We start from the raw sequence: 144,179 nt of genomic DNA, 5'->3' as shown, positions 1-144,179 counted from the left end.
CACAACATGAGGCAATCTTTATAAACAACCAAGCACAGGACCGCAGTCAGGTAGTTGACTTGCTTTAGGCATAAAATGAACCACTCTGGTACCTGAAGTTTGGGCCATGTGACGCCAGACTCAAGCCTCCCTTAGGGCGTCTACCCCGTCAGTAAAAGTCCCAGTGCGACTCTTGACGTTTGGTTTTCCTGGCAGATTTCCTTGTGATGTCTTTGGCAGGACTCGTGTAGGAAATCGCCTCCGATGTAACACCACATGACCTATAACCACGCTTGCGGCTGTGTGTGTGTGTGAATGTGTGTGTGTGTGTGTGTGTGTGTGTGTGTGTGTGTGTGTGTGTGTGTGTGTGTATAAGCTAAAGTAACTAATATATCTAAACAGTGCTATTTTGCCTCATTTGTCTGATGTGTGGTGTACAAAGTGTTATAACTAAGCATGGTCAGGTGTCACCATGTTTCTTCTCAGTGAACAGAGTGTGACTGGATGAGTCTGTGTAGATGGCTAGCTCGTCAACTAACATCAGGTGAGATAGTGAAGAAATGTGTCCTCTGAGAGGTGAAGAAGGGAAGACTCACAGAAAGTAGTCTCTGTATGGCTGTCTTATGTTGCCTTTAAATCGCACCTGCTTCCAGGAATCAGAAAAGGAAGCCAAACTTTAGAAAGCCTGGACTCGTGATGTTATCTTCCTCAAAAAAAGATTCCTTCTGGGATATTTCTGGCGCTAACCAGTAGACAACAGTGCGAGTCAGGACCCCACTCCGTATCTTAACTAATTACTTGTCAGTTGTTCTTCATGATCCTTGCCTTCCAAACTTTGCTTCCTTTATATAACCTTATATCTTATATCTTCATTCCCCTGATCCTACCTTATTCCCTCCTCTGATCCTGCATTATCATTACAGTGTTCCTTATCTCAGCGAGAGGTCACTCACCATCTGCTTTCCCACCTACCTCCCAAGTACTTGCCAACCCTTACCTTCACTCTTACTTCCACCTCACCTGTACTCCGGACCTCCTTACCTCCACCCCTCCTGACCAGCACCCTTACCTCCACCCCTCCTGACCAGCACCCTTACCTCCACCCCTGACCCGACGCCCAGTCCACCAGTACCTCAAGAGGTACCCCCACTAACCCCTTCACCGTCCCACCTCCCCCTGCAGCACCTCTGCCTCCCGGCACCTGCTGGGACCCCCCACCAACACCCAATAATAACCTAGAGGGGGGCGGCCTTATCTCCCTGTATCTGCAAATTCAATCAGACACCTGACAGAGTGTTCATAAATCGGGCCTGGACTCCCATTCGGGCCACCGTCCTGAAGAAATGACGAAACTGACTTATAATTACTGATGCTTATCTCTATGATGGATCCACTACCCCAATATGCTTCTGCCTCGGCCTCCGTGAAATCAGATACTTTCTAGTTCAACAGCTTTAATTGGTTATGTCAGTGACCTTCCAGTAATTGGCTATCTCAGTATCTTTCCCAGTAATTGGTTATCTCAGTGACCTTCCAAGTAATTGGTTATCTCAGTGTCCTTCCCAGTAATTGGTTATCTCCGTATCTTTCCCAGTAATTGGTTATCTCAGTGACCTTCCCAGTAATTGGTTATCTCAGTGACCTTCCCAGTAATTGGCAGATACCGATCGGGAAATTTATCTCAAGAGGATCGTTGCAGCTGGTCCCGGGGGCAGGAGAGTTGCCAAGCACTGAGACCTGGCGCCACCAGGACGGTGAAGAGCCCATGTGGAGCCTCAGTCATGTGAGGATTAGTATAGGTCATGACAACCATCACCGACCTGGCTAGATCTCGGGTAATATGCGTTCCTCTAGAACCTATAGAGTAGTGAGTATAGACAACAAGACTGGCCAGCTATGAGAGGGTGTACAGACGCTGTGGTATGTATGGTTAGACTGGGTTTCGTGGTTAGTATTATCAAGCTTGAGAATTATGTCTTACAGAGCGACCTTCTTCTAGGTATTTATCCCACTTCGATATACTGAGCATTAATGTCGCTTTTAAGATTTCATATAAGTGAAATGATGTCACATAGTTTGACTGTGTTTTAAAGTGTGAGGATGGTTATGGAGGGAGGTGACGATAGGTGGAGGGTTGTTGGTGGTGGTATGTTGGAGGCGGGTGGAGGGTGGCAGTGTGTTGGTGTAGGGTGAGACGGAGGGATGCACTGTGGCAGGTCACGGTGATAACGGTCGTCTTCAGGCGGTCGAACCACTATCCCCAATAGCTGTCGTTGTTAGCCATATTATCTCATCTTATATTGCAAGATTCCATTATTTCAGATTGGTTAATGATCTACGTAACTCTTCTGTTAACATATTTATCTGTAGACATTACGACGAACAGCCTGAAGCTGGCAAACCATTGCGAGTGAAGACGTTTACACGTTCCGGCCCACAGTACTGAGCTACAACACAGTGAGACAGCTCGTCTTAACATCCTGGACAAGGACACATGACAAGAACATAGCGGCACAAGAGGCAGTGAATACGAAGTACTATAGTACAGAGTTTTAATGTTGACACAAGATCATGCCAGTCTGACGGAATAATTCGTCGTTTACGTAAATGCCCAGGACTATTCAGCCACGTCATTGTCGCGTCGCTAGCCATGCCTTCTAAAAGCAACCCCACCAGAAAGTTCAGTCACCTTTTCTCCCTCTATCACCAGCCAGGATGAGACAGAGCTTACCCTAACCTATACACTATACTGCATACTTGAGAACGATATACCAAGCAAGATATTCTTACGAGTCACCCCGTCAAGTTAACAAAGCGTCGCAGGTCACCACATCAGACAAGTCAGGATGGATCTTCTGATCTGTCTTTTCCCATTGGGACGATGTTGCCAACCATCACAAGTGACAATATTTTGATATACATATATTTACTCATTATTTCTTTCAGTTCATCTGTCTCCTTGCCTGGATGTTTGATTATGATTGCTTGTGTATGATAAAACAAATCACACTTGCCTAACAATGTCTTCGATATCAATACACTTAAAAAGATATGGATGTCTTATCTGAGAGACCGTCAGAAATGGCAGGTAGTCATCTCCCAGAGAGTCTTCTATCACAACAGTTCAACCCTCGTCCCAGATCAAACGACTACTTACCTACCTTCTCCCTGTAGTTAGCATGATGGAACTTATGCTTCGACCTTAGCAACAGCCACAGATTGAATCATTTCATGTGTTTTCACCATGGTAATTTGGACTTGTAGAACTACACACTGGTAAATGATTTAGATGGAAGCAATATTTTGTGGAACATCATCATCCAAACCATGTAGTTGGTCACGGAGTTACGCACAAAAGAACACTTTTCGCGTTTACATTAAGTTTTACTGTAAAAATAAACCATGACCTTCACGTTACTGACTACAAGGAACTCGGTCACATCTGATCTTATTTGAAGTAGAGAACCGTAACCCCTAGTTCGTGACGTTTTCTCACATCAGGAGGTCAGCAGGGGAAGAGGTCAGCAGGGGATGAGGTCAGCATGGGAGGAGGTCAGCAGGGGAGGAGGTCAGCAGAGAGGATGTCAGCAGGGGAGGAGGTCAGCAGGGGAGGAGGTCAGCAGGGGATCATTAGATGGTCCCAAGTATTCTATTGACCTGTGTGTCATCGTTGTCACCAGTCTGAGACGTGATACAAGAGAATTTTTCTTGATTTATTCATCAAATGGTTTCATCTGAACGAGAATATTCGGTAACACTGTTATCAAGAATGTGAAGTTGACGAGAACATTTTGGTACGTCTTAAGAACACGTGATCGTCAGAATGTCTCGTATTTGCAAGAATGTTAAGTGTCAGAGTTCCACACCTTAGGTCAGTCTGGACGTATGTGGTGCCTGAGCCTTGTAGTAATTCCAGACAGTGTTAAGCCTTCCTGGCCCGCCCGCACTGCCCACCTGTCCCACTTACGATGCCCATCTGACCCACCTACGGTGTTTGCCTGACCCACTTATGCTGCCCACATGACCCGTTGCCCCCCACCCCTACCTCCCACCCACTTCTCCTGATACACACTCCTGAGAGCCAGTCGTCCATCACAGGTGACAGGCTCTGATTGTTTCTTCAGCAGGTGCCTCAGTGGGCCCGACCAGGGGTCCATTCGCTACTGCCCTGAGGAACTACACTCCCTGCCTCTTCCTCCTCCTCCTCCTCCTCCAGTTCTTGCCCCACTGTTCCTCTATTTTCCCCAGGCGAATGACCATGTTAGACCGCGAAAGTCTCTTAGTTTGTGTGTTGCTTATCTTGGATCAGATCACATGACTCATGCTCCATCCACCTGTGATTTATCTATTGGAAAGTTAATTAAAGCTCTTCCAATATGTCTTGCAGACCTTACTGCCTCTTAAGTAAGTTCTTAGGCATCATTAACACTCAGGCATACCTTGATTATGAGGCTGGAAGAACGTAAACTACAGAAGAATATAAACTGTAGACCCGAGATGCCATAATGTGGTCTGTCCAGCGGTGTAAGTTAGTGCACCAGGTCCCCCGCCAGGCCTGACGCTGGGCCGGAGGCCTCCGTCATCAGCCCCCGTGGAGACCACAAATGGAATGTAAGATGGAGAGAGAAATGAGGGTCGGACTAGCTGCTATGGAAGGACTCCATCTGGTGTTGGGAGAGGAAAGGGAGTAATAGGGTATAGGGCAGAGTAGGGAGAAGTAGAGGGATTATTCGATTTCGAAATGACACTAGAAGGAGGAGTGAAACGAAGGGAGAAGGCAGAAGACAGGAAAACTTAAATGAGGCATGAGGAGAATGGAGTGCGGGTGAGGCCCACAGAGAGAAAGACGGGGAATGAATCAACGCTGTACGCCAGCAGTGAGGAACTTGAGTGCCGGAGGCCAGACGACCTGAGACCTGGAGTGTAAAGTACAGAAAACCCTCGACGGAGATGATGGAGTGGTGGTGGTGTAGGTGGTGAACATGGAGAGAGAGAGAGAGAGAGAGAGAGAGAGAGAGAGAGAGAGAGAGAGAGAGAGATCTAAGGCAGAGGTGAGTATGTTGGCCGAGAGATATGAGAGGTTGCTGGAGAGTATGAACGACGAGAATCGTAGGAATATTTATCAAGTCCGAGGTGGTATCATGACACACTTTATCACAGATCCATCATCATCATTATCATCGTTGTCATTATCATCTTTATTATCATTACCAAAAGCATCATAAAGACCTAAAGACCTCGTGAGTCGCCCCACATATTGACGCAAGAGTTTCCTTCCAGTTTACCTCAACAAACCCTGACACGTACAGAACATCGGAGGTCAACACTTGTGATTCGCCACAGAACACTGCGCGAAGCTTAGAGATTTGTGATATATTCCCAAGCTATATATATCGTTGATATAGCCTGTGTATATCGTTGAGCAACCCGAGATGCCCCATTGTATCCCTGTGTGAGCGTTAAAGGTCATCGTATCGTTTATATCATTGATATAAAGCAGCTTATCGTTGTCCAGTGATGTGAAGCAGCTTATCGTTGTCCAGTGATGTGAAGCAGCTTATCGTTGTCCAGTGATGTGAAGCAGCTTATCGTTGTGTCCGGAGTATAGGGAAGCTTGTTGATCATTGATATGATTCAGTATACCGAGTCTTTATACTGAGGTCTGCAACACTTAAAAATATCGCCTCTTCTGGCTCATGAACGACATCACATAATCATCACATAAGGTCTTCACGTCTTCCTAGCGAACCATCAAAGGCGTTCCTCCCGTCAGTACAAAGTCCCTTCCTCTGGTCCACCGAGATATAGAATTCAAGCCTGATCGCGGACATTTCGGGTCTTCAGCGGCCGACTTCTACACACCGATTCTCGCATCGTTGACTATGTGAAAGAGAAAGTGTTACACCGACAGAGAGACAGACGTTGCAAACAACAGACACAAAAAAGAGACAAAAAAGGACGAAGATCCTGACTACCGCAGAACACTTTTGAACACCGAAACAAACCCCACATGACACAGAATAGTCCTGAACCCCCAGCTAAACAACGGTGAACATAATAAACCGCCTCGAACATTTATGATAATTTCTAAGACCATTGACACACCATCAGACACTTGAACATTTCTGAGCACTCCTGAACAAACTCGACTCCCTGAACATCCCTGAACATTCTTGAATACCACACGATCCCTGAATACCACACGATCCCTGAAAATCACTGAACACCACCTGAACGTTCTTCCGCATCTTTGAACACCTCTGAACACTACTTTACCTCTGAACACCCTTGAACACCGCCGAACACCCTGCACCCCACCAGAGAAGATCTATGCATGGCCTTCCTGTCTCCACTCCTGCCGTAAGTCAGATATAAAAGGCCGTGTTTTTCTTTATTGCTCTGGTAATCACAAGTGTGGAGTCGCTGGCTACCGAATGATCCGTGATTAACAATTAGCTTTGCGTTTTTAGGAGGCGATTTTTCTTGCTAACATCTCATCACGTTAACGACTAATGTATTCGAAGCCTCTAATATGCGACGCAGCCTTGTCTGTTTTTGTGGCTGTCGAAGCCTTGTTTCGAGATAATTGAGGCGTTCGTCTGAAGGGAAGCAGCGGATTATCCCTTAAATCTGGACCAATTAAATTAATCCTCGACATAGACAAACGCTGGAGATCCTTTTCTATCGTGACGAAAGTAATAATGTTAATTACGGGTTATAAGAACCAAGGTTTACGAGGAGGGCGTCTCCCCCCCGAGCTGCTGTGGGCACTGGCTTGCCCCGCCACCTACCTGCATCCCTGCCTTTATGTTTCTATATCTATCTATCTAATAGATCTATTCTTTTCGTACTTTATCGTCGTTTCCTGCGTTAGCAAGGTAGCGCCAGGAACAGACGAAGAAAGGTCACATCCACTCACATCCATTCTCTAGCTGTCATGTGTAATGCACTTAAAACCATATATATATATATATATATATATATATATATATATATATATATATATATATATATATATATATATATATATATATATATATATATTCTTACTAGTAATATTATCATTAGCAACATCACTATCTTTATCATGATCTATTACCTTTACTGTTGTTATAATTATCATTACTATTATTACTTTTATTACTATCATTATTATCATTATTATTATTACTATCACTATCATCATCGTCATCATCATCATCATCATTATCATCATCATCATGTTTACGAACGCTGGGGATGGACGTGGAATGAGCATTGTGCTCACTTCAGTGTTTGAGGGCAAACACCGCCATTCCTCCCCTCGCCCGTTTTCCTCGCTGCACAAGGTAGTTGTTCACTACCATAGTAACAGAGAAGGAAGGGATAAGTGAAACTTACTTTAGTAGTATGTTTCCTCCACGAGCCGTACCTGGGTCCTCTTGCTTGCAGGAAGAGTATGCTTGCCAAGGTGAAGTAGGCAAAGATCTTGAGGGAATATTGCCGTATCATTATCTTACAGAATACACATGATGTGTACCCTGCTAAGACGGCCAGGTATGATCAGTGGTCAGCCCTGGCCAGGCGGAGCAAAGTAGAAGAAAAACCGAGAAAAGAATATCCATAGTTACGCTTGCACTCATGTTCCTCATAACTGTGATGTTCCACTTACAATTACTTGTGAGGTGTGCCGCTCACACTCACAGGCATCAGTTCTATCGTTGATGGTATATAAACAAGTAGAATTAAATGTAATATCAGAGACACTCATGTTGTCACGGAACACCGTGCTTGAATAACTGGAAGATCAATAGGTCAGTAACCAACATGATCAATATAAAATGTACATTGACAACAATACTGAAAGAAAACCTGAAAATCTTTACGGTAAAATCAAGAGATTCATAATCCAGTCAGTTGGTCCATTAATTACAGAAACTATGACCCGGTTCAAGACGACGAAGCCATGACAGAGATCTTATTCTCTATCGTTTTCCATGCGTGTCTATCACAGGAGACGTTGCTCATGTTTCTGGTCCAGTCCCATTCACACAAGACAACGTTCTGCAAAATTTCGGTGTATAAAGCCAAGATCTGCAATCATTAAATGGGATGAAATAAGCAAACGGACAGATCCTGATAAGTCTTAGCCAAGACAATAAAACAAGATAAGAATGAGCTAAGTAACCACTTAACTACTCTATCAGTGACCGGAAATTGTCGCCCAATTGGCTTGACGTCCTAGTTGACGAACTTATGGAAACGATTTTTAAGAAAATATTTCAAATTCTTTAGAGGACCACAGCTTTGTTAACTCTTCTCAGCATACTTTACGGCAATATCGTTCATATTTGATAAATATGCTCGATTTCTTTTATGTTATAATCATGTAAAATGAAACTGAAGCACTTGATGTCATCTGTTTAAATTTTCAGCAAGTATTCGATAAAGTCTCATGTCAAAACTTACATGCCAAAGTTAAGTCATATGGTACAGATGGGGTTGTGCTTCGATGTTTAGGAAATAGGCTAACTGGCCGTAAACAAAGAGCAGTGAATAATGGTCAAGCCTCAAAATGGTTAGACGTAACAAGTGGCGTGCCGCAGGGATTAGTCTTGAGACCGTTTATTTTTCTCATATCTTTATCAACGATCTTGATAATGGGTTACAGTGTTGGATACGAAAAGAATGTACTAATCTGGTAAATAAAACTATAACAGAAATAGAACGTCTACGGCTGCAAGAATGACGACATACAGAAGAAATTGATGGTATGGACTCGCAGGTGGCAGGTGAAGTGTGTTATCAGTAAGTGCAAAGTTTCACAAAACGACAGGAAAAACGAGAAGGCAAGCTACGGCAGAAATTCTGTTTAGCTACAAAGGATGAATGAGGAAAACAACTGAAGGATAATGATATCTGGCAACCTAGAACCAAGTAAGCAGTCCACTGAAACAGCAGAAAAGGTGAACAAAAATTAATGTTAAAAAACTAATTGTCATTCTTTGCAGTTCGCTAGTGCGTCTCCACTTTGAATACTGTGTTCATCTTTGGTCTACCCATTTGATAAAAGACAAGCTGAATGGAAAAAGTAAAGCGGCGAACTAACAATATGATTCCCAGACTGACTTAAACTTATTTAGCTCAGAAAATAATGTTAAAGGATGATATGATACAGGTACTCCACATTTTCCATGGCTATGATGATCCGCCCCCTGGGGTAACTCTTCTGATTCACATCTTGTGAGGATACAACTTCGCTGGCAAACATTTTACTTCGAATGAATCAAAGTAAATTTTCTTCAACAGGAATATCAAGAAAATTATTAAGATTTATCAGTTAGCGGAGTTGAAGACCACATCGTGATAAGCTTAACAACAAACATAACAAATACTTCGCTTCAAATCTACTACTAATATTGTATATTCCTCGTTGTTTATATATATAAGTTCACAGGAATATATCCTGAAGTCATGTTTCCTTTTCTACTCTTCCACACTGATCCCTAAGTACCTGATCTCTTCTGTTTTCACAAACAGGCTCGAAGTGACCCCATGGTATGTTGTTGAACGATGCCTTAGTCACCGGTATTTATTCGTAAGAATCAGCAAATGAACTACTGTGTCAGTGGCATGTTCTGTGTCACTATGATAGTGCAGAGATTTCATCAACTCTTTCCAAGAGACGCTTTTCTGTGCCGGAAGCTGGAGTAACTGTGTGCAAATTAGACATCTTAGTGGATGAGCGAACCAAGGGAATTCCTGTAAGGAATAAAGTAGTTAGAATGGTTGTTGTGCTGTACTGCTGACATGACCAACAAGTTATATATAGCGACTGACACAGTGACTACTTTCCTTCGTTTTTATGTTCGGGTAGAACACCTGGGACAATGTTTTCGCTTTTAAGTTAAGATAAAACTTTTGCTGATGGTGAAATGAGTGAGGTGGCACTATCACGAAAGTGAAGTGAATGATTGATATCAGTTGAGAATTATATTTACGACTTGTAATTTGCATAACAAAAACAGGAACAGTTAATCTGATATTCTCTTTGTCCCTCTGGTTGAAAAATGTAGCGGGAGTTTATGTACTAGTTTTTTGTGAGTTTTTCGTGTGATCACAAAGCTGCTAACGTTAAGTTTGTACAACTCTGGCGTGAAATATTCAACAGTGTTTATCGTGATATTAGCACGTTGCTGCGGCGGGCTGTGAGTTAGAGAAGGAGCAGGTAGGAGAGATCATAAGAGAGGGAAAATGAGAGAGAGAGAGAGAGAGAGAGAGAGAGAGAGAGAGAGAGAGAGAGAGAGAGAGAGAGAGAGAGAGAGAGTTAGATAGTTACACAGACCACACAGATTTAAGATTCAAGCGAGGTGGTCTGGTTTTAACACCACTGAATGAGATGCAACCACCTGAGAAAAGGACAGCAAAGGAAAGGCTCACTTCTATCCATTCCCTCAGGAAACGTGCCGGACTGGAAAGAGCTAGAGAAAATACCTTGTGGGACTAATAAGCCTGAGAAAAATTTTTACGGGCAAGTCAGAAGGTAGACTGAACGTGAATGTATCATACAATCCATCATCAAAGAAATACATCCCTTCACCCTTTGCTACAAAAACGATAGTAAGGATAGATTTTGAGTTCCACCCTTTCGACTTACCAGGTCTATATTACTCCTGATGTGGAAAGATGTCACAATAATTTCCCCTTGTTCCCATCAAGTTATTTGGGTAATAAACATTGGTACGTTACTTCAACATGACTAAGGCGAGATTAGCGGTAAGAAGTTTGCATAATATACGTTATGGTGATTGGTTAAAAGAATTATTCTGTACCAGAGAGTGACAGGTGATGATTATCAACTGTGTTATGTAAACAACATGTTCTGAGATCTTATTCCACATATCAGTAATGGCGTCGGCAAAGAAATATTTCGTACATATTAGATTAGCTCAGAGACCTGACCCGCAAATTTTAATCCGTTTTCTCTTGTTGGTAGTACTGGCGCGACAGTATAGAAATTTTCAGTATCGACTTAGCTCAGTCCTTTAAGTGTTGAAAACATTTTATGAACTTGCCTCAGAGACGTCTCTTGATTCGACAGAACAAATAAGATTTTCGAAGTGCTCTTCGCTACACTTCTATTTTAAGAATATCCTGACTTAGGTGAGGGGGCCCAGAACTGCACTGCATGTAGAAGAAAGGTCTAGCTAGACTTAAGTATAGTGGCCATACAACATCCTTGCTTTTGTACGTAAGGTTTCTGTTGACAAATCCGAACAGTAGAAACAGTGATCCCAAGATCCCTCACATAAAGGGTCTCCTTTATCTTTTGTCCCATCAGATCATGATCGAATTTCTTGTTAAAGTTTCCTACTTGCAACCGTTGACATTTATTGACGTTAAATGGCATTTGCCATTTTCTAGACCATTCCTATCGTGATCTTAGCCTATCTTCTTAATCAATGTGGTAATGCCGATCTTTGTGTCATCTGCAAATTTGGACATCAGATTATTCAGCCCTACATCAATATCATGAATATAAACGATGAAAAATATAGGCCCCAGTACGGTGTACCCCACAAGTAACGGGCGCCTGCAATAATGATTCATCATTTATTACGACTTTGCTTCCTATCACGTAACAGTCTTCTATCCAGCTTTCATATGCGACCAATTACCCCCCCAAGGCCCTAATTTTATGCGTCAATTTATCGTGGGAGATTCTGTCGAATGCTTGTTGGAAGTCCAGGAAGATAAAACTTTTGTTTTAGTCTTGTCGTGAGTGCTAAATAATTTATGACAAGATTCAAGGAAGTTTGTAAGAAATGATATGTGCCTTCTAAAACCATGCTGTGTATTATTGATCAGACCTCGTTGTTCAAGGCAAGCCACAATTCTATCTCTGGAAATCGACTCCAGAAGTTTACATATGATTGATGTGAAGAAAATAGCACGGTAATTGCCAGGCCTTTCACGACTTCCCCATTTTGAATATAAGAGGAACGTCTTCCAGTTTCCAGTTCTGCGGTACTATTCCATCCTGGATAGATTCATCGAAAATATGGGTTAACGGTTTGGCAATTTCATGTTTGACGTTTTCAATATCTCCTGGATAGAAATAATCACAACCTGGACTTTTACTAGTCTTCATCTTATCTGACAGTAAATCCTGGTTCTTATGTGTGCTATTTATCACTGTCTCAAAGTTCGCTTCGCTACTCTCTAGTGTAAAAACAGAACAGAAAAAAAATGTTCATGGTTGGTGCTATGCTTTTATTATCCACAATGGATTCCCCATCTTTCTTTACTAAGCGTCCTATCCAACTCCTTACATGTTTCTTGTTATTGATAAATCTTTAAAAATCTTTTAGGATCGCCTTGTGCTATCTCGTGCAATATTCATTTCAGACTCTCTCTTGGTTTGCTTGATAAGTTGTTTAACTTCTGCCCGAATAGTATTATATTGCGTTACAAAATATGGGGTATTGTCTGATTTCCCAAGCTTGTAGAATCTAACTCTTCGCCTTATAGTTCTTGCAATACCGGGGAAGTACCATTTAGGCCTGTTTTTTTCTGTTGTTTTTGTCTCGCATAAGGATGAATATGCCTTGCTTATGCATAAACTAACGATTAAAACACGTCCATAATTCCTTTGGGCATATAGCAACATGGATGAGACTCTTTCATACGTCGCATAACCCATTACAATCCGTCTTTTTAAAGTTAGGGTAATAATGGTGCTCCTAGGGGGTAGGTTTTGGGCCTTGTATCGAACCTAATGAAGATGTTTGTCAACACGGGGATTAGTTACCCAGAACTCCTGGGAAACACGAAATGTATCGAGTGTATTAGCTTCCCTCGTCGGCTCTGTGACGGTTTAGAGATTATTGTCTGCAACGAAGTTGATAAGTTTAGCAGATTCTCTTTTCATACCTGAAATAGTTCGCCAGGAGAGAAGAGAGAGAGAGAGAGAGAGAGAGAGAGAGAGAGAGAGAGAGAGAGAGAGAGAGAGAGAGAGAGAGAGAGAGAGAAGTCTTGGATTACAAAGATTACAGAGCAGACGTCAAAGAAAAAGAGAAAAGAACATCATTACAGTAAGAGGACCTTGAGCACCTCGACAGGGAGGGCATTCGTACCGCGCCACGTCTCCTAGAGACCAGTACATGACTCACACCTAGCGCGTTACACCGCCCGCCAGGTCATTACAGCAACTCTGTATTCTGTACTCGTCATCACAACCGCTGTTACTTCCGGTCTCCACCATTACTCACAGTCTCGCACATCATGAAGCACTAAAGCAAAGGTGTTTCTCAGTGATGAGTTGTGCCATTTAGAACCCCACACTAGCTCCTTCCTGCACAGCGAAGGTTAAGAAGACGAATCTTGTATTTTCCTCCAGTCCTTCATTCTCTATATCCTTCCACGCTTTCTTCGTTCTCCTTCTCTTATCTCCCCTGCGCTCTCTCCTACCCTCTCTTCATTTTTCCCTCTTCGCAGCATCACTCATTGCCATTACTTCAGTACGATCCCTTACTATTTGCTCTCTCAACATCCTTCCTTCCACTTTCATCCTTCTACCACACACCCTCCACTAGACTGCCTTCATTATCTTCCTCACTGCCTCCCCTAAAACATCAACCCTGTTCCTCCATCCCTTTACTTCTTTCCCTTCTCTATCCTCCCTATGTTGCCCATGTAAGTTCTCCTTGCTATCCACCCACTATCCTCCTAACCTTCTGAGTCTCAGCATATCGTTCCTGGGACATGCTGTAGGTGCTTAGTGGCCGCTTAGTACATTCTGTCATATGCGACTACGTCCGTCCGTCCTGACTTAGTGCTGAAATTCCTAAGGGTATGGGGTTAGTGCGGTTTGTACCAGCACGAGGCACCAACCACTCCCTGCCGTACTGCCTCCATATCTATTGTGTGTTGTATCATCTGCTCCGCTGCTCGTACAGACACAGTGACACATGTATAAGAACGTCTCAGGTTACCTCAGTCTGTTGCCCTTGGGACACGATAGTGCTCTGTGGCACTTTTAATGACATGAATATCACGGACCGGCAGGAACAGCTGCACCTATGGCGAGTTATAGACTACCCCACACGTCGATGGACAGACAAATGTATATACTGCAGCGTTATCCTCCTGTCTCTCACCTTACATATCCTCCCAGTCTTTCTTTGTTTATCTTTTCTTATCTGCCCGTGTCTATCGATACACCATTGGAGCCGTGGTGGATTAAAATCCATACTAACTTCAACGAGATGAGGTTGTGACACACTTCAAAGTCAGCAGGAGACTGGTGTGTGTGTGTGTGTGTGTGTGTGTGTGTGTGTGTGTGTGTGTGTGTGTGTGCGTGCGTGCGTGTGTATGTGTGTGTGCGTTTTAACCTCCGTGTGGGCATGGACATGTAGGCAGCCGGTCACCGATTCCACAGTGCGTCGCTGTGGTGTCCCTGGACCGAATAACTAAGCATGGATGATTTAGAAACAAAGTGGTCAATTATGTTGGCTAATGTATCACACCCATCCTGCAGCAACAACGAGACCTGAGCCACAGCAACACTAGCCTCCCCGGAGCCTTACGTAACAATATAGTTCGCAAGTTACGCGCTGCGAGTCACTCTTTTTACCATACCATTCTACAGTTCCTGAGACAACCGTTCAGCATCATCCAGCGGAATGGTAAGCTGAGAGAGTAGTTTGATCAATCAGATTCCCAACTTTCTCTGCGTTAATTACCTTTCCAATGAAGAAGCACCTCAACTTACTAATAACCAATCACTTCGCCGACATCTACCAGATATCCTCTTCCACTTCCCGCCAGACACTTATGCAGCCTCGAGGTATAACGCTCCGGTGTATCCATTGACTAATCTATGAAACTCGTCTGTTCCAGCAGCAGTGCTTCTCTGTCAGGCAAAATGCTTCACTGACTACAAGACTTCATGTGGCTCCTCAGTACCAAAGCCAACAAGCCCACAGTCTCTCGGGGAATTACTTTCAGTTTCCTGCAATCTGATCCCTGTCACTCTCAGTGAACTTGTTCAACTGGTCTTACACAGGCATTGTAAGTTCGATACATCTCAGCCGTTCGTTAATATGATGGCTTCCTCTACCACCCATTACTTCGTCAGCATCCCGGACTTTATCTATCGCAACCTAGATAGATAGATCTACCTATACCTCAAATATTAACAAAATCATCAACTTTGGCTGAAGTGAAGCTCAGTCCATGGCTCTGTAAACTTCCTCATCGAGGATCGTGATGCTAAACGCTTCAGAGGGGCGACCATCCACCTTTAATTCCCGACCTGTATCGTCTCAAAAGCTTTTCCGTCCGCATAAATGATTCCCTCCCTGATGGATGCATCTGCTCGATGGAAGCGCGTTGAAGACTCGACTCTAAGCGTTAACGGTGACATCTGCTCTTAAGACTACATGGCCCACTAGAACACCGTGATAAGCCTCAGAACGAGAACACCATCAACCAAACCAGACCACTGTCATGCACATCAGCCTTGCTTCTAGCCGTGTCCCACACACTGCTTCACCAGACCCCAGCCTCCTCCAGCAGTTTAGTCTACCAAGCTTCCTGATGTCACGATAGATGACATACTAAGGGAACACATAAGTACCATTACGATACCTTGTAGCTATTGTTCCTAAATGGTTCGTTGATTTAACGTACCTAGACTCCCAGTGTCTGAACTTTACAACATCCACACGACTTTCATTCTTCGCAAACTCACTTTTGCCTCCCTGCTTAGTATTCCTCCCTCACCCACCACGCAACAGGTGCAACTAGAAAAGATGTAGTTAAGTGTATGCAAGATTATCCACAGTCCCTCCCAGACCACAGATCAAGAGGTGCTGCTCAACACATTGGTCCTCCCGACCCTCTCCAACCATCACTCGGACACCATCCAAAAGTTCGAGAAGATTCTCGACAGTGTCAACTACCTGCCACCAGGGGTCTCGCACAACCGAGTTGTACTCCAGCATCACAACAAGTATCAAACCCGCCCGAGCTTAGACCATCACAAGAACAACCTCGTCCCTACTGTTGTGCAAGTCATTAACCAGTAGGAAGCAATCCCCAGGGTTGGTGTAAAATCTATTAGTTTAACCCACTGCTCCCCCTCCCATTTTCTTACAGACTCATTCTCTTGTAAATTTTCAGCTTTTGACTGCAACAACTCCAAGAAACCGTCTGATATTATCATTATTATTGTTATTATTATTATTATTATTATTATTATTATTATTATTATTATCATTATTATTATCATTATTAATATTATCATTATTATTATCATTATCATTGTAATCATTATCATTACCATTATAATCATTATCATTATAATTATTATTATTGTTATCATCATTATTATTGTTATTATTATTATCATTATTATCATTATTTTTATCATTATCATTATTATTATTATTGTTATTATTATTATCATTATTATTATCATCATTATTATCATTATCATTATAATTATTATTGTTATCATCATTATTGTTATAACCACGGAGCAGGACACCTTGCCAGCCCAGCCTACGTGGGCAGCCTGCCCTCCTGCGGTCGGGTTTTCCTCGTCATCAGTCGCTAACGATCAGGACTTAACTCCGTATTGAGAGCGGCGGCCGCTGTGCCATACCTCTGTGCATGTCGCACTCCTCTCCTCCTCCTCTCCTCTTCCTCCTGCTCCTCCTACTCCTCCTCTTCCTTCTCCTCGTGTCTATTTTTCCTCTTCTCGATTTCTTCTTGCCACGAGCTTTTCTTCTCTGTATATCAACGTTATTATGTCTCAACAGAATAATCATTTCTTCTTTGCTTACTCACGCTTCTGCCCCCACATAGCCACTGTCTGCTCTTGTCCACCACTATGTGCTCTCGTCTGCCATTGTCTACCCTGTTAGCCACTGTCTGCTCCCGTCTGCCACTGTCTGCTCCCGTCAGCCAATGTCTGCTCCCGTCTCCCAATATCTGCTCCCGTCTGCCGTTCCAGCAGCGTCTCCACTAACTTAGTGTTATCGCCAGCCTTCACGACCTCCTTCCCTCCATCCTTAAAGATCTACATCAGTCTCATCACGTCTACCTCCACCGCCACCTCCCCACCCAAACCCACGACTTCCGGTTAAGTTTTCCTGGACTGTCGTCACCCATGTCTCCCTCCTTCCTCCCCTTCCTCTTACTCCCTCCCCTCTCCCCCTAATTCCCTCCTCCCCTCTCCTTTCCCATCCGTCCTACTCTTCCCTGCCTTTCCCCACATTCCTCCTCCCCTCCGCGTTACCTTCTCCTTTCTACCCTCCAACGTCTTCCCCAGACTTGGCTTCCCTAGGCAGACCCTCCTAGCGAGCAACCCATCACGTACTGATACGCAGTTGGCATCAAGAGAGGTGAGGAATAGCAATCAACACTACTCAAAGACGCTAAAGCAAAGGGCGACGCTTTCCCAGTCGTAACTCGAGGTGGACCTTGAAATTGATAATCTTTACATGTGATTACAGGTTGAGGAGGAGGTAACACCACCAGGAATGGCCGGAAGTGGTCGTATCAGTGTTGTGTTGCCTCGGGTTAATGAAACGTTGTCGGGAATTATAGTGATACCTGGAATACTTCAACAGTGGCTAGCAATCAGGGTTACCCGGCCACAAATGGGGCTACCACCATTATACCAGCCGAGACGTGAACACCTCACTGGAGGATTCTTCTTTTATGTTATGTGATGAGCTCAACGCTCAAGGTCTGCTGAGCCTGAACTGCTCGCTCGACTCTGTGCTTCACAGATCATTAACTATCATTTATGTGTCAGTTTTACTCTGCCGTCGACGTCAGCTTGTCTTAAAGCTACGTGAGTAGTCAGTCTCAAGGACTGAAGCTGACGAACTCTGAACCCCATGATGACATCAGATTGATCTCTACGTCTTCAAGCTGTGTGACTCATGAACTCTCAACTCACTGATTTCTGCTAGATACATATACACACATAGATAGATAGAGAGATAGACAGATAGATAAATCGATAGATAGGTACTTATAAATGTAGGTATATTCTAAAATTCTGAAAGATGCTCTGAGTTCATTATTCGGGGCTAAACATGCAGAAGGGGGTGAAGCGCGTGTATGATAGAGAGAATTGGAGTGATGTCGTATACTTGGGGCGACGTGCTGCTACTGGCATATGAAACGATCAGTGTAAACTGTTGGGCTTGACTGCGGGGCTCTAGTTTCGGTGCATTGGACTAATAGGGAATGAGGCTATCCCTCGTCCGTAGTTGGCGCTTCCCTTACTAACACAGGAAAACGGCGAACATATATCTGATAAAAGAAGATAATCTAAAGTTGTTCATCGTTGCCTCCTGAGTGGCACAACCCTGGAACGATGGAGGCCAGAAGTAGTGGTGGCTACTGCAACAATGGTTGATGCTGGATCTGATCATGGCAATTGTACGACTACAAGTTTACACATCACCCATTACCTTGGACGCTTCAACACCCGTCCTAGTAGAAAGCGGCCTCAACATACGTCTCATCGGTCTCAACATACGTCTCAGCGGCCTCAATATACGTCTCAGCGGCCTCAACATACGTCTCAGCGGCCTCAACATACCAACATACTCAAGAAACTTCCATGATAATAATACTGTATTTTGAGGACAATAAATGGTCAGTTAATTGTTTGGGAAAATGTTTTTAACAATAAGAAGGAAAATAGCGAGGAATCATCGACAATAATGGCTAGTAATCATAATCACATGTTACATGTTGTTCAGTTTTACTTCTTGCAGCGTGTGGCCGCTCCCAGACATTCTGTTTATTGCTAATGTGATTTTTTGTTATGTTTCTGCTGCTTGACTGGTTATCTGCACAGTTACTAACGTCTTTTCATGAACCCTTTCATTTATATCTTAGGCAATGAGTCTAGTGTACTTGCCTCAACCAATGTGTTCGTAATTTGGAAATTTCTATTTATTTCCATACCAGAAACTCCATTTCTCTATCTGAATCTCCCTTTTCCTTGCTTCAATTTACCTATGTACTTTATATTAGAACTTTCTGATCAATGGGCTTCTGCAGTGTAGCGGTTAGCGTTCCCGACCGTCACGCATTCGCGGGCCGCCTAGGGTCGAGCGCAGAGGTTCGAATCCTGTTTGCGACATACGATTTGATTTTATTTGTCCCGATAATCCTGGCAAATTTATTGTGCACCCCTGCTCATCCTGTGAGCGGTAGCGCAAAAGGGTTACAGGGTCTTAGTCAGACCCCAGTTGGTTCATATTACATGTTACAATTCGTATTTCAATACATTACATAGTTTCATATGGTAAGTTGTACTGACTAGATGCAAAAAGTCGATACAAACTTAAAATTTCAGGTATCTTGTTACAGGGTGTTGTGACATTTCTTGCAGGGTTTGTTTAAGACATAGTGTTCTAGTTGTGTCCAAATCTTTGACCACAAGGTATACAAGATCCAAATAACAGCCAACGACATGACAATGTTTGGTGTACATAATTTGTATCAGATTAGGAAACAGCAGCATTTCCTGCCTCTCTGGCAGACGGTCCGTAGTCAACCCCCAAGGGGTCGGTCGATGAAGTGGTTGCCTGGCATAGGCTAGGATATATATATATATATATATATATATATATATATATATATATATATATATATATATATATATATATATATATTCCATGTGTGGCGAGGTGGCGATGGGAATGAATAAAGGCAGACAGTGTGAATTGTGTGCATGGGTATATATATATGTGTCTGCGTGTGTATATATATATGTGTACATTGAGATGTATAGGTATGTATATTTGCGTGTGTGGACGTGTGTGTATATACATGTGTATGGGGGTGGGTTGGGCCATTTCTTTCGTCTGTTTCCTTGCGTTACCTCGCAAACGAGGGAGACAGCGACAAAGCAATATATATATATATATATATATATATATATATATATATATATATATATATATATATATATATATATATATATATATCATGAGAGAGAGAGAGAGAGAGAGAGAGAGAGAGAGAGAGAGAGAGAGAGAGAGTTTATGAGATGGCCTTGATTACGGCTTCAGTCGCCCTTGCCGACTCAGCTAACATAAAGAAAAAATCTTTCACACGTGTTGGGATAAAAGTAGGAATTACCACCTTGCGTGGTAATGATGAGGACCGCCTCACTCAGGCTGTTCATCTCACGAGTAAAAAATAAAAATCCATATGTAAGTAAAGTGGATAACTTCATGATAAGAGCGTGGAGCCTGAGTCACCACGACTCAACATTAATTCATATTTACACATCACAAACCTGACGTGTGGTCGTACCTGACGTTCATGAGCGACAGTAAACACTGGGTGGGTTACCTCCTGCCAGTGTTGGGGGCAGGGAGGCAGCACTCGCCTGGCCAGCCCAGCTACCATGAAGGAAAAACCACTTTTATTTTCTCGCCAGCTTGAGGGACAATTAGAGCATGTTCTCCGGGAGCTGTCAGCACGGGGGGGGGGGGTCCCCATGGGGTCAGCTCCACGGGACGAGGAGATCGCGTGACGGGAACCAGCACGTGAGGGACGCCCTGTGTGGGGACCGACGCGTCGCTGGACATGGCGGGTCATCTGGACGGCAGGCACCACGATACACCTCTCTCTCTCTCTCTCTCTCTCTCTCTCTCTCTCTCTCTCTCTCTCTCTCTCTCTCTCTCTCTCTCTCTCTCTCTCTCTCTTTCTGGGTTCCTCGTGGTGCAAGTGTTACGTCATGTTATTTGGTACAGCTGACGTCAGACTCTGCCGCTTATGTGTGCAGAGGTCACCATCATCAGGCACGGTTCACGTGAGCATAAGTACACGTGAGCATCTGAACATGTAGAAAGATCATCAATCTCTGTCCCAGTGTTACAAGACTGGTGATGCTACATGACCATCACCACTGACTTGTACAGGTGGGTCAAGCGACCAACAGCAGCGTACAGCTCTGAGGTAGGTAAGCTCCACCCTAGGTGTACACTAGTCATCCCTGCACAGTATACAGGACAGCTGGTGACTGCTGCACCTGCTCACGTGACTGGCAGATGGCTGTGCACTATCCCTCGCCATGTTAAACTTACTCTGTTAGAATATTTATATATATATATATATATATATATATATATATATATACAAATATAGGGTGATTTGGTCTAGGTGGTGTACGAAGTGAGAGGGTCAGAGAGAATGATTTGGTAAACAGAGAGGAGGTAGTGAAAGTTTTGGGGAAGATGAAAGCCGGCAAGGCAGCGAGTTTGGATGGTATTGCAGTGGAATTTATTAAAAAAGGGGGTGACTGTGTTGTTGATTGGTTGGTGAGGATATTCACTGTATGTATGGCTCATGGTGAGGTGCCTGAGGATTGGCGGAATGCATGCATAGTGCCATTGTATAAAGGCAAAGGGAATAAAGATGAGTGTTCAAATTATAGAGGTATAAGTTTGTTGAGTATTCCTGGGGAATTATATGGGAGGGTATTGATTGAGAGGGTGATGGCATGTACAGAGCATCAGATTGGGGAAGAGCAGTGTGGTTTCAGAAATGATAGAGGATGTGTGGATCAGGTGTTTGCTTTGAAGAATGTATTTGAGAAATACTTAGAAAAGCAAATGGATTTGTATGTAACATTTATGAGTCTGGAGGAGGCATATGATAGAGTTGATAGAAATGCTCTGTAGAAGGTATTAAGAGTATGTGGTGTGGGAGGCAAGTTGCTAGAAGCAGTGAAAAGTTTTTATCGAGTGTGTAAGGCATGTGTACGAGTAGAAAGAGAGGAAAGTGATTGGTTCTCAGCGAACGTCGGTTTGCGGCAGGGGTGCGTGATGTCTCCATGGTTGTTTGATTTGTTTATGGATGGGGTTGTTAGGGAGGTGAATGCAAGAGTTTTGGAGAGAGGGGCAAGTGTGCTGTCTGTTCTGGATGAGAGGGCTTGGGAAGTGAGTCAGTTGTTGTTCGCTGATGATACAGAGCTGGTGGCTGATTCGTGTGAGCAACTGCAGAAGCTGGTGACTGAGTTTGGGAAGTGTGTGAAAGAAGAAAGCTGAGAGTAAATGTGAATAAGATCATGGTTATAAGGTACAGTAGGTTGAGGGTCAAGTCAATTGAGAGGTTAATTTTAGATAAAGAAAAACTGGAGGAAGTGAGATGTTTTAGATATCTGGGAGTGGATTTGGCAGCGGATGGAACCATGGAAGCGGAAGTTAGTCACAGGGTGGGGGAGGGGGCGAAAATTCTGGGAGCGTTGAAGAATGTGTGGAAGGCGAGAACATTATCTCGGAAAGCAAAAATGGGTATGTTTAAAGGAATAGTGGTTCCAACACCGTTATATGGATGCGAGCCGTGGGCTATAGACAGGGTTATTCGGAGGAGGGTGGATGTGTCGGAAATGAGATCTTTGAGGACAATATATGGTGTGAGGTGGTTTGATCGAGTAAGTAATGAAAGGGTAAGAGAGATGTGTGGTAATAAAAAGATTGTGGTTGAGAGAGCAGAAGAGGGTGGACTGAAATGGTTTGGTCACATGGAGAGAATGAGTGAGGATAGATTGACAACGAGGATATATGTGTCTAAGGTGAGGGAACGAGGAGAAGTGGAAGACCAAATTGGAGGTGGAAGGATGGAGTGAAAAAGATTTTGAGTTATCGGGGCCTGAACATGCAGGAGGGTGAAAGGAGTGCAAGGAATAGAGTGAATTGGAACGATGTGGTATACCGCGGTCAACGTGCTGTCAGTGGATTGAACCAGGGCATGTAAAGCGTCTGGGTAACCATGGCAAGTTTTGTGGGGCCTGGATGTGGAAAGGAAGCTGTGGTTTCGGTGCATTTTACATGACAGCTAGAGACTGAGTGTGAACGAATGTGGCCTTTGTTGTCTTTTCCTAACTCTACCTCGCGCACGTCCGGGGTAAGGAGGGCGTCATTTCATGTGTGGTGGGGTGGCAACGAGAATGAATAAATGCAGCAAGTATGAATTATGTACATGTGTATATATGTATATGTCTATGTATGTATATATATGTATATGTTGAAATGCATAGGTATATATATGTGCGTGTGTGGACGTGCATGTATATACATGTGCATGTGGATGGGTTGGGGCATTCTTTCGTCTATTTCCTTGCGCTTCCTCGCTAACGCGGGAGACAGCGACTAAGTATAATAAAAAATAAATAGAAAATGTATATATATATATATATATATATATATATATATATATATATATATATATATATATATATATATATATACGCACACACACACACAGACACACACACACACACACACACACACACATACACACACACACACAATAACCTGGAGGTAGGGATGGTGAGGCATCAGCATGAGAGGCAGCGGGCGGGTAATGGGATTAAGCAAGTGTCGCGACGCCCCGCCGGACCCACCATCAGGGGCACCTCGCGGCTCTAGTGACAGCAGGATTCATCGCCATAATCTCCTGAAGGTGTTTTACTGGTGGGGATCTGGATCTCAGGGCCAGTTAGTCTCCCTGGGGCCCCTCGTAATGACCTGGCGAGGAGAGCACAATAGGCAGTTACCCTTAGAGAGAGAGAGAGGGAGGGAGGGAGGGAGAGAGAGGAGAGATAAAGGTATAAGCAATGAGAAAAGTCAGAAAGACAACAGGGAATTACTGTCCAGGAAAATGTAGTTTTTTACACGGCCCCAAAGTAATGTCTTGCTGACCTCACTCTTGACTCCTGATGACCCTGTTTGACCTCTGGCCCTCAGTACAGCAACCGTGTCCTTATCATGACACGTGTGTGACCTATATCCCTGGTACGTATAACAGCCACTCACTGCTGATAACCTCCTCTTGAAATATAGAAAATAATCTTCCACACAAATCCTGCTTTTGAAAGATTCTGTTGACTACTGGAACTGTTCATCTCACTTGTGGCGCTGCCACATAGAAAAGAAAACGAAACTAATTCCGACATTTATTGCTTATGGCCACAGGATATGTTAAGGACTTTATCAACCTACGTATGATGCTAGAATTACTTTATCCCTAGAGATAGAAATTAAAGTAATAAGTGAAGACGTAATTATGAAAGAGAACTGGAAGAAATACATCTTATAGGAGGCTCAGAAAATAAATCGAGATCTGAGCCAACTTTTTGTTCTGGTGTTACAGCTACAAGGCCTGAAGGCAAGGTGCCAAGATCTTTAGCGATTAAATGTGAAATAAATGTCTCAGGATCTTCGTGAATAGATCTAAGAGAAAGATCCGCAGATCCCTGGCAGATAGATCTGAAACTATTGTCATTGAGAGTGAAGAAAGGCTCACACTTGGTTGAGGCCGAGGGAGCAAGTTTAGAATTTACGGCGAACACAGATCTTCATGCAGGTCTTCTTAGCGTTTGTGAGAGGAGACACAGAATTAGCTGTGTGGGGCCATATGTCAAGCTCTGCGGCGCAGGGTTGGGGAAAGAGAGGGAGGGTCAGAGACGGGTGATTTTAAGAAGGAGTAGGAAAGGACGAGAGAAATGAGAGAGGAAGGAGAGTTAGAGAGGGAGTGGAGATACAGCATAAAGACAGAGAGTGACAGTGGCATAGCAGACAGAAACACAGACAGAGGATGAAGATGATATACATAGAAACATAGCGAAGCAAGTTACGTGAGAGGAAGAGAAGGGGAAGATAAAGAAACGTAAGTAGAGCAATATGTAAACAAAAAGGGAGAAAGAAAAATATGATTGTAGCAAGAGAGAAAGAAAGACAGGGAGAGAAGTATTGGCTGAATTATGTCATGGTGACTTGAATCACAAGTTCAGGATCCTGACAAAGGTTGGGGGCCTGCGGTACTGGCGCCCTGGGGGCCGTCAACTATTTTTTGGCACTTTGAGTTATAAGATTTCTTGGTGGAGTCCCACAGAGTTTTACAAGGTCCAGAAAGTTGTCAACCTTTTATTACTGCTATTACTCAGGGAGGCGCTGGGTCCCTGTGTCCTTATGTTTGTGTGTCTGTCTGTTTGTCTCTGCTCTAAAGATAGCAAGATCTTTATTTTCAGTTATTGGGACTTCAATCACTACAGTGGGAAGACTCGCATTGTGAAGATTCATGTTTTCATCAAATACCATCAGTTGTGTGCGGTGTTCAAACTCTTTATGATGACTTTAATATGTTGTTCCTGCGTTCTGGAAGTCACAGACTCATCTATAGTCCACCTCTTGCTACTGGCAAGTCTGGAGCGTTGTTGTGGTGTTTAGTCTCTGAGAAAACATGTGTTATTGCAGCCTTAACCAGATTTGTTTAAGTTCAGCAGCATTTCTTTAGAGCTTCCAGACTTCTTGTATATCATTACCAGAAACATAGGAATTAAACTGTCTTACAGTGTGAAAATCTATGAAAGAAGTGAGTGTTGTTGACCCTAAGACTGGCTAGGATTGTAAGGACTTCCACAACCCTTCCACATGTGGAAATTTGTGACAGGTTTGTGTATCATCATCGGTCATACAGTGAGCAGGTGTTGCTGCACTGGTCGTCCAATTACAGATGTTTGGCACCACTAGTTATCCTGTGACAGATGTGGCAGCACCAGACATTCCGTGACAGGCGTGGGATCACTTGTCATCCTATGACAGGTATGGAATATTGGTCATGCTGTGGCAGGTGTGCAGCACACCTGCCACTCTATCATCTTAGCTTTATAGATGTTTTCTAAACCCGTGAAGAAAAAAAGCCAGATATACACTCATCTGGGAGATAAAATCTTGCCGACATAACGTTAATAGCAGAAAGCGAGAGACTCCCACAGCTGAAGGTAGATTTGTTATAAAAAAAAAACAATGCTTTAGATAACAGGGATGATAACCACTTGAGAATGAGAACTGGAGCTATCTGTACTGTACATCAAGTGGAGACTACGCTCACGTGCTGGTGGTTACCCACATACCAAGCTCGGGGCATTACTGTCATAACCCACAACAGATTATAATGTTGTTTCCAATTCCATGTCCTGTTTTTCATTTGATATTAATGGAGTCTCCTCCCACAGTCTAGTGATCTTGTACAGGATAACATTTCCTCTGAAGTGTGAGGATGGGAGGTGGAAATCTACAGAGGATATTGGTTGAGATGCTTCCAGAGGTCATCAGTTAGGTTGCTGCAGCACCTGGAGAGTGCCAACATGACAACCCGGTCCTACTGAAGAAATTCACCTCAGTAGACATGTATTTCTACACCCGTGACTATTTCTGTTGAAGACGTACAATATCATGGAGCAAAGTGGACCACAATGGTCTCAGACTACCTACCGACCTGATGTTCTGGCAGGAGGGAGGCAGAGACAGTCCAAGAACTTTACAATTGACATTCACTCGTAAACTCTTCATTGTATACCATGTTATATGAGGGACAAAATCAAATGAAAAACACGCAGTATGTATCCGTCAGTATGTATCTGTCATTGTGTATATACGAAGTACAGGCAGTATGTATCCGTCAGTATGTATCTATCAGTATGTATCTATTTATCATGAATGATACATGTTCCATCATGGGGTCAGCGGCTCAAGCGATATGGGCGTTCTTCATCATCCTCTAAAATCACGAGAGCCGGTCCCTCCCTCTGTACCAAATTCTAATTCCCCAGCCACCCCCAACAATCTCCTCCTGAGTAAGGGTCTTTTGCAGCTAAGACCTTGCTCTTAACTTATCACTGAAACAATCCCTAGCACTTCTGGCGGAATCTCCCGTTCTCAGCTTTCTCAAGTCTTTCCATTAAAGAGTTGGGTTTCAGTTATACTTAATAGTTAAGAAATATTTTATCGAAGAGATCGGAGAGATTATCGACACCCTTCGGGAATAAGTTATTCGGCGCTCGGCAAGTATGGAGGAGGATTGCTTTAACTTCTCGCAAAGAACATTTACAAAAACATAACATTTTGGTTGACTAAGTAAGTAAAGACATTCATAGTATGACTTTCGACATTATTAGGAAAGTTAAAGATCATGACTCAGAAACATAGCAGGAGTAACTAGAGAACTACGAAAATTAAAATGATAAATAACCTTCCAGACAAGGAAGTAAATGGTAAGACAGAAAACAATTTCCAGATGAAGAATATAATGATATAAAGAGAGAGAGAGAAATGACCCACTCGCTATGACACCCCAGCCATGCCTGCCCGTAGCACCAGTCATGCCTTCCCATGACAACCCAGTCATGGCTGCCCGTCGGCATGTCTCGTCGTGACACTCGACTCATGCCTCCCCGTGACTAGGTTTGGAGATGACGAAACCAGGAAGACATTGACTCAGCCACCTTACGAAAAGGTACCCCAAACCTCAGCTGTAATTGAAGGCTTTTGCTTGACTCACAGTTACGGCTGCCCTCTTCTCTGTCAGCCGGAACCTGCTCGTGGAACTAATGGCCTGGAAATGAATTATCCAACCCTTCTCGCTCACTCTCCCGGTCTGGACACGAACCGGAAGCCGTCCCATTTTTCTGGAATGGGGTCGTCTTCTGGTCAGTTTCACACGCACATGATGGAGGATCCAGATGGCATCGCAAATACAACATTTCTTCAAAGGTAATCGATGAGGATCACCAAGTTTAATGGTGGGTTGTTCCTCGATGACACCATGGTGGGCTGTGGAGGTGTGTCCTGGGCCGAGCACTGGTAGAGGTGTGTCCTGGCCTAGCACTGGTGGATGTGTGCCCTAGAACGAGCGCTCGGTGGATTTGTGTCCTTGATCTAGCATTTGTAGATATGTGTCCTGGGCCTAACACTAGCAGAGGTGTGTCCTGCGTTCAACTGTGGTATAAGTGTGTCCTGGACTTATCCCTGATGGATCAGGCCCGGCCCGCGGTACACGGTGCATGTTGACAGTCTGCTTGGCTGAGCATAATGGCTCAAATTTATTAGTTTAGGATGTCTTAGATGTCCCCTGACGATCTTACAACACTAGATCTAGTCAAGCTGAAGGTGTTGTCAGACACATCTTATAATTTGCATTATTTTAGCATTTATGGAAATATAAGTGTGTTTGTATACTTCAGACTGACTACCTGTAGTAGATTACATATAATAAGTTGTAGAATATATGTAATAGACTGCATGAATCAGGCTACGTGTAATAGGCTATGCTCTTGAAAATTAGTTGCTTTTATCTTTTACTGCTAATGTTTACTTGCTATGTAGCGGTGGTGACTTTATATTTGAAAAAATAATGAGTAAATTATAAGTAAGTATTGTAAGTTAGGTTATTCGTTCTCTGTGGTGTCGAAACAAAAAAACCTAAGAACTCCTCCTTCCACATGAGTAAATAAAGTTCTCACCAGCGGTCCACCACCTGCTACACATTCAACCTCTGCAAAATAGCGAAAGTTGATGTGCAGAAAAGTTTGGTTCCTGTAGCCTGTGTACACACCCATGTGAACGGAATCACATCATCTTTTACGGTACGGAGAGGAGGCAACGTCGAGGTTCAGAGACGGTTGTGGACGTGGGACATCCTTTGCCGTCTACCATCCCCCTCCATCACATTACTGATCAAGTTAGCCACACACACACACACACACACACACACACACACACACACACACACACACACACACACACACACACACACACACAGTCGTCCTGTGTGGACCAGCAAGTACCATACATTGTGACGTGAGTTAGTCCACATCGCATAACCTCAGAGTGTTAGTGTTTACCACAACTGTGTACCGTAACATATGTGCTGGACGTGTTTGATTCATGATCGGTGATGAGCGTCACCGAGTCCTCCAGAGCGAACAGTAACAACCACCAGAGGTGTTGTATGCATCCTACGCCGCTATCGTCCTACATGCTATCTTCAGGTTATCGTGTTAGGCTATCGTGCCAGGGTCTAGCTCACCACGTCCAGCAACACACACTAACACTGAAGGCTGCAGTATGGCTGTATATGTCGCTGTCTGTGCTATACATCTTAACAACTTCCTTCATGCTTCTCTTCTTGCTGTTCATTACAAAGCATTACTCAGACTCTAACACCTTATCAATCAGCATTGTTTATACATCAGGTATGGTTGCCAACTTTTCTAATGCTTTCTCTGAGTTGTTCATAGCAATTCAGTTTAGTTTTCGACTTTGTGTTTATATGTTTTCCAGGCTACGGTAGCTCTTGTATCTCTAAATCAAGTTCGACGACCAAAGCAAGCGAGGGGCAGGTCAGATGTTCATGCGGTCGAAGCGATGAACAGAAATGTCTTGTTAACAGACCATCTTCAGGTATAGATCTGAGTATCAACTACCTCTCTGGCCATTTAGCCTCGCCCAACTGGTGATTCTGCACCATCTAAAAATTCTTAATCACTTGCATTGATTCTCTAACCATTTCCTTTGTTAGTCTTCGCTTCATCCTCACTGACTATAGAGTTATAACCCTCCTTTACCTCTCTCTCTCGTGTATTTACTCTTCACTTAGTTAATGATCTCTCTCATCTTCTTTATTTACCATTATCTCGACTCTCCTCCCTAACTTTTCCCTGGCCCTTCTTTCTTATCCCACCAGACCTTCTATCTTCCCCTGAATCTTACCCTCATTCATTTCCCCTCAACCTCTCTACTCTTCTCCCCTCCCCAGCTCCCCTCTCCCTCCTCTGAGCTCACCAAGCGTATCTTCACTCCTCCCTCTTCCCTTCATTTCCCCTCAGTCTCCCCTGGAGGTCACAGCAGAACATTAATAAAGAGAGTAAATGAAATAGCGGGGTCAATCTCCCTAATTATCTTAGGAAACAGACGAGCGCCATCTATCCAGCGTCAGGGCAGCGGGGAGAAAGATATAGGGCAGGGGAGGGGGATTTACAGTCCGTAGAGGGGAGACATTGGAGACCTGGGGTGGCGGGAGGGAAGCCCATAGATGGGAGACAGAGGGAACCATGGATATCTGGGAGGAGACGCATCCCACTGGACAGTCCTGAGAGACAGTGATCATAAGGTGACGTCTAAGCTACGAGATGCGTGTATTACGAGAGATACGGTGAGAGACACGGATCAACGAGGTACATCAGATGCGAAACTGAGGCCAAGAGATATATAATACAGCAGGTGCGGGGATGTATCTATAACAAGAAATACATAATACAGCAGGTGCGGGGATGTATCTATAACAAGAAATACATAATACAGCAGGTGCGGGGATGTATCTATAACAAGAGATTCATAATACAGCAGGTGCGGGGATGTATCTATAACAAGAGATACATAATACAGCAGGTGCGGGGATGTATCTATAACAAGAGATGCACATAACCCGGGACACAGGGGCCACATGATACACGCGAGGAGTCACAGAGGCAGGGTTGGCCTGTGTATGACGGAAGATGACAGCGGCCGGACGGCTCCTGGGCAAGATTTGTGAGGGTCGCTGGACGACCTGCTCCCAGCCGTCAGGGGACCGACCAGTGTCCTCACTCAGGGACCTTCGCTCTGGTGTAAAGTTCTTTATCATATCAAGATCTTTTCCAGTGTACACTAAACATGATGACAGCGGGTGATCTCTGGTAACATTCTCGGAATATTATTGATGTTTCTCCTCAGAGCTGGAGAACACCTCCGAGGGACAGCTTGTAACCACTTCCCGTGGTTGTCTCTGTATGTACACGACGTATGTTACCCTTGTTTTGTAACACACTAGTATTGTTACCTATGTTACTGTCAATATCATGTACTATCCTCTAATTCTGTATTGTGTATCTGCTGTATCCTAGACCTCCCTCCCTCATGATGGGAGGGGTACCCAAATGGGTCCCTGGGCCCCACTTGGGCCCACCTGTCACCCTCCTACGTCAATGTATTGCACCCATTACTCTAGAAGTATTACCATGACCCATACTACCAGCGAAATATTTTGTCTATGGATATCTAGACGAGATATTTACAGAATCAAAATTATATCAGTTCAAATTTCGTGGTTGTGTTCAAAATCATGTAATCTCCTTCTTTGGCAAAGAGAACATTTACGTGTTAGTGGTCTGTTTTCACAGATTTATCCACCATAAGTCACGCCTTCTCTCGCCTAACTCCGTCTTCCCTCCCACCCTACCTACGTGTCTATTTAACTACCCCCCCCCCCCCGCGTAATTACCCATCCACCGCACTGCTTCAAAACCAGCCAACAACTCTGCCTGTTTTAAGGAGCTGTTCTCATGGAGACATTAATTCGTATGGCGACAGGAGACCCTCATAATGACCCCGAGGAGACACATCCAGAGGGGCCGTATTTCCTGACACATTACCCTAGACTCGCCCTCCCCATACTCCCCTCCCAACCCCCACCCCCCCTCCCCATACTCCCCTCCCAACCCCCACCCCCCCTCCCCATACTCCCCCCCAACCCCCACCCCCGACCCTCACCAGAAATGTCGTAAACATGAGTCATAACACATGATGATGAGTGTTGTCGCGAGGGTAAAACATCTGTGGGAAATTTATATCCCAGGCAACATTACACGTGTCCCTCATCATATCCCAGGCAACGGTACGCGTGTCCCTCACCATATCCCAGGCATCGGTATTTGTGTCCTGCATCATATGAGGGTAAACATTTCATCTCTAGGTAGGCGGTGGTATGACAGAGTGGTATGGACCAGTTGAGATGTTAATAGTAGTTGTAGAGCGAGAAAGTGTTCTGCTTGTAAAATTATCAGAAGTTGTTAACATCCCGGGTTGTAAGATTGTCATGTAAATAGTGGAAGTTTTTGCACCCATTTTGTTTTTTGAGGTTTTCTAACCGACCCGGCAGCTGCCTGAAAGGAAAGACGGTCTGTCATACTATATCATGGTGGTGCACATGTCTGCTCCTGCCGTATATATATATATCTATGTAGGGTTGAGGGTCAAGTCAATTGGGAGGTAAGTTTGAATGGAGAAAAACTGGAGGAAGTGAAGTGTTTTAGATATCTGGGAGTGGATCTGGCAGCGGATGGAACCATGGAAGCGGAAGTGGATCATAGAGTGGGGGAGGGGGCGAAAATTCTGGGGGCCTTGAAGAATGTGTGGAAGTCGAGAACATTATCTCGGAAAGCAAAAATGGGTATGTTTGAAGGAATAGTGGTTCCAACAATGTTGTATGGTTGCGAGGCGTGGGCTATGGATAGAGTTGTGCGCAGGAGGATGGATGTGCTGGAAATGAGATGTCTGAGGACAATGTGTGGTGTGAGGTGGTTTGATCGAGTGAGTAACGTAAGGGTAAGAGAGATGTGTGGAAATAAAAAGAGCGTGGTTGAGAGAGCAGAAGAGGGTGTTTTGAAGTGGTTTGGGCACATGGAGAGAATGAGTGAGGAAAGATTGACCAAGAGGATATATGTGTCGGAGGTGGAGGGAACGAGGAGAAGAGGGAGACCAAATTGGAGGTGGAAAGATGGAGTGAAAAAGATTTTGTGTGATCGGGGCCTGAACATGCAGGAGGGTGAAAGGAGGGCAAGGAATAGAGTGAATTGGAGCGATGTGGTATACCGGGGTCGACGTGCTGTCAGTGGATTGAATCAAGGCATGTGAAGCGTCTGGGGTAAACCATGGAAAGCTGTGTAGGTATGTATATTTGCGTGTGTGGACGTATGTATATACATGTGTATGGGGGGGGGGTTGGGCCATTTCTTTCGTCTGTTTCCTTGCGCTACCTCGCAAACGCGGGAGACAGCTACAAAGTATAATAAATAATATAATAATATATATATATATATATATATATATATATATATATTTATATATATATATATATATGTATATATATATATATGCTTGCTTGCCTTCATCCATTCCCGGCGCTACCCCACACCATAGGAAATTGCATCGCTACCCCCTGCTTCAGCGAGGAAGAGCCAGGAAAACAGACAAAATGGCCACATTCGTTCACACTAAGCCTCTAGCAGTCATGTGCAATGCACCGAAACCACAGCTCCCTATCCACATCCAGGCACCACAGACCTATCCATTGTTTACCCCAGACGTTCACTTGCCCTAGTTCAGTCCATTGACAGCACGTCGACCTCGATATACTACATCGTTCCAGCTCACTCTATTCCTTGCACGCCTCTCACCCTCCTGCATGTTCAGGCCCTGATTGCTCAAAATCTTTTTCACTCCATCCCTCCACCTCCAATTTGGTCTCCCGCTTCTCCTTGTTCCCTCCATTTCTGACACATATACCCTGTTTGTCAATCTTTCCTCACTCATTCTCTCCATATGTCCAGACCATTTCAACACATCCTCCTCTGCTCTCTCAATCACACTTTTTATTTCCACGCATTTCTCTTACCCTTACATTACTACCCGATCAAACCACCTCACACCACATATTGTCCTCAAACTTTTCATTTCCAACACATCCACCCTCCTCCGTACGACCTTATCTATAGCCCATGCCTCACAACCATATAACATTGTTGGAACCACTATTCCTTCAAACATACTCATTTTTGCTCTCCGAGAGCAGAGAGTCGAACTATGGTGCATGTGTCAGGGTTGTGCCGTGGTGAAAATCTGTTGTTTATGCTCAGACGTGTTATCATATTCATACGATAATTCCTCTGACTGACTTTGAAAAGAAAATTCTGAAGGAAACAGTAATAATGAATACAGTGGTTACAGGCCTGCAGAGTGTTACATGGTTTCTGTGTGACTACAGAGCTTCATTTCCCTCTCAAGGCTACAGATGTTCAAAGGGCTTCAGGGTGTTTACAGAACTTCAGTTTGTTTATGAAACTGAGGACTGTTCGTAGGACTTCAGATCTTTACGGATCTTCAGGAGGAAAATACATTTGTGAAGGAAAGACCGTACGAAGATGTCGTAATCTTAGATACTTGGAAGTAATGCTTAATGATGAAAATTTACTGGATAGAAACAGATAATAGAATCATCAGATACAATGCAAACCCTGTGCTGAGATGTAAAAATGTACCATTGAAGTACAAAACAATGATAGACGCTTCCTTTTTAAAACATGGATCAGAGCCATGGACTCCCACAACCAAAACAGGTTCAGAGATCCAGGCTATCAAACTGTTAGAGCACTGAGGCTAATCAGAGAAGTTACAAGAATAGGTAAGTTGAAGAACACCAAGATAAACGTGGAAGTGAATGTTAGATCTTCAGTAGAAGTAACTAAAAAAAAAAAAAAAAACTGATGTGATATGGCCTTGTAGAAAGAATGGAAGGCACGAGATATGCCATCAAGTATTTGAACTGGACTCCTGAAGGACGATGTCCATCCAGCAAGACGTTCCAAACTGAGATGGAGTGAAGGCATCACAGGAGCTGCCTCAGAGGAAGATGGAAGACACTCACCCGTCACCTGGTATATGTTTAGTATACTTTCGTCAGGGTGTATATCACACCGCATGGAGGCCACACACCGCATGGAGGCCACATACAGCAGAGAAGATACATTCATCAAGGAGGCTACATAAGACAAGAAGTCAACATGCCACAGGGAGGCCACATACAGCAGTAAGACCACCCCGCCTGGCCACAAGGGACGACTCCACAGCCAGCATATTATCAGGGCGACGGGCGACGGCACCATGCGGCCTCCCCCTCCAAGCCAATAAACAGCTCTGGGGTCACACACTGGCCCGTTTCCCCTCCCTGCGGGCGGTCGAGGGTGAGGGTAAGTGGGTGTCCCACCTCCCCTCACCCGTCACACCTCCCCTTACCCGCCACATCCATCTCGTCAGCCGGGCTGACGGAGTGGCGTGGTGACGGTGGGGAGGTCTGGTTGACGGAGTGGCGTGGTGACGGTGGCAGGAGACATGGGAGATAGGCAACTCGGCAGATGGCCCATTCCACTTTCTTTATGGCCGTCTTACCCCGCCGCCCGGAGCTGGCCTCATTGATTCCGCCATAACTCTTCCCTTTTTATGATGGTATTGATTCTTTGATGAAGCACCCGAGTCCTGCACTTATTCTTAATTGGATTTTATCCCCAAGTTGTTTACAATTATTTATCGCTTGTGTGTTGAGCGAGTTGGAAATGACTTTATTTTAAGAGTGAGTCGAGCTGCATCACCAGCTTAATGACCGTTCCGTCCTCTTTACGAGCAGTCGGCGTCCTCCAGGCTTGAGATACTGGCCGGCCGCCACGCGCTGCCATTGGTGCAGAGGTCGTTGCTGCTGGTGTAATTGGTCATGTGTGCAGATTTGTGAAGTCTAACCCACTTATCGCCCGTCGGGCTTCTCCTGCTAATGCATGTTATTTCATTTTTGCTGATCTTGTTGGCATGTAAGTGATGGCCAGCGAGGAGGAGTTTGACGGCTGCGGCTGCCAGGGACAAAGGATGGTAGCGGGTGGTGAGAATTGAGGAATCTCCTCGTGTTCAGTAAGCAAGAGATCCTTGGCTGTTGTCCTGAACCTCGTACACCCTCATGATCCATAGTATCTCTGTGTGATACGTCGCGCTGTACAATCCTTCCCGACAACTCTCTATTCATCAAAAGGTGTATTTACAAGTACTCCAGCATCTCATCCATTGCGCTTTGTCTAGTGTTCCCGGTCGAGCCGAAGGGTCTCTGGGGCAGCGGCTGGTGCTACAAGTGAGGCACACTTCATAAGGAGTTTCCTATACGCCATTAGAGTTGGTAAGTGTCACGTAAACGCGCTCTAAACGCACAAGTGGGTCGTTACCTGGGCGGCTCACGGCCGCTGGCATTAGTATATTGCTCGTCGGAACCCAGGTCATCCACAGGTTGTCCGCAGGCTGGTGACCTCTGGCCATCGGAGGCGCAGATCATCCACATGTTGCGAAAGGCAGGCCATGCCAGGTCGTCAGGGGTCCAGATCATTTACAGATTATCCAAAGATCGGCGTCTAGTGGTCTTGAGCGGGAAACTTTGTGCACAGGTCTTTGTCCCTTGTCATTAGGGGCACAGGTCCCTAAACCCTGCTCATCGGGGGCAGAGGTCACACGGTCCTAGAGGTCGATGACTCCCCCTCCCCCCTAGTCACAGAAGGTACAGGTCGCACACAGGTCGATGTATCCCATGGTCACCGAAGGCACAGGTCGTCTGAAGGTACAGGTTCATGTCGTCATACATGCCACTACATGGTCACCACAACCACTGCCTCACCACGCTTGCTCACCACCACCACACCCACCTACCCTCCACCATTAAGTATAACCATCCACCATCACGACTACAACAACCCACCTTTTACAACGACCATCAATCATCAAGCCAAACCATCTCTATGCCCATCTACCATCAGACTCAATGTCTAACTATTTGTGACTCAGTGAACCAGGTGCTCCAGATGAGTCAGTGAGTCAGGTGAGTCAATCAACCAAGTGAGTCAATGAGTCAGGTGTACCAACTAGGTCAGTAAACCAAAGATGAAAACTTCCTCTGAGACAGTGACTGTTTGGTTCCGTCAGTCTCGCCTTAATACAGGTCCTGAGTGACTGTGACCTGTGCCTTTACCACACTCTCTCCTCCCCCAATCCCTACCTCCCAGGTCGCAATCCCAGGTCATCAGGATCCATAGGTCACCAGGTTTTCTATAGGTTCATGACCATACGTCATCAAATTCCACTGCCTATGCCATCAGTCGGGAGCAGCAGCTCGGATACACAAGGAAACCCGCATCTCCAGCAACACCGAAGACATCATTCGCTCAATAACATTCATATGATAATAGTGATAATGATAGTTATAGTAATAATAATAATAATGATAATAATGATAATAATAATAATAATAATAATAATAATAATAACAATAATAATAATGATATTGCTATCAATGATAATAGTATTGATAATGATGATAATGATATTATTGATAATGATGATAATGATAACAACAGTAACAACATAATGAAGTTGTTTCTTATGCTAAAAGTAGTGTCATTGGTCACCGAGTCAAACCGCAGAAAAAGTTGCCAAATGACTCAGTGAAATGAGTCATGACACGCCCATAGAATTTCATTTCTGTATCATACGAGGTCAGAGGTCAAAATACTGTTATATAACAGAGAGAGGACATTGCTTCCAGAGGGTAAACCAAATGGTGATACTCTGTGGCAGAAGGTCATGTCGACAGTTCCAAGGAGAGAAGCAGCAGATCAGTATACATAAAAAATTACTTGTAATACATGCATTCTATATATATATATATATATATATCCCTGGGAATACGGGAGAAAGAATACTTCCCACGTATTCCCTGCGTGTCGTAAAAGGCGACTAAAAGGGAAGGGAGCAGGGGCTGGAAATTCTCCCCTCCAGTTTTTACTTTTCCAAAAGAAGGAACAAAGAAGGGGGCCAAGTGAGGATTTTCCCTCTTAAGCTCACTCCTCTGTTCTTAACGCTACCTCGCTAACGCGGGAAATGGCAAAAAATTTTACTTTTTGACACCCTATAACACTGATTTTTTTTCATATATATATATATATATATATATATATATATATATATATATAAAACTGACCTTTTGGGAGAAAAGCCTCACTTAGTTTCTTTATCTGTTCCTATATGACAATACAGGAGGGGAGGATTTCTAGCTTCCCGCTCCCGCCCTTTTAGTCGCCTATCACGGCAGGCAGGAGACAATTTGTGTGTGTGTGTGTGTGTGTGTGTGTGTGAGTGTGTGTGTGTGTGTATGTGTGTGTGTGTGTCAGCTGAGACGGCACAGGCAGCTGAACTCCTAATAGAAAAAGAGAAGAGTAAACCACATCGTTCCAATCAACTCTATTCCTTGCACGCCTCTCACCCTCCTGTACGAGCCAGGTACCCATTTTATTGACTAACCCCAATGGGTGAATGAACAGCTGGGTTGACTTTAGACAGACTGCCGCAACCTGGATTCGGACCTCTGCGCTCGACCCTGGGCGGCCCGTGAATGCACCACGGTTAGGAACGCTAATAGCTACACCACTGGAGTATTCTTTCATATTCCCAGAGATAGTTTTATATTTGTATGTTTATACACAAATCTATATATATTTTCTTGGAGACCTTCCATACCGTCATAACTTGAAACGTGACACTTTCTAAGTGACCAGGAAAACTAAGAACCAGGATTTTTGATGAATTTATCTCTGGCTTGCGGGATTCAGCTGGCTGCTCTGGAGGATCAATTAGCTCACACACGTGGCTCCTGATAGTGTGACAACACCTCAGGGATCTTCCCCCCCCCCCCTCTCTCTCTCTCTCTCTCCTCTCTCTATCTCTCTCCCCCTCTCACCTCGCGCGCCCGGTTCTGGGAGGGTCCGGGGTGTGTGGGGAGGCGACATCATCAGTACCTGTCCAGCATAATGCGACTTTGATTGCGGACACTCCAATACCACGCCGCCTGCCGCCCCACGCCCCGGGATTAATCCCTAGTGATCTCCTGTCCATGGTTGTGGCGGGGAGGGGAGGTTGGCTGTGTGGGAGAGTGGTAAAGGGGGAGGAGGTGGGGCAGGATGGGAGACGTGACACAGGAGGAGCACACCCAGCACCAAGCAGGCTGAGGGACATGACGTCATCACACACAATAATGTATTCATGGAGAATATAATGCAACATATACGTAATGGGAAATACGTTGTGTTTCCGGCTTGGTTACATGTGGTGTGTTCCAGTAAAGTTGACTGACCTGTGATGAAAGAGGAAATAATGTTTTAGAATCATCCCTATCCAGGCTAGCCTGACCTCACTCCAGTAAGGGAAAGTTGTGTAACCATATACGATGAATTATTTAATGTAGTTGTTCAAAATGTGTAATGTCATCACGTACGTCGTCTAGTGTTGTCTTCTCCTATGTTATGGCTATTGATGTAACCACAGGCGCCAGCAGGGCCTTTGTCGCTGGTTATTGCTGGGGCTGACATTGGTGGTGGGATCGATTTTGCTTGTAGGTGTTGTGGGCGTGGACAGAAATTGTGATGACGGTGACGTTGTGTAGTGGCGGGGAGTGTGTGCCTGAGGAGTCTTGTGTGATGCTGTATGGCGACGGGAAATGAGAACGGATGAAGGGTGTGGCTGTGTTAATAGTTGTGGCAAAGACAAAGCAAGATCTGATTCACAACCTACCTCCTTCCATACGTCTTCTGTAAGCTCGGCGAGGCAACGGAAACTCGTCCATGATCCTTTCATTTATAAAAGAGATGCTCTTACCCAGAGCGCCTCACAAATGCATGTGAAAAACAGAAGTGTTAAGCGAAATTCTGGATTCCAAGTAGACGAGGATATAATCTCCTTCCACTCGTCACAAGTAAACAAACACGACGATGTGCCGCCGCGGGTGGAAACCCGGCGCCTGAGGTGCTTGACGCCGTAGGACCTTCCCTCTGCCATGGTGGTACTGGAAGCCTGGCGCCTGGGTTGGATGTCACCAGGGAACCCTCCCTCTGCCATGGAGACTGATAATCGCTCATTGAATAACCTGCTCCAGCAGTCCGCTGGTCCACAGACAGCTCCCTTCCTCGCTCCTTCTTTTACCCCGAATTTTTGCTTTATTTTTCCTCGAGTGATTATATGTACGTTAGGCGTTCAGTGCCGAGGGTGGGCGTGTGTCGTCTTGTCGTCTGTCTGTCCGTTAGGATTCATCTCGTTCTTTACTAGGGCACAAAAACTATTTGTGGACACTAAGCTCTCTCTCTCTCTCTCTCTCTCTCTCTCTCTCTCTCTCTCTCTCTCTCTCTCTCTCTCTCTCTCTCTCTCTCTCTCAGTGACCGTTGTACAGTGAACCAGACTTAAGGAGCTGTTAAATCTTACTCCCTTAATACAGGTAGCTATTTTTCTATTTCTCTCTCTCTCTTCTTGCTACCCCCCCCCCCTCACACACACACACACACACACACACACACACACACACACACACACACACACGTGGGCTGCTGCCTTTCCTTTCACAAACAAATGATAATTCTATCCGCTGCATAACACTTTACAACACGTAGCTTACACGACTATTTTTCTTTGTAACACTGTACTCTCCTATGGTGAGCGCTACGCGCTAGCCCTAGCCCTGCATTTTGCCATACCTACTCGTATGTTCTCACAAGTAGCCAGTCCAACATGTATCACATAACATCTCACCAGTCAGCTTGTGCAACCCAAACTAACATCGTCCCAAGTTCCCAGCATAACGTGTGACTAGTATGGTTCATGCATGTTCGTTCAGCCTGCATGTCAAGTGGTCTATACAAAAATATTGATCTATATATGTGTACCTAACTGTTGCCAGGGATCTATGACGTTGTCATGAAATCTATTTTCCATTCCAATCTATGTTTCTCATCTATAATCTTCAAGAGAGAACATGTCGACCAAGCCATGTAACGAAAAATGATTCATCACACACGAAGAGGTTTTGTTTCAGCAAATCTTCTCTGTGTAGCTAAGCAAGTACGCGACCATCGTGGCCAGGGTTGTATGTGCAGGTGGCCTTTGCTTCTCCTCTCTCCTCGCAAACTTTGGTAACCATTCACCATCTAATCAGCCGTAGGTTGTCTAGATAATTTCTATAATTATGGTATTTAGCCCACTGATTAGAGCGGGTACGCTAATATGAACAGTAATGACGAAATGATGGAGACGAAAGTGTTACATGTGTTCAGGAAACACTCGATGTGGTCAGGCACTGAGGAGGGTTGGCAGGAAGTAGAGATGTGTTCTTTAAAGGTTAGCATGGTGTGTGTGTGTGTGTGTGTGTGTGTGTGTGTGTGTGTGTGTGTGTGTGTGTGTGTGTGTTGTGATATACAACATATTCAGTGATATTCTCACTCTGTGTGTTAATGAACCGACTGATTGTTGTGTGTGACGGTGACTCACTTACAGGCAGTACAAGGCACCATTACCTCAGCATAGACTTCCTATGTTTGTGTTCTTAGTGTCTTTCACGCATCTGGCTACAGGTAGAGCGGGCGTATGGGCGTACTTCCCTGAGCTTTGGGACCGACAGCTTCCAACTCCCTCACGCAGTTGGTGAATTGAAACCTCAATGTGAATGCGTGTGGTGAGGCTTGTACTAGTGTGTTGCTCCGGGCGGCAGGCATGACCCTGGGACCTCGCTATCACTTCTGTTGTCATCTGACGTCACTGGGGAGGGGAAGGATGGGGGGTGGGTATTGTTACTGAAGGACGTCATAATGTGGGTGACTTGTGTTCTGGATCCCATCACATCAACCTCCGTCAGCCACGACACCTAACACCTCTTGTCTTACGTGCGCTTATCATAAGGACGTAGATCTTTCAAGTACGTCGTGTGTGAACCTTCTCAGCATCTATGTTTGTGGCCAGTGTAACCCTCGATCCATGCGGCAGAGGCAGCCAGGAGTGGATGAAGCAAATGTTTATATCTTTCTCACTTTCACAGCCACTGAATCGGCCAGAGAAGGACAGGGTTGACCGCCTGTGACCTCCCTTGAATTTTCCAGGTCAGGAGCTGTTGGCTTGCCTCACCTCATTTCAGAACCTGTCCCCTGTTGCTGTTTTTCCCGGAACTGTTCTCCATTCGTCCTAAATCGACGTTACTGCCGCTAGGTGAACATAGTCAATCAGGGGAAGGAATATTGACAGGAGTTGACCACCAGGGGACAGATCAGAGGTACGTTTGGATGCCACACCACCAAGATAACCACTACACTGAGCCTTCCTTCTCTGGTGTGCGCGTGAAATGACATAAGGGTAACCGCGTATCTGCCAGCGTTGTACGTTAACAACCACCGTTATATATCAGTGTACATATAAACCTACCTCCATACTCACTTATCCCTGAGAAGTGAAAGAAATAGGTACACGTAAACGCACACACGCACACACACACACACACACACACACACACACACACACACACACACACACACACACACGTACACCTTGCATTACTGTAACTATTCATCACTTAGTATTCAACTAAGTGCATAATGTATAAATGTACGTCCACTGTAAACGTTCCTGTAATATCTGTAATACCTCAGCTGTGTATTTTCAGCCAAATGGCAGCCTTAAAATCTGGTAAGTCATTCTACTTATTCATCTATCTGTCTGCTTATTTATTTATCTATCTATTTATATATTTTACGGAGCGGAAGTCATGATAAGTAGAGATAAGATCCTCGGCAAGCAGCCAGGCAGCTGACGCTCCTCGTGTTAAAGGTACAGAGCCCTGGCCTCGGACACCTGGATGACACACGTCCTCAGGGCCTGACGAAGGCTCCGACCTCCTCCGACCGCCGCGCCGTGTTGCCCCGGCTGCTCCTGAGGTACAACCTGCTGATACAACATTATGTTATATACCGTGATATCCCGTGTGCTGCGTGCGGTAGGGTGGTCATTGGGAGGTGGTATGGTCGTGGGAGAAGAGGAAGAAGAGAAAACAGATAATCATATATATATATATATATATATATATATATATATATATATATATATATATATATATATATATATATATTATTATTTTCTTTTTATTATACTTTGTCGCTGTCTCCCGCGTTTGCGAGGTAGCGCAAGGAAACAGACGAAAGAAATGGCCCCCATACACATGTATATACATACGCCCACACACGCAAATATACATACCTACACAGCTTTCCATGGTTTACCCCAGACGCTTCACATGCCTTGATTCAATCCACTGACAGCACGTCAACCCCGGTATACCACATCGCTCCAATTCACTCCATTCCTTGCCCTCCTTTCACCCTCCTGCATGTTCAGGCCCCGATCACACAAAATCTTTTTCACTCCATCTTTCCACCTCCAATTTGGTCTCCCTCTTCTCCTTGTTCCCTCCACCTCCGACACATATATCCTCTTGGTCAATCTTTCCTCACTCATCCTCTCCATATGCCCAAACCACTTCAAAACACCCTCTTCTGCTCTCTCAACCACGCTCTTTCCACTTCCACACATCTCTCTTACCCTTACGTTGCTCACTCGATCAAACCACCTCACACCACACATTGTCCTCAAACACCTCATTTCCAGCACATCCATCCTCCTGCGCACAACTCTATCCATAGCCCACGCCTCGCAACCATACAACATTGTTGGAACCACTATTCCTTCAAACATACCCATTTTTGCTTTCCGAGATAATGTTCTCGACTTCCACACATTCTTCAAGGCCCCCAGGATTTTCGCCCCCTCCCCCACCCTATGATCCACCTCCGCTTCCATGGTTCCATCCGCTGCCAGATCCACTCCCAGATATCTAAAACACTTCACTTCCTCCAGTTTTTCTCCATTCAAACTCACCTCCCAATTGACTTGACCCTCAACCCTACTGTACCTAATAACCTTGCTCTTATTCACATTTACTCTTAACTCTCTTCTTCCACACACTTTTCCAAACTCAGTCACCAGCTTCTGCAGTTTCTCACATGAATCAGCCACCAGCGCTGCATCATCAGCGAACAACAACTGACTCACTTCCCAAGCTCTCTCATCCCCAACAGACTTCATACTATACTATATATACTATATATATATATATATATATATATATATATATATATATATATATATATATATTTTTTTTTTTTTTTTTTTCTTTTTTTTTTTTGCTTTGTCGCTGTCTCCCGCGTTTGCGAGGTAGCGCAAGGAAACAGACGAAAGAAATGGCCCAACCCCCCCCCATACACATGTATATACATACGTCCACACACGCAAATATACATACCTGCACAGCTTTCCATGGTTTACCCCAGACGCTTCACATGCCCCGATTCAATCCACTGACAGCACGTCAACCCCGGTATACCACATAGATCCAATTCACTCTATTCCTTGCCCACCTTTCACCCACCTGCATGTTCAGGCCCCGATCACACAAAATCTTTTTCACTCCATCTTTCCACCTCCAATTTGGTCTCCCTCTTCTCCTCATTCCTTCCACCTCCGACACATATATCCTCTTGGTCAATCTTTCCTCACTCATTCTCTCCATGTGCCCAAACCATTTCAAAACACCCTCTTCTGCTCTCTCAACCACGCTCTTTTTATTTCCACACATCTCTCTTACCCTTACGTTACTTACTCGATCAAGCCACCTCACACCACACATTGTCCTCAAACACCTCATTTCCAGCACATCCATCCTCCTGCGCACAACTCTATCCATAGCCCACGCCTCGCAACCATACAACATTGTTGGAACCACTATTCCTTCAAACATACCCATTTTTGCTTTCCGAGATAATGTTCTCGACTTCCACACATTCTTCAAGGCTCCCAGAATTTTTGCCCCCTCCCCCACCCTATGATCCACTTCCGCTTCCATGGTTCCATCCGCTGCCAGATCCACTCCCAGATATCTAAAACACTTCACTTCCTCCAGTTTTTCTCCATTCAAACTCACCTCCCAATTGACTTGACCCTCAACCCTACTGTACCTAATAACCTTGCTCTTATTCACATTTACTCTTAACTTTCTTCTTTCACACACTTTACCAAACTCAGTCACCAGCTTCTGCAGTTTCTCACATGAATCAGCCACCAGCGCTGTATCATCAGCGAACAACAACTGACTCACTTCCCAAGCTCTCTCATCCCCAACAGACTTCATACTTGCCCCTCTTTCCAAAACTCTTGCATTCACCTCCCTAACAACCCCATCCATAAACAAATTAAACAACCATGGAGACATCACGCACCCCTGCCGCAAACCTACATTCACTGAGAACCAATCACTTTCCTCTCTTCCTACACGTACACATGCCTTACATCCTCGATAAAAACTTTTCACTGCTTCTAACAACTTGCCTCCCACACCATATATTCTTAATACCTTCCACAGAGCATCTCTATCAACTCTATCATATGCCTTCTCCAGATCCATAAATACTACATACAAATCCATTTGCTTTTCTAAGTATTTCTCACATACATTCTTCAAAGCAAACACCTGATCCACACATCTTCTACCACTTCTGAAACCATATATATATATATATATATATATATATATATATATATATATATATATATATATATATATATTTTTTTTTTTTTTTTTTTTTTTTTTTTATACTTTGTCGCTGTCTCCCGCGTTTGCGAGGTAGCGCAAGGAAACAGACGAAAGAAATGGCCCAACCCCCCCCCTCCCCATACACATGTACATACACACGTCCACACACGCAAATATACATACCTACACAGCTTTCCATGGTTTACCCCAGACGCTTCACATGCCTTGATTCAATCCACTGACAGCACGTCAAACCCTGTATACCACATCGCTCCAATTCACTCTATTCCTTGCCCTCCTTTCACCCTCCTGCATGTTCAGGCCCCGATCACACAAAATCTTTTTCACTCCATCTTTCCACCTCCAATTTGGTCTCCCTCTTCTCCTCGTTCCCTCCACCTCCGACACATATATCCTCTTGGTCAATCTTTCCTCACTCATTCTCTCCATGTGCCCAAACCATTTCAAAACACCCTCTTCTGCTCTCTCAACCACGCTCTTATATATATATATATATATATATATATATATATATATATATATATATGTATATGCATGTATATGTTCTAATTACCCCGGGATCTCTTTCTAAGAAAGAGTCCTGACTGTACACAGGGTCTCTCTCCATAGGCTATATCGATATTAGGCTACTCTACATCAAGTAGCAGGGATACGTGGACTAGCTCGTAGTAAGAAGTTCCATAGCGAGATTATACTCCCAATGAAACAGCCTCTCACAACGAAATGATACATCATTCAACAGTCTAGGAAATAGTTACTGCATTATTCTCGCCCCGTTACCTCCTGCCGCTATAGATCTCATGCCCTCGAGTTTCAGTTCGGCACCAAAACAGCATCGAGCTCACCCGAGATGGTACAGACCGCTGCAAGTATAGTTCCATCCTAACTAGTGTCAACATTGTCAGTGATAAGTCGACTGCCAACCTAATGCTGGTGTGTGGGGCTGTGTTTTCACTCCCCTCCCCACCTTCCAACTCTTCTTTCGCATCCTTTTCATAGCTTCACTGTTTATATTTTCATCCACATCTTCAACTTTGGGTGCTGGTAATTCAATAAGCTATTCATCATTATCGTTTTCATTATTATCGTTCTTCTTCTTCTTCTTATTATTATTATTATTATTATTATTATTATTATTATCATTATTATCATTATCATTATTATCATTATTGTCATTATTATTATTATCAGTAGTAGTAGTAGTAGTAGTAGTAGTAGCAGTAACAGTAATACCATCATTATCATTGTTTATTATGAATATGATTATTATTGTTATCATTATCAATAGCAGCAGTTGTAGCAGTAACCACCTCATCACTGATACAAACTTTCTCGTAGGCGCACAACCCTGTCTCCAGGTAAATACCCACAACTGCTGACAGAGGGAACACAACCCTGCACTCCACACACGTTCCTCCTCCTTACGGACAACCCCTCACCCCTCCACGTACTCCAAACCTCACTCCATACATCCACACCTGCTACATACAGTTAATCCATACATCCACACCTGCTACATACAGTCACTCCATACATCCACACCTGCTACATACAGTCACTCCATACATCCACACCTGCTACATACAGTTATTCCATACATCCACACCTGCTACATACAGTTACTCCATACATCCACACCTGCTACATACAGTCACTCCATACATCCACACCTGCTACATACAGTCACTCCATACATCCACACCTGCTATATACAGTCACTCCATACATCCACACCTGCTACATACAGTCACTCCATACATCCACACCTGCTACATACAGTCACTCCACACATCCGCATCTGCTACATACTGTCATTCCACACAGCTACACCTGCTACATACAGTCACTCCATACATCCACACCTGCTACATACTATCATTCTACACACACTACACCTATCTCGTATACTGTTCAGCTATACCTGATACACTGAAGCCTTGGCCTAATCCAGCAGCCGTACACAACCTGACACAACCTCACTCCACATACAACCCGAGACGTAAGGCAAGCTGGGGTAGGTGTTATAAGAATAACCCGCCTTGAATACAGGTATTATCTGTTTTCACTCATTCCAACATAACTGTCTCATAGCTCTATAATTTATAGGCTATCAGCCGCCATCCCACCAGCGTTATGGCGGGAATAGCGATCATAACGCTGATATAACCCTGATATAAACATCGAGACCTGGGGGGAACGCTACCACTCCCACGGATAAAGTCGTCTCCAAACGTCCTCCTTTCTCGTAAATATCAGTTTTATATTATTGTATTTTTTCATGAGTAGTAAATCATTTTTTGGGACAATTATGTTGATAACCCTGGCGAAGGCAGTGGCAACCCTGCCTACTGTCTGAGGCGAGGGGCGCCGTGCCTGCCTGATACTGGGGGGTTGGGGGTACTGGGGTGGTGTTGCTGGTGTTAGGCTTGGTGTTGCTGGAAGAGTGTTGGAGTGATGGTGTGTTGTTGCAGTGATGGTGATGTTGAAGTGATGGTGTGGTGTTGGAGTGATGGTGTGGTGTTGGAGTGATGGTGTGTTGTTGCAGTGATGGTGATGTTGAAGTGATGGTGTGGTGTTGGAGTGATGGTGTGGTGTTGGAGTGATGGTGTTGTGTTGGAGTGATGGTGTGGTGTTGGAGTGATGGTGTGTTGTTGCAGTGATGGTGGTGTTGAAGTGATGGTGTGGTGTTGGAGTGATGGTGTGGTGTTGGAGTGATGGTGTGGTGTTGGAGTGATGGTGTGGTGTTGGAGTGATGGTGTGGTGTTGGAGTGATGGTGTGGTGTTGGAGTGATGGTGTGGTGTTGGAGTGATGGTGTGGTGTTGGAGTGATGGTGTGGTGTTGGAGTGATGGTGTGGTGTTGGAGTGATGGTGTGGTGTTGGAGTGATGGTGTGGTGTTGGAGTGATGGTGTGGTGTTGAAGTGTTGGTAACCCTGGCGAAGCTGGCAGCACCCCAGTCTACTGTCCGAGGCGAGGGGGCGCCATGCTGTTGTTGGGGGAGTGTTGGAGTGGTGGTGATGGTTTTGGTGGTGGGGAGGAGAATGGCGGTAGGAAAGACGTTAGTAGGAGAGGGATGATTTAGATGAAGAGGAAAGATCATTGTGATGGGGAGGAGAATAGTGATGGGGAGGAGGATGGTGGTGGGTAGGAGAATAGTGATGGGGAGGAGGATGGTGGTGGAGAGGAGGATAGTGATGGGGAGGAGGATAGTGATGGGGAGGATGATGGTGGTGGGGAGGAGGATGGTGGTGGAGAGGAGGATAGTGATGGGGAGGAGGATAGTGATGGGGAGGATGATGGTGGTGGGGAGGAGGATGGTGGTGGAGAGGAGGATAGTGATGGGGAGGAGGATAGTGATGGGGAGGATGATGGTGGTGGGGAGGAGGATGGTGGTGGAGAGGATGATGGTGGTAGGGAGGAACATGGTGGTGGGGAGGAGGAGAATGATCTGGTCCTTCAGATGACTGTGTTGGTGAACAACGACCGCCAGGTTCTGAACACCATCACAAGGTGATCAGTACACTAGGCACTGATCACTAGGAATAAGTTTTGAAAAGAATGATCAAGAACGGAACATTGACCAGTTATTCCTGAACGGTATAAACGATCACTGAGTAGAATTAGAAAATACTGATCAATGATCCACGAGCTATGAACAGAATTAGCAAGTATTGTACATAACATTAACACAAACCGAACAGAATTAGGAAGTACTGACCACTGATAATCTTTGAGTATTGAGCAGAGTTAATAAGTACTGAATGATGATTAATGAGTAATGAACAGCGTAAACAAGTGCTTAACGAAGATCGTGGAAAACTGAAGCATAGTGAAGGTTCCGTGTATCAGCCGTGATGCCCCACTGTAACACACTACAGAGGCAGTGAAAGTCCTGGAGACATGCCACAGCGGCAGTTACGGCCACTGGCACACAGGAAATTGTATATTACCTCACCAGTGACACTAGGAACTGGAGCTAATGTAATGACAACAGGAAAATAGGAACTTGAAAATTGGGAATTAAGTGTTAAAAAATGTAAGAAAATAGGGACTTCAGGAGAGTAAAATGACTGAGTATTAATATATATAAAAGAATGGGGAAATCAAGCAGTCATGAAATAAGGAGAAGATGACCAACTACGTTATGAAGGCGTAAGAAATGGTCACATTTGCATACCTGACAAACTGTTACTAACTGGCAGACGAGAAGCTCGGCCATGTACTGGGCCAAGACTTGCTCTGGCCGTCCAGACGATATGTGCCGATATCTTAATCTCCACACCAAGAGAATGAGCCTTAGTGATCGAGTATGTCTTTGTTATGGTTCCTGTGGTGGGAGAGGAGAGAAATTATGGAAAAGGAGAGAGAGAGAGAGAGAGAGAGAGAGAGAGAGAGAGAGAGAGAGAGAGAGAGAGAGAGAGAGAGAGCACTGACATAGTGCCATATGTCTCCCACCATAAGCCAAGCGTGTCCACACACCAGCAACATGTGATCCCTACCTTAGGAATCTTGACCAGTTGTGAAGGTATGACCAGCACAATGAAAATATGCAGTGAACCGTGGTTGTGTCACTGGTTCTTGCCAGTGCTAACGCCATGACAATCAAAAAGCGCCAAGGAGAATCTTAGATTCAGTTGAATATATTATATTTTCTGAGCATCCTGGGAGACTCCAAGAGATACGCTGTCAATAGGTCCATCAGGTCCACCAAGAGAATGCCCGCTCACCGTCTGGGATATAAAGGCCGATTGTATGCTAAACAGATGAGAAACTTCCATTGTTTACGTGTGACGTCGTGACTGCCAGACGCCACCATACGAAACCTGAATGTCGCGCTTTTATTGCACTTTTCCTCCGCTAAGCTTCACATTTTAAGCTGAGGTTTTACAACACTCAGCTTGTGGGTGAATCCAGCAGCAGATCGCCCTCACATGGAAGTCTGAATATAAATCATAGCCAAAGATTACGAACCAAAGCCATGAATCTATTACAGTAATGTATGTAAATATATTCTGGCCGGGACCGTGATACAACGCATGGCATAAGTCAACGGGAACATAATAGTAATAGATATTTGGCCCCTGACTGAGTAGGCCGTAATAAAATATATCTCCATTATGTTTGCAAATTTTATTGAATTGTAGGAATGCTAACGAGAGTTTGCAATATATGAATTAATAAACAAGCTCACAATTTAATTTGCAGATTCTATTATTGCCATCACTGCCTCCCGTATATGCTGTAAAATATTGAAATAAATGAATTAACGATCAATAAAGTAGGTAAATACAACAGAAAATAATTCAGGGGAAACGTGTGCTGGTACGACCACAACAACAGCTCCATCTGTGGTGGTGGTGGCGACCAGGGGACGTGGGAACAACATAGTGTGCTGGCCTTCACGCATCATGTTCCTCACCACGTGTACGAGGCTACTGGACATGACGAGAACAGAGTAATTGATGATTAATTATATCGTTAGAGTGTGTGTGTGTGTGTGTGTGTGTGTGTGTGTGTGTGTGTGTGTGTGTGAGGGACAGACAGACAGACACACAGACAGACATAGGTTTGTGAGACATGATCTTTACCAGGTACAACACATGTATCATTACATCTCATGATCTGGGAGCCTGGCCCCACAGACAGTCACAACTTGTACCGGAACATCAGAGGACAGTCACCTCCAGCCCTGAGTTGAATGAAAATAAACCCACGACTGAAAACAAATCATAAGACACCAAAACACATCAGAACCATCAGCCACACAACCACACAACACAACCGTGCACAAACGCACATCACAAACACAGCATAACAAAAACCACACATGAGAACTACACGTTATAACCACATAACACAACTGAACATCGATACCAAATTTCACCTTTACAACCCTCAGTGACAAACCACAAATTACAGCCTCATACTACAACCATGCACCACAACCATACATACAACCACTCATGGTTATCAGCAGAGCTAATAACGCAGGTATCAGCAGCTGGTGGGTTGAGACAGTGGTGGAAGTAGAGATGGGAACACATGGTAGTGTATAGGAACTACATACTGAGTGTTCCTCCACTAACACTTAGATAACTGAAGTGAGGATAGAAGCACCTCCCAGCCCTCCACCCCTCCCTCCCGCCACAACACATGGAAGAAAAAAAAAAGAAAAAAAATTATTCATTGGTGAATAAGCCAGTATATATATATATATATATATATATATATATATATATATATATATATATATATATATATATATATACATATATATATGTGTGTGTGTGTGTGTGTGTGTGTGTGTGTGTGTGTGTATTACGGGACGGCTTTTCCAGGAGGTTCTGCAGGTCCGAGTCTGCGCTACTTCCAGTTACAGGACTAGATGAACTCCTTTGGAGTAAGTTCTTTGATAAGACAATACTTCCTTTGTCAACAGATGGTTGCATAGCCTCGCCTCTATGCGTGTGGGAGAGAGAGAGAGAGAGAGAGAGAGAGAGAGAGAGAGAGAGAGAGAGAGAGAGAGAGAGAGAGAGAGGATGATCATGAAGCACGAATTCTCTCGGAACAAAACATGTTTACTTAGATATGTTGACAAGTGGGTGAACATAAATAAATAAGCAAAGGTACAGGTTACTGTTACCCAGGATGAGAACTGAGCCATGTTGGTGTTGCCCACATGATCACTGTAAACATTACTCTCCCATGTTGGGTCAACATGGCCCTCGGGAGGCGCTTCCCTCATACTGTCATCACTTGTGACCGTTCATGGCCAGAGTGCGCGGTACACGCATCTTGCACACAGCGCCACTACCCGCCACTGGCAAGGTTCTCTTGCCGAAGCGGGTAACTTCCCCTGGGGGAGACGTGCTTCTCTCACTCCCCAGCACTGACGACGAACACTGGCACTGACGCGCGCGCGCGCGCTGCATGACCCGCGGCTCAGCCGGGGTCATGAAAAATTACCAAACTGAATAACAGGACAAACGGGGTGCAACAATGTGGCTAAAACTAACATTTCAACTCACATTAGATAAATCATCTGTGAACAATATATCAATAATGGATTAAAAGCACATGACCGCGCCTGAAAAACGAGCGGCCAAACACAGCAATATGGAAAATACATTAAACTGAAAATTTATATGTATACATACGATATATGTATACATGCGATATACAAATATCAATTAATGAATGGCAATTAATATATTGTAATTTATACAGCCTCTGTCACAGCCAGAGTTGCATTACATCAACACGTACGTGAAGCATGATACTATGTTGCCGCCTCCAGCATAGCCCCAGGGCCGCCCCTCCAACATAGCCTCACAGCTGCCCCTCCAACATAGCCCCAGGACCGCCCCTACAACATAGCCCCAGGACCGCCCCTCCAACATAGCCCCAGGGCCGCCCCTCCAAAATAGCCCCAGGGCCACCCCTCGAGCATAGCCCCAGGGCTGCCTCCCCAGCATAGCCCCAGGCCACCACCGTCTGCCTCATGTTACTACTTGTTCCTCACGATGGAACTTTTGCCAACCGATTCGCACGAAGCACTACCTGGCTGGCGGTGCGTCCATGTCATACACCACTGACCGCTACCATCAACACCCCCTACACCCGCCTGCCTCGGACAGCCACGAAGTCGGAAATTAATATGTTCATAATTTGTTGTTGTTCCTAGGAATGATACACACACACACACACACACACACACACAGTCGACCCACAGCCAAGTTAGCTGTTCATCCTTTTGCTGGTGTGTATAATTACCTAGGTATACTGTACGGGGAGGCAGTCTTACACTCGTGGGGCCGCGTCTCATGTCTAATACCATACAACTTCCTGAATGTTTGTCTGTTGTGTGCACTGACCACTCCCTCAGTCATTCTCTTCCGTTCGTCCGCTACTTATACTGCAAAAGTATTTCTCTACGTCTTTTTCTGCTTAATTTCTTTTCTACTCCTCTGGTTGCTCTATCTCAACATCTCTGGGAAAACTGCTCACTATCCATCTGTTTTGAAAACAAATGCTGTGATCACGTCACCCCTCACTCTTTTGTCTTTCAAATTGGGCAAATCTATAGCCTTTAGCTATCCTTTCTCTTGCTTCTGGTGCCATCTTTGCTACCCTCCTCTCTATTTTTCCTATTAGTCCTTTGAGTTTCTTGAGTTGTGGTGACCAAACCTGACAACCATATACAGATGTGTGTGGTACCATACGGTACGTTGCTGTCATCATCGCCGGTACACTGCACACCACACCAGATGGTACATTGTACCGTGACAATAGACGGTACAGCCTAAAGAGGGACGTCACAGTGAAGGTTGAACCATGGATGATAAATACAGTGGGGAAAATAGAGTATATAAATCCACGTATATAAATCTACCGAATGTGGATATAGATTATACATATAAACGTGCAAGAAAGATGATCCACAGCCAAGCAAGAACCAAACCACAAAACCCGATGATAACTAACATAAAACCCATATCATACCCAGAAGCTGTAAGCTCAGGAATTATAAACCCAGTAGATATAAACTCGAGACTTATAAACCCAGATGCTATAAACTCAGGATCTATAAACCTAGAAGCTGTAAACTCAAGATCTATAAAGCCAGGGAATATGAACCCAGGAGGTATGATACACATGAATACATGAGGTATAATGTCGCTTTTACCTTTGTAAAGAAACACAACACAAACCTTTGAATAAAGGCTACTGTGACTTTAAAACAAACAAAAAAGAAAACACAAACCAAAACGTTTGAACCAAAGGACTGAAGAATTTTGAGTTTTATTAGTTCCACAGGGTTGATAATAAACCCTGAAGTAAACAAAATGCGAACATAAACCACACAGACTTTAAACCCGGGTAGGAAAGAATCCACTGATGTGTCAAATATTTCTTTAACTAAAACTCTGACAAATCCCTACCATAGATGTGAACCCCAACTAAATGAAATGCGAACATATACCACACAGCCTTGATGTCCTTGTTGTTTGTACAGCTACCACGCCTGAGGGCAGGAGCTCAGGACAACTCGAGGACACTGTAGGAAGCGCCTCAACCTTCAGGGTTACATCACGCACAAACCTCACGAGTGATAAACCTAACCATCATATACACTAAACAATGGCTTAGGGCTTGATATATAAGATATATATATATATATATATATATATATATATATATATATATATATATATATATATATATATATATATATATATATATTTGAAGAGCTGAGAAATCAGAGTCGGACGTTCCCCTGGTGACCTGTCTCCGCCTGTCAACTCGGTTACAAATTTGATTTCGTTGTGACTAGCAGACTGTCAAGCGTATTGACACCCGCCCGCCCGCCTGCCTGACGCCTCCCCTCCCCCCCTCTCCCCCGGACCCCCTGCCACATATGCAGATTTTACAGCGGCCGAATATTTCGATTCCGAAGAATCTAACGAAGTGTCAAAAGTGTCACGCCATGTTGCTCGTCTTTATGTGAGTGTTTGAGGTTGTTCCTGGGGCGCTGGTGGGGATTTGGGGACCGATGGGGGGAAGTGGAGACTAGTGGTGGGGATTTGGGGACTGGTAAGAGGAACTGAGGAGTAGTTATGGGGACTTCTGGTGTAGCTTTCCTGACCGTGACGCATTCACGGGCCGCCCGGGGTCGCGAGCCGGCAAAGGTTCGAATACTCGTCGCGGCAGCCGGTCCACAGTTACCCAAGCTGGACACCCTGACTTAGTTGCTGGGCGACAAAATGTGTATCTTGGGTAAGGCTAGGATATATATATATACATATATATATATATATATATATATATATATATATATATATATATATATATATATATATATATATATGATACATGAGATGGCCCTAATTTGGACATTCAGTTGTCCATGCCGCCTCAGCTAACATGTGAAAGAAATATGAGGACTGATGAGTTGATTTAGGGACTGGTAGGGGATCTGGGGACTGATGACGAGTTCCTCAGGACCAAAGGTGGGGAATCCGAAACTGGCAGAACGGAAGTCGAGACTTGTCAAGCAGGTTTTGGAACTTTTGGTAGCGATTTTGGGTTTGGTGACGAGAATTTAGGAACTGATGGTGGGGCACTGGGGCTGCTGATGAGAACCTTGAGGCTGGTGGTGGGTATCTGGGGGCTGATGTTGAGGCTGGTGGTGGGTATCTGGGGGCTGATGTTGAGGCTGGTGGTGGGTATCTGGGGCTGATGTTGAGGCTGGTGGTGGGTATCTGGGGCTGATGTTGAGGCTGGTGGTGGGTATCTGGGGGCTGATGTTGAGGACTTTGAAGCTTATGGTAAGGATTGCCAGACTGGTGGTGGAGATGCAGGAACGTGAGGCGAGGGTCTGAGTGTATGCCGGCCGTAGTGGAGGAGTTTGGGGGGAGGTTGAGGGAGGGTTTTGAGTGTGGTAGTGAGGAGGGATTCTTTAATCTCCTGAGGGAATTGTGGGAATGTTGGAAAGATTGAGTGTGCCGAGGAACACCTCAGGGAAGGGATTAGCAGAAGAATTGTTGGGATCACCAAAATAACGGTTGGGATTACTGGGAACGATGGGTAGTATGATTCGATGGACATTTTTCACTTCAGGTTGTGATAGACAATTAAGCACAAAAAAAAAAAAAATATATATATATATATATATATATATATATATATATATATATATATATATATATATATATATATATATATATATATTTATTTATTTATTTATTTTCAGCAAAAATGATCATTTATATATATCCACATACCTACAACATGCTCACTTCTACACCAATATACCTGTAACACGGGAACATGCGGTGAGAACACAAGAGTCTACCGTACACACGAGCGTGTATTCACGCACGCTCCCACTCTAATGTGTTTGAAGATAATGCAAAGGAAATGAGGGAAGTGAAAAGCGTGAAGGAGTGCAGCATCTTACAAGGGGACCTAGACAGACTCCCATGTGGGTCTGCTACATAGGTGATGAAGCTCAGACTGAGTAGATATCAAGCAATAATGATGGAACACAGTGCAAGAAGACCTCAGTCTGAATTCTATTAGCAGGAAATTACTTCAAGATTCTGTGTGTGAAAAGAACTTTGGAGTTGATATCGTCTCCTACCTGTCGCTAGTGTCCCACAATGAAGAATAGCAAAGGCGATAAACTGCCTGCTAGCAAATACTGGAGTAGCATTCAGTTATATGATAAGGAAATTTACAATAAGCTGTTTACATCATACATAATGTTAAAACTAGAATTTGCCTCTGAAGTTATGTTCACAACATCCTAAGAAGCACAGAAAACTACCGGGGAAATTCAAGAGGAAGGCATCAAAGATGTTCCATTGGTTAAGAGGAATGAGTTGTAGGGAAAGGCCAGAAGACTATCATTTACCCACCATGGAAGAGAGAGGAGCGAGGGTGATCTGATCATACATAGCTTCTAAGTCTTTAAACAAGATTGATGACGTAGACAGTTCTCAGCTCTTTAAAAGATGTGTGGATAGAAGAGCTCGAGGACATAACATGAAAATAAGCAAGAAACATGTGAAGAAAGGTGTCAGTAGTACTATCATGATTAATGGAGGAATGGAATAAACTGAACAAGGATGTGATACCTGTAGACAGCATAAAGAAACTGATGAAGTAAGTTAACGGAGAATGTTCGAAAGATAGGGCCACACGTGAGTAAAAACTCTCTATATGTACGAGAGAAATAGGTAATTACACACACACACACACACACACACACACACACACAAAGTACATACGTCATCAAAACAGGTGTACGAGTAAATAAGGAGAAATAGATGTCATTTGAAGATCTCCAGATTATATACAAAATCAAATGGAGAAATTTACCTTCATTATGAAAATATATAAACAGTGATCACTGTATCCGTACGCCTGTAATGGTAGTTTCGACAATTTCTGCTAATGTGAGTGCATGTTTTATATGGAAATAGGGAAATTGGTGACTGGATTAAGCTTACAGGAGTAATAATCTGTATCTGCAGTATCTAGATATGGGGACAGGAAGATCCAGTGATCTGCTACATAGGTGTAAGTCAGGACGATTGTATGCGAAACAATTGTATGAGGGACCTAGTGCAGAAAAACATCAGCTAAATTAATTAGCAGGAACATTACTTCAAGATTCTTGTTGACAAGAATCTTAGAGTTAGCAATCTTCCTACATGTCGCTAGTGTTCCCATAGTGCAAGTCGATGAACATAGCGTGGCACATGTAGGGTATTCCTAGGTCAGTTCTTATGAAATTTACAATAAGCTGTTTACATCAACTAATGTAAACTAGTTGCCTGAAGTTATGTTAAAAAATCACTAATAATCTGTAGTAAATACGAATTAATAAAAGGCATTATAATGTTCATTGGTTAAGAGATAGTTGTAGGAATAGCCATATAAATATCATTTACCGCATCTGGAGAGAGAGAGCGAGGTTGATGAGATCGTTGAGCATAGCTTCTAAGTCTTAAAAAGGATGGGAGGACGTACGTTTCAAGCTCTTAAAAGTTGTTTAGAGGATGTAAGGAGTTGGGATGAAGAAAGAATAGTGATTGTGTCAGTGAAGTAGGTGCGGGGGTAGTGTATGTCATGTTTTTAATTGGTATGGATGGAGATTGTTAAGTGAACAAGATGCAGACTTTGAAGCAAGATAAAGTAACTGTGGATGAAGTAGTTGAACGGAGATGTCGTATGATTGGGACAAGAGTAAAGTGTCTATATTCGAGTAGAAAAGGTAGTCACAACACTAGGCTGACACATGTCAAAGTGAAGAAGAATTCATAGTAGAATGTGACAGAGCAATATAAGGAGAATAGTTGGTTAAGTCAATCTGCAGATTATATGAAAAAAATGGAGAATACTTCTTTGAAAATATGATGATCATGGATCACTGGATCGTGGACCATGGAAGCGGTTGACTAATGGGTGTGCTGAGGATGGCGGCAAATCTTGGCCTTGAAGAGAAAGTGGAAGTCGGAAAAATTTTCGGAGAAGCCCACAAGGATTTTGCATTTTTATTCATGGTTCCAAAGATTTTATGTGAAGGAGCCGTGCTATGTACAAGTTGTCATGAAGGACTTTCGAGTGGAACTTGCTGAGAGGGATGTATGTCAGGACAAATCATTAAGCTTAGATACGGTGCAGTCAAACTAACCTAGGACAAATTTAAAAACAAAGCGTGACTTGAGCTAGTTTTCTATGACACGTATAGAGGAGGGCAGGTGTGGGTAATGCCTAAGGCCATCTTGTCTAACAGGTGAGCTGCATGAGGGAAATGGCGAGTAGTATGAAAGATAGGAAAATATGTGGTATGTATTATTATATAAAGGATAATAATATTTATGATAAATTATATAATAGATTTTTTTTTATAATGGTATATTATATATTGATATAGTTTAAATGAGGAAGTAATAGATGAATTGATTTATTTTTTTTTTTTTTACGGGTATTCGCTTCGTCGTTGACAAGGTATGTTGAAGACAGAGGGATGGCCTTGGGGAATATCTCCCTGGTATCGTAGTTCTTGTTTTGGAAATTAAAAAAAAAAAAAAAAAAAAAAATAGGTATGGGGAGTTTCGGCCATTTCCTTCTCCTCCCTTTTGCGCTTCTACGAACGCGGAACGTGGAGAGTCTCCCATATCACAAGAAAAAATATATATATATATATATATATGGTTAATGAGGTGGTCTTGATAAGGGCCTCAGTTGCCCGTGCTGTCTCAGCTAAAATAAAGAATAACAATATATATTGTATTGACTGAAGTATTCCAGCCAACATACAGTTTCCCTGAAGCCACATAAAGTACATCTTACCATGGAACAAGTAAGATATGTACGTCTAAGTCAATGATCAACAAACAAGTAATGGCTAGATCTCCATAGTACACAAAACAGATATTCCCGAGCTGTCACTGCCCCGTACCAAGATATCAGCTGATGTTTGTTTATGTAAAAGTCGTGGGGCGGAGCGTCCAGGGAGGAGATAATAAGTGCAGTGTGTAGTGATTGATTCTGCCAGGGTACTCCATTACCAGGCCCAGCTGGTATTGACACGAGGGCTGCCGGAGGCCGCCAGCCAGCCAACCACCCGCCCACCACCACCACCACCACAGACACACCAACAACCACACTGCCTTATGCACATGTAAGAGACCTATCCTGGTAGACTGGTTAGGTTACGTTGTGATACTTAGTTAGAGGTTAATGTCACAGGTGGAGAAAGTGTGCAGGGGTCTTCCACCAGTCAAACAAATGCTAATAAGAATGTTTGGAACACATTGTTAACAGAACCAGAACACACTGTGTTTCTCATGCAAGTTCCTGCTATACCTCTGGAGCAACACTATAATCCTTGGAATGAGATTTCTTTATTGTTTTCCTTGTGATGGTGCTGCATCCTCTCTCTCTCTCTCTCTCTCTCTCTCTCTCTCTCTCTCTCTCTCTCTCTCTCTCTCTCTCTCTCTCTCTCTCTTCTAATGCTCTACAACTCTTCAATCACTCTGGAGTAGGAAAACCCATGTCACTGTGCGCGCAGTAGTAGTTGGCACAAATGATCATGAGACAACACCACCTTCTCATAACTCTACGTTGCTTCTCAAGAACACAACCACTAGAGCTTTCCCGCCGGCATGTTACATCTCTTTCTCGAGCAGCAGCAGCAGCAGCAGCAGCGGTAACACCGGTGCCTACCATCAACAGCAGCAGCAGCAGCAATCAGCGCCCCTCGCTGCACCAGGGCTGCTCACCGCGGGACAGCAATAAATCTTCCATAAAATATAGGACATTTTCCCTCTCAATTTATCTCGGACAGCGCTAATGCAGAGCGGTAAAAGAGAGATTAATTGCGGGAGAGTGGACTAATTAATACCCACGCCAGCCGCGCTCCTGCATATATAGGTGACGACAAGAAGAATCCTCTGCAATTTGTCCTGCACTTGTTTTATACCAGGAACCCCTCACAGTTAGTTGAGGCCAGGAACCCCTCACAGTTAGTTGAGGCCAGGAACCCCTCACAGTTAGTTGAGGCCAGGAACCCCTCACAGTTAGCTGAGGCCAGGAACCCCTCACAGTTAGTTGAGGCCAGGAACCCCTCACAGTTAGCTGAGGCCAGGAACCCCTCACAATTAGTTGAGGCCAGGAACCCCTCACAGTTAGTTGAGGCCAGGAACCCCTCACAGTTAGTTGAGGCCAGGAGCCCCTCACAGTTAGTTGAGGCCAGGATCCCCTCACAGTTAGTTGAGGCCAGGAGCCCCTCACAGTTAGTTGAGGCCAGGAGCCCTTACCGTTAGTTTGAGGGCAGGAACTCCAATAGTTAGTTTAAGGCCCGGGACCCCTCACAGTTTGTTGAGGCCTGGGACCCTCACAGTTTGTTAAAGCCCGGGACCCTCATAATTAGTTGAGATCTGGAGTCTCGACAATTTCTTGAGATCCAGGTGCACCCAGTTTGGTGGGATTTGGGATATTCCCAGTTTGTTGGGATCTGGGATACTCCCAGTTTGTTGAGTGTGGGTAACTTTAGGTTTGTTGAGGCACTTGGGACGACCGTGACATTCTGTCGACGTCAGAAACCGTCACGTTTGTTCACGTCTACGACTCATAGCTTCGTCAGCATTCTCGACCTTTCAGCTTCCTCTGAATGCTTCCTTGAATAGTTATAGATGATGAAGTTTTAGTATCAAATCCTCTGTGAGACAAGGGTATTCTGATCCTATTTCTTTCCATCCTCTGCTCATGTATTACGTTTGTTAATCATCATCTGTTTGCATTATTTTCGAAGATGAAAAGATTTCTGAAACATTTTCCATTAAAAGACTATTCTGTTGCTAATCTGAACCACAAGAATATTAATATATGAAATTATTCCATTTTTCTTTATCTCCGTATATATATATATATACATATATATATATATATATATATATATATATATATATATATATATATATATATATATATATATATATATATATAAATGTGTGTGTGTGTGTGTGTGTGTGTGTGTGTGTGTGTGTGTGTGTGCACATATGATTAATTCAACGAGTGACGGCATCTGTACCATGTATGTCCATGTGAGGGAAATTTTGCACCCGTAACTAATCTATTCTATATAGACCACTGACACGCGGGTGCCAGAATTCATTTTTAATGACGATACGTACCGAGAATGACATTTCCCGTCTGTGCCATTTTCGTGGCAATAGCATTTCCAATTTTGTTGCCACATCCGAATGAATAGAATTCCAGTTATTGCCACTTCCATGGCAGTAGTATTTCCAGTGTGCCATTTGCGTGGGAAATTATTTCCCAATTCCTGCCATTTCCACGGACATAGTTCTCCCAATTTTTGCTATTTCCGGGCGATACTCGGGTTAACCTCTCCCGCCACGCTTGCAGTCGGCCAGTTGAGCTGACTTGCCCGGCATATTGGGGGGTCGTAGGTGGCACTGGCCTCAAGAGCCAATATATCGCGTCTGTATCGACCCTGGTCGCTCTGCTGGGAACCTCTCTCCGCCGCAACTTGCCGCCCCAGGTGCTTGCCTGCGGCCACGGAGCCAAGCACTCGGTGACTGGGTACTGACCCACGCCTTCATGACCATAGGCCACCTACCACAGAAGGAAGAGGGACTCCACAGAGAGGTACAATTCCATCAGTGTAGCTACCGTACTCTGAACACTACTTGGTCAGTGTTGGAAGATACACTGGTCTAAGTTAGGAGACTCGTTGGCAGATTTCAGTCAGAAGAGAAATCCTCCACATAATTTTCGTTCATATATCTCTTAGGAGACGTGTGGTGGATGCCAGATGGAAACCATGAGTGAAGAGAATCTCTGTGAGATGCCTGTGTGTAGGGTGACATGAGGTGCAGGTCTGCGAGATGAAAAACGACCTACGAAGAAAGTACGTGTCCTACATTAGCATTGTGGAGGAGGAGGGAGGAGGTATGACTGCCCAAAAGACGAGTGGAGGCAGTCAGGACGCTGGGTTCTCCCTCCCCTCCGTTGGTGTCCTGCCGGAGGTCCGAGCACACGTTAAGATGGTCGCCCCAGCGGTGCTGGACGGTATTCAGGCTCGTGGTGAAATTTTAGATAATAATGAGACAAATCTTTGTAGATGATTATTTTTAATCACATAAAATCAAAACTTAGAATCATTCTTTTTGGTCTTTTTTTTTTTTCTCACGTTGTTCACCTTAACCAGCTAGGATGCTTGGAGTCAGCAGAGACTCTGCAACTTGATCATTGGGAAATTATCTTCCAGTTGACCAGAGGTTCCTCTCTCTCTCTCTCTCTCTCTCTCTCTCTCTCTCTCTCTCTCTCTCTCTCTCTCTCTCTCTCTCTCTCTCTCTCTCTCTACGTGTGTTGTGAGGCGTGTGATGATGGGGCATAAAGTGCTAAGGCTACCATGACCACAACCACCACCACCATCACCACCACCATACCTACCACCCTCACCACCACCATACCTGCCACCCTCACCACCACCACCACCATACCTGCCACCCTCACCATCACCACCACCGTACCTGCCACCCTCACCACCACCATACCTGCCACCCTCACCACCACCACCACCATACCTGCCACCCTCACCATCACCACCACCGTACCTGCCACCCTCACCACCACCATACCTGCCACCCTCACCACCACCACCACCATACCTGCCACCCTCACCATCACCATTATAACCCCCACAATTACCACCACTACAACAACCATCACAACAAGAACAACCACAACTGCCACCACCCCCACAACCACCACTAACACCACAACCATCGCCACCCCACAACCACCACTACCCACACAACCACCACTAACCCCATAACCAACACTACCCCCACAACCACCACTACCCCATTCATTTCACATCATCACACCCGCCAACCACAACCACCATCCCCACTATCACTACCAACATCATCACCACAAAGATCACAACTATCCTCCTCCTCACCACCACTACAACCACAACCACACCACAACCACAATATCCAAAACACCACAACCATAACCACCACACTCGCAACTACCACAACCACAACCACCATCGTCACGACCACAAACACAGTAACCAGGAAAACCATAACCACTAGCACCACCACCACCTTCCGCCATCACCAACACATGCAGCACCAACACCATCACCTTCACCGCCAACACTATGACCACTATCATGTTCTACAACATCATCATAACCATACCCACCTGCACTATCACTACCACAATGTACGAGACCACCAGTACTTCTATCACCATCACAGCCATCATTTCTAATATACTTCACCATCACCACCACATCACTTACACCATCATTAGCAGCGCCATCACCAGTACCTCTATCACCATCACGACCATCATTACTAATATACTTCACCATCACCACCACATCACTTACACCATCATTAGCAGCGCCATCACCACCTCCATTATCGCCACCATCATCTGCATCATCACTACCATCACCACCATTACCATCATCACCACCAGCACCTTCGCCATCACCACTAGCACCTTCACCGTCACCACTATCACCATCATCACCTCCAGCATCACCAACACCACCACCATCACCATCATCACTTCCATCATCACCTCCACCATCGCCATCACCTCCACTATCGCCATCATCACCCCACTATCACCACCGCCATTAATACCATCACCTCCACCATCACCTACACCATCACCATTATCACCTCCACCATCATTACCACCATCACCGTCATCACCCCACCATCACCACCACCATCACCTCCACCATCACCATCATCACCCCACCATCACCACCACGCCACACAACTTGTGGCCAGGGATGCACATGCAAATTTCATCAGAAACTTTTCCCGGCTCCCTGACAAGTCACAAATGGAGCCTCGTTCAGCGTGACAGGGAGAGGCAGGGAGAGCAAGGTGCCGGGAGAGGCAGGGAGAGCAAGGTGCTGGGAGAGGCAGGGAGAGCCAGGTGGTGGAGAAGCAGAGAGAGTAAGGTGTTGTGAGAGGTAGGATGAGCAAGATGCTGGGAGAGGCAGGAAGAGCAAGATGCTGGGAGAGGCAGGGAGAGCCAGGTGCTGGGAGAGGCAGGGAGACTTATATGCTGAGAGGAAGGGGGTGCTTAATGAAGAAAGGAAAACCTTCTACTACGAGAGACCGGAGTAGGACCTTGCTGGGAGGGGCAGAGATGGCACATGTGTGGGACAGGAAAGGTACAGTGAATCAGAAAATTAAATATGCTCAACCACACGCCACACAACACCCTCCCTTCCCATCCTTTCACTACCACACACCGCCCTCCCATCCCATCCTTTCACTACCACACACCACACAACACCCTTCCTTCCCATATTATCGCTACCATGTAACAGTGTACCGTCCCATCCAATCTTATCACTATCAAACACCACTCACCACCTTCCCATCCCATACCATCATTACCTTGCATGTAGATCACTGTGCCGGCCCTGCACACCTGGCCTTCCTGAACTCCAGTGATCATGCCGTCCCCGGCCTCACCATCAGATACTTCTTGGCGTCGCAACACCAGACATGACGACCATCAGATCGTACGCACACTGTCTTCGATAGACGCGATCCATTATTTGATTCTGACGTTTTGACTATATCTGTGAGGAATATTTTCTCTGACTGTGAAACAAAAATATTCGGAGTCTGTAAACTGCACAGTGTGACCCTTTCCAGCCATTAGGGTGCATTCAGAACAACTGTCAATATTTGAGTATCGACCTTAGGTGAGGAAGGGGCTGGAGAGGGGTGACCCGTTTTCTCCACCTATGTAATGTTCTTGGACTGTGCCGTTTGACCTCTGACCCAGGCTGCCCTGAATATGGCCAAAGGGTCAACTGACGCATTCCTACCACTCACACACACCATCTATGTATTCACTGCCTTTATGTGCTCACAATACTGATGCTTTCAAGGTGGTGTTGTGAACACTGGAGGAGACAACGAAGTGGTACTGGGGAAAGACTGGTAGGAAATTTCTAGACAGGCCAATGGGTGTGTAGGGGAAGTATCGTGTGTGTGAGCAGTGCCAAGGAAGTACCGTGTGAGAGGGGCTGTTACATGAGCAGTGCCAGGGAAGTACCGTGTGATAGGGCCTGTTACGTGGGCAGTGCCAAGGGAGTACCGTGTGAGAGGGCCAGCTGTGTGGGCAGTGCCTATAAGACCAGACATAAACCCCTTTATGATCTTGTATAAAGCTCATAACCCTAATATAAGCGCGGGATTAGTGCTTTGGTGGGGCTCTTCCTGCAGCGTTATCACACTCTCCCTTTTCCTTCTCTCCTCTCCCAGACCCCGCTCTCCACCCCGTCTCATAAGACCCTCCCCCCCTTCCACATATCTCCTCACGTCTCTCTCTCTCTCTCTCTCTCTCTCTCTCTCTCTCTCTCTCTCTCTCTCTCTCTCTCTCTCTCTCTCTCTCTCTCTCTCTCTCTCTCTCCCCACTCCTCGCCGAGCAGAGTCGTGTACATGATAAGTCAATCTCCAGAGCACTTTGGTCGTCCTCGCCTGTAATTTTATATTCATGGGGGTCACTCGAGATGCGTGGAGGTGTGGAGTTTGAGTGGCGTGTTGGAGGTGTGGTGGTGGTGGTGGGTGAAGGGGGGGGGAAGCAATGTGGTGAGGCGGGGTGGAAGTGTCAGTCTGTCAGTGGTGGTGAGGGATGCCGGTGGTGTGCCCAGTGGTGTGTAGGTGTTGCAAGTCTGGAGACGGGCTGGTGCAAAGGTTGTGGTGGTGTGGTCCTGTGAACTGTTGGCAGTGTGTGGCAGTGTGGAGATTGTGGTGCAGAGGTGGAGTGGAGTTGTGGAAATATCAGTAGTGTGTGGTGATTGTGCGTTGGCTGTTGATGGAATGGTGCAGTCGGTGTTGTGTGATGGTGCAGAGTTTGTGGTGGATCGGCGTATATAAAGACGGGCTTCTTGTAGATGCAGGGCTGGGGAGTAGCAGGGCTGGTACAGAAGCAGGGCTGGGGAGTGGTGTGCGTGCCACACTATACAGTAACATGTAGTCACAGTGTGTGGGATAACACTGTTACAAGTTCAACTAAAGTCACTATCAGGACAGTCCTCGGGGTGTGTGTGTGTGTGTGTGTGTGTGTGTGTGTGCGTGTGTGTGTGTGTGTGTGTGTGTATGTGTGTGTAGAGTGCTACACATACACCAGGACATTCATGAATGCATCACATTTTCCTCAACACACACAAACTATGAGTTTCTCACCATTAACGAAGCCCAGACCTGGACACAGACATAAAAATATAGCAGAATAGAACACAAAAGACGAACACTGATATTTTCTTTGATTTACTTTTGGATTCTCATACGTTTCCTCTTTTATTTTCACATGTCTTGAGAAAATGCCAAAATATGATTGATTTTCGTGACCGTCAGTGAAAAACTGGTCTGTCATGGGAACCTTATCAAATGAAATCTGGCTGGCCGGCCCGATAGCTCAAGATCTATTTCCGTGTGGCAAGTAATGTACGCCACCTTGAGGGCTGGAGAAACATCGGGCGAAACAAACATCAAATTTGAAATACGAACTACGATCAGTTTACTATGATGACCTGGTGACCCAGTGTGACCCACATATCCAACACAGTGTGACCCACACCACCCAACCCAGTGTTCTACTCACCGTTCACTCGAAACTTATAACTGTTCTTCTTCCTCGGAACACCGCAACATACGAATTTTAGTAGAGAGGTAATGAATGATGAATGTTATGTGTTGGTAGGTCTTGTAGGAATGTTGTTGTAAAGTACATGACGATAAGAGCACTATACATATTGTACATCAGAACTCTGTAATACTCACGATACACTGCCCCTTCCCTCTCCTAACCTGCAACTGGAGCAAGATGTTGAGTAAAACAGGAGTGAGAACCCTGGTCTGTGGTGAGCCAGGTGCTGCTCCCAGCTGGGGCCCACTCTCACAGCCTGAGCAGCTGCCACATCCCAGCTGGGGCACACTCTCACAACTGAGCTAGCTGCCACATCCCACCTGTTGCCCACTCTCACAGCCTGAGCCAGCTGCCATATCCCACCTGGGGCCCACTCTCACAGCCTGAGCCAGCTGCTACTTCCCAGCTGGTGGAGAATATTCCATTCCAGAAGGAGTGGGTCGCAGTGACGCGGCAGATGGTGTCAGACCGGACCTCCAGGATCCAGTCCTAACTGTAGGCCACATTAGACTCCCAATACATATATATATATATATATATATATATATATATATATATGCAAATGAAAATAGTTTGTTGGGAAAAGGTGTATTAATTACCGGACTCGACCATGTTCTTATCGAATAAATTTATTACTCTTGAAAAATTGCCCTGTAAACAGACATGGCTGTGAGGCCACAGTGAAACTGACGTTGGGGTCGTCTGTTGTTTCTCTTATCTCTTCTTATCACTTGAAACCGTTTCCTATGCAGTTTCTGGTCTCTTGCCAATGAATTTACAGCCTCTCCAGCCTCAGCGCAGGGTAAAAGCACAAAAGGTCGGTGTCATAAAAAAGAGAAAAGAATCGAGCGGTGTTTGTATAGTCAATGGGCCAAGCTTGAATCACAATGAATCCTAGACTAACGCCATCTCACGGTGGCCAAGGGAACCAACCCGTGAACCGTGCCATCTCTCCCTCACACCACCAACTAACAATTGAAACAAGTCATTTCTGCAGGTCGCAACGGTAAATGATCTCTCTCTCTCTCTCTCTCTCTCTCTCTCTCTCTCTCTCTCTCTCTCTCTCTCTCTCTCTAGACGAGAGATAGCAATCGTTTACCCACCACGTACCAGCAGTAAAGCTTCATTGTGACCTAACGAATAGTCATTGAAATATATGTGGTCTAAGTCAGGACGTAGGGAGGCGCTGCTGCTGATGGTGATGGTGATGTTGCTGATGGTGATGATGGTGATGTTGCTGATGGTGGTGATGGTGATGTTGCTGATGGTGGTGATGGTGATGTTGCTGATGGTGATGATGGTGATGTTGCTGATGGTGGTGATGGTGATGGTGATGTTGCTGATGGTGATGATGGTGATGCCGATGTTGCTGATGGTGATGATGGTGATGGTGATGGCGATGTTGCTGATGGTGATGATGGTGATGGCGATGGCGATGTTGCTGATGGTGATGGTGATGGCGATGTTGCTGATGGTGATGATGGTGATGGTGATGGCGATGTTGCTGATGGTGATGATGGTACTCTTCTTACCGCTGCTATTTTTTCGCAGTACCGCTGTGGCTGCTGCTGCCTCCTCTCTTGTTTCTTGATATCGCTGTTTTCGCTGCAGCTCTTCATAGTGCGTACTACTGACGCTTCTGCTGCCGCTGTTCTAATGTCTGTGTCTGTGTCCCTGCTGTGGAACTCTCCTTGATTTTGTCTGTGTGTCAGTCTGTCTGTATGTATGTACGTACAAAAGTACGTATGTATACAGAAGTAGTCATCACTTTGACAACGGTGATCAAGGGAAGAGCACTGTAGTGCTGCTGGCACGCACATACACCCGGGAAATAGAGACCAAGGCATAGAGACCCAGTAAATAGAGATCAAGGAAACGAAGACCCAAGAAACAGAAACCTAGGAAACAAAACCTCGGGAAACAAAGACAGATCTCCAGGAAATAGAGACCAGGAAACAGAGTGACCCAGAAAACAGAAACCTAGGAAACAGGCCCATGAAACACAGACCCAGGAAATAGAGACCAGGAAACAGAGTGACCCAGAAAACAGAAACTTAGGAAACAGGCCCATGAAACACAGACCCAGGACACAGAGACTAGGGGAACAGAGACCCAAAAAGCACAGAACCAGGAATCAGAGACCCAGGAAAAAGAAACCCAGGATCAAAGACCCAGGAAACAGACACCCAGATTACACCTCCCACTGTACTAGGGAACACTGAGGCCCTCTTCCCCCTGGGTGGAAGAAAATGTTATTCATCTTAAAAACTTTTAGGCTTTGTTCCCTGTTGTCTTCCTCTGTGTTGTGTTATCTACACGTCCTCTACATGTTCTGCATACTCTGCATGATCTACATGCCCTGACATCATTACATGATCTATCTGTTCTACATACTTGACATTCTGCATGTTCTTCATGTTCTATCTGCCCTTTATACTGGGCGTGCTCCATATGCCATATATGTTCTACGGTGATTGCATAATGAACACACTGTACGTGCCCTACCTGCTCTACCTGTTCTACAAGCTACGGTTGCCCAACAGAAGAATAAGTTTTGATACAACACCATCAACATAAAGAGATCCAAGTGCACCTTGATCAGACCCTAATGTTCCCGGTTCCTTAATGCTGGGGTGGGGTATGATGTGCCAGTGTTGACTGTTGTGTTTACTGGTGGATCTCCTGCCGACCTACTGGGGGTGTGAGAGGCTCCTGCTGGGGGTGGTCCAAGTCGTCTCGTCCATCATGCTCTGAGACACTGCCTCTCTACCAGCAAGCACCTACCACGAGGCTCTGACGTGAGAGGCAAGTCTACTGCGTAGCGCTGAGAGAGAGAGAGAGAGAGAGAGAGAGAGAGAGAGAGAGAGAGAGAGAGAGAGAGAGAGAGAGAGAGAGAGAGAACGGAGCATCTCCCCGGCTGTCACAGTTAACACGACGGCCGGTGGCAGGCCCCGGGAGCCGCCAACATCCACGACGACACAAGCTTCACATTATCATATTTACAACATACGACCATGTAAATCTTTTACCACAAACTGTACATTGAATAATTAAGTGTATTTACACTTTTTTTCATTGCTATGATAAGTGTATCATATTTCTCTCTTCTTAGAAGATAATTGTTCTGTCGAACTGTACTGCGAAAACTTTACCGTGAAAACGGACAAGAAATTTTTATTTCGTTTTGTAAATGTAAATGAATTTACGAAAGTGATGAATCAAGACATTAAGGTTCTCATAAGTGGACGTGTAATGAACGTCATTAATGTGATGTAAGTGTACACATATAATGACCGTCATTACCACGACGTCAGTGTACACATAACTGTCAGTCATTATATCCACTAGTGTTTCAAGATAGAGTGCAGACTGTGTCAACATTTACGGGGGTCACATTTCTCATCACCATGCGGTACAGCTGTTCTACGGGAGATAAGTCGCTGTAGGGAAAGATTTAAAAGCTTTAGAGAACACGTTACTTGGGTGGTTGATGAGTGCAGGAGGCTGCGCAGCTGGGACGTGTGTAGAAGCCTGCACAGCTGTGACGCACACCGGAGGCCGCATGGCTGTGACAGAGAACCGCACGGCTTTGACTTACGCCGAATGCTGCCCATCTCTGACGTGTGCAGGAGGCAACATGGCTGGTGGGATAGGTGATGACGTCGTATACTGACTACCGACAGTATACTATTATCATCAATCTTCATACTTACACCACCGGTCAGTCGTCCAGGGAGAGTACTCACACCAACATCTGGTATTGGACGACTCACGGTAGGCCAAGTCAAAATATACGATCTACGATGAGAGCTAGAGAGCGATGTCTCCAACACTAACATGGATGACACCCCTGCCCCAGGTGGACGTCACTAGGACTGACTCACCCATGGGTGACTCCTGCACCAAACCAGGCACGAAATGTATGAGGAAAATATTGCAGACCACCTCTCATAGCGCGGCGAGCTCACAGTATAAATCACATCTCTCGTGTGGTCACATTATGACACAGCGCATGTGGTAAAGTTGAGACAGGCGAAACCTTCAACGCGGTTTCAAGTTATAGTAAATTGTAGCCATTTACAGGACAGTAAATTATCACTAGTGTTGTGACCCCACGTCACCGTAAGTTCTCTATTGGTAGCACGCAAAACCTCAAACTTCCTCACGTACACACTATACACCCGCCCGGGAGACAAGCTCGCTTATTTTTAAGACCGCCTGTAACTTCCCGGCCGGACATTCATTCCTCCTGGGTCCCGACAAATACTGGTGATTGCTTATCCTCTGGGTAAGTTGTCAGTATACACAAGGATAAAAGCAAAATATGACGATTTCAATCACCTGTTATAAACAAATCCTCGCTCCCAGGATAGATGGTCGGTAATGCATCAGCTGATTGCTTCTAATTACTCGGTTTCGTGATGTAATTGATTGGGTGGGAGAGATGTTCCCAGCACAAAATTTTGTTGCAGCCGAGGAAAGATGTTGTTAGCTTTAGCGGAGTGGCATATGAGGCTTATCGTGTGATCAGTGTGTGTTAACATGTGCCATGGTGCATATTGCCCTACATAATTAGACCATATCAAGTTGTGCTCTCAAAGAGTCAGTGATGGAAGAAATAAAAACGGTGGTCACGCTGTTATGTTGATTTCTGTCTGTGATACAGAGTTTACGGAAACAAAAGCGAAAATTAACATGTCCAAGAACTTTTCCTTTCCATCCCCCCCTCCCTCCTCTCAGGGTACATTCCCCCAGGAAAACACCTCTACCCTTCTGGGTTTACCTCAAAATATCTCGTTTAATTCCAGGGTTGACAGTTTATACCAGAGCCGAGCGGTTCGTGTTACTAGCAACGATTGTTCGAAATGTTCAATTTCCCAGCTGGATAAAATCCTCTTATGTACAAGACGCACCTTGTACACTCCCTCACACACACCACCTCTAAGCACAACTAGAAAAAGTGGCCCAATCACTAGAACGTAAATAATAAACACATCGTTCTCAACCGATTTTTTGTCGAGTTCCAAAGGCTACAAAACTCGACATTAATAATGGAAGGAAGCTTCAGCTTTTACATGGCAGGTATCCCGGGGCCTGCCGTCAGGACTGTCAGCGGCTGTCGTCAGCCAGACAGCCCGCCTCACCCCGCCCTGCCAGTCACTGTCAGCTGTCACCTCGCTCCGTCCTGCTCAGGCCGCCACCCTATTATCCTTCTCTTTACTACCCTTCGTACCATCATTTTCTATCTGCCATCAGCTATGTTGGTATGTGTATGCAATACGTCACATCTGGTTCATACACTCCATGTCATCCTGTTTCTTATTCCTTCTCTTCCCAATCCCACAAACCTACAGCTTCCCAATGATTAGGACACTGGCTGTATGAGGATGGTTCCTCCATATATATATATATATATATATATATATATATATATATATATATATATATATATATATATTATCCCTGGGGATAGGGGATTAAGAATACTTCCCGCGTATTCCCTGCGTGTCGTAGAAGGCGACTAAAAGGGGAGGGAGCGGGAGGCTGGAAATCCTCCCCTCTCGTTTTTTTTTTTTTTAATTTTCCAAAAGAAGGAACAGAGAAGGGGGCCAGGTGAGGATATTCCACAAAGGCCCAGTCCTCTGTTCTTAACGCTACCTCGCTAACGCGGGAAATGGCGAATAGTTTAAAAGAAAGAATATATATATATATATATATATATATATATATATATATATATATATATATATATATATATATATATATATATATATTATATATATATATATATATATATATATATATATATATATATATATATATATATATATATATATATATACATATATATATATAATTTTTTTTTTTTCATACTATTCGCCATTTCCCGCATTAGCGAGGTGGTAGCGTTAAGAACAGAGGACTGGGCCTTTGAGGGAATATCCTCACATGGCCCCCTTCTCTGTTCCTTCTTTTGGAAAATTTGTGTGTGTGTGTGTGTGTGTGTGTGTGTGTGTGTGTTTCATCACCGTTTCTCGAGTTAACGAGGTAGCACCGGGAACAGGCGACGAGAAGCCGCATCCGCTCACATTAGTTTTCTAGCTGTCATGTGTAATGCACCGAAACCACAGCTCCTTATCCACATCCAGGCCCAACAACCTTCCCGTGGTTTACCCTTGGCGCTTCACGTGCCCTGTTTCGGTTCACTGACATCACGTCGACCCCAGTATACCACATTGTTCCCAGTCATTCTTTCCCGTGTACGCCTTTCACCCTACTGCATTTTCAAGCCCCGATCGCTCGAAATCTTTTTCACTTCATTCTCCCATCTGCAGTTTGGTTTCCCCGTTCTCTTTGTTCCTTCAACTTCTGATACATATATCCTGTTTGTCAGCCTTGGCGGGACTGCATCATCAAAGAACTTCTCACCGCAAAGGAGTCTGCATTTCCCTGCTCCTGGAGGCTCCTGTTGTAAAGACCTCTGCAGCTCAAGACTGGACTTAGTTCGGTACAATAATAGCATAAGAAAGTTTCTTACAAGAAAAGAGGATGATCAGATTTCACAAACTTATTAAAGCATTGACCGAAAAGCTGAAGCATTCGATTAGAGAAAGTGGCCAAGCAAAACAGAGGTGACCATCAATAATGAATAATATCGTCATCAACTGATAGAAAACGAGAGGCAAATGGAACTGTATCCGTGGAGGATCCCGTTCTCTACGGAGAACCACGAGGAACGTATGAGCTTCGATGATGTAAGAAATGTCAGACATTAATACTGAAGTTTGAGAAAGTGTAGTCAAACTTTTTCGAGATGACAGAAGAGTGAAATGATAATCAAATAAGAGAAAATTAGAAAATATTTTAATATATTTACGAAAGAGCAGAGAACCTGATGGAGTTAATAGCAAAAAATTTTTGCAAATAACTCAGAGTGAAAATGTATCAGTAACTCCTTACAAAGGTTCATCAGAGAGTGAAGAAAACGTCACATATCTGAGAGTTATCAGTAATGAGAAACGGAAATTTTAGGAGCACCCTGATAAGATAGTAGTCTCATGCTAGGTGATGAATGGCATGATAATGAAAACTCCAACACGAGTGTGAAGTGTTGCTCACATAGCTAGAGTGCCGCTTCTTCCTCCACCTCTCTATTAACCAGGCAGGAGTCAAAAGCCTTCCGTCTCAATTTTCCTGGCATCTCATCTTCAACCATAACTTACTGTATTCTACTATGTTGCTGTTCTCTCTCTCTCTCTCTCTCTCTCTCTCTCTCTCTCTCTCTCTCTCTCTCTCTCTCTCTCTCTCTCTCTCTCTCTCTCTCCAGATTTCGTAGTGATTGTGTACCCTGTAAGGAAACGACGTAATTCTCATCTCTTCTTTGTGACTATACAGCATCAGGGAAACACTAGAAGTCTACTGGGCGGCACAGATCATCACTGTGTTCACTGATCATTGCTTGGCGTGTTAGTCTTGTTCATTGTCATAATGGTAAGAGAAGAGAATAATGACTGATATTGTAAACAATGGTTGAAAAGTTCATGTATCTGATGGTGATGGTCGTGATGCTGGTGAGGGTAGTAGTCACTACGCTCATGGTGATCATGATGATGTGTGGCCGGATGATTCGTGGACATAATCTATGTTGTTCAGAGCAGAGGATGTTGACCCCGGATGATGTTCTATGATACTTTATGAGCAGAGGATGTTGACCCCACATGATACTGTACGAGAAGAGGAGGTTGGCCTTAGATGTTATCGAATGAGCAGAGGATGTTGCAAGTATGGGATGATACGTCTAGTGGCTCCAGGCCTTTCATCAAGGGCGTCTCATAATCCATACTACAACCTGATTTGTAGTGCGTCTGGATCATTATGATGATGGTGAAGATGATGGTGACCGTAGTGGTCACTAACATCATGGAGGTGACAGTGAAGCACTTGATGGTGAGTACCGTGTGATATCATTAGTTAAAATGGTGATGGCCAACAGTAATAATGGCGCTGACAGTTCTGGTGGTAATGATTGTGATGATGGTGAGGATTGTGCCTCCCCCCCGCACACATGAAGTCGGTCCCAACGGTGCCATGCATCCAGGATGAACAGGGAGACTAGCTGACCCGACACGGCGCCCCTGCCTGTCCTAGGAAAAAATACAGTTTCCCGAGGGAAAGATGATAAACTGAGAAGTGAAGTGAGGGAGGAAAAAATAATGAAGGGAGGGAGAGGGAGATGGGGGGAGGGTCGAACATGGCGACAGGTTTGACCGACACGGACGACAACATTTCCTGGTGTAAATCAAAAATAAAATTTGGCTTGGCTAGGCCGCTGAGTCCCGCGGGCCATGTAGGACAACGCCAGCCGTCGCCCAGGAAAGAAATTGACGATTATTACTAAAGCAGGACATCCTGACCAGAGCCCCACCCCTGTAATGCTGGCCTCCCTGGTACCCCTGTAATGCTGGCCTCCCTGGCGCCCCTGTAATGCTGGCCTCCCTGGCGCCCCTGTAATGCTGGCCTCCCTGGCGCCCCTGTAATGCTGGCCTCCTTGGCGCCCCTGTAATGCTGGCCTTCCTGATGCCACTGTAATGCTGGTCTCCCTGGTGCCCTTAGAATGCAGGCCTTCCTGTAGCTCCTGTAATGCAGTCTCCCTAATGCCACTGTAACGCTGGCCTACCTGATACCTTTGAAATGCTGTCCTCCCTGACGCCAGCCAGGGTTACTGTCCCGCTGAACCTAACCTAACCAACACTTAAAAGAATTAGGTATCAATAGTCTGCCATGCGTGGGATTTAAATTTGCACTTACTTTAATCTGAGGTGAGTGACCTCACCAGGGAGCCAACCTGGCGGCTGATGGCCATTAGTTTCGTCATCAATATCCTAAGTGATTGCCAGCTGCAATAGAACAACAAGCGTCATATTGCCTCCACAAACACATCCTGATCTCTCTCCTGTTCCCTCATTCCTGCTAAAGATCAATACAGGACTCTTAAAGGATCGAATTACCCATATCACAGAACTGCCGAGTTAAAGTTCTTCCCACATCAGCTCATCAGCAAGTCTAACCAAGGTGATATTTTTCAACTTCTCAAAGGCGTTTCAAAAACCAGCAGCATCTACTTTGTGTCATGTCTTCTGTGAGCTTTACTGCATGTACAGAGATGGAACAGAATGCCATTTCACAAATGGGGGGGGGGGTGGAAAAGTGTCATACCACATAGGGGAGATGGAAGAGCGAAATATACCAAATAAATAAATAAATAAATATATATATATATATATATATATATATATATATATATATATATATATATATATATATATATATATATATGTATATATATATATATATATATATATATATATATATATATATATATATATATATATATATATTGTTTTGGACAATCACATGTTTACCAAATGGCGTCCTAGCTTCGTCTCTTCGATGTATATCAAGTGACTGTTATATTTCTCTCTTATGTCTCCCCTGATGAAGTGATTATTACACGAAAGTGCACTTGGGAACTTTTCGTGTTTCATTTCCCCCGTGGACTCATAGGAATATCTTGATCACGCGCAAAATTGTGATTCTTTCCAATATATATATATATATATATATATATATATATATATATATATATATATATATATATATATGTATGTATGTATATTCATCTATATATCTATTTTACTTCATCGCCGTTCTCCGTGTTAGAGAGGTAGTTGTCTTGTATCACAGAACAGCTGTATGATCAACTGTAGCCGCTGTATATCATGAACCAGTGTGGAGAAAATGTTCGAAATCTACTCCAGTAATCGAGAGGCTTTACGGTTAATGTCCTCATGAGGAACGACTCGTCTTGAAGGTGATCATATGAACATTTATATGACATAATGTTATACAGTTCTGTCTCCCGGCCCATCCCAAGCCAGCCACACTGGAGTAACCAATATCAGTGCCATCATCATTGACAGCAATTGCTCCACTAACGAAGACAAGCCTGGCATCACAGGAGAATTCTCACAAACATGTTGGTTCACTTACCAGGATTTTTTATCTTCCCCGCCGGGCGACAGTTTTCCCTCAGCCCACTGGCACTGTGGTAAAGCGAGGGATTAACAATGAAACCGATATTCTATCATATGTAGACAGCTTTCACCCATGTGAATGGCAGGTGTCAGGTGACCAACATCTCTGTTAGTTACATGATGATGTAGAGGGCAGCTACAGCCAGCGTTATAACGACAACCCGCCAGAAGTGACATACGAGAGAAACTTTCCATATGTCTCGCGTCTCCTTATTGGTCATGAAGCCTATACCAGAAATAGGTCGAGTCGAAAGACTTGCCTAAGATTGGCTGGTGACGCTGAGCAGCAACGTCACACAGTACCATCAACTCCTGACCTCTGTCATCATAAAAGCCACATTTATGTATTTTCTTAAGTTGGAAGCCACTGAAAGGAATCCAGAATCTACATGGAAATTTATTGTCTGTAATCAATTGTAAGAACTAATTAAAAGCAGCACTTTTGTAATCTGACATATTAAGGATTTTCATGATCCTGCTGTGATTGAGTTCATATATTGATCATTAGGTAGTATTCATCACATCTTCTTGATGACGGTGATTCATCAGCGAATGAGCAACTTTGCTTCTGGTATATCTTTTCCCAGTCAGCGCAGGGACACCGGGTCGATATTCAATATATCCTCAAGTGTCACCTGGATTAAAGCATTATTATCTTCCTTCAACACATTCATCCCGCTAGTCATGGTCTATATACGTCACATGATGGTAAACACTGACGGCCACACCAACTTGTTGGAACTAGTGTCACCATCACATCACCTTAACCCACGACATTTCTCAAGTAATAATTCTTGTATGTAAACTAGGCATGAATGTTTACAAAGTTCCAGCAATAAGGAATATTTGACATATCGTCTTGACCTGGTCAAATAGGAGGAATGTTTATCCCTATGTGAATGTTATCCATAGTGAGTGATTGGTCCGTTGCCGAGCCTCTCCTGCCGTCAACTGGCCAATCACAGAACACCACTACTGCCTGTCACTGCTTCTTTGAACAATTAACTAAGCCGCTTCCAACACTCTCCTTGCCTTCTGGTTTACTCGCTAGTGTTGAATCTTTACCTCCTCCACCTTGGTGGGTCTCTCTCCTCGTCCACATGTATGGACAAAGGATCAGTGTTGTGGTGGCGTCTCAGCCCTGTGTTCCTGCAGCTTCACCTGTAAGCCTCCTCCGGACTCGCCGTAATGATTCCTTTCCCACCAGCTGCATGGACTCTCGTATACTATACCGCTCATATTATTCTGTGGTCTTCACCGTCTTCACAATGTCACCCGTCCTTCTCCCTGATGCGGTAACGAACGCTGTTATTAAAACTTTGTTGATGAGCGTTGCTCGCCGTGAGCCGGGGATCATCCACCTCCAGCTCTACCTCCCGTCGTCTGTATGGATGTATCTAACAACCCCGACGGAGGTAACAATCCACATCATTAGTGTTATCATATACAGGTGTGCGCCACCAGCAGTGTGGTCGTCATCATAATCATCATGATTATCATCACTGGAAGGGAGGGAAGGGGGGGGGGGGTGACCGCCGGTGATGGTGGCATGTCATTACCATCAACAAGGTGTGGGAGGGGGTACCGCTGCTGGAGGTGGCGTGAGTTATGTGTTGTCTTTGTCCAAGGCTTCTGTTAACGACTCCGATAACATGTAAATTAGGCCTCTTAGTGTCAGGTGGCGGCAGAAAATAGTACATTAGAGGTGATTTATGACCTCCTGCCGCTGGCCTCTTTGTTGACATTTTTCCCATTAATTGGTATCTTCCTGGCAGGGAGGGTCCGCTTCCTGCCAGCCGGATTTATTGCTTGAGATAATAAGTCAATTTGAACGCTCATTGTCGCTATCTTGTGCATAATCTACTGCGAATTTTGCAAGGGGAAAAAGAAGACGCATTTAGATATCATTAGGAGAAAATAGACTTGTTTATGGCTGGGCTCGAGTCCCTAACACTGCTGGGTTGACGGTCGTCCTCCTGTGGCCTCACACACACACACACACACACACCCACCCAGGCTTATCTCCTCACCTTCGTGTGATGATCATCTACCAGGACGGGGTCATACATGTTTATTAAGCCCAACAGACTAACATTAAAGAACACACACACACACACACACACACACACACACACACACACACACACACATCCTGGGGTGGACGCACACATCCTGGGGTGGACACACACATCCTGGGGTGGACACACACATCCTGGGGTGGACGCACACATCCTGGGGTGGACACACACATCCTGGGGTGGACACACACATCCTGGGGTGGACACGCACATCCTGGGGTGGACACACACATCCTGGGGTGGACGCACACATCCTGGGGTGGACACACATCCTAGGGTGGACGCACACATCCTGAGGTGGACACACACATTCTACGGTGGACATCCTGGGGTGGACACACACATCTTGGGGTGGATGCACACATCCTGGGGTGGACACACATCCTAGGGTGGACGCACACATCCTGGGGTGGACACACACATTCTACGGTGGACATCCTGGGGTGGACACACACATCCTGGGGTGGACACACACATCTTGGGGTGGACACACACATCCTGGGGTGGACATCCTGGGGTGGACACACACATCCTGGGGTGGATGCACACATCCTGGGGTGGACGCATACATCCTGGGGTGGACACACACATCCTGGGGTGGACACACACATCCTGGGGTGGATACACACATCCTGGGGTGGACATCCTGGGGTGGACACACACATCCTGGGGTGGACGCACACATCCTGGGGTGGACGCATACATCCTGGGGTGGACACACACATCCTGGGGTGGACACACACATCCTGGGGTGGACACACACATCCTGGGGTGGACGCACACATCCTGGGGTGGACACACACATCCTGGGGTGGACACACACATCCTGGGGTGGACACACACATCCTGGGGTGGACGCAAACATCCTGGTGTGGACACACACATCCTGGGGTGGACACACACGTCCTGGGGTGGACACACACGTCCTGGGGTAGAGTCTAGTATATAATCTACCGAATGATTCCTTTTTCCTTTTTTCTTTCAAACTATTCCATTTCCCGCATTAGCGAGGTAGCGTTAAGAACAGAGGACTGGGCCTTGAGGGAATACCCTCACCTGGCCCAATTCTCTGTTCCTTCTTTTGGAAAATTAAAAAAACGAGAGGGGAGGATTTCCAGCCCCCCGCTCCCTCCCCTTTTAGTCGCCTTCTACGACACGCAGGGAATACGTGGGAAGTATTCTTTCTCCCCTATCCCCTGGTAATGTCAATAATGGTTGGGTTGGGGAGGCTCTTGTGTTAGTCTGTTCGGGCTGGGATAGGATGGGTGCGACCGTAGCGCCGAATTGCAACTCGGGGACGAGAAATCTCCGTTTGTAGAAGATGACGTTGGCAAGAATTGTGCCGTCAATTATCAGGAAATGTCGGATGTGGCCAAGGTGATTGTGTGGTACTGTCGGGGGATCAGGCTGTTAAACACCTGTTGTATGGTGGATATTGGGAAGGAAGATGTGTGGGAGGCATGAGTGGGTTTGATGAGAATGCTAACGAGATAAATGCTCTTGAAAACATACAAGGGTTCCTGTTTGTCTGGGGTGACGAAGATGTAGAGACGATAAATAGGTGATGCGATGATGGTATTAATGTGTTTCTGTATTGCTTCCTACGAAGTCGACCGTTTGAAGAAACGCTAAGGAGCTTGAGTGACTAAGTAACGCAACTTGAGCTGGGACGCTGTGCATTAGTGAGGATTAGAACATGTTGAGAAATGAGGCTGAGGTGCACTACTATGCCACTGGTCAGGATGATGGTGACATGACTGACGATGGTCTATGTGTGGAGGCTGTTACGGATGTTTCAATGGGCGACGAAGCCTAAGGAACTGTTGTCCTCCTTCATACCAACATTATCTTCATGAACATACTCCCATCGAGCTGGTATGTCTGCCAGGACATCGTTTGTAAAGATGAGGAAGCACAGGGTCCTATCTCGTGGCCTGTGGGACACCACAGGTGAGGGACTGGAGGGTAGAAATGGACCTGTGGAAGCTTACAACTTGACGATGTTCACTGAGGAAGTCTGGGAACTCTGGAATGAGATTGTCTCCAGCCAAAGGATGATGGCACAGTTAAGTATACAGTACAGCTGGTAAGGTCGAAATCCTCCGGGAAGTCATCGGAGTTGCGAGCAATTGGGATTTGCTTCTACGCAGCTGTAAATGAATTATGTGTATAATATATATGAGTATGTATACGAGTGTGTATGGGTTTGTGTGTGTGTGTGTGTGTGTGTGTGTGTGTGTGTGTGTGTGTGTGTGTGTCTGTGTGTGTCTGTGTGTGTCTGTGTGTGTCTGTGTGTGTGTGTGTCTGTGTGTGTCTGTGTGTGTGTGTGTGTGTGTCTGTGTGTGTGTGTGTGTGTCTGTGTGTGTGTGTGTGTGTGTGTCTGTGTGTGTCTGTGTGTGTCTGTGTGTGTGTGTGTGTGTCTGTGTGTGTGTCTGTGTGTGTCTGTGTGTGTGTGTGTGTGTGTGTGTGTCTGTGTGTGTGTGTGTGTGTGTGTGTGTGTGTGTGTGTGTGAATGAACAATAAAGTAACCGTTTCATAAACCTGTCAACAGGGAACAATATGGCGCTATTTAGTGAGCACATATCAACAACATTAATTATGGCGACACATATTGGCGTCACAGATCTCATAACACATTACCATATCATAAACATGTCTCATCTGCCCCAGTAACAAACTGAACAGCCACTGGTTAACGTGGCGGTCCAACATGGCCACCGTCAGCCCCACCATCAGCAGACGTCAGGCAGTAGGACCAGCGTCCAGCGACCATCCAGAAGAGGGTCGCCTCAGGTGTCTTAATATAGAGAGAGTTCCTCTTATCACTACCAAGACTCGGGATGGCACCCAGCTTACTATATCTCCACTACTGATTTAGATATCTTATCAGCTCTGCCACACTGAACACCGCCACCCATGCTGTGCCACACTGAACACCGCCACCCGTGCTGTGCCACACTGAACACCGCCACCCATGCTGTGCCACACTGAACACCGAAACCCGTGCTGTGCCACACTGAACACCGCCACCCATGCTGTGCCACACTGAACACCGCCACCCGTGCTGTGATACACTGAACACCGCCACCCGTGCTGTGCCACAATGAACACCGCCACCCGTGCTGTGCCACACTGAACACCGCCACCCATGCTGTGCCACACTGAACACCGCCACCCGTGCTGTGCCACACTGAACACTGCCACCCGTGCTGTGCCACACTGAACACCGCCACCCGTGCTGTGCCACACTGAACACCGCCACCCGTGCTGTGCCACACTGAACACCGCCACCCGTGCTGTGCCACAATGAACACCGCCACCCGTGCTGTGCCACAATGAACACCGCCACCCATGCTGTGCCACACTGAACACCGCCACCCGTGCTGTGCCACACTGAACACCGCCACCCGTGCTGTGCCACACTGAACACCGCCACCCGTGCTGTGCCACACTGAACACCGCCACCCGTGCTGTGCCACAATGAACACCGCCACCCGTGCTGTGCCACAATGAACACCGCCACCCGTGCTGTGCCACACTGAACACCGCCACCCGTGCTGTGCCACACTGAACACCGCCACCCGTGCTGTGCCACAACGAACACCGCCACCCATGCTGTGCCACACTGAACACCGCCACCCGTGCTCTACCACACTGAACACCGCCACCCGTGCTGTGCCACACTGAACACCGAAACCCGTGCTGTGCCACAATGAACACCGCCACCCGTGCTGTGCCACACTGAACACCGCCATCCGTGCTGTGCCACAATGAACACCGCCACCCGTGCTGTACCACAATGAACACCGCCACCCGTGCTGTGCCACACTGAACACCGCCACCCGTGTTGTGCCACACTGAACACCGAAACCCGTGCTGTGCCACACTGAACACCGCCACCCATGCTGTGCCACACTGAACACCGCCACCCGTGTGTGCCACAATGAACACCGCCACCCGTGCTGTGCCACACTGAACACCGCCACCCGTGCAGTGCCACACTGAACACCGCCACCCGTGCTGTGCCACAATGAACACCGCCACCCGTGCTATGCCACAATGAACACCGCCACCCGTGCTGTGCCACAATGAACACCGCCACCCGTGCTGTGCCACAATGAACACCGCCACCCGTGCTGTGCCACAATGAACACCGCCACCCGTGCTGTGCCACAATGAACACCGCCACCCATGCTGTGCCACACTGAACACCGCCACCCGTGCTGTGCCACACTGAACACCGCCACCCGTGCTGTGCCACACTGAACACCGCCACCCGTGCTGTGCCACAATGAACACCGCCACCCGTGCTGTGCCACACTGAACACCACCACCCGTGCTGTGCCACACTGAACACCGCCACCCGTGCTGTGCCACAATGAACACCGCCACCCATGCTGTGCCACACTGAACACCGCCACCCGTGCTGTGCTACAATGAACACCGCCACCCGTGCTGTGCCACACTGAACACCGAAACCCGTGCTGTGCCACAATGAAGACCGCCACCCGTGCTGTGCCACACTGAACACCGCCACCCGTGCTGTGCCACACTGAACACCGCCACCCGTGCTGTGCCACAATGAACACCGCCACCCGTGCTGTACCACAATGAACACCGCCACCCGTGCTGTGCCACACTGAACACCGCCACCCGTGTTGTGCCACACTGAACACCGAAACCCGTGCTGTGCCACACTGAACACCGCCACCCATGCAGTGCCACACTGAACACCGCCACCCGTGCTGTGCCACAATGAACACCGCCACCCGTGCTGTGCCACACTGAACACCGCCACCCGTGCAGTGCCACACTGAACACCGCCACCCGTGCTGTGCCACAATGAACACCGCCACCCGTGCTGTGCCACAATGAACACCGCCACCCGTGCTGTGCCACAATGAACACCGCCACCCGTGCTGTGCGACAATGAACACCGCCACCCGTGCTGTGCTACAATGAACACCGCCACCCGTGCTGTGCCACAATGAACACCGCAACCCGTGCTGTGCCACAATGAACACTGCCACCCGTGCTGTGCCTTACTTCATCATGTGTAAGGCCCTCAGCAGCTCCTCTCCTGGTCATTACAGGCAGTGACCGTCATCCACCTTGTACGTCAGAACTATGGTGTTAGAAACTGCATGATGGTTAAGTGATTAGCCTTAAGAGCGGATTACATGTGGCAACAGGCAAGGCTCACGGCAGGCACGTGTATCACTATGTGTCAGATATGACACGCATGACAGGTGTCGTCTGCTATATTAGTTTATGTTAGACGTAACATGTCAGCTGTCAGCGAGAACCCCGTTTGATGTATCAGATCATGTGTCAGCCAACAGATGCCATGCATGAAGGATGAGCTTCTGACGGAATGGTTCCCACGTCAGCTAGTGAAGTTGGCCGAAGTCAGCTACGTCAGTATGACAGCTGACAGTAACTGCTCTACTCTCCAACTTCATGGTAGGGAATATACACGTCTCGATGGGTCAGCAATCGGCTCTTAGACAATTCATTTCAAATTCACTTTGGAGAATTTTGAACGTAAGAGAAGAGAAAAATCTGCATGAAAGGAGACATAGATTCAACTGGTTCCACATTACATAACAGACTGTATGCTTATATGAGGCATCTCCCAAGTTTAAGAACCTCATGAATTCTTTCTTGTAACCTACGAGAGATATTTATCACAACATCTTATCTTAGACGTAGAAAGTAACTAACATTCTTGAACCTAATGCTCAAGTTTACCGTTTTCCTCAGCAAAATACATCTTTCCTCTTGTATGATCGTCCTCACAACGTACTCCATCTTGCCAGCCACATTTATATCCCAGCTATAATCTGACCACAACAATCCATATGTGACATTCTACCCTACGCTGTTCCATCATACATACCACCGGACACTCCTGTTTTCTTGCACATCTCCTTCCGTTAGTTCCTTTCTTAATTTCCTTTTAACAGTTTTCATCAAATGTCCGTTGCTTTTAGCTACATGAAATTCTCTTCATCATGCAACATTTCTTCCTTTATCTAATAACATTCCTAACATTATGTACATCTAATATTCTTAGAAAGTGCGTCATCATCTATAAATTTCTCTCTTTGCAGTTTGCCCAGAGCGCATTTAGAATCACTTATCAATATTCCATTTTCAAAATTCACCTCTTCTTCTTTTAGCTCCACACTGATAGCAACTAGTTGTACATATGTTAAGAAAACACCATCACTCATTCTACAACACAGATATTTCTGTGTCCTCTTCCTCCATGTCACAAATGCCATTCCACTCCTTTTGTTAACTTGGACACTTTCATTAGCATAGCGAACAATGTCATCACTTAAATCTCATTTCATAAATCTTGTCAAACGCCAGTCTTTGCCAGCTCACAGTTGACATTCACATGACTTTCTTGATCAGAGTCAGTATTTCTTGTCATCTCCCTCAGCTCCACATTCTCTCATAGTAAACAAAACTTATCTCGATACATTTTCTCTTAGACATGCATGTTTCAAGGTCCTTCATACACGGCATCATTAAGCATTTCGTGTAAGTTCTCTACATCTTAATAGTACATTCCTTTGCCTAACTCTTTTCTTTATTTCTCTACTCCAAGATTCTATCCTTAAGATTATCTCTGTTCTTCCTCCAGCAGCGTTACCACCCTCACCATTTCCTAGCCAGGCGTGGGCGAGGTCAACAGGACTATGACCTGGGTCAACAGTGGCTGGCACCTGCCAGGCAAACATGGCTTGGCCTCCCTTACCACCAACCTTGGCTCTGTGTACCGTGAGGATTACGGCTGCTCAGGCCAGACTGACGGGCCATCAAGCTGAGACAATATTATCTTGCCATACTCTCCAGCCAGAGGTTCTTATAAGGCCATCCCCGTACCGCTGCTTCCACACCTGTAGAGTTGTGTGGGGGTGATTCCTCACTTCCAAGTGTACAAGATTTACAGGACGTTTACAGCAGCGATGATATTTACTCTTCTTACGTGATATTGTTATCGACACCGAGGGTACCGTGGGAGATGGTGTTTACCACTTTCTTGACCACTTGATTATCTCGATAACAGCAGCATGATCACGTCTCGGCTCCAGCAAAGTCTTTGCAGGGCTCCAGCACGACCTTAGCACAGCTCCAGCACGACCTTAGCAAGGCTCCAGCACAGCCTGAGCACGGCTCCAGCACGGCCCTAGCAAGGTTCCAGCGCGGCACAAGCACTGCGCTCGTGCAGCAGTAACAGTGTCCGAGAGCACTGGCTCAGCACTTCCCTGGCACTGGGCATCACCACCCGAGCATAGTCTTAGCACTTCCGTAGCATAGCCCCAGCACTGCCTACGCACAACTCCACCAGCCGGAGCACCGTTGAAAATAGGCTCCCCCGCCAGCCTCAGGATTTTCCTTTCACGTCTCCTGATACAGCTCCCCACCCCAGCATTATCCTAACACAGCTTCACACCCCAGGACTACTTGCCTCAGTGTCTGGGGAGAGAGTCCAGGCTTGTTTTCATGAAACACACGTGACCTATAATGTGATAAACGTATGCGCTGCCCCGACGCATAAGCAAGACGTATATGTGACCCAGAGTCCGAGTTTGGCCAACCCAACTTCCTGGCGGGGACGCCCTACGTCCCCACACTTCGCCTTGGGCGGCTCTAGCCTCGAGGTGGTCCACCGGAGGACGCCAAATATTCCATGGGTTGTAATGTCCCTTTATGTGAGTGCCTTCGCAAGGTCCTGAGCCTCCAACATCTTACTTGACCTGATTTCTGCCAGGATCTTGTAAAGTGCAAGTATGTTGAGTCGCGGCCAAATGAGTTGCAAATCAGGCAAGTCGTTGTTGAACTAGGTCGATGGTCAGGATAGTTAGCGGTCAAATGAATGATTTGTTTTTTGCCGCAAGAGCGGCTGATTTATTGTGCACTCCAATTAATCTTGATGCACAGTAGTCCAGGGACAAGGGAGGGGGGGGGGGCTAAATGACTGTTACATTATAGGTTAAATAGTAAGATAAATGTTGACAAGGACTGGGTAGCATTCAATGAATTATTCAGCAGTTTATATAATAAATGAACTGCTCACAAAAATTGAACAATATTGATTGGATTAGGACCAAGATATATAACAAGTGACATATTTACAGTAAAGTTTGCTCACTTCTTCAGCACCTGAGGTAGAACATTGTTATGGAAAATATGCTTACATTTACATTGAAATGTTTGGTAAGAATCATCTCAACTCACTAATCTTACGACAGTCGAGTACATGATGCCGCAGTGTGTGGGAGTAGCTTTGTCGGCAAAGTTTACATTTGGTCTGTCCATTACCAGCAGGAGAGGCAAACTCCCATGAGAGTCCATATCTTAGGCTGACTCAGGCAGGTATAACCAAATTACTCATGATGGCCAGATGGGTCACCGGTTACATGAATCTCAAGTCAGGCGGGTCCCAAGTCAGGCTAGTCCCAAGTCAGGCGGGTCCTAAGTCAGACGGGTCCCATATCAGATGGGTCACTGGTCTGGTGGGCCACTAGTCAGGTTGATCCCAAGACAGGTGGGTCATTAGTCAGATGAGCCACTAGTCAAGTGGGTCCCGAGTCAGATACGTCCCAAGTTAAGTCAGATGAGTCAGTAGTCAGGGATGTCGCTGAGTCACAGAGCAGCCATTTCAGGGAATCATGGGAACTGTCAAGGACAGTGATGAACGATGACCGAATGAATAAGTTCGAGCAGGTAACAGAGTTACAGGGTTCGACACAAAACTTGAGTCACTTCTCAAGATCGTAACAACGGGACGAAGAAGCCACCATGATCAACGCAGCAAAACTTTTTTTCGTTTGCGTGAAAAAAAAGCATATGTTTATTATCAATATCAGTTGACCTTCTCCTGTAGTCCCATTGATTGCAAAAGTATCATGTATCATCCCGACCATAAAGAAATTCATCTTTGGATTTAATGGTATGATATGATCCACATCATGTCTTGCTCTAGCACATTTCATATCTTGTTTGCTGTTGTACAAAATTCTTTGTTTTGATCGTATTTATATTATCCTTCTTTGTCTGTGAAATTGTTGTTTTGATTGTAATCCTATCTTCTCTTAGTTCAAGTTTTTATTGTAACATGATAAACTGCCAATCTGTAATTCGCTTCATTGGATTGGTAGTTATCATGATTAGTGTCGCCACATGTTTTTCATACAGAGACATTGGTGTTGTTCATTGAGTACATTTTTTTCATTCTTCTTCTCCTATGATTGCATGATGTGTCCTCCTGGTCTGGTGATAGGATACAGAGCGTTTCTTCAGGCACATCACTTGTATTGATTGTAAATGTACCATGCATTAGTCCGTCAGTCTTCTTTTCAGTATAAGTGTATTTTCTACAATTATGCTGTGAATTTCTAGTTTAGACCGTAATTATTCGAGATGTTATCATTACTTAATTGCTGCTTTGTTTAAAGTTCAGTACAATCTCTGAAATGTACTGTATAGATAAATCAATACAATAATAGTGCATGAAACTTTGTGTGGGTCATGACGGACGGATCCTGTAATCATCGGTGATTTTCTTGTCCAATGCAATACAGTCACTTGGGTGTGATCTGCCTGTGTTTTATTTTTGTCGGATGGAGTGACATGGAAGTGGGGCCGGGTTTAACGTAGCACAGTTGAGCAAACATCCATCATTCCTAACAGAGTGATGGGCTTGCTATGACTCATTATTGCTGGATATTGTGACAACAGGGACACTGCATCATCCACACCAGCTGCTACGGGATATTCATGACCAATACAGGAGAAGGTAAGGGATGACCAGTAACCACAGTGAATATAATGGGTCCCATAATGTAAGGGGAAGCTGAAGAGTATACGAAAGCAACATGATCTCTCAAAAGTTGATATTCCCAAGTGTTCACAATGTGATTGGTGGACTCAAGCCCACAAACTCAGTGTTACACCCAACAGCCATAAAGGAAAAGGTAAGGTGTTCGGGTGTGCAGCCCGGCAGCCGTCACCAGCACTCATCAGCTGGTGACACCACCAACTGTGCCTAAATGCGATCTGCGAGTCAGTTAAGATTCTTTTTTTCAGGTCATGTTCCATGTCATTAATGCACTTAGTGAAGCATAAAGGCAAATGTCTGTCATCACGTAGGGTAAAGAGATACATCATAGGAAATGCAAAGCAAACAACCAAAAAAAAGAAAATTTTGTCCTTTCGAGGCTGTTTGTGATAGTACAAGAAATGAGAAACATAGTTCAGTGTGATGACTGAAGAAAAAATGATGAGTAAAAGGAGAAATACCTGTGAACTTCATGTCAGATGTAGAAGAAATAAGTGTATTGTGAGGCGCATCTGTGGTGTTGCTTTCAGTTACTGTAATTGGTAAATCATTACATACGTCAACAATCCTGTTGAAGAAAAAGAGTTTCGTTTCTTTCATTATGAAACGTTTGCCCACGAGTCTGTACCCGTTACTACGAGTGGAATCAGAGGAATCATCTCCCAGATAGCTGTCCAGATCGGGAGTATCAAAATTCTGTAATAGTTTTGAAAATATGAATCAAACTAAATCCCAAACTTTTCTGTGCCAAACGAATCTAAATTATGAAGACGACTGTTGTCGGATTTTTTGTAACTCTGGGAATCATCTGTGGTTTGCCATCCTCCAATCTCTGGCCCAGACAGATAACAACATGCAAGATGGGAACTTCGCACCATGACTTGTTGAGATTGAGGATAAGTTTCTTAGGCTTAACTTCGAATGCCCTGTCTATGCAGCTTCGACTTTTGTTCGCTTTCTTACTGTTATGATGCTCTGCTTGAGGTCACCGGGATTATTGTACTAAAGTCTTATTCCTTATTTACCTTTTGAAGCTCAGCAGAACTCATACTGTAGCTTAACTTCTCGTTCCCACTGCTGGTGTATAAAACTTTACACATCGATATGAAAATTGATTTACCAACAATCTATTAGTTTGTCTGTGTGTCAGCCTGCTGCTGTAGAGAATCAGTTTCTATTGCAGTCTTATTTCCCAGCTTAATAATATCTGCGAATTCTTATGTCTTATGACTCACTCTAATTATCAATGTAATTATTGTATACGAGGAAGAGAACTGATCCCAAGCCTGATCCCTGTAGCACACCACTTGCTATGTCTGACCATTCTGAGACTTGACCATCACCGGCTACTTTTTGTTTACGGCCAGTCAGCCAGTTTTCTAACCACCAAAGTACAACCCTATATATACTTTGTGACCAACTTTTGCAAGTATTCTTTGAAGTGGAGCATTATCGAATGGTTACCGAAAATTTCAACAGATAACATCAGCTGGCTCACTTTCATCCTACACGTTGATTATAGCATGCACATTTCTCAGAAGAGAAGATTTTCCACGGAAATTGTGGTGTGAATCATCGATGAAGTAATCATGAAAAGGATTTGCAGCCTTTTCTCGAGTGATGACTTCCATCATGATCAATACAGATATGTATCATTCTCAGAGCTCTGTATGTAGTTCATACATATCTAAAGAACAACAGCTGTAACCGGACACTCGGATGGCAGTATATAGTGAGGGTGGCTTGGGCGTCGGTGGGCGGTGAGGGGTCCAACATCTGGTGTGAGCGGGCGGGGTGGCAAGCAGCCCTCAACCAGTGCCCAGGTGGCTGAAGGTGGTCTGAGGATGTGTGTGTAGGGCAGGCTGAGCCGCCGGCGACGGGCGGAGACGGCGATGAAGGAGTCAGGTGAGGAGCGGCCACGGCTGTTGCATGACGGGAAGCAACTTGCACATTAACACAGAGATCACTTGTGATAATTACCAGGTAGTTTAGTCTGTTGTCATTACTGCCACACACTAAACACCGTTCTTCCAGCCTACGCTAAGCAGCTGCTCATACCCAGACCAAAGAACACACACACACACACACACACACACACACACACACACACACACACACACACACACATTAAAAGAGAAGGTCCAGAGGAAGACAACAAACATGGTGCCAGAATTAAGGACTTTAAGTTGCAAGGAAAGGTTAGAAGCTTTAGATTTGTTCACTAAGGAAGAGAGAGGAGTTTGGGGTGACACAATGACAACCTTTAAGTTTTTGAACCAGCTTGATGACGTAGACAAAGAAAAGTCTTTCAAAAGAAACAAAAACAGAACGACCAGAAGCCAAATATACAATCAAGCAAACATCTTGTTAAGGAATATGTGAAGAAGTGCTGTTGCAGTGTGGAGGTAGGTAGCGGATGAATGGAATACATTGAGTCATGACACTGTGAATGTGGACAGCACACAAACTTAAAATTTTGCATCATAGTCGACGAAATTTTAGAGATGGGTCCCCAGAGTAGAACTCCCTCCTCCTCGTGCAGCACATACGTAATCACATGTTTGCCTCATAGCATTTGTAAACACGACCAAGTCTTATGTCTATTAGGAATGTAGAAATACTGTGTCACTTATGTCTTCTAAGCAGAGAAGTGGAGCAAAGACTTGTCAGCGTTTCGGTCCATTTTATACAGAAAGGAGAATAATGCCATCGACTGTGTTACAGCAAACTGCTGGGCGCTTTACTAGCCAGCAAAATACATTGTTAGATCCTCGGCTCAGCTGGTGATGTATATTGTCAAACATGACGCCAGGAGCTGCGCCCTCCCTCACTCTCACTCACAATCAGACATCCGCAGTCGTGCTTCAGTATGTACACGTGCTTATGTACGTTGTTATGTACGTCGTTACGTACACGTGCTTATGTACGTTGTTATGTACGTTGTTATGTATATGGTTACGTACGTTGTTCGTTCTCTCGTGTTCATCATACTCAACCATCAGTCAGACGTCATGAATATTTCATAACTTGCTTTGTACTAGAGCGGAAATCATACGACATGATAATAGAAATTTGTCCTAATTTCTTTAACGTCACATTAGCGGTGTTGTTAAGTACCGGGTTCTGATAACAAGGTTTGATTCTGAAAGTTGACCAAATATGTTGATGGAGAGGTTTGGAACCTCAGTGATGCAGGATCCTCACTACATTTGTGGTGGTTGGGGAGGGGGGGGGGTGGCTGCAACCAATGCAACGACGCAGTAATTGTTGGGTAGAAGTTGTTGAAGGGGTTGAAAAGTGATGGTGGAGAGCGAGGTCGACGGGATGAAGGGGGGACTGAGGAGGAGAGGATATACAGGAGGGGATGACGGGGAGGGTAATGAGACGGGTGCGAACGAGGTGAGGGTGAGGACTAGGGACAGGGGTACACAGGCACTAACGGGGAGAACTTGGGCACGGGGTGAGGAGAGAGTCGGGCATGGGGTGATTGTGAGGTGTGTCAAGCTTCATCCGTGTGACCTGTTCATCAGTTTCACCGAAAGTTGTTTACACACACACACACACACACACAAACACACACCACCTCATAAGTCGTCAATGTTTGACTGTCAACGACAGAAACTTATCTTCTCTGGGTCGCTGTTGTGGTTGCCATGACGTTCGTTAACCGTACGTAGATAATACAGTCTGAGTCTACCAGTCAGTACCACTAGCAGTAACGTGTGATGTTGGGCAGTCATCCCTGCCAGCGTGTGTCACAGCGTCCACTGTACCAAGATAGTGTCATTCCACGCCGACGTGTGCAGTGTCGGTGACCGGCTGGGGTAGAGGTAGAAGCAGCAGACATGTCATATGAGATCATCACCTTGATACGCATCACTCAGACCAGACTGTGTGTGGGTGTGGGGGGTGGGGGGTGCGCTCGCGCGCGCTTCGCTGATCCTGGCGGGTCATGAACGCAGGTTCGGTTTTCTTTCACCAAAGATATCCGTATTTTGTTCACTGCCAAAGAAAACAGTCTTGATGGGACATTTAATGGGTCTCACGTGTGGAGTACCGCAACTGTTTCAGTACTGGGTTCTTGTGGTGAGACGTAGTACAGTGCAGGTACAGGGAGATGATGGTGTTGGTGAATGTCACCAACACTGGCGCCATGATGGGTCTGATAGGGGTGATGGTGGCCCTGGTGGCGTGTTGGTGCGTGTCACCAACACAAACGGTGACACGTGTCGATCACCTGATAAAGACACAACTGAGCCAGTAATTAGTAAGGCCTGACTCAGCTGATTGCTAATTAGTTGCCTCTTCTAAAACGGGTGTCAGAGACGCCCGATAAACCTGGCCACAGTGGACAAGAGTTGGATGGATACGGGAGGGGGAGCTGGAGCTGTGACCTTCATTAAATGTTGGTTGGTGCACCAGGGACGGGGTCATCACCTGCTGGTTGGTGCACCAGTGAAGGGGTCATCACCTGCTGGTTGGTGCACCAGTGAAGGGGTCATCACCTGCTGGTTGGTGCACCAGTGAAGGGGTCATACCTGCTGGTTGGTGCACCAGTGAAGGGGTCATCACCTGCTGGTTGGTGCACCAGTGAAGGGGTCATCACCTGCTGGTTGGTGCACCAGTGAAGGGGTCATACCTGCTAGTTGGTGCACCAGTGAAGGGGTCATCACCTGCTGGTTGGTGCACCAGTGAAGGGGTCATCACCTGCTGGTTGGTGCACCAGCGAAGGGGTCATCACCTGCTGGTTGGTGCACCAGGGACGGGGTCATCACCTGATGGTTGGTGCACCAGTGAAGGGGTCATCACCTGCTGGTTGGTGCACCAGTGAAGGGGTCATCACCTGCTGGTTGGTGCACCAGTGAAGGGGTCATCACTTCCCAGTCCTCCTCAAATCTTCCTCTTTGCCCCCGCCACTCCCCATTCATCTCACTGTTTTTTTCCTTTACTCCTCCCTATTTCTGCATTGTCTCTCCACCACTTGTACATTGTCTCTCCTCCACTTGTACAAAGTCTCTCCACCACTTGTACATTGTCTTCCGCTATTTCTCAGTCGCTTAAACACTCTGTCCCTCTCACCACACTCTGTTCCTCTCACCACATCCTCTCCTTGGACCACCAACACATCCACAATCAGCGGGGCATCTCGTCCGTCGTATAGACTCACCCAAAGACTCATCAAAAGACAGCAGCTGCCAGCACTTCATGTCCCGCGGCGCCATGCAAATTAAGGTGACATTTGAATATCAACCATCAGATAAAAAGATAATCACGCTTTTTTCGGAGACGTGAACAAAGAGGAGGTGATATCTTGCTAATGGTTTATTCCTGGTGATCTTATCTTTATCCTTCAGCAGCGTCCAGGAGATGGGGTAAGACCGCTCACCACACAGCAAGACGCGGAACTATTTGTCACTGATGCACTCAACACCAGTCAGTCCCCAAGCCTACAGTAAGAACGTACAGTATTTCTGAATGCTCACATAAGAAATACGAACAACAAGACTCATTGATATAAACTGTCTGTTTGTCCAGCGGGTAAACAGTCACGTTAAGCTTCACTAAATGGTAGATGCTAACGAACTTTGAATCATCTCAGGAAGGGAAATTGTTGGAAATTTTCTCCAAAGAAATGATCCATGATATGTATTTTCTTAAAGTTTAACCACATTTCTTGCTTTCATAATTGTTCGCTGTTTCCTGCTTCAGCATGGGTTGATCAGCAGTGGCCCCAGCATGGGTTGGATCAGCAGTGGCCCCACATAGGTTGGATCAGCAGTGGCCCCAGCATGGGTTGGATCAGCATGGCCCCAGCATGGTTGGATCAGCAGTGGCCCCAGCATAGGTTGGATCAGCAGTGGCCCCAGCATAGGTTGGATCAGCAGTGGCCCCAGCATGGGTTGGACTGACAGTAACCCCAGCATGGGTTGGACTGACAGTAACCCCAGCATGGGTTGGACTGACAGTAACCCCAGCATGGGTTGGATCAGCAGTGGCCCCAGCATGGGTTGGACTGACAGTAGCCCCAGCATGGGTTGGACTGACAGTAACCCCAGCATGGGTTGGATCAGCAGTGGCCCCAGCATGGTTGGATCAGCAGTGGCCCCAGCATAGGTTGGATCAGCAGTGGCCCCAGCATGGTTGGATCAGCAGTGGCCCCAGCATAGGTTGGATCAGCAGTGGCCCCAGCATGGGTTGGATCAGCAGTGGCCCCAGCATAGGTTGGATCAGCAGTGGCCCCAGCATGGGTTGGATCAGCAGTGGCCCCAGCATGGGTTGGACTGACAGTAACCCCAGCATGGGTTGGATCAGCAGTGGCCCCAGCATGGGTTGGATCAGCAGTGGCCCCAGCATGGTTGGATCAGCAGTGGCCCCAGCATGGGTTGGATCAGCATGGCCCCAGCATGGGTTGGATCAGCAGTGGCCCCAGCATGGGTTGGACTGACAGTAACCCCAGCATGGGTTGGACTGACAGTAACCCCAGCATGGGTTGGACTGACAGTAACCCCAGCATGGGTTGGACTGACAGTAACCCCAGCATGGGTTGGACTGACAGTAACCCCAGCATGGGTTGATCAGCAGTGGCCCCAGCATGGGTTGGACTGACAGTAACCCCAGCATGGGTTGATCAGCAGTGGCCCCAGCATGGGTTGGACTGACAGTAACCCCAGCATGGGTTGATCAGCAGTGGCCCCAGCATGGGTTGGATCAGCAGTGGCCCCAGCATAGGTTGGATCAGCAGTGGCCCCAGCATGGGTTGGACTGACAGTAACCCCAGCATGGGTTGGACTGACAGTAACCCCAGCATGGGTTGATCAGCAGTGGCCCCAGCATGGGTTGATCAGCAGTGGCCCCAGCATGGGTTGATCAGCAGTGGCCCCAGCATGGGTTGGATCAGCAGTGGCCCCAGCATGGGTTGGATCAGCATGGCCCCAGCATGGGTTGGACTGACAGTAACCCCAGCATGGTTGGATCAGCAGTGGCCCCAGCATGGTTGGATCAGCAGTGGCCCCAGCATAGGTTGGATCAGCAGTGGCCCCAGCATGGGTTGGATCAGCATGGCCCCAGCATGGTTGGATCAGCAGTGGCCCCAGCATAGGTTGGATCAGCAGTGCCCCAGCATGGTTGGATCAGCAGTGGCCCCAGCATGGGTTGGACTGACAGTAACCCCAGCATGGGTTGGATCAGCATGGCCCCAGCATGGGTTGATCAGCAGTGGCCCCAGCATGGGTTGGATCAGCATGGCCCCAGCATGGTTGGATCAGCAGTGGCCCCAGCATGGGTTGGATCAGCATGGCCCCAGCATGGTTGGATCAGCAGTGGCCCCAGCATGGGTTGGATCAGCATGGCCCCAGCATGGTTGGATCAGCAGTGGCCCCAGCATGGGTTGGACTGACAGTAACCCCAGCATGGTTGGATCAGCAGTGGCCCCAGCATAGGTTGGATCAGCAGTGGCCCCAGCATGGTTGGATCAGCAGTGGCCCCAGCATGGGTTGATCAGCAGTGGCCCCAGCATGGTTGGATCAGCAGTGGCCCCAGCATGGGTTGATCAGCAGTGGCCCCAGCATGGTTGGATCAGCAGTGGCCCCAGCATGGGTTGGATCAGCATGGCCCCAGCATGGTTGGATCAGCAGTGGCCCCAGCATGGGTTGATCAGCAGTGGCCCCAGCATGGGTTGGATCAGCATGGCCCCAGCATGGGTTGGATCAGCAGTGCCCCAGCATGGTTGGATCAGCAGTGGCCCCAGCATGGGTTGGATCAGCATGGCCCCAGCATGGTTGGATCAGCAGTGGCCCCAGCATGGGTTGGATCAGCAGTGGCCCCAGCATGGGTTGATCAGCAGTGGCCCCAGCATGGGTTGGATCAGCAGTGGCCCCAGCATGGGTTGGACTGACAGTAACCCCAGCATGGGTTGGACTGACAGTAACCCCAGCATGGGTTGGACTGACAGTAACCCCAGCATGGGTTGGACTGACAGTAACCCCAGCATGGGTTGGACTGACAGTAACCCCAGCATGGGTTGATCAGCAGTGGCCCCAGCATGGGTTGGATCAGCAGTGGCCCCAGCATGGGTTGGATCAGCAGTGGCCCCAGCATGGGTTGGACTGACAGTAACCCCAGCATGGGTTGGATCAGCAGTGGCCCCAGCATGGGTTGGACTGACAGTAACCCCAGCATGGGTTGGATCAGCAGTGGCCCCAGCATGGGTTGGATCAGCAGTGGCCCCAGCATAGGTTGGATCAGCAGTGGCCCCAGCATGGTTGGATCAGCAGTGGCCCCAGCATGGGTTGGACTGACAGTAACCCCAGCATGGGTTGGACTGACAGTAACCCCAGCATGGGTTGGATCAGCATGGCCCCAGCATGGTTGGATCAGCAGTGGCCCCAGCATAGGTTGGATCAGCAGTGGCCCCAGCATGGGTTGGATCAGCATGGCCCCAGCATGGGTTGGACTGACAGTAACCCCAGCATGGGTTGGACTGACAGTAACCCCAGCATGGTTGGATCAGCAGTGCCCCAGCATGGGTTGGACTGACAGTAACCCCAGCATGGGTTGGACTGACAGTAACCCCAGCATGGGTTGATCAGCAGTGGCCCCAGCATAGGTTGGATCAGCAGTGGCCCCAGCATGGGTTGGATCAGCAGTGGCCCCAGCATGGGTTGGACTGACAGTAACCCCAGCATGGGTTGGACTGACAGTAACCCCAGCATGGGTTGGACTGACAGTAACCCCAGCATGGTTGGATCAGCAGTGGCCCCAGCATAGGTTGGATCAGCAGTGGCCCCAGCATGGGTTGGATCAGCAGTGGCCCCAGCATGGGTTGGACTGACAGTAACCCCAGCATGGGTTGGACTGACAGTAACCCCAGCATGGGTTGATCAGCAGTGGCCCCAGCATGGGTTGGATCAGCAGTGGCCCCAGCATAGGTTGGATCAGCAGTGGCCCCAGCATGGGTTGGACTGACAGTAACCCCAGCATGGGTTGGACTGACAGTAACCCCAGCATGGGTTGGATCAGCAGTGGCCCCAGCATAGGGTTGGATCAGCAGTGGCCCCAGCATGGGTTGGACTGACAGTAACCCCAGCATGGGTTGGATCAGCAGTGGCCCCAGCATGGTTGGATCAGCAGTGGCCCCAGCATGGGTTGGACTGACAGTAACCCCAGCATGGGTTGGACTGACAGTAACCCCAGCATGGGTTGGACTGACAGTAACCCCAGCATGGGTTGGATCAGCATGGCCCCAGCATGGGTTGGATCAGCAGTGGCCCCAGCATGGGTTGGATCAGCAGTGGCCCCAGCATAGGTTGGATCAGCAGTGGCCCCAGCATAGGTTGGATCAGCAGTGGCCCCAGCATGGGTTGGATCAGCAGTGGCCCCAGCATGGGTTGGATCAGCAGTGGCCCCAGCATGGGTTGGATCAGCAGTGGCCCCAGCATGGGTTGGGTCAGCAGTGGCCCCAGCATGGGTTGGATCAGCAGTGGCCCCAGCGTAAGTAAGACAAACAGCGCCCTCAGCGTGGGCCCCTACAGTGGGGTGCAGTGTCCACCCTGTGATCTACAGATGTGCCTTGCGTCTTACTAGTGAGACTTTGATTCGTTACTCCGTTGGTGCCAGTGGAAGGGGGGGGGGGGTCGTCAAGGAATACTACATGAGATATCATACCCCAGACCTCTAGCACCACCTGTCGCGCTGGACGAACATCACCAGCTGCGGCGAGGTCCAACGTCGTCAGCCTTGAAAAGATGGTGAGTTCACCTGCCGGATGTCTTCGATCATTTAGTCTAGCTGCAACTTGGGAAACAATTTGTTTTTAAACGCATCAGACAGCATCCCAATTAACCTTCTTAACCTTTTCGTTTGCATTATTCAAGACTTCCATTCATGGTACTAATGAGGTTCATTAAGTGTACTTACTGTGGTAATGTATTGTGGCTGAGAGGCACGACTCCACACTCAGGTCTGTTTTATGAAAATTAGCGACGAAATCTTTGATATTTGTGTCCAATTTGATTCATAAAATGGATCTGTTATGTAAATTTCATGCTGTGTAGCACAGCCTTTTAGTAAAGAACCTCGTCCTTGATATTAGCGTGGATAAATGAGATCTTCAATATGCTTGTTGATATTGGCAAAAGTATAAGAGAGAGAGAGAGAGAGAGAGAGAGAGAGAGAGAGAGAGAGAGAGAGAGAGAGAGAGAGAGAGTAAACCAAAACGATAGACAGACAGAAGAAGGACTATCATAACTTGTACCAATGTGAACACTAACACTTTATTGCCGGAGCTGACTCTTTCCAGCGGCCGGGATGGATCTTTGCTGGGATGACACCTACCTGTGTCAGCCCTGGCCATAGGGCACACCTGTACCACTCATACATAGGGAAGCAAAACTGCAGAAATACACCGAGGCGACACTGTAATATTCGCTTCGGCGCTATGAAGCGAATATTGTTCTAAAAAACCAGAGAAATCCGAAGGGAGTTTTATTGATGTTAGAAACATTAGAGACACCATTATCTAGTCACCTGGTCCATAAACAGTTGAAAATGGTGATTTGGTTCACTATAACCAAGACATGGTAAAGATTTTAAATCATTTTTTTCGCATTTGTATTTACAATTCAAGATACTGCTCATGTCCCGAATCCAGTTGCGTTCCTAGAAGAGGAAAACATTTTGCGACATATGGACATAAGAGGTAAAGATATAGTATCAACACTAAGTGAAATATAGATGAATAAAGCAGCACGTCCAGATAAGTTTTAACTAAGGACAAAGAAATAGGCGAAAAATTTGACAGTCAAACCCTTGACTGTCCTCTTCAATAAGTCACTTGCTGCGGGTAAAGTATCAGAGGAATGGAGGCTTGATAATGTAACGCCCATTTCAAAAAAAGTAAGAATCACTGCCAGGATATTATCATCCGATCAGCTAAACGTCTGTAGTTGATTAGCTATTGGAAACCATCGTTCGAGACAGGATTGTAAAGCATCTAGTGAACCTCCATTCAATAAATGCCTTTCAGCCTGGTCTCCTACTAAATCGTTCATGTCTGACAAATCTGCATGATTACTTTAATGACTTAATCAACATATATGGTAAAAGTAGAGCGGTAGATATCATCTATCTAGACTTTTAAAAAGCATTCCATAAAGTTCCACATCAAAGATTACTAACTAAAGTTAAGTCAAGTGATGTTGATGGGGTTGTGCATTTGTGATTAGGAAACTGGCCGTACACAAAGTTGTGATTACTGGTTAAGTCTGAGATTGGTTAAACATAACAAGTGGTGTACCACAAGAGTGAGGACTGGTTCTCTTTATCATTTATATGAATGATATTGATAGAACAATGGGCGGCATTGTAAGATATCGAAATTAGCAGACGATACTTAGTTGGGAAATAAATCTACAAGTGAAACTGAACGTCAACAACTTCCAAAACAGACACAAAGAATCGGCTGGACTGGGCTCACAGGTGGCAGATGAATCTTCCTATGTATACGTCCAGAGTCTTACATGTCGGTAGTAGAAATGAAAAAGCAAGCTACAGTATCAATGCTGTTGAGCTGCAAAAGATAAACAAGGAAAAAGACTTGGGTGTTATAATCTCTGATGATCTAAAGCCAAATAAACAGTGCACAGAAGCAGTTAAAAAGATGACCAAAATTCTCAGAGTAATAGGAAATTATCGAATTTTAAATCCAAGAAATTATCCTTACTCGTTTCAAGCCACTTGTGCGTCCTCATCTTGAATATTGTGTTCAGTTTTGGTCACATTACTTGGGGAATGACGTAGACAGAATGGAGAAAGTACACATATGAACTATCAAGAGGATTCTCGGGTTGAGAAACAGACCCTGTGAGAGCCAACTAAACGACTTAAATCTACATAGTTCAGAAAAAAAACAGGCTTAAGAGGTGATCCGATACGGGTATTCAAACCTATCAAAGGCTTTGATAATCTCGATCGAGCGCCCTACAAAAGGATAGATTCATCTGATTTCACTCGTAGTAATGGATACAAACTCGTGAGCAAACCCCATATGAGGCGACGTATTATTCTTCACCAGTATTGCTAGCGTATGGAATGATTTATCAGTTACAGTAGTTGAAAGTCGTACCATAGATACGTTTAAGAACAGATTTCATATTTCTCTCCAAATCCACGACCGACATTATTTGCGCCTTCTTAGCTACACGAAAAGTTGTAGTATTTTTCTGTTTTGAATATGAATGTCTTCTCTCCACACTGATCTATGAGTCCGTATTTCTTCCTCTGTCACAAACAGCCTTGAAGGAACCCAGTGGTCTGTTGCTGTTTGGATTCCTTTGTATTCTTTGAATTTGTATTCTTGATGGTTTCTATCGTTTCTATCGTTTTGCTGTTAAAATGTCCAACAAAAGTGAGGATGACGTCAGAGGGCATTGCTGCCTTGGGTAAGTGATTTTGTTTAGGAAAGTGTTTACCTTCCATAATGTAGCTGCTGGCAAGCTCTTTCTCCCGCGTTGGCTAATATGTAGAATATATCTTAGCATAGTGAATTCCCTTGTGTTTGTTGGCCTTGGGCGACGAAGATAATATCAGACTCGATCTTTTCCTGAGAACATTAGTTTTATCTGATCAAGATTCCCCGAACTAAATTGATCGTTGAGTAACAGTGTCGCCTCCGCCCACTGGTAGCCTACCTCTCCATCTTTGTGAACGTACGTGCCGCTCTTCCTTGATCTTTCTGTATAACCTTCGTTACATAACTCACCACGCGTCGCCTACCAACCCATGACCAGCCATCCTACTGCTACATTTGTTTAGAAAACCATGAAAGTTTTCCAAAGAAGCCATCTTCCCTGAGATCTAATTTATGGTCACTAGTGAGGTCTTTCTTAGTTAATGTCCCGTGAGCAGTAAGACACACGAGCCACTCCTTCATTGTAGTTCACAAAACTTTCTGAGATAATTTTCTTCTGTTCATTACCTCCCTGCAAATATTATATTCTGGGTGTCTGTTGTGCATTATTGCTTGCATGACTTATCTGTGACGGAGGCACAGGCTGGGCGACACTCCTACTAATAACTTACCGCCACTGTCATCTTGATACCACTCTGTCAAACCGGACAATACTACCTTCCTAACTTCACCTTGGTTATCATGTCACCATCAAACTCACGTTACTCTCATCCTGGGGTCGTCTCATCACAACATAATCTTCACTTCGTCAGTCTCCATCATGCCTGGTCTCAGCCTGTAACACTTGTAGCCCATACTGCATGTAACGACGCCACCCACACTAGCTACGTCTGTGCTGGTTCTAATTTACGTCTGATAACAATACTGTGCGTAGCTTCCTGGTGCTACCTGGGATAACTGAAGCGAACTTATCAATTCCACAAGTATAACTTACAAAACGTCCCTTGAAGTTTAACTTGAGACGTCCTTAGTTCCACAAGTGAGACTCGTAAGACTTATTGATCTCTCTGTTATATTTACAACCGAGGAGTTTCCCCTCTCACTCACTAGAGCCAGGTGACCCGGTCATGGCCACAGATGGAGCAACAAACACTCCCACACCGCTAGAGTAGATGCGGCGCCGCCACCTGTCTTGATCACACAACTCAGACTCCTGTCTGGTTATGTGGGTCTCTGCCTGTTCTGGGCGACACCCTCTGCTACCCCAAGCCCTTGGCACTGTTTGACTTTTATTTCAGGTATTATGTTGCGTCTCAGTGGCTGGGGTGCTCCCCTCCAACCTTTTGACCCGCTCAGACTTGACAGGTCACCAGGTGACGCCCTTGGTCCTCAGACCTGGTGGGCGACCCAGTCTGACACTCCCGGGATGTAGGTCACTAGAGCGCCAACGACCGGCCAGGTTCCTGGTCACTACCGCCTCCCAAGTTTGGCGTTACATTAAATAAATTCCTGACGTTCGGTAATGTGACGAACTGTGAATTTTTATTTTCCAGGCGAAGTGATTTTACATTCCCTCCTGCCTCACTGCCTCGTGCTGCACCAGACACAGCAGCCTCAGTGCCTCGTGCAGCAGCTGGACACAGCAGCTTCATGCCTCATGCAGCAGCTGGACACAGCAGCCTCACTGCCTCATGCAGCAGCTGGACACAGCAGCCTCACTGCTTCATGCAGCAGCTGGACACAGCAGCAGCCATTAGTAGATTCGCACATTCTCATTCACGTGGGATTTTTGCATCATTTGTTTTCTTCTTATTTCATCTTTCCTTCTCTTTTTTTCCTCTCCCCAGCGTCGGGGATTTCATCTTTTACCCGCCTGCGGCCGCTGGTGCAGGATATAGAGTGTTTTCATTTTTTAGCGGGAGCGAGGCGCGGCCCGGCGCGGGTGTGGGCGCCGGCGGTGATGGGCCGCACGCTGCAGGTGACGGACACATCGATCCCCAGCCCGCGCGACGGACGGCCCACAAAAGGATGGCGGGAGATGAGATGAGGGTGTCCGCGTCAACCTGTCCCGCTCCTGACAACCTTTGTCTCGACGGACACCCTGCCACGCCTGCCCCTCCTGGCCCCTTCTCCTCCTGTCTCCTGCCCCTTCTACCCCCTGCCCTTCTTGTCCTCTGTCCCTCCCCCCCCCCCAACCTCTGCTTTATTTTGCCCCTGTCCCTCTCTGTCCTGTGCTCCTTTTACTTCATACCCCCTTGCCCCGTGCCCTCTGCCTTCTGTCCCTGGCTCTCCTTCCCATTACCCCACCTGCCTCTCTTGCCCTCCCCCTACCTTACTACCCTACTTCCTAAAACCTAATTTCATTCACTTTCCTCTCATCAACCCTTGACTTGCGCTAGGTCCAGCCTCTTGCCCCCACACATCCCTCCTGGCTAAACCTACCACCCTACGACAGAGCCCCTCTCCTGCCCCCTCTTCCATCGCCTGGACCCCACTCACTTCTAACGTATAAATGATCTCTCATGTTCTCGATTCAAGGAGGTGAGGTGAGGAACTGATAGTCATAAAAGCAAGAAAGGAAGTAAATCATGAAATCATGGAGGAGGAACATTAAAGAAAACATGGCGTGCACCAGTAAGAGGAAGGTTTTCTGCTGCTGCGGATGCTGAGGAAAGGAATGGTTGAGAAGCTGAGGACACGAGGAAGAGGAGGAGGAGAATATACTGAGGCAAAAGGATGTAAATGAATTAAGCATCAAACCACATGTGGAAGGATCAGACCACACTTGGAAGCATCAGACCACACGTGGAAGGTATCTGACTACACCTGGAAGCATCAGACCACACCTGGAAGTATCAGAATACACCTGGAAGACATCAGACCACACCTGGAAGGTATCAGACCACACCTGGAGAGAAGTAACAAAAGTTAGAAAATAATAAGAAATGATCTCGATGAGATGTGACATAGTCTCAAGGCAAGTTGTCATGTAACCACTGTTGGCAGACCTTGATATCATTGGCACTCAGTAAGAGACCGTTTGTACCCACTGACAGCGGTGGCAATGACTTGGAGAGTCAAGGGTCGCTTGACAGTGTTGGCGCACACACTTGCAACGTTGGCACTCACTGACATCGTTGGGCTTTACTGATAAAACTGACACTTACGACACAACAAACTCTTCCAGTACTGTGAGGATACGACACAACAAACTCTTTCATGGTATGAGGATACGACACAACAAACTCTTCCATGGTATGAGGATACGACACAACAAACTCTTCCATGGTATGAGAATACGACACAACAAACTCTTCCATGGTATGAGGATACGACACAACAAACTCTTCCATGGTATGAAGGTACGACACAACAAAATCTTCCAATAATCCAAAAGCGTTAGGATACAATACACGAGACTCACTCAGCTACGCCGCACTTCGTGCTTCTAACTTACAGATCTTTGGCGGTAGTCCGCCTGAGGCATGTGAGTGACTATATAGTGATGTCTACCATCAGGTAATAGGGCGGAGTGGGTGGTTGGATGAGGGCTTGTGGCCCGCGCTGGGAGATGGCTAGGCTGCGTGCTGGAGAATTCCAAGTTCTTGGATGGAACATTCAACAAACCGCAGAATGATCACCTTAAGACGGTATGTAAAATGTATGAACAGTTCCACTTGGTTCTGACAGACATGGAGAATTTGGTTTCTAAATTCCTGAATAGAAATAGAAAGTGGATTGGGTCTTTGCAAGTCATATGACGGTCGGCCAGAATTGCCCATGACTTTAACAATAATTATCTTGAGACATTAAGGCAAAAGTAAAGAGATGTCTGTAAGGTATACTGATACTTAATGACGTGAGAAAACATTCATGAAAAATAGGGAGAATCTACAACTACTTATGACAATACGTTGGCCTGATGGTAGGGTTGACGCATAGCGCCTACCGCATGTCTTTCTTTTTATGACATACTGTTTCTGTCACGATTCCTTTCCCATAATTGTTCATTCGACGTTCCACTAGGGCTGACCTCACTAACGTGTCTAATCCTTTTTTAAACGTTTCTGTAGTCAGTCCCCACACGGTCCATATTGAGCAAGGGAGGGGAATTAGATGGAGATCGGACAGCAGCAGCAGCAGCAGCAGGGGTAGGCGGGTGTTCAGGTGTCTCCCCCCCCCCTCCCCCCTTCCCCACCTCCGTTCTACCTGTTGTCGTGACGGGTGACGGAGGGACAAAGGGGTGGGGGTGACGCGGTCCGCCCCCTGCCCATTGTGTGCACGTTACTCCCGCGACACTCACACGCCCGCTGACGCCGACACTCACACGCGCCGCCCCTCCACGCCTAGGGCAGGGGGGGAGAGGTGTCATAGTGGTGGAGAAAAGGGGTGGTGTTAGTGGTGAAGAGAGAAGGGTAGTGGTGGTTAGGAGAGTAAGGTAGGGGTGGTGGGGAAGGGCAGGTGTTAGTGGTGAAAAGGACAATGTTGGTGGGGAGGGTGGAATGGTGGTGATAGGGAGTAGTGATGAGAGCGGGGAGATGGATGAATGGGAGATCCAGGGAAGTATTTCGTCGGTTGGGAGGATGGTGATGGACAGGTCAGAACATTTTAACACTGTCGTAGGTGGAGGATGAGATACAGGGTGGAGGGGTCCTCCTTGGGTGGACACCAAAAATGTCAGTCGATGAAAACCGCATGAAGAGAGAGACTTGTGTCCATTGATATAAACACACCTTCTCTATTACCCACAGCTTCGGTACTTTCCTAGACTTTCCCTGCTGTAAACTGGAGGGACACAAGACCAGTGTAGTCCTCACCTTCACTGACTTCACCAAAGCTTTCGTCTTGGTCATCCATATATGAGGATCAGCCTTGGGCTACGGAGCAGTCCCACTTTATGGCTCGTAGAGAGTCTCACTGAGGGTGATCAAGGTGGGTGCATTTAAAGAGCCATCACTATCCTCCTGGTCACTCACCTGTTGGGACCCACAAGCCATAAACATAAGGCCCATGTCTTACCGTCATCGTCTTAAATGATGCTCTAGTTCACTGGAAAGCCAGGAAGCCATTTCATCCATCTAGAAGCAAAAATGTGGAAAAATGATGATACGTATAGATGATTGGTTTTACCCTATTCTCCCTCCTTAGCTAATGTAAGACAAGTACTAAAAGATTGTACTTTAATGTTGCCTCCCAGTACAACAACACTATCAGTAAGACCTTAATAAAAGATAGGCCAAATTATCAGAAAACTGGGAGTGTCAACTGTACAGCATGTAAACACTGACCACACCGGTAAAACAGTAACTGAGAAATGCTATTGGCAGTCATTCAGTACGCAGAGGTGACCACAGCAATGCGATCGCTAAGCACTGTAAAAAAAAAATGATTATAGACCTAAACGACCCAATCACATTGTACCTTTCATATGATTGCGTTACTAAGAACTTTAATTTGTCACCAGGTAACTTTAAAGCACATCCTATTATCAACCAAATCATTGTGAAAGAACTATCAAGAAACATACAATCTTTATCTGTCATAAAATGTAACAAAACCAGAGATTTTCATTCACATCCAAGCCCTCCATGGTTTGCCAAGGCCGCTTCTTATACCGTAGTTCAACCCAGTGATAGCACGTTCTCCCCCCATATACCACTTGTTCTAGCTCATTCTTTCCACTGCACGCCATCAGACCCTGATACCCAGAAGCCTCCTTCACTCCATTCTTCTATTTCTTCCTTGGTCTCGCCTTCCCCTTGCTTGTGCTATGTCTGACATTCACATTCTTCTTGTTATCTCTTCACTCATCCTCCTTATATCAATTAATCTTGTCGGATGTCTTGACCAGACTTATTACTACACCTCTCTGGCCTTGTCGCTCAGCAGATAGCAGTAGAGCAGACAGAGGTAGAGAGAGCGGAGGAGGGAGACAGGACAGTGACGGAGATAAGACAATATCAACAGAGAAACGAAAATCATGAGAGAGTAGTGAGGGAGACAGGAGAGCAACGTACATACGCTATACCGATGGACAAGAGGGGAAGGATAGGCGGTGGTGAAGGGGGGAGGGGTGGTGGATGGAGGGAAGAATGGTCGATAATGATAGGGAGGAGGTATGGTCTGTGGGGGAAGGATGGTCAGTGTGGTAGGAGAGAGTTGGTCAGTAGAGTACGGGAGTAATTGGTGTAAGATGGTTGTTGATGTTGGAGGCGAGGGTGGGGGGAGGAGATGGTAGCTGGGGAAGGGGAGGGATTGTCATTTAAGAAGGGAAGATGGTGAGTGGGGAAGGGAAAGGTATAGTCTGTGGGGAAGAGGAGTGGATTGTCCATAAAGGGATGGATGGTCCGTAAGGGGAAGAATGGATTGGGGAAAAGACCAGCCGTCAGCCCTTTGATGTCAAGGATCCAGAGATGGGCTGTCACTCACCGAGCACACACACACACACACACACACACACACACACACACACACACACACACACACACACACACACAAGTAACAATAAGAAAACAGTGTGTAATAATGCTGAGGATTTATAATCCTGTAACGAGTTTTAATGAACCAAAACAATTAATTATCAGATATACTTAAGACCTGCAGGATGGTAAGAAGGCAAAGAGATATGCCCTCTCCAGAGAAGGTAAAGTTCGAGCTTTGCCCAGGAGAACTTGGACTCGCATGGCAGATGGAGAGTCATGGAGATAAACAAGATTAGCTTATGTGCAACAAAATATCCCGTTATAAGCATGACTTAAAACGCAAGAGTCAGAGGAACTGATATATCATAACTGCCTGATCATATCTTGACATACCACAACATGGATAAGATATGATAACCTTCTTGATCAAAATGATCATGCAGTGCAAACACTCCAACATCAGATACGTTGTATCAGTAAGGTGCAATGAAGCAGGTGATCATGCAGGACGCAACCCATCCTCCTCCACACCAATACTATGTATGTCTAAGGTCAGGAAGAAGACTGTGTCTGCCTATACAGCGCATAACAACGATACATTCTGGAAATCATTTGTACCATAAACCATTCTACTGTTTAACTATCTGGAGACGCTGGAACTCTTACTATGTGATATACGTACCTTCTCAGTGCAATACATGATTCTTATGTGATATTTCATGTGGTACTTTTATGTGATATTTTATGTGGTACTTTTATGGGATATTTTATGTGGTACTTTTATGTGATATTTTATGTGGTACTTTTATGTGATATTTTATGTAGTACTTTTATGTGATATTTTATGTGGTACTTTTATGTGATATTTCACGTGATACTTTTTGTCATATTTTATGTAGTACTTTTATGTGATATTTTATGTGGTACTTTTATGTGATTTTTTGTGGTACTTTTATGTGATATTTTATGTGGTACTTTTATGTGATATTTTATGTGGTACTTTTATGTGATATTTTATGTAGTACTTTTATGTGATATTTTGTGGTACTTTTATGTGATATTTTTTGTGGTACTTTTATGTGATACTTTATGTGGTACTTTTATGTGATATTTTATGTGGTACTTTTATGTGATATTTTATGTAGTACTTTTATGTGATATTTTATGTGGTACTTTTATATGATATTTTATGTGGTACTTTTATGTGATCTTTTATGTGGTACTTTTATGTGATATTTTATGTGGTACTTTTATGTGATATATTATGTGGTACTTTTATGTGATATTTTATGTGGTACTTTTGTGTTATATTATGTGGTACTTTTATATGATATTTCATGTGATGCTTTTATGTGATATTTTATGTGGTACTTTTATGTGATATTTCATGTGATACTTTTTTGTGATATTTTATGTAGTACTTTTATGTGATATTTTATGTGGTACTTTTATATGATATTTTATGTGGTACTTTTATGTGATCTTTTATGTGGTACTTTTATGTGATATTTTATGTGGTACTTTTATGTGATATATTATGTGGTACTTTTATGTGATATTTCATGTGATACTTTTATGTGATATTTTATGTAGTACTTTTATGTGATATTCTATGTGGTACTTTTATGTGATATTTCATGTGGTACTTTTATGTGATGTATCATGTGGTACTTTTATGTGATATTTCATGTGATACTTTTATGTGATATTTTATGTAGTACTTTTATGTGATATTCTATGTGGTACTTTTATGTAATATTTTATGTGGTACTTTTATGTATTCTACTTGGTGCTTTTATATGACATTTCATGTAGTACTTTTATGTGATATTTCATGTAGTACTTTTGTATGATATTTTATGTGGTACTTTTATGCGATATTCTATTTAGTACTTTTATGTGATATTTTATGTAGTAAATTTATATGATATTTTATGTGGTATTTTCATGTGATATCTTATGTAGTACTTTTATGTGATATTTCATGTAGTGCTTTTATGTGATATTTTATGTTGTATTCTTATGTGATATTTTATAATCAAATTGTATAATTCTTGAACTTTTTAATCTTGAATTGAGCTTCCGGCCATAAGGCATTTCATTTTGTGTCATGTATGTAATCTAGCAATAAAGACATCTTATCTTATCATATCTTATCTTATCTTGCATGATTAATGTAGCCATGAACCGAGGAACAGTAAGAAAACCTGACTCAAAGAGTATGCACTTTTAGTAACTCTATATAGAGCTGGAATATAACTGTAGGAACATAGACTGAGAAATGAAAACCATCGACAAAGTATAGAAACTGTTACCGCAGGCTCTGTGACGTTTGTAATGAGGGAATTACTACGTAGGTACCACTGGCAGAGAGAAGAGAAAGACGGAAAACAAAGAGATATGGATTCCCAAAATATAAACAAAAACAGTCATATGGTGTAGAAAAAATGTCCACCAGAAAGTTAACATTTGAGAGGTGTATGAACTGTGGAAAGATGTTAGTAAGATAGGGAAAGAGAAGAGAGTACAGTAAGATACAGAAGCAGTGAGTACAGTAAGATAGGGACGGAGGAGTCAGTACAGTAAGATATGGACGGAGCAGTCAGTACAGTAAGATAGGGACGGAGGAGTCAGTACAGTAAGATAGGGACGGAGCAGTGATTACAGTAAGATAGGGACGGAGCAGTGAGTACAGTAAGATAGGACGGGGCAGTGAGTACAGTAAGATAGGACGGGGCAGTGAGTGCAGTAAGATAGGAACGGAGCAGTGAGTACAGTAAGATAGGGACGGAGCAGTGAGTACAGTAAGATAGGACGGGGCAGTGAGTACAGTAAGATAGGGACGGAGCAGTGAGTACAGTAAGATAGGGACGGAGCAGTGAGTACAGTAAGATAGGACGGGGCAGTGAGTACAGTAAGATAGGACGGGGCAGTGAGTACAGTAAGATAGGGACGGAGCAGTGAGTACAGTAAGATAGGACGGGGCAGTGAGTACAGTAAAATAGGGACGGGGCAGTGAGTACAGTAAGATAGGGACGGAGCAGTGAGTACAGTAAGATAGGACGGGGCAGTGAGTACAGTAAAATAGGGACGGGGCAGTGAGTACAGTAAGATAGGGACGGAGCAGTGAGTACAGTAAGATAGGGACGGAGCAGGGAAACTTTAAAAAAAAAAATGAAACTGTTGCTAACAAGTGACAACGACAAAACTGTTCCATAAATGTAGGTAAGGTAAAGTGTCACCTAAGGTTCATGTCATCAGGTTATGGGATTCAGGAGGAAGTGTTAAAAGACTTGACACTCTGTAGGGAAGTAAGCCAAGTCAAAATGATATTCACGGTGTAGGACGCTACAGCCCCATCATTAATGAGATGGTCCAGGGAGGAGGACTTGGGAAGCATCGATATCAATAGAAAATATAAGAAGGTTACGGAGAGATTTTTTTCCATCAATAACGGTGAAGGAGGGAAATATCTATTGGTTAATATCAAAACTAAATTATGATAATAACTTTGAAACGTTCAATTAATAAGCTACAAAATATGATAAACATGAATTAGAATACAAATATCACCTTTTGTCAACACAATCAAAGTAACATACAGTTCTAATAGAAAAGATCCAAAGAAAGTCAACAAAGATGGTGCCAGACATAAGAAAGCTGAGATACAGGGAAACGTTAAAGATTATACATCTACCCGCCATGGAAAAGGAAGAGTAAGGGAAATTAGTCACAACCTTTAAGTTTCTAAATTAAACTGACAATGTCGACCGTGAATCGCTCTTGAAATTTGCAAAGAAAGAGCAACAAGAGGCACTAGCAAGATGCTTGTTAGACATGATGTCAAGAAATACGCCTGTGTCAGTCGAGTTGTGGAAGTATGGAGGAAGGTAAGTGATGACAGTCACCGTGCACACGACACACGAGTTGCAAAAGTCGTGTGAAAGTCAAGAAAGTTCAGGAGGTGCGTCCCTATGTGTAGGGAGCTCCCCCCCTCCCCCCCCCCCCCCCCGTCGCTGAACAAAGATATGATTATAAATACCGTGAGTAACCGTGAGTCATCAGTCTCTCTCTCTCTCTCTCTCTCTCTCTCTCTCTCTCTCTCTCTCTCTCTCTCTCTCTCTCTCTCTCTCTCTCTCTGACACACACACACAAACGAACACACGGTCGTGCATGATGCAGTAGTTTGTGTTACTGACCGTGAATCATCACGGGCCCGCCCGTAGTCGGGCCTACATTGGTTCGAATCCTGGGCACGGTAGTCGTTCCATAGCCAATCCTAGGTGGTCATCATCCACTCGGGGTCGGTCGATAAATGAATACTAGGTTTAGCCTTGTGTGTGTGTGTGTGTGTGTGTGTGTGTGTGTGTGTGTGTGTGTGTGTGTACATGAGAGGGAAAATCATGATATCCATACACAAAGTTAAGAGACGGGACAACACGAATGTGAAACTCTCTCCCCGTAACACTCAAACAGCAGTCACAAATAGAAATCTCTTTAATTGTATGAGTACCACATGTGAACAGCATATAGAAGTTTGGAAACTTGTATGATGATAAATAAAGATAAAGAAATGGGTTCATAAAGTAGAAATAGGTAATTACACACACACACAGGACCATTTCTAGATTATAACCAGATAAAATTAGTGATGCACCCACGCCCGTCATCATCCTACACCATAACGTCCCCAGCCTGCAGTAGCAGCAGCAGCAGCGTAACAAGTCACAGGACGAGCCGGCGCGCGCGCCCGTCGTCACTCCAGTGACCGCCTTGTGGCAACACCTGCAGCAGGAACCCAGGAAGAGAAAGTTTTTCAGATGAAATGAATAATTTATATGTGTCTTGAACATTCCTGCCATGTACTGACTCAGGATATTAGGGAAGGGTTTCTCCACTTACATAAGAGCATCCATGTCAGGCGAACACTTTACTAAAGCACTTTCACAATGGTGTCCTCCTCACAGATCCCCCTCCTGGCTCGTACTCTCATATATTGTAACTTTATACGCGGTGTTGGTATTCAGTTATGTCTTTGCCTTATCAATATAAAAAACGAAAACTTAGTTTTTGTTTACATATGAAAGATGTACGTACGCAGACAATCAGAGATCTGCAAACACGGTAATAAATAAGGAAGAATTTTGTTTTGTATGTATCATGAAGGTGAGCCTTTGGATAATGGCTTGCGCTAATTTCAGTAACATGATACAAAATGTTATGTTTAGAATTTGAAGTGACACATGTAAGAAACTCATTAATGATCACATACTCGAGTATCGAGGTACAGAGAGTTCTTATCCGAACAAAGGTGTCTTGTGAGGGACGTCCATCAACGTGTGGCGGTTGTGTTTGGCGATGGTAACCGATCGTGTGCCACAGGAACGACCTGACAGAAGAGTTCCAGGTCGTCCTTGACTGCCTCCAGGACGGCACCTGGTCAGATGCCCTTGGAGCGGCAACCGTGACAGAAGTCGAGAGCTTGAGTATGTCACTGAAGTCGGAGGTTCACATGCAAGTGTTCACACCATTGCCTCTGAGAATCTGGGTCTCTAAGATTTCGGCAAAACGGGCACTCAAAAAAGCAGTGTTCATATGGCCCCCAGAGAGTTGCTTCAAGTTGTGAACTGTCGGAACAGCATAAAGCCAACCTAAGCAGGTTTATTTCCTGTCTTGTCAGAGGCGATCAGACCTTGATTCACTACTGGAAACCCGGGTGTAATCTGAAATGCATCCAATGGAAGCACCAGATTTCTCCGACCTTCAAGAAGTTCCGCATACAACCCTTGGCCGGCAATGCCCTGGGCCCAGTCTCCTTGGATATTAAGATAATTACGCTGACTGACAATGTGTTCCATAAAACAATAATTACAGGAATTATTTTTCCTGGTCTAATACCAAAACTGCGGTGACATCAAACACAAACGGCAGGAAATGTTGAATAAGTGTTTGTTTTTGATCCATGACAATGGCACCGTACACAAGACCTGTATTACACAAACTGATATTCATGCATGTGGGCTCCACAATCTCAACCAGCCTTCTCAGAGGCCGTGCCTAACCGCGAGTGACTATCATGCCTTTCGAAACTTGACGTCCCTCCTGTGTGGTCGTCCCTTCCACGATGAGGATGAGCTTACAGCGGCTACTGAAGCCTGGCAGGACCAGCTGATACTAGACTTCTGCATGACTGACTTCAGGAGCTTCTAGGACAAATAAAGCTTGTGCGTTAAGGTTAGTGATGTCACATGGAGAAATGAAAGAACTGGTTGTCTGCCATTTGTGTTTCATACCTCGTCTGAAGAAATTTGAAAGTACCTGTTTGGACCATTGTGTTCGTGGTGTGGACCATTGTGTTCGTGGTGTGGACCGTTGTGTTCGTGGTGTGGACCGTTGTGTTCGTGGTGTGGACCGTTGTGTTCGTGGTGTGGACCATTGTGTTCGTGGTGTGGACCGTTGTGTTCGTGGTGTGGACCATTGTGTTCGTGGTGTGGACCGTTGTGTTCGTGGTGTGGACCGTTGTGTTCGTGGTGTGGACCGTTGTGTTCGTGGTGTGGACCGTTGTGTTCGTGGTGTGGACCGTTGTGTTCGTGGTGTGGACCGTTGTGTTCGTGGTGTGGACCGTTGTGTTCGTGGTGTGGACCGTTGTGTTCGTGGTGTGGACCGTTGTGTTCGTGGTGTGGACCGTTGTGTTCGTGGTGTGGACCGTTGTGTTCGTGGTGTGGACCGTTGTGTTCGTGGTGTGGACCGTTGTGTTCGTGGTGTGGACCGTTGTGTTCGTGGTGTGGACCGTTGTGTTCGTGGTGTGGACCGTTGTGTTCGTGGTGTGGACCGTTGTGTTCGTGGTGTGGACCGTTGTGTTCGTGGTGTGGACCGTTGTGTTCGTGGTGTGGACCGTTGTGTTCGTGGTGTGGACCGTTGTGTTCGTGGTGTGGACCGTTGTGTTCGTGGTGTGGACCGTTGTGTTCGTGGTGTGGACCGTTGTGTTCGTGGTGTGGACCGTTGTGTTCGTGGTGTGGGTTCGTCATGTATACCAACGTGTATGGTCGTCAACCGTGGGATGGGAATCAGTCAGAAGGATAGAGGATAAGGTCGACGGTGGGTGTCAGCTGGGAGGGTGGAATACCAGGCTGACGGTGGGTGTCAGCTGGGAGGGTGGAATACCAGGCTGACGGTGAGTGTCAGCTGGGAGGGTGGAACACCAGGCTGACGGTGGGTGTCAGCTGGGAGGGTGGAATACCAGGCTGACGGTGAGTGTCAGCTGGGAGGGTGGAACACCAGGCTGACGGTGGGTGTCAGCTGGGAGGGTGGAATACCAGGCTGACGGTGAGTGTCAGCTGGGAGGGTGGAACACCAGGCTGACGGTGGGTGTCAGCCGGGAGGGTGGAACACCAGGCTGACGGTGGGTGTCAGCCGGGAGGGTGGAACACCAGGCTGACGGTGGGTGTCAGCTGGGAGGGTGGAATACCAGGCTGACGGTGAGTGTCAGCTGGGAGGGTGGAACACCAGGCTGACGGTGAGTGTCAGCTGGGAGGGTGGAACACCAGGCTGACGGTGGGTGTCAGCTGGGAGGGTGGAACACCAGGCTGACGGTGGGTGTCAGCTGGGAGGGTGGAACACCAGGCTGACGGTGGGTGTCAGCCGGGAGGGTGGAACACCAGGCTGACGGTGGGTGTCAGCTGGGAGGGTGGAATACCAGGCTGACGGTGAGTGTCAGCTGGGAGGGTGGAACACCAGGCTGACGGTGGGTGTCAGCTGGGAGGGTGGAACACCAGGCTGACGGTGGGTGTCAGCTGGGAGGGTGGAACACCAGGCTGACGGTGGGTGTCAGCTGGGAGGGTGGAACACCAGGCTGACGGTGGGTGTCAGCTGGGAGGGTGGAATACCAGGCTGACGGTGGGTGTCAGCTGGGAGGGTGGAACACCAGGCTGACGGTGGGTGTCAGCTGGGAGGGTGGAACACCAGGCTGACGGTGGGTGTCAGCTGGGAGGGTGGAACACCAGGCTGACGGTGGGTGTCAGCTGGGAGGGTGGAACACCAGGCTGACGGTGGGTGTCAGCTGGGAGGGTGGAACACCAGGCTGACGGTGGGCGTCAGTAATGACGGCTGGTAATCTGCAGAAAATGGTCGGCTTTGGTGGGGTTTGCTGTTAGGGTCAGGGTGTTAAGCCTGAGGGAGGGTGTTGGAGAAGTCTAGAGTGTTGGTGGTGGAGGCAGTGACCGTGGTGGTGATGATGATGATGGTGGTGATAGCAGTAGTAATGGTTGTGGTGGTGGTGGTGGTGTTGGAGAGGGTGATGGTGGTGATGATGTGGTAGAGGTTGTGTTGAGGGTAAAGGATGGTGGTGGGGAAGGTGGTGGTGGTGGTAGTGGTGGGGAAGGTAGTGTTGGTGGTGGGGAAGGTGGTGGTGGTGGTGGTGGTGGGGAAGGTAGTGTTGGTGGTGGGGAAGGTGGTGGTGGTGGTGGTGGGGAAGGTAGTGTTGGTGGTGGGGAAGGGTGGTGGTGGTGGTGGTGGGGAAGGTAGTGTTGGTGGTGGGGAAGGTGGTGGTGGTGGTGGTGGTGGAGAAGGTAGTGAGGTAGGTAGGTAGCCTCGCAGGAAATGATCAGGCAGGGAATGAGTGTGTCAGGATGATACCCGCTCGACCGTAACTGACACTCCCCCTCACCCTCCCCTCCCCCTCCCCCTCCCCCCCCCCCACCGTGGTTGGCCCAGTCATGTCTACGTTATAAGGCAGCGTTGCCATCGTCCATGAAACTCCACCTCAAACACTGTCGTCTGGACCATCAAAAGTACGTTCCCTCCACACCCACTGACATCCTCTATGATGAACTCTTACCTTACTACACCTCCCATTCTCAGTGTACATACGTGAGTATGGAGGGAAGAGCCCGTTGTCTCTGTCAGTAGGGGTGCATGCTCATATGTTTCTGTTTATGTATAAATATTTGTGTACTCCAGTATCAGCCTATGTGTCCGGGTGTATGGCTGGATGTCTGGTGTCACTGCACCCCTTAGTGTTGAAGGCGTACATGTGTAAGTGACACAATGTGCATATTTATAGCAACAGAGGGAAGATGAAGTTAGTCTTCATCCTTAGTTGACATACATCAGTTTCCGCGCATGTGTGTGTGTGTGTGTGTGTGTGTGTTTTAAGATGAATAAACAAATATAGTTTATTGGAAGTAGGTTGAAAATACTCAGTTGAGGCTTTACAGATATTACAGAACTGGGAGGTCATGATAGTTAACTAACTACACAAGAGCTTAAGATTAGCATGAGCTGGATATTTCCACACTTTGGATGACCAAATCTGAGAGGATCGTCTCTCATGACCTCCTTCCCCTGAAGCCATGTTGTCTCTCACTTTGGTAGTACCTCGTGTGCAGGAAGTCATCCATATCTTCTCTGGTTATAACTTTTCCATTACTTTACAAACGACGACACACGCCACCGACACCGGTCTGGCGTAGCTCAGCTCCTCCTCCCGCTCTCCTTTCTTACCGAGAGGAGGTATAACGTGTGTGGTCTGCCACTCCCTATACCACTCCCTAATCCAGCAACATTATGAACATTACAAGTTGTGTGTCAAGTGTACCTTCAGGACATACGGAAGCACTTCATCAGAACCATGAGCCTTATGTGAGTTAAGACCTTTAGTATTTTGTTTGTCTTCTCCAGATATCTTATTATTTACAAATTCCTTCTCCCTTTTCATTGTCACAACTGTGGCAGCGATAGTGTCATCCATTGTCAAAATACTGTTGAACATGTCGTTCAGTCCCTCGCATATCTTACATCATCCTCGGTGCCTCTTCCCTGTGAGTCCCCTGGCTGCTCTTTCACTGATAACTTCAGAATTTTTGGATAGGTTTCAGGTTAGTCTGTCTTGCTTGTAATACTCTTTTCATAGTTTCTCTTTTCCTCCTTCCTCGTTCTGTTTTGTTCTACCTCGTAAATGTTTGCTGGATTGAGCGTTGCCTGTGCTCTAGTCACAGCACATTGCGAGGTTCCTCTGATTCTGAGCATGTTTAAGTGACCGCTCATCCCTCGTTCTCAACCTTTCCTCCGCATCTGAAGCTATAGTTACCCATGTTCCTACTCCACTATAGATTTCACATGACCTTCCACTGCAGTGCCCTGGTTCCTGGTTACTAAACTCCATTTCCCTGTTTGTATTACCAAAGAAATTGTTGATACCCGTGCGGCCTCCATGATCATATCTCCTCCTTGAGTCTCGAGTTGGGTCTCATTCATGCTCTTGTAACTTTCTCGTTAAACACGTAATCAAACTGAAGCATTACTTGATCAGTTTTCCCAATTGGTGTATCGTATACGATTTTCTCACTTCCCATGTTACTATGTGTGTGTGTGTGTGTGTGTGTGTGTGTGTGTGTGTGTGTGTGTGTGTGAGTGTGTGTATGTGTGTGTGTGTTTGTGTGTTTGTGTGTGTGAGTGTGTGTGTGTGTGTGTGTGTGTGTGTTAAGGTGATGAAAGTTTATGCATGATCAACTTAGTGAGCTTTTGTATCAGTTCATGTATGTATGTATATAAATGTATATATAAATGTATACATTGCGTGCGTAATTACGAATTTGGGAGAAACGGTACTTATATGTACCTACATTGCTGCAGCGCTCGCTCTGTGCTGGAGAACATAAACAAAACAAAACAATATACTGTAGTCACTTTAAGCCAAGTGTTTCACGTCAACGAACAAATAAACACTGACACTGACTGACACTGAAACTGACACTAGTTGCTGGAGGATAACACATATATTAGCACTGGTTGACATTGGATGACATTGTCATTGGCACTGGTTGACGATGGATGACACTGACATTGGCACAAGCTGGCACTGGCTCACACAAACAGTGGTTAACACCGACATTAACTAGTTGACACAAGGTGCCATTGACAGTGAGGGGTTGACATATGTTGACACTTCATCAGGTTGTGATGGCCAGGGTCATCAGGTTGTGATGGCCAGGGTCATCAGCTTGTGATGGCCAGGGTCATCAGGTTGTGATGGCCAGGGTCATCAGGTTGTGATGGCCAGGGTCATCAGGTTGTGATGGCAAGGGTCATAGTCCACTCTTAATGCTATTACTTCATAATAATCATAATATCATTATTGTTCATCGTTTGCAATATGTTCACAAAGTTCATATCGCCAATAGTGTTCACATAGGTGTTAACATGTTCTTGGTGTTCATACCTTTAGATACATGTCATGTTCTTGATGTTCACGCTGGATATGATATTCATAATTAAGTGTTCACAGATTTAATTGATTTTTTCTATTATGTTTACGGCTTCCATGACGCTTGTAATGTTCAAAGCATCTGTGTTCATACTTTCCAGTGTTGATAAAACTGTTTTCATGATTTTCACAGTGTTCATACTGTCCGCAGCTTTGATAATGTTCAGTGTTCATACTATCCTCAGTGTTAATTCCTGACGTTCACTGTGTTAATAAAGTTCATATGTTTACGATGATCACGTTCGATGGGGGAGGTGGGGGGAGTGGACACAACCACCAGAGTGAACAACCACGTGTGTGAAATTACCTGTTTATACTGTACAGCGGAGGGGAGGGGGGGGGGGTCAACACGTTACAAACGGAGGGGAGGGGAGGGGGGTCGACACTGTGCAACGGAGGGGAGGGGAGGGGGGTCGACACTGTACATCGGAGGGGAGGGGAGGGGGGTCGACACTGTGCAACGGAGGGGAGGGGAGGGGGGTCGACACTGTACATCGGAGGGGAGGGGAGGGGGGTCGACACTGTGCAACGGAGGGGGAGGGGAGGGGGGTCGACACTGTACATCGGAGGGGAGGGGAGGGGGGTCGACACTGTACATCGGAGGGGAGGGGAGGGGGGTCGACACTGTACAACGGAGCGGAGGGGAGGGGGGTCGACACTGTACATCGGAGGGAAGGGGAGGGGGGGGTCGACACTGTGCAACGGAGGGGAGGGAGGGGGGGTCGACACTGTGCAACGGAGGGAAGGGGAGGGGGGTCGACACTGTGCAACGGAGGGGAGGGGAGGGGGGTCGACACTGTGCAACGGAGGGGAGGGGAGTGGGGTCGACACTGTACATCGGAGGGGAGGGGACGGGGGTCGACACTGTGCAACGGAGGGGGAGGGGAGGGGGGTCGACACTGTACATCGGAGGGGAGGGGAGGGGGGTCGACACTGTACAACGGAGCGGAGGGGAGGGGGTCGACACTGTACATCGGAGGGGGAGGGAGGGGGTCGACACTGTACATCGGAGGGGAGGGGAGGGGGGTCGACACTGTACATCGGAGGGGAGGGGAGGGGGGTCGACACTGTGCAACGGAGGGGAGGGGGAGGGGGGTCGACACTGTGCAACGGAGGGGAGGGGAGGGGGGTCGACACTGTACATCGGAGGGGAGGGGACGAGGGTCGACACTGTACAACGGAGGGGAGGGAGGGGGCCGACACTGTACATCGAGGGGAGGGGAGGGGGGTCGACACTGTACATCGGAGGGGAGGGGAGGGGGGTCGACACTGTGCAACGGAGGGGAGGGGAGGGGGGTCGACACTGTGCAACGGAGCGGAGGGGAGGGGGGTCGACACTGTGCAACGGAGGGGAGGGGAGGGGGGTCGACACTGTACATCGGAGGGGAGGGGAGGGGGGTCGACACTGTACATCGGAGGGGAGGGGACGAGGGTCGACACTGTACAACGGAGGGGAGGGGAGGGGGGTCGACACTGTACATCGGAGGGGAGGGGAGGGGGGTCGACACTGTACAACGGAGGGGAGGGGAGGGGGGTCGACACTGTGCAACGGAGGGGAGGGGACGGGGGTCGACACTGTACAACGGAGGGGAGGGGAGGGGGGTCGACACTGTACAACGGAGGGGAGGGGACGGGGGTCGACACTGTACATCGGAGGGGAGGGGAGGGGGGTCGAAACTGTACATCGGAGGGAAGGGGAGGGAGGTCGACACTGTACAACGGAGGGGAGGGGAGGGGGGTCGAAACTGTGCAACGGAGGGAAGGGGAGGGAGGTCGACACTGTGCAACGGAGGGGAGGGGAGGGGGGTCGACACTGTGCAACGGAGGGGAAGGGAGGGGGGTCGACACTTGTAAGGCCCCATCTCTTGGGTTTCCTTGACAGTCGTACAACTTTTTAAATGTCTGTTTTCTGTCCATATTTACAGTCTTATAAATATGTTTATTCATTCATCCAATACCTTTATTCTTTAGTAGTTATTAATATCAGATTGGGCTCACCCATCACCCATGTCCATGTAGGCCAAGACGTGATACTGATTCGCGTCTCGAGGTACTACGTATAAACTGCCCGAACGGCGTGGCGGAGGTAAAAGATTTACATCACTTGTGTCTGGAAAGATGAAGAGAAAAGAAAAATCATGACCAGGAACACAGGTGGCAGCGATAGTGTCCTTCCATCCCAGGGAGGCTACACTCAGGTGCTCGTGGCCACGTCCTGGCTAGTGGGTAATAACATCTGTAACTAAAGCCACACCTGGGGGTCACCGGACCTGCCAGCCAGCAATACGGAAATTAACGATAGAATGATCAAGTCCTGCCTGATTATGTCCAACACCAGCGGCTGATGTCAACTACTGTTAGTGTGTGTATGATGCGGGTACCCTCACCTAGAGTCAAAATAAGCAATAGATTAATATTTGCTATCTTCTCACGTGGCTGGACATGTTTATCTATCTACTCACGTGGCTGAGCTTGAGTATCTACTCATGTGGCTTTACAAGTCTATCTACTCAGATGGCTGGACAAGAACGTAGACTAAAATGCCTAACCAGTTGGTAAGAGCCACAGGCGAAGTTTGTGTTTCTCGGAAGAAAGAATAAAGTGATAAAGTTATGGAAGAAGACGGCCGCGGGAGGATGACCCTAGTAGATAATTATTGTTAACTGTTTCTTGGACAGAAACTGATACAGTGTTTGATCATTTATATGGTACAACATTACATCAGGTTATGCTCAACAAGGTACATGAACATAGTCAGAAGACTATCACAACCACCCAGTATGGATGATAATTGTTAATGTGGTCACAGTAATACATAATGTACAAAACAAAGATGCGTCATCACTTGAGCAACAGAATGTACAAAACAAGGACGCATCAGCAAAAGAAAGAGGGTATCTTCACATTGAATCAAGAAATCTAGGATAATTGTTTATAATTCTTACAATTATAGGCACTTGGAGGTGATGATAGAGCTGTTCATGGAACGTGGCGGTATCATCGAGTCTATAGTCTCTGGTTTTGGGAGACTGCGTCAGATAATGGCGGAGTGTGTGGGTGCTTTTCTTGCTGGGCACATAGCCGGCACCTGGAATGTACCGGTCGTGGAGCTTGTATCACCTCCCAGAGGTTGGAGTAACCAATCCTCATCCCGGTGATTGTGGTCTGTGAGCGTCTTTCTCGGATTTTCTTGTAGTCAATGTTATGGCGAGTCTGAGACGCGGATACAGTGTTGAAGATTGTTGATCGTAGGACTGTCAGCACTAACTCGTTGTCTGTATCCTGTCTACGGTCTCCTGCCCAAGAATCTGGAGATATGCCGAACACAGAGGTGAGTAGCACAGTCTATCTAATCTCTGACGGTGGCAAGGTTAGCTATATGATCCGCTACCTCGTTTCCTGTGATGCCAGTGTGAGATGGGGCCCATATAAAGAATTTTTTATCATCCACCGCTTCGGCAAGGAGTCATCTTATACCGCCAACTAGGTCCCCAGAAGATAAGAATCTGTGTCCGTGAGCCACAAGGCTGACGCATCATGGTGGGAGGAACAGGCGATGAAAGAGAAGTTGTAAGAGGTTCTCCTGGGGACCCGAAAATTCACCAGCCGGGGAGAGGTATGCTTGACGGGGAGTGTGGTGACAGATGCTGCAGGTGACGAGGATGGTAGGCTGAGTGGGGACAGTGGGAAGGGGCTGCACGGTAAAGGAAAGTTGGAACGTTAGAGAGAGAAGGGAGTGATAAGAAAGAGGTAGACCGAAACGATGGGAAACAGTAACGAGTAGTGATGGAGAGAGATACTGAGGTGATGGGGAGAGATACTGAGGTGAAGGGAGGTGGGACAAACGAAAGATAATCAAATGATAACAGAGTTTAGAGATAATAGACGTACGAGAGACAATACATTAAATTCAAGGAAATAACAGAGATAAGAGAACGTGATAAAAGAGGTCTGAAACATAATGTAATAAGAGGAGAGAGGACTCTGATGAATACCTTGTTGGTAAGGAGATAGTTGGTACTGAGAGATGACACGATGGATAGAAGAGACAGTGAGAGGCAGTGTTGCTGAGAGAGAGGCGACAGTGAGAGGCAGCGTAGCTGAGAAAGAGGCGACAGTAAGAGGCAGTGTAGCTGAAAGAGAGGCGACAGTGAGAGGCAGTGTAGCTGAGAGAGAGGCGACAGTGAGAGGCAGTGTAGCTGAGAGAGAGGTGACAGTAAGAGGCAGTGTAGCTGAGAGAGAGGTGACAGTGAGAGGCAGTGTAACTGAGAGAGGCGACAGTGAGAGGAAGTGTAGCTGAGAGAGAGGTGGCAGAGAGTCTTTCCAGTAGAGTAGGGCTGGGCAGAGTACAGTAGCGAGTAATTACTTAGCGTCTGTAATTCAAACTGGAAGAAAAAATAGATTCCTCGTCCCCCCCCCCCCCCCACCCAACTCACCCAGCAGTTTCTATATTAGTTCTTCCGTCGGTTCCTCTGTCAGTGCATTCGTAAGCCAGGCCATAACGCCAGACCCTCCGTCAGCCCTCCGTCAGCCCCCCCTGCAGGTGCTGACACAAGCCAGGCCTCAGGGGCAGCCGTCCTCCGCCACCCTGACAATGGTGTCCGCGGGTCAAGGGTTCTCAGGTGAGGCGGCCCAGCCCAGCACCCCCCCCCCCCCCCCGCCACCACCCCCTGCCGTCTACTTCAACGCCACTTTCGTCGCCACGCCCACGACCATCACCACACCAACACTACCTTCACCATCACCAAGGCCACTACAATCACCACCACCACCACAACAGCAACACCACCGGCCTCATCATCACCACCACCATCACCATCACCAACAACAGTAACACCACCGTCATCACCACCATCACCATCAACAGTAACACCACCGTCATCACCACCATCACCACCACCATCACCACCACCGTCGTCACCACCATCACCATCACCATCACCATCCATCATAAATAATGCACGAGCGACGAATAAATCAGATTCTTCCAGGCCAGTGCTCAACCTCACGACGGAAGGTAACAATACCTTCGAATTTCTTCGTAAAATATCTTACCAATTTCTTCGGTACGTAAACATGATGTATGAAGAGCCTTTGTTCAGGTAATCCCTCTCGAACCACTAAAAAAGACGAACCTTTTGAACGGAAAATTTTCTTCTCAAACACGAAACATCACTCCATTTTTGCGGTGTGTATAAAGCCGGAGTCCGCTGACAAGAACTGCTGAAAGGCCCCATCTAATTGCCTGTCTATAGCATGATGAATAGCTTCCATATTGAATTCTCGTGAGCCGTCAGATCCTCTTTTGTTTGCGCGTCACAATCTGTCAAGTCGTCTATTGAGGCGTTTATAGGCCATCTCGGTTAGGTTGTTTGGGCACCGGCCGCGCCCTGACAGTCGCCATTGTTCGCCGATGACGTGTGGCCTCGTGGAATTGGCTTTCAATGCATTATGCTTTTCACGGCGATTCTCGCCTTCTTTATGGCAGCGCTGGGTGTCTGCCGCTAAACTGGTTTGTTTCTTTATTTACTTCTCTCTTGCAGGTGTTCCTGCCAGTGTGGGAAAACGAGATTTAAAAGCAGCGATGATGGTGGCGCGAGGTGGGAATTGGCTGGGTATCTGGCTCGAGGATCTAGAAGTGTCAACAACACCCAGGAGGAGAGTAGGGTGAGGAGACCCCCTCCACCCCCCCCTCCCCCTCTCTCAGGAGAGGGAGACGTCGACACGACCGGTAGGGGGGGGGTTAAGATCAGGGGGGGGGGGTTAAGATCAGGGAGGAAAAGGTAAAAGCGAAGGAAAATTTGAAGGAAGAGTAAGAACGGTAACACGGAACTTGTGTAGTACGTAACGCAAGTGGCAGGTAGTTGAGGAGACGAGAGGATACAGAGGACAAGAAAATGGAAAAGGAAAGTGAAGGAGGAAAGGTCATGGGGGAAGAAGGGAAGGTCAGGGGGGAATACTTACCGACAAGAGCCTACACCAGAGCATACCTGAGGCAGGGCGAGCGCGTAGAACTCACCGCAATTCTTGCTTGTTTACCACTACTGTTGTTGTCCACCGTCCGTCACCCACATTATTATAGTGATCAACCTGTGGCACATCAGCAACTGTGTAATGCCAGTTATCAAAAGTTTCTTTCAGAAGGTTCAATGGGCGTCCATGTAGATCTCTTATGTGGTAGTTCACTGGTTAGAATAAGGAAAAGGGAAATGACGAACCAAGAGAAAGAGGATGGAGGAAAGTATGGAAGGAAGGGAAACTAAAGAGGGATGGATGAAGGAAACTGAAGTAGGGAGAGAGGAAGAGGAATTAAACTTGGGCCGGTTAGGGAAAGGGAGGCAGGGTGGAGTAAAGAGGGAGAAGGGGAGCGAGGGGGTGACAGGGCCAGGGTGGGGTGAAAGGGCAGGGAGAGAGAAAGAGGGATGGGGGGGGGAGTAAGAGGGCTGACGGGGAGGAAGAGAATACAGAGGGAATGAGAAAATCGAGAAACGAGGGAGGAGGTGAGAGGGCCAGAAGGAAGGATGGGAACCGAGAGGGAAGGACGGGTAGGACAGGGAGGCGGAGAGAGGACCAAGAAGGAGAGAAAGGGCCGAGAGAGAGAGAGAGAGAGAGAGAGAGAGAGAGAGAGAGAGAGAGAGAGAGAGAGAGAGAGAGAGAGAGAGCAAGGCTAAGAAGGAGAAAGAGGACTGGGAGGAAGAGAGGGAGGGAGATGGCAGGGAGGGAGGGAGACATTAGCATAACGCGCTGGGCCGTGTTGATATGGAGTGGCATTTTCATTATCATTTATGGCAGCTGCGGTGCCGTGACGCGGGATTTTTGACTCTTATATATATTTTAATGTTGTGCCCCCCCCCCCCCCCCACACACACAAACACACACACGCACACACACACACACACACACCTGCTCACCAACACCAGGTTTCCTCCAAACGTTAACATCGTCAGCATAATATATATATATATATATATATATATATATATATATATATATATATATATATATATATATATATATATATATATACATGAAAAAGATTTTGAGTGATCGGGGCCTGAACATGCAGGAGGGTGAAAGGCGGGCAAGGAATAGAGTGAATTGGATCGATGTGGTATACCGGGGTCGATGTGCTGTCAATGGATTGAATCAGGGCATGTGAAGCGTCTGGGGTAAACCATGGAAAGTTCTGTGGGGCCTGGATGTGGAAAAGGAGCTGTGGTTTCGGGCATTATTGCATGACAGCTAGAGACTGAGTGTGAACGAATGGGGCCTTTGGTGTCTTTTCCTAGCGCTACCTCGCACACATGAGGGGGGAGGGGGACGTTATTCCATGTGTGGCGAGGTGGCGATGGAAATGAATAAAGGCAGACAGTGTGAATTGTGTGCATGTGTATATATGTATGTGTCTGTGTGTGTATATATATGTGTACATTGAGATGTATGGGTATGTATATTTGCGTGCGTGGACGTGTATGTATATACATGTGTATGTGGGTGGGTTGGGCCATCTCTTTCGTCTGTTTCCTTGCGCTACCTCGCAAACGCGGGAGACAGCGACAAAGCAAAATGATAATAATAATAATAATATATATATATATATATATATATATATTTATATATTTATATATATATATATATACTTTTTTTTTTTTTCATACTATCCGCCATTTCCCGCGACAGCGAGGTAGCGTTAAGAACAGAGGACTGGGCCTTTGAGGAAATATCCTCACCTGGCCCTCTTCTCTGTTCCTTCTTTTGGAAAAAAAAAAAAAAAAAAAAATATATTTATATATATATATATATATATATATATATATATATATATATATATATATATATATATATATGTTTAATATATATATATATGTATATATATATAATCATACTTTATCGCAGTTTCCTCCGTTAGAGAGGTAGTGCTAGGAACTTACGAAAAAAGTTTCGCATTCGCTCGCATCCATTCTCTAGCTGTCATGTGTGATGCGCCAAAACGAAAGCCCCAAGCCATAATTAGGTCTAACACACCTTTTCATAGTTTCTAACGACCGCTTTACATGTCCTACTTTATTCCATTGACAGCATATCGACCCGTTTATACCACATCGTTCCAATTCACTCTATCCTGTGCACGCCTTTCACCCTCCTGCATGTTCTGGCCCCGATCACTTAAAATCTTTTTTACTCCATCCTTCCATCCTTAGTTTGGTCTCCCATTTTTCGTTGTCCCCTATACTTCTGACACATATTATATCGTCTTTGTCAACCTTTCCTCGCTCATTCTCTTCATATAACCAAACTATTTCAGCACACCTTCAGTTCTCTCACCCACAGATATTTTATTACCACACCTCTCGCTTACTCTTTTATTACTTACTTGATCATACTACCTCACATCACACATTGTCATCAAACATCTCATTTCTAGCACATACATCCACCGCACACCCTCCTCTATAGCCATGTCTTGCGTCCGTATAACATCGCTGAAATTACTATACGTTCAAACATATCCATCATTTCCGTCCTCCTAGATAACGACCTCATTTTCCACACATTCTTCCATGTTCCCCGAACCTTCGCTTCCTCACCCACCCTAAGACTCACTTCCGCTTTCATGGCTCCATTTTCTGCCATGTCCACTTCCAGGTATCTAGAACACTTCACTTCCTCCAAATTTTCTCCATTCAAACTGACACCCCAACTATCCTGTCCTGTTCCTCTACCCTGCCAAACCTAATATATATATATATATATATATATATATATATATATATATATATATATATTCATGCTCACTATTTCCCCCGTTAGCGAAATAGCGTCAAGAACAGAGAACTGAGCCCCAGAAAGAAAATCCTCACTTGGCCCCCTTCTCTATTCTTCCTTTTAGAAAAGTAAAAACTGGAGGGGAAGATTTCTAGCCCGTCCACTCCCTCCCCCTTTAGTCGCCTTCTACGACACGCAGGGAATACGTTGGAAGTATTATTTCTCCCCTATCCCAGGGATAATATATATATATATATATATATATATATATATATATATATATATATATATATATATATATATATATATATACATCATACGTATCTTTAACATGTACTGGAAAAATGGATTAAACGATGATCATCAAACTTATGTGTCCAGTACATGTTACAGATACATAGGCTTTACCGTAGTGTTGGCGATGATTTGATATTAGCTATGACCTGTGTGGGCGCGGGCTTTCCTGGCCCTCTCATGTAATGAAATATGACAGAAGATCTCATGGCCTGCCACATGATAAGACCGGGGTTCGAATCCTCGGTGTCCAAAAATAAATCGTTTTCATTTATCGTAGATGCTCACTATTTCCCGAGTTAGCGAGGCATCCCCAGGAACAGACAGAGGAGGAGAGAGAGAGGTGTATACCTGTGTGTGTGTGTGTGTGTGTGTGTGTGATTACTATTAGTATTACGGGGAGAAAGTTTTAACTTGTGTTTCCTGCCTCGTAACCTTGTATATGTATACCATGTTTTTCATCGTATGTGCACACACACACACACACACACACACACACACACACACACACACACACAGACCAGCTTAAACCTGGTGGCCATTTTTCGACCCGCCCCGACGGTTGAATGTAAACCGAGTGTCGCACCCAGGATTCGAACCCAAGCAGGGCCAACCTAGGTCGGGCCTTTTCCGATTGTGTGTGTATGTGTGTGTGTGTGTGTGTGTGTGTGTGTGTGTGTGTGTTGGAGAGTATTAAGGATTCTCTCAGTGAATGTCTTCTTTTTCACTTATTTCATGGTCGGTTAATATGAGAGACAACCTGGATGAAGCTGCTCCAAGAGGTAGGTGACCATTAGCTATGCTGAACTAGGGAGAACTTTGCTTCTCTTGTGACCTAACCTCTCTCTCTCTCTCTCTCTCTCTCTCTCTCTCTCTCTCTCTCTCTCTCTCTCTCTCTCTCTCTCTCTTTCTCTTCTGACCACCCACCTGTTCCCTCCTCCAGCGGGCCGTCAGCACCACCCCTCAGTGTCAGCGGCAGCGGGAGGCGGCCATTGTCCCCGCAGACCCGGTCAGTCAGTGGAGGAGACCCCCCCCCCCCCCCGTCTCACGAGGGAAGTAGCCGGACGAAGATGAGGGAGGGAGGGAGGGAGGGAGGGAGGGAAGGAGGGTGAGGGAGAGTGGGAAGAGGTAAGAAAGTGAGGACGACATTCAAACAACACATCTTATACCGCATGACCACGTTAACTGCTGGAGGACAGTAATGGTATCTGAATGTTTCTGTCTCAGTTGTCATAAACAGAGGATAGCACGCTGAAGATACCTCCCAACCCGCCACCCCTCTCACGTCAACAGCTGGTAGGATAAGACTGAGGAGGAGTACCACGGGATATATATATATATATTTTTTTTTTTTTTTAATACTTTGTCGCTGTCTCCCGCGTTAGCGAGGTAGCGCAAGGAAACAGACGAAAGAAATGGCCCAACCCCCCCCCATACACATGTACATACACACGTCCACACACGCAAATATACATACCTACACAGCTTTCCATGGTTTACCCCGGACGCTTCACATGCCTTGATTCAATCCACTGACAGCACGTCAACCCCTGTATACCACATCGCTCCACTTCACTCTATTCCTTGCCCTCCTTTCACCCTCCTGCATGTTCAGGCCCCGATCACACAAAATCCTTTTCACTCCATCTTTCCACCTCCAATTTGGTCTCCCTCTTCTCCTCGTTCCCTCCACCTCCGACACATATATCCTCTTGGTCAATCTTTCCTCACTCATTCTCTCCATGTGCCCAAACCATTTCAAAACACCCTCTTCTGCTCTCTCAACCATATATATATATATATATATATGTATATGTGTGTGTGTGTGTGTGTGTGTGTGTGTGTGTGTGTCTATAGATAGACAGACAGATTCCCGCCGCCCACCAGCAATCTCTATGTTGGGATTTAAATAACTTTGTAAGTACTGGCACCTGGCGAGGTGGATTGTCTCCACGAATAGAATAATCACATGTTAGATAGGATTGTATGAACTCCTATTGACGTGCGATTTCACCTTCATACTATCATTACGGACACGTGTAATTATTTCATCATCTGACAACCTTTGCAATTTTATCTGTAATTATTGTATCGAACATTTTACCCTACACCAGAGTAACACAAGCAGGACGGTAGTTTGAGGTGCGTTTTCCATAGCATTTTTGGTAATTATTGATACATTAAGAGTGTGCCAGGTATGTGTCACCTTCCCCTCCTGTAGTGGTAAGGTCATCATCTTGGTGATCGGAAATGTTATTTATCGACCTCCTCTGGGAGGGTTACCAGACACCACCACTTACATGGAATCATCACTACGAAACATTCAACTACTTCAGGTTTCAGTGTAATCCTTATGCGGTACCGCTCACAGGATGAGCATGGGGGGCACAATATACTTGCCAGGGTTACTAGCACAAATCATATCTAGACAGCTGAGAGCAAGGGCAAGAAAGCTGGGGAATTGAGAAAATGAGAGTCGGGAGGCCATGTGGGTAACGGGGGAAGCTGATGGGGAGAGCTAGGGTCATGATGGTGAGGGCCAGGGTCATCATGATGGGTAGGGCCAGGGTCATCATGATGGTGAGGGCCAGGGTTATAATGATGGTGAGGGCCAGGGTCATGGTGATGGTGAGGGCCAAGGTCATCATGATGGGTAGGGCCAGGGTCATCATGATGGTGAGGGCCAGGGTTATAATGATGGTGAGGGCCAGGGTCATGGTGATGGTGAGGGCCAGAGTCATCATGATGGTGAGGGCCAGGGTCATCATGATGGTGAGGGCCAGGGTCATGGTGATGGTGAGGGCCAAGGTGATCATGATGGTGAGGGCCAGGGTCATGGTGATGGTGAGGGCCAAGGTCATCATGATGGTGAGGGCCAGGGTCATCATGATGGTGAGGGCCAGGGTCATCATGATGGTGAGGGCCAAGGTCATCATGATGGTGAGGGCCAAGGTCATCATGATGGTGAGGGCCAAGGTCATCATGATGGTGAGGGCCAAGGTCATCATGATGGTGAGGGCCAGGGTCATCATGATGGTGAGGGCCAAGGTCATCATGATGGTGAGGGCCAAGGTCATCATGATGGTGAGGGCCAAGGTCATCATGATGGTGAGGGCCATGGTCATCATGATGGTGAGGGCCAGGGTTATAATGATGGTGAGGGCCAGGGTCATGGTGATGGTGAGGGCCAGGGTCATCATGATGGTGAGGGCCAGGGTCATGGTGATGGTGAGGGCCAGGGTCATCATGATGGTGAGGGCCAGGGTCATCATGATGGTGAGGGCCAGGGTCATCATGATGGTGAGGGCCAGGGTCATCATGATGGTGAGGGCCAGGGTCATCATGATGGTGAGGGCCAGGGTCATCATGATGGTGAGGGCCAGGGTCATCATGATGGTGAGGGCCAGGGTCATCATGATGGTGAGGGCCAGGGTCATCATGATGGTGAGGGCAGGGTCATCATGATGGTGAGGGCCAGGGTCATCATGTGTGTGTCATGACACAGGCATCTCCGTCCCTGGTTTACCATGACACATGTCATGTGATTCTTCCAACAAAGAAAATAAGACAGGATGATCAGTACAAAGAAATATCAACCTGAGATTTGTTGTTTATAATACATTCAGGAATTACTTGACTCAGCGACATAATGATCTTCATCACAGCTGACATTATCCTACAGCTGCCCAGCGTGTCCCGCGTGAATAACAGTAATCACTTGTTAAGCAGGAGATTGTATTCACATCTTACTCCAAAGGTTACATAGAAATTCACCGGTTATTCCCATTTTGTACCAGGACACCTTCCCGGCGTCAGTTTATCTTGAATAGATGTCATAAGTAAACTGTTTACTCCCACTGAAATACTTGTTCTTTATATAGAAAATAAATATAGGAAAACTAGAAAATGAACTATAGGAACTGTGTTTTCTTCGACCCTGTTCCTACAGTTGATATCCTATAGCGCCTGCCTGTAGCACCTACCTGTAGCATCTGCCTGTAGCACCAGCCTGTACGACCTGCCTGTAGCACCAGCCTGTACAACCTGCCTGTAGCACCAGCCTGTAGCACCTACCTGTACGACCTGCCTGTAGCACCAGCCTGTAGCACCTACCTGTAGCATCTACCTGTAGCACCAGCCTGTACGACCTGCCTGTAGCACCAGCCTGTACAACCTGCCTGTAGCACCAGCCTGTACGACCTGCCTGTAGCACCAGCCTGTAGTGCCTGCCTGTAGCGTCTGCCTATAACACATGCCTGTAGCACCAGCCTGTACCACCTGTCTGTAGCATCTGCCTGTACCACCTGCCTGTACCACCTGTCTGTAGCATCTGCCTGTACCACCTGCCTGTAGCATCTGCCTGTAGCACCAGCCTGTACCACCTGCTTGTAGCATCTGCCTGTAACACCTGCCTTTATTACCAACCATATCTTTGACTTACCTCCCAGAGTCCGACCCGAACTTCTACCTGGCAGACTCCAACATCCTCGTTTTCCTGTTCCCTCCGCCTACTACCTTTACCATCCACCCACCTCTGTCATCCACCTACCTCTGTCATCCACCAACCTTTGCCTTCAACCTACCTCTACCATCCACCTACCTCTGTCAGTCACCTACCTCTGTCATCCACATACCGCTGTTATTCACCTTGCCCCTAGTAAGGACTTCCGCCACCTGCCACCGACCTGTGCCCCTAGTCAGTACGTTTCTTGCCATCTTGCCGTCCACTGACTTCATCAAGACGTCTCTCTTAGTGGCCGAGCCACTCGGCCTCTTACCATTATTCTCGGGTGTGTCTGCGGCCTTGTAATGAGAATGTTTCCCGGTTTGTACACTGAATAACTTAAGCTTGTTTACATAATTTAGAACACTCACTCCTCGGGTAGGCACGTGGATGGCCCCAGCTAAACAGGCCATTCCCAGCCTTGCATCAGAGGGACACAGAGGCTCATGTTCCGTCCCGTTGCATCCTATCCCAACCCAAGAACTGGGTTGTCCCTTGTTACACACAAGAATATTTATTACACTCGGTGAGACTCCCAGCTTACCCCAGGACACACGGCCTCGACCACGCTTTAATTATACGTGTAATTTAATGCCGGAGCCTCGTGGATCCCGGCCTGTGTCTGGGGGAACCCGGGCGTGAAATGTCATAGGGACCCAGGGCCCCCGGATCCTCCTCAGGCAGTACATAACACAGTCGACTCTATGACCCAGCCAGGCAGGCTGCTGCCACGTCCTGCCAACATCCGACACAGGACACTGGACGGACGGCCCCCGTCCTGGATGTTGCTGAGGGCGCGTCCGACAGCCCTCTGGCAGACGAGGATTCTCAGGACCTGCCTCACTCGGCCATTGAGGACAGGGAGGACCTCACCTTAATGGTCCGTGGCACACCTGAGGGAAAGAGAGGAATAAGGAACCAATTTGAGATGAGAAGATACTTGTTGTTATTACGAAGCCGGGCGTTGTTTTGTCATCAAAGCTAAAACGATGTTGTGTCGTATGGTACAGGAGAGAACAAACTGGTGTGTCAGAGAGAGAGAGAGAGAGAGAGAGAGAGAGAGAGAGAGAGAGAGAGAGAGAGAGAGAGAGAGAGAGAGAAGGGGGATAAAGGAGACAGAGTTTAAGCAGGACGGGGCTAGATGACAGGATATACGTACCACTTAGGAATGGTAATCTGACATTTTTATAGTAACGGGTAAATAATGGCCAATGTACAAGGTAAGCTGGGAAAGAGTAGTAAAGATATGGTAAGACCAGAGAGGAAGATGATAAGCAAACACGATACGGAGGAGATGTGAGATACAGGAGAGAAGGGAACTAGATGAGCTTGAGTGGGCTTGCTGAGAGTTATATGCAGTCTTAAGAAGTTACATATGTGAATTGAATCTCTAAAAACAAGTCATCGTGTGTTGAACTGCTTTTGCGTACATTCTTGTTCAGCATATGTTCCCGTATGTACGTATGGGTACAAGTATATTTTATGTATATTAGTGGTGGGTGATATAAATGCGAAGGTTTGTAATATGGCAGTTGAAGGTATAAATGGTTCGCATGGGGTATTCAGTGTTATTAATGGAAATGGTGATGAGCCTGTGGAGTCATGTGCAGAAAAAGACTGGTAATTGGGAACACCTGGTTTGAAAAGAGAGATGCGCGTAAGTATACTTATGTGAGTAGGAGAGATGGTCAACGGGCATTTTTAGATTACGTATTAGTTGATAAGCGTGTAAAAGAGAGACTTTTGGACATAAGTGTCCTTAGAGGGGCAGCTTGTGGGACGTCTGATCACTCACTGGTGGAGACGAGGGTGAAGATTTGTAGAGGTTTTCGAAAAGAGGAAAGAATGTCGAGCAGAAGTGAATGGTGAGAGTATGTGAGCTTCGAAAGGAGACTTGCGTGAAGAAATACCAGGAGAGATTGAATGCAAAATGACACAAGGTGAGAACAAATGATGTAAGAGTGGATGAGGAATAGGAGGTATTTAAGGAAGCAGTGATGGCATGTGCAAGAGATGCATGTAGCATGGGAAAGGTGGGAGGTGGGCAGATTAGAAAGGGTAGTGAGTGGCAGGATGAAGAAGAAACGTTGCTAGTGAAAGAGAAAAGGAGTGCAAATGACTGGGGGATGTGGAAGAGAAAGTGGCAGGTGGTCAAGAGGAAGTGCAGGGGTTGAAAAAGAGGACACATGAGAGTTGGGGTATCATTAAACTTTAGGGAGAATAAAAAGATGTTTTGAAAAAACGTAAATAATGTGCAAAAAACTAGAGAACAATGGAAACATCGGTGAAGGGGCAAAAGAGGTAGTGATAACAGGTAGTGATGAAGAGAGGAGGAGATGGAGTGAGTATTTTGAATGACTGTTAAGTATGTTTAAAGATAGAGCAACAAATGTAGGGTGTTTTGGTGGGATTGTTATACAAGGTCAGAGTCGTGGAGAGTGGTTTGGTGAAGAGAGGAGAGGTGGTAAAAGCTGTGTGGAAGATGAAACGCAGCAAGGCGGCTGTAGTGTTGTTGACTGGTTGGTAGGGATATTCATTGTATGTATGGATCGTGGTGAAGTGCCTGAGGCTTGGCACAATACATGCATATTGTCAGTGTATGCAAAGGGGATAAAGGTGAGTGTTCAAAATTCAGAGGTATAAGTTTTTTTTAGTACACCTGATAAGTTGTTTGGGAGGGTATTTATTGAAAGAGTGAAGGCATGTACAAACCATCAAACTAGGGAAGAGCAGCGTGATGTCAGAAGTGGTAGAGAACGTATGGATCAGGTGTCTGCTTTGAAGAATATGAGAAATACTTAAGGAAAATTTATGAATTTGTATTTGGCATTTATGAATCTGGTGATGGCTTATGGTAGTGTTGATAGAAATGCTTTGCGGAAGGTCTTAAGAATATATGGTGTGGAAGCCAAGCTGCTGGATGCAGTGAGAGTTTTTAATCAAAGGTGTAAGGCGCGTGTACGAATAGGAAGATAGAAGAGTGATTGGTCCCCAGTGAGGGTTGGTCTGCGGCAGGGGTGTGTGATGTCCCCATGGTCGTTTGATTTGTTTACAGTTGAGGTTGAGAGGGAGATAAATGCCAGAGTTGCAGAGAGGGACGAGTATGCAGTCTGTTGGAGATGATAGGGCCTGGTAAGTGAATCATTTGTTCTCCAATGATACAGCACTGATGACTGATTCGAGTGAGAAACTACAGAAGTTGGTTATTAGTGTGCTTTTATTCACTTTCACTCTCCTCTTTCTCCTTTCACACACTCCAAACTCATCATTTCAGTTCATTGTCAATTCAAACAGAATTCACCTCAGGATAAAGGGACCCCACACACAACAGTGAACTAATCAAAAACCATCAAAACACTTTAGAAACCAGCGCCTCCCCCGCTGAGTGGCCAGCTAGACGGGCGGTACGGACGACTGAACGCGTAACTCCTCCTCCCGCCAGCACTCCGCCACTCAGCCCTCACCCATATATCATCCAGGCTGTTACTCACCGCCTGACGCATATAAAACATATTCTCCCCTTACCCACAAGGCCTCCCCCCCCTCCTCCTCCTCCACTATGTGTCTTGTGAAAGCCTCCCTTCCCCATTGTTCCCCCAGTGAGCTCCCCAACCCGCTCAGCTGGGGAAATCTATCCAGCCCAGGCATCTTAAACGGGTTGGGAGATGGTTGAAAAAGATGATAGATGGTCGACTTCCCAGAGGGCCCGCGACACACCTGATGGATGAACCTTCGACTTGGTGTTCAGTGAAGAGAGGACGCAAGGCAGTTGCGCCTGCTGAGCTAGCAGTTCTCTCTCTCTCTCTCTCTCTCTCTCTCTCTCTCTCTCTCTCTCTCTCTCTCTCTCTCTCTCTCTCTCTCTCTCTCTCTCTCTCTCTCTCTAATAATAATAAAACACAGAGCTTTGTTAATCAATAAACTTTATGATATACGTATCGCCTTGATACAAGATACATCCAGGCCATAGTTTCTCTTCTCTCTCCCTAGCAGCAAATTGTGCTATTTATACACCTTCCTCTGGTACCCTCCGGTGTACGAAATACAAGTATTATACATAAAGTAAATAGTTAAACTTCATGCATTTTACACATAGTATACATGGAACACTAGGTGTTTGTAAGTAATATTCTGTAAACACACTTCGGTATGAAATATTCCTCTGTCTATTGTCAACTGCAAAATCCATTCATGCTTTTGGTGGCTTTGTTAAATGTTTTGATTGTGGTCACTGGGCAGGAAATTTTCATGCGGTAATTTTTCGACAATAACTGGATGGAATTTGTTGTAAACTAGGTTGTGATGTTACCACGGAACACAGGTGAATCACGGGAGGATATACTAGCTTTTGATGATTCCTAAACCATAGGAAACATTGACAAAAACATAGATACTGTCGCTATGAACAATGTTTCTTCTGAGAAGGGATGGCAGAATCCATGTGGTGCAAGGACCATGATCGTTCTTGTTGCTTCTGTCTTCAACGAAACTGGTAGTCTTGTGTCACCATAACCCTTTCCCTCAAGCTTTCCTCGCTTTGTCATCCCCAGCCATCCCTTCACAAGTGAGGACAGTCTTCTCCACCACCGGCACCCCTCACCCCCATGTTCTTTCTCCCTTGCTCTCATCCTATCTTTTCCAAAACCTTCATAGCTGAAGGTAAGGGGGGACGTCTGATCCCCTCCCCCTTTTACCCCAGTATCACTCCACCCCCCTCCCCTCCACCACAGCTGTGAGGACGGGGCCTGGATCAGACATCATGATTTATTGCAGCTGCCACGGTCCTGGTAATTACCGGACTGGATGGTGCAAGTTTTCCTGCCTGGCCATTAGTGTTGTGCTGGGGGGGGGGGGGTGCACCCCCACCGCGATGGGACGGCTCGGTCGGGGGAATACAGCCCCGCTGAGTGGGGGGGGGAGCCTAACTGCCCGGCCAGGATAGATAGAATGCTGGATTGATCCTCTTTATACTCACCACACACACGTCATCCTTCATCTGACTCACCACTCATCCTTCACCTTTACTTTCCCTCCCACACTTTCCTTATGTTACGTGAATTTCCTAATATACAAAGGAACACAAGCAGTAACAGACCAGTGAGTCCTAGCGGGGATGTTTATGGCTGTGGAAGAGAAGAAAACCTCATGGACTGATATGGTAGGAGCATGAACACACACATGATTTAGAGAGGAAACCCCAGACACGACTCAAGCGTTAAGTATCTTGTTAGTTCGAGATACTCCACGCCATTGATGATTTTGGATGCATGTATTAGATCGCCTCTTAACCTTCTCTTTTCTAAGTTAAATAGACTAAAGTTTGGTCAGCTCTCTTAGGATTCGTTTCCCGTTCCAGGAATCATCTTGGTAGCTCGCTATTGTAGTCTGTTAGATGTTTCCTTTCATAAAAATTTTCATTTGTTTGTCTGCATGTGTATGTGACGATTGTTTTATATTTCTCTTTATCCTCTTTCTTTCCACATATTCTTTTTCTTACATTTTGATAGAGTTCATTAATCTTTATATTTTCACACATTTACGCACATCTTTCCATTTTCTCATATACTTACTATTATGTCCAAACCTGTGTAAGTGGTGCTTGCCATGCACGACATATACCGTCGACGGAGATAAGACCTTATTGCATGACGAAGGTATGGTCTCCAGAACTACCGGTGCTCTGCCCTACGTGCATGACATACAGAGTGTGCAACGCCATCACCACCTACCTGGCCGACCTCTAGTGTCCTACCCACTGGATGCGTGGGTCTTCAGACCCAGAGACCCCGGCCCTCATGGCATTAGATGATACGTCCTGCTAAGCCTGGAGGTCTTAGGATTCTGTACCGACACAACTCTGGGATCTGCTGACTTCAAGATCCTCTGTTTGTACGATGTGTGAGGCAAAGGATCCCTGTCTGTACGACGTGTGACGTCATCAGGATCCCGTGCTTGCTTGACAAGCGGATCTACAATCCAGCAAACCTCCTGTCCATAGACATCTGGGGAACGTAGACCATAGTACCTGCTTGATGCATGACTTGGGCACACTCTGCCTGCTTGACGTGTGTGCAGTCTGCAGCGCTCGGGACCCCTTACTTGGCGGTCGCGTGCACTCTGCAGACCTCGGAACCTAACTGGCTCATGTGCACGTCTGCTCACCCAACACGTCAGGCAGTCGAGATCATGTTGGGGTATCTTGCTCTTCTCTTGATGTAAACACCTCCTCCTCCTCCTCCTTCATCAGTCATCCAAAATTCTCTCTCACTTACATACACCTCCACCACCACCGTCCACCATGATTGTTTACTGTTTGCTTTGGTCAACAGGTTTGTACCTCTCGTTCACCCATCATCCCTTCCCACCTCTCCGTCACAACTCCCCGCTTCCTCCTGTTCCACATAACTCCTCATCAGCTCCTACTCCCCGTTACCCCTCCCCACCAACTCCCTTACCCGTCATCCCTCCCCACCAGTTCCCCCTTTCTGTCACTCTTCCCTATCAGCTCCCCTTCCCTTCATCCCTCCCCACCAGCCACTTTACTCATCACTCCTCCCCACCAGCTCTCCCCCTCCGTCGCTCTTTCCCACCAGCTCCTACCTCCTCTCACCCTTCCCCTGCAGCTCCCCCTCCCACCTCCCCATTTTCGTCATCCCCACCAACTCCCTTAACCATCATTTTTCCCGTCGCTTTTTCTCCCCAAAACTCCTCCCCAACAGCATCCTTCCCGCCATTCCTGTTTTCCAGCTCCCTTCTCGCCAGTTTCCCTCCCTCCGTTCCTTTCCACGTGCTCCCCCTCCTCACCACTCCCCACAATCTCTTCTCCCCGCCACTTCTCCCTAACAGAACGCTCCCAGCCACTCCTCCCTAGCTCCCTCCTCATTAATCCTCCCCATTATCCCCATCCAGTCACACTTCCCCACTAACCCGCCAGCCCTACTCCCCACTAGTTCCCCCTCCCAAGCACTCCTCCTCAGCAGTCAATATTCATCACGGTCTCATCAGCGCGCGTCTTATATCATTTTTCCTGGACGTGATTCATGCTCGCGGCTCCCTGACAGCCCCGCCTCGTTTGTCACTGTCACGGGGAGCGTCGCCAGGCTCTGCCTGAGTCTCACCCCCCCCCCCCCCCACCGCTGGCTCTTCCTTCCCTACCACATCCCCAGCCTCTACCTGAGACCACCCACCCCACGTGGCCGTGCTCGTGGGTCCTCACCAGGAGGGGACCTGGGTGCCCACGTGCCAGGGTCGGCCCCAAGACTGAGGCCCTGGAGCAAAAGACACTCGGATTTTTGTTAATCTTTTATTGTTGCGGCTGTACGTTGGTGGGTCACATCATCAGGGTTTACCACCAGACGTCCGCATTATGTACCCTCATCAGTCCCTCGACTGGCCATCTCAACAGGCCATCTCACCAAGCCACCTTATTTAGTCGTCTCTTTAGGTCGCCTATCAGGCCACCTTACGTGGCCACCTCGTCAGCTTTCCCAACCAAGCCACTTCACCAGGCCACCTCATCAGCTCACCTCACCAGGCTACCTCACCAGTTAACCTCACGAGGCTGTTTCACCAGTTCACCTCACTAGGTCACCTCAACAAATGATCTCACCAAACTACGTAGCCTAATCATGTCACCAGGTCACTTCACCAGGACTCCTTTACATCCACTAAGTATCCAAAGAACCTCATATCTCGAACACAATATGAAAGAATGGTAATGAAAACTCGTTAAGCAGAAGCTAAGGTTTTCCTCTGATAAACTTCAGGTCTTAAGTTCTTGTGGCAACTTAGAGGCGAGGGAGCCGACGCTCCCCAACTTTATGCCTCAGACAGCAACTTATTAACCAACTTCAAGAGAGAAGAAAAAACAGAAAAACAAAGATGGAGTGTTAATATAAAGCCAAAATGTAACATTAATTTGAGAATCTTATTGTCGTGGAACAATAATGAGAAGAAATAAGGCATAGTTCAATTCCTTTTAAGTCTAAGGCTTCCCGACCATATGGATGATTATGTCAAATATAAAAGAGGAAAAGGAGGATACCTTACCTGGAATCTGGATGAGCCTCAGATGTGTTACTGCAGTACACGGTGCAGCTGCCTCTGGCTGAGCGGATTCAACTGAAAGGCTTTGTTGCTTCAGGATCAACGTACAACTCACCGTGATCCTCCTGCAGGATGATGTATTGTTGTTCATCCTTCTTCTGGTTGGTAGATAAATAGGTAGTCACCTCGAATGGAGCAAAGCACCATACTTGTAACAGGGCTAACCAGCCGACAACTAGTAACTCCTCTCGAGTTAACCAAGGGGTGTCCATGTCCAGCGACATGGCTCTCTCTGACAGGCCGATGAGCCTACCAAGGGTTGGTACTCTTCTTGTGCACTTATCCAGCGTCGCCGATGGTAAGGCTGGCGACACCATCGTCCTGGGGCAGCATGACCTGACCTTCTCGTTGAGAAATTTCTTTCTGATGTTTCCATTCACCAGACCCAAAAAAGCAATACTCTGCAGACTGCTGTGTGGTTAACCCAACAGCAGCGAAGACAAGTCCCTCTTCCCTTCTCTTGCCTAAAGGCAACTACAAAAAACAAACTGGTTCCTCGAAGGCTCATTTATTCTCTCTTGCGCAAGGAAGGCTGAAGATAATGGGTATCTTACGATCCTCCCTGTACAACTTCGGAAAGGCCACTGCTGCCCAGGCAATCCGTATTCAACAGCGTAGACATTTTCGATTCGACGGGAGAGTTTGGTTCACTCGTGACACCTGAGACGTGCCTGTCACAGACAGCAGAGAGCTCGTTTGTCCCACGAGTCGTACCCTGACCTCGAGGATAAAGTTCCATTGTTTAGTAATTATTCTAAAGGTCATTCGCCGCTGGTCGTCTGGTCCTATGTGACAAGCTAGACCTACACCAGAGGTGGGAGAACCTTACAGAGGGAAGTGCCACTGACGTATAACCAGCTGGTAATGTTCTTACCCTTGATGTACCAGAAGGAGGTGGCCACCTTTAGCGTACCTCACAAGGTCTACAGGACGCACAGTGTAACTCCTTCCCCCTCCACCTCCTGCCAGTAACCATGGTCTCCTGTGTCTTGAGAGGCCAGCCCCGCCCGCGTAGCACCACAGCAGTCTTTTTCATATAGGTAATTGGAGGCGGAACATAGGGTTTAGACAGCGAAAGGTACAGTGGCCATATGGAAGATAGTCATAAAGTGTACAGATATATGGTGTGGATGTTACTGAAGTGTGTGGCTGGTTTGCTTGTTATGTAGTTTTGTTGTATTACCCATAGATCCCGGAAGACTTGGTGGGAGGTTAGTGATGTTGTTTGTAGGTTCAGGAAGGGTGTTGATTAACTAAGCTAGGCTAAGACTCGTTCACTCTGTATGTCGATGGATGGCTGGAGCCTCTCGCAGGTCCTTGAGGCTCAGTGGGAACCAGGTGTGTTCCATGTCTGTGTTGCTGTCCAGGTGTTGAACATGTGTCTTCGATGTCCTCAAGTTTCTGCCATGATTATTTGTGATGCTTCCCTTAAGCTTGTACCAACTGATTATGTTTTAAATTGTTGATATTGTTCTTCGGTATTTGCAATAATGGGACATAATTTACTCGAGACCATCCGTTGAGCCTTGTCTTCTACCGTCTTTAGATTCAGCATGCGTGTTTTGAAGCTGACATGTGTGCTTCTTAGAGAGTAAGTCAATATAAGAAGAATCACAGCCTTTACTAAGTAATATTTTGCCTCTCAGGTAGATGCCAGCATATGTACAGGTTAGTTATAGCTTCTTTTAACTTGTGTAGTTCTTTTGTTAATACGTTCTATCATCCAGCCTCGTGATATGTGTGTCCCAGGATCTTACAGTCTCTGTTCTTTATCTGATTACCCTCCGTTGCTTTGTCGGTGGGTTATGATCTTTTGCGCCACAATGATTTTTTCCTGTCTTTTTCGAAACTGTTGAGTCTGGATGCATCAGACTGTGCAGGGTGGGTGTGTTCGAGTAGCGCGTTGTTAGAGACTACTATTTGAATGGCGTCTGCGTGAAAGACGTCCTGGCTTACATTCCTTACTGGATGAAGATTATCTGACGTGTAGGTTATGAATGGTGTTGGTGGTAGGACGTGCCTTGAGGGACCCTACTCAGTAAAGAAAATTTGGTGACTATGGCGATACTATGATTAAAGGAGTTGCATGGTAGCGTGTTGATGGTTGGCGCAACCAACCACTGCTGCTTCCCGCCAGCGACAGTGTCGAGAGTGCTGCCTCCAGCCACACAGTATGTACAGTATATCCTCCGACAGGTATGTTCTCGTTAGCAGGCTGGTGTACATGCGAGGACCTCAGGGAAAACCGTCCCATACACCACAGCGAGAGGATCACTCCAGCCAGTGTGGCAGGTGTAGTAGGTACCAAGCCTGGCTGTTGGGTGCAGTGGCAACTGAGGGAAGTCAATGGTAGATGAGCGTGTAGCTACTGATGAGACAACATGAACCTGATAATCTCGTTTACAGATGAACTTGTATGATTGTACACAATCAAGAGAGGGACATGGAGGCAGACAAGTTATGTTAATGTGACTAAGGAAAGATATTAGCAACGACGAGCTTTTATTCATCTGTAATCATTTACAGAGTACCCTACCTCGAGGCAGAACTAGCCTGCAGCATCTACAGAGTACATCGTGATGAGCTAGAGCAAGCCTTCAGCACTCACAGAGTATTCTGCTTGTTTGACAAAACTCTTGTTCCTTGCTGCCAGACGCAGCGCCTAATCATCTATAATGAGGTCATCCAGAACCACTTCAAACTATCCATCCAGTCTTCCACACAGGGTCTCTGTACTGACGCCTTGCAGATTTCTTCTTTCGTTGAATGAATCATCGGAGAGTTTCTTTCTTTGTCTTTCATGTCGGCTTTGCTGATAAAACCCAACGTAATTTCTTTGTGTGTGTGTGTGTGTGTGTGTGTGTGTGTGTGTGTGTGTGTGTGTTGGCAGAGACGGCACGGGCAAATGATTACCCTAATCAATGTCATCTCATTAACGCTATAATCATATATATATATATATATATATATATATATATATATATATATATATATATATATATATATATATATATATATATATATATACCGGGGTCGACGTGCTGTCAATGTACTGAACCAGGGCATGTGAAGCGTCTGGGGTAAACCATGGAGAGGTTTGTGGGTCCTGGATGTGGATAGGGAGCTGTGGTTTCGTGCATTACACATGACAGCTAAAGACAATGTGGACGAATGTGGCCTTTTTGTCTGTATTCCCAGCGCTACCTCACTGAAGCAGGGGATAGCGATGCTGTTTTCCTGTGAGGTGGGGCAACGACATGAATGCATGAAGGCAAGCACGTATGAATATGTGCACGTGTGTGTATGTAATGTCTGCGTATGTGTATGTATGTATATGTTGATATGTATATGTGCGTATGTGAGCGTTTATATATATATATTTATTTATTTTCATTTATTTTGCTTTGTCGCTGTCTCCCGCGTTAGCGAGGTAGCGCAAGGAAACAGACGAAAGAATGGCCCAACCCACCCACATACAAATGTATATACATACACGTCCACACACGCATATATACATACCTATACATCTCAACGTATACATATATATACACACACAGACATATACATATATACACATGTACATTATTCATACTGTCTGCCTTTATTCATTACCATCGCCACCTCTCCACACATGAAATAACAGCCCCCTCCCCCCTCATGTGTGCGAGGTAGCGCTAGGAAAAGGCAACAAAGGCCACATTCGTTCA

This window comes from Panulirus ornatus, chromosome 10 (assembly GCF_036320965.1).
Source record: "Panulirus ornatus isolate Po-2019 chromosome 10, ASM3632096v1, whole genome shotgun sequence".
In the NCBI taxonomy this organism is placed as follows: domain Eukaryota; kingdom Metazoa; phylum Arthropoda; class Malacostraca; order Decapoda; family Palinuridae; genus Panulirus; species Panulirus ornatus.
The sequence above is the reverse complement of the archived record's forward strand: the minus strand, read 5'-3'. Positions refer to the sequence as shown.